Source organism: Giraffa tippelskirchi, chromosome 7 (assembly GCF_054371585.1).
Source record: "Giraffa tippelskirchi isolate mGirTip1 chromosome 7, T2T-mGirTip1v1.2.pri, whole genome shotgun sequence".
Classification (NCBI taxonomy): Eukaryota; Metazoa; Chordata; class Mammalia; order Artiodactyla; family Giraffidae; genus Giraffa; species Giraffa tippelskirchi.
In genome coordinates, this window is record NC_137281.1 from 87,432,094 (window position 1) to 87,576,272 (window position 144,179).

Consider the following 144,179-nt stretch of genomic DNA (forward strand, 5'->3'; position numbering starts at 1 on the left):
GTAAAAATTACCCAAAGGAGTTGCTGGGAGTGATGGTAAACTAGACTCCTCCCACTTTGTTCCTGGATGCATGTGTTCTATCTCTAAGGATCCAGCATCATTGGTTTAATGACCATTTATTTAAGATGTACATTGCATCCTCAAAGACAGCTCATTATCTCCATGCTGGCTCCTTAGCATGCCTTCAAAAAACACTTACCATGCTTTCTTAGATGAGCAGCTCCTGAGTGACATGGCATATGGTATAACCCATAGATCTTGCGGTCATGTGCCTCTTGTCACACCTTCTTTGACATAAAGTGGGTTTTTTGGCCTGGGATAATATTATGTGGAACATGAGTTCTTGATTAATGGGGTTGGGGCAGGCATGGTGAACAGGAAAGACACACCTCTTACCCAGAACACATGTCAGTCACCATCACAATGCATTTTTTTTCTTTTTTTTAAAAAATTGAAATATAATTGATTTACAATATTATGTTCATTTCTGCTGTACAGCAAAGTGATTCAGTTATATATACATATATTCTTATTTTCAGGATGAATTTTTGAGTGAAATGGTCCAATGTAATCAGTTTCCTTACCAGCCAAATAGCAAGTTGGTTTTCTCAACAGAAGAAATGGAAGCTAGAAGACAATGAACAGATATCTTCAAAGAGCTGAAAGAAAATAACTACCAGCCTGGCAAAAATATATGGCAGGAATGAAGGACTATAAAACAAGTCTCAAAAAGATCGAATGAAGGACTATAAAACAAGTCTCAAAAAGATCGAAATCATATCAAGTGTATTTTTTTCTTAAGTTCAGTTATACTGGAACTCAACTAACAACCATCAACAACACAAACTAGAAATCCATATATGCTTGGAACTTAAGGCATACATTTCCACATAACTCATGTTAAAGAATAAATCATAACGGCCATTTGAAAATATTTGGAATTGCATAATAATAAAATAGTCCATATCAAAACTTGTGTAATGAAGCTTCTTAAAGGGAAATTTATTAGTTTTAAATGAATTATTCAAAAAGAAGAACAGCTGAAAAATAAATGAACTAAGCATCCATTTTTAGAAATTATAAGAACAGCAAAATAAACTCAAAGGAAGTAGATGAAAGAAAAGAATAAATCAAAGGAATTAATGAGATAAAAAACAAGCATAATGAGAGGAATAAAAAAGCCAGAATTTGGTTCTCTGAAAAGGCTAATAATACTGATACATGACTGACAGAAGAGAGAGGATGCAAATAACAAACACTAGGAATGTAAAGAAACATCTCTATTGATTCTGCAAATAATAGAAAGATAATAGAAAAATATTATAAGTAATTTTGTGCCAATAGCATTAAAAATTTAGATGAAATGAAAAAATCCTATAAAAATACAATTCACCAAAATTTATGTCAGAAGCAATGGAAAACTATGGATAGCTCCATAACAATAAAAAAACGAATCCTACAAAGAAAACTCCAGGCCTGTGAATTTTGCCAAACATTTATGGAAGAAATAATGCCAATTTTACACAAATTCTTCCAGAAAATAGAGAACACTTTCCAATCCACTTCATAAGGTCAGCATAAACTTTCATTTCAAAATCTGACAGAAATATTACAAAAGTAGATTTCAGGCTAATCTCTCATGAACATAGATGTAAAAATCCTAAGTGAAATATCAGGAAACCAAATCCAGCAAGATATTAAAAATAATACATTACAATTGAATTAGATTTAACATTAAGAAATCATCAGTATAATTCACAATAAAGCATCATAAAGGACAAACACTCTATTATCTCAATACATGCAGAAAAAGGACAAAAACTTTATCTCAGTATATACAGATGAAGTATATCTTGTAATCAAACACATTACATTTCTGCAGCAAAATATATGAGTATTCTTCTTGAGGAGGATAGACTATAAATAGACTTCCATCTGTTCATGTCAAGTTTTGCTGCCAAGTGAAAAAAACAACACTCTTTTTGGATTTCAGAGTAGTAGATAAGGGATTATAGGCTTATATCAAAATAATAAAGAAAGATAGCAGATTGGGGATTCATAGAAATACACACTTAAGAAAAATAAAAGCATAATGCTAAGTTCTTGATTTACAACGAAAAATAAGGTTCCATGATCAGCTTAGTATCTTGCTAGAAATAAAGCTCTAAGAGAGGTTACTTATAATCAAGGTTGTTTGGTAATCCTGGACTCAGATCTTAACTGCTATGGTTGTTAAAGGTGATAACCAGATACAGCTTCTGTGATAATGATAGCACTGCACCCACACTTGCTGAGGGCACCTTCTCCCAGAGATATACTGCCAGCACACACTCTATTCTGATTCAGGAAACATGCTGATCTCAATATTAGCTCAAGTAAGAGACCAGGAGCATAAATAAAGCGACAGAAAGGATCTATTTTATTTTTGACATTTTAAAATGTAAATCTGGTCCTCTCTCTTGTCTACTAAAGGCAAAGTCATGTGCAGTGGCAAGGGTACCACATAAATCATTCTTAATTCAAAACTACTGCATTAATTGCAGTTTGGGGCACCTCGTTTTAAGAAGATAAGCAACATTGGCTTTCAGGTCTACACAGCTTCTCACTTTCCTTAAATTTTCCTGTTCTTAAGAATCTGAGGGGCTTCCCTGATGGTCCAGTGGTTAAGAATCTGCCTTGCAATGCAGGGGACGTAGGTTCAATTCCTGGTTGGGGACCTAAGATTACTAAGCCCGTGCTGCAACCCCTCAACTAAGACCTGATGCAGTCAAATAAATTAATTAATTAAAAAAAAAAGAATTTGAGTTCCTCTCCATCCCCCATTATTTTTTCTCTTTTAGGTTGCTTTATTTGCTTTGAGGCCTCACTGATTGCAACATTTAAAGCAAAATCAGTTACTTTTCTGGTGGTATTTGGAAGTTACTATACATTCTCTTCAATAAAAATAACTAGATACCAAAGTATGTTATCTAATTACAACCTTTAGTATTCTATGGTGCTTCTTTGAGTCCCCTTGGCGTAAGGCTGTGGGCTGAGTTTAGACAGTACAAAGAGTCTGCTACCTTCCTGCAAAAATGAAAACCAGATATAATGTGTCACTTTTAAGTCATACCTTTCAACTCAAGTCTTCAGGGGAAGGTGCTACCTGCAACCCCCCCTCTCCCCCGCCCCTCATTGGGACTAATTGCTAAAGAGAGGCAGGAAATCGAGAGCCCAGCCCAAGGACTTGTTCCTGTGAACACCATCCAAAGTTTCTTGTTTGGAAATGTGTCAGTTTATCTTTCCCTGTAGTTGAAAATGTTGAAGAAGCTATGTCTCAGAATTTCTTTTGATACTTACTTTTCCAGAGACTCTGCCGATGTGATTTTCAATGTATGACATTTTTTTGGACAATTCTGGAGTTTTTGCCTTCTCTTAAAAAAAAAAAAAGAATTCTACTCCCTTTGTTCTTGTTCTTCTTTTTGTAAACTTCTGCAAATTGAGAGTTGATCTTTTTGTTGGATTTCTATGTTGGCAACGTCTTCCAAAATATTTTCATGTTTTTATTAATTCCTTTTAAAAAATTCTGAAATGGTTTAACCAATGTTGAAATATGATAGAATTGTAATAGATAAGCAAGAGACTTTATTTGAAAGATTATTTGTAGCATTTGGCTGGCAAAGCAGCAATCAGATGGGGTTGGGGACTGAGCTATCCTGTCCTCTTTCCATGAGACTCCAGGCTTACAGTCCTGTCTCCTTTGGTGAGCACAGCCTTTGATGAAGATAGGTGGGCACCTACAGCCCAGTGCAGACTGAAGGGCAGCTCACACAAGTATGGAGCTTTCAGAAATTGTTGATACATCTTGCCAAGTACATCAAAGTGATTTATTTTAAGGAATTGACTCACAGGATCATGAAGCTTGGCAAATCCAAAATCTGATCGGATAGGCTATAGGTCTGGAAATCCAAGGAAGAGTTGCAGTTTATGTGCAAAGGCCATTTGTTGGTAGAATTCCTTCTTGCTTAGGGGAGGTCTTGCTATCAAACTTTTCAACTGACTGGCCAAGTCCCACCCATATTATGGAGGGTAATCTGCTTTACTCAAAGCTCACCAATTTAACTGTAATCTCATCCAAAAAACACCTTTGTAGAAACATCCAGAATAATGTTTGACCAGGTATCTGGAAACTGTGGCCCAGCCAAGTTGACTCATAAAATTAACCATCACAAGCCCTCCCTTTTTCAACTTGGCATCCATACACGTCTCCTTAATCTTTAAATATATAAAGACAATGACAAGGTCATATTTTTATCTAACATGATGCAACTATTCTGCATCAACTGAAAATGCATAAATCCTTTACTCAGAAGAGGATGCAAAGTCCTTGGGTGGTGTTTACTCTTCTCCTTGATAGCTTGTAATTTAAAAGCCATCATGTAAAGTTAACAGTACTTAAATAACATAATACAAAGTCACCTCTCCTCTTCTTCCCTTGGCCCATAGGAAGAAAATGAGATAAAATTATTTGTCTCAGGACTTCCCTGGTGGTCCAGTGGCTAAGATGTCAAGCTCCTAATGCAGGAAGCCCTGGTTCAATCCCTGATCAGGGAACTAGATCCCACATGCAGCAACTAGGAGTTTGATGCCGCAATGAAGATCCTAGGTGTTGCAACTAAGACCTGGTGCAACCAAATAAATAAATATTTTTTAAAACCCTCTTACAGCTCAATAATAAAAAGACAAATATACCAACTTTAAAAAACGATTTGTCTCTTTTCCTGCCAACCCTCATGAAGCACATCTTATAAAAGCATACTGTTTCCTTCTTCCATTCTTGGCACAGCTTTGGGTTTTGGGGGACAGCAAAGAAGAAAGAACGTAATAGGGGGAAAAGTATGGAAGAGAGGGAAGAAAGTGGTGGAGTGTTTTAGAAACCATTTGACTCTTCAAAAACAGTGAGAGTAAAATTGATGCCTGAATATTCATTGGAAGGTCTGTTGCTGAAGTTGAAACTCCAATATTTTGGCCACCTAATGTGAACAGCTGACTCATTGAGAAAGACCCTGATGCTGGGAAAAATTGAAGGTAAAAGGAGAAGGGAGTGGCAGAGGATGAGATGGTTAGATAGCATCACTGAGTCACTGGACATGAATTTGAGCCAACTCCGGGAGAAAGTGGAGGACAGAGGAGCCTGGTGTGCTGCGGTCCATGGAGTCATAGAGAGTCGGACACGACTTAGTGACTGAACAACAATAACAGCAAAATTGATGTCATCAAAAGAACAGGCACTTTCTCCCTCCTTCATCCTTCACCCCTCCTTCATGGCACTAACTCATTGCTTTCTTCAGCCCAAATGGATGTAGGCATGAATTCTCTTTTCACCATCAAGAGTATTCCCCTTGTGGGTACAACCAGGTGCCCAGTGATCTCCTCTGGCATCTTCTGTGAGGGAAGAAAGGGATGGGAGGGGGAGACAGCATCTTTTCTTGTCAGGTCACTCTTAAAGCACTCCCCTACTTGCCTTCTTCATCCAGCTGTGACTCGGGAAAGGCTGGCGCTAGCTGTGGAGTGAGGCCAAGTCAGACAGGGAGAATGTTTTTGTCTTACTCTTTCAGGAAACATCCCTTGGGGTTTTCTCTTTTTTCTCTCCACAGCTGTTTGCTGATTCATGAACGCATCAACATGGATCTGAGTTTTCTATGGCAACTATGTAGTGTTCTGTCCTCTCAAGATCAGGGATGAGAGCTGGGATTCTGCTTCATGGAGGTGGATATATTATCTTTTCCCAGGAAGAGACATGGGGTTATGTGAAGAGAGAGTTTGTGGTATAGATTCAGTGCTTGTGTCCTCCTGACGCCCAAACTCATGTGTTGAAACCTGACTTTCCAAGGTAATGGTATTAATAGGTGAGACTTCGGGCAAGTAATTAAGATTAGATGAGGTTGTGAGGACGGGGCCCTAATGAATGAATTAGTACCTTAAAAGAGTGACCAGAGACCTTACTTTTCTCTGTCCCTCTGCCATGTGAAGGCACAGCAAGACAGCTATCCATGAACCAGGAACCAGGCCTTTACCATATATTGAATATTCTGGAGACTTGATCTTGAAATTTCTACCTCCAGAACTGTGGGAAATAAATTCCTGTTGTTCATAAGCCAGCCATTCTATTGTATTCTGTTAAAGCAGACCCCAAAGACTAAAACAGCTTGCAGGTTCCCTTAGGGTAGAGCCTAGGACTCTTGTTCATTATATACCCAGGACCCATTTTTGTTTATTGTATACCCAGGAACTGTTCATATACCCAGGAACTAGCTCTGGCACAAAACAAGTGTTCAATTAATTACTGTTAGAGAATAAGCTCCAAGACCCATTAGAAGAAGTTTCCTGGGAAGGAGCCTAGAAGGGTGGGATCTGAGGGATGTAGGAACTGAGACTTTCCTTCAAGGAGGATTAGAGTTGAGCTACATTTTCTGTGTCCTGCCATGTCTAACATACAGAAATTTAGAGGTGTGTCTATACTAGGGGTCTGCAGATGTCTTTAATGCTATCTATAAAAGTTATTTTGAGCATTTATAAATTTTAAAATTGTGTGCCTATAGTACTATACTAATATATTTTGTATATAAAATTTTTTAAACAAAAACATAAATTTTTAAAAGATGTAATAAAAGTAAATATAAAAAAGAAGTTATAGTTTTCCCTTCATTATGATGAATGATTTTAAGTCTCCCCTGTATTTAGTTAGCTCTTCCTATCCTAAAAGAAAATTTGTAGAGCTGCGGGTGAGGTGGGGGAGAGACCAGCATGAAATATACTGGAGGGCTTTGAGTGGTTCTAAAAAGTCCAACCCATACTCCAAGTAATCAAGAGAATCTCTGGTTCACCTCTACCTCTAAAATGCACTTTTGTAATGACTGTAAGAAAGCATTTCAGCTAATTACATGTTTATCCTAAGCCCCTAGGGATATAGGGGTCTAAGAAAGAGATGTGCTTATTTTCTTTCATGTATCATCATCCTGTTCATCATATAATTTGGGGATAGTCAGAAAACTTTTTCTGGCAAAATGCACTGGTTAACTTTTGCTGCATAACACACTGTCTCAAAACTTCCCACCCTCTCCTTCCCCTGCCATGTCCACAAGGATTTTCTCTATGTCTCTGTCTCCATTGCTGTCCTGCAGATAAGTTCATCAGTACCATCCTTCTAGATTCCCTGTATATGCGTTAATATACAATATTTGTTTTTCTCTTTCTGACTTATTTCACTCTGTATAATGGACCGTAGTTCATCTGCCTCGTTAGAACTGACTCAAATGTGTTCCTTTCATGGCTGAGTAATATTCCACTGTGTACATGGACCACAGCTTCTTTATCCATTCATCTGTTGATGGACATCTAAGTTGTTTTCATGTCCTAGCTATTATAAATAGTGCTGCAATGGGTCTCTTTCAATTCTGGTTTTCTCAGGATATATGCCCAGTAGTGGGATTGTTGGGTCATACGATTGTTTTATTCCTAGCCTTTTAAGGAGTCTCCATACTGTTCTCCATAGTGACTGCATCAATTCATATTCCCATCAACAATGCAAGAAAGTTCCCTTTTCGCCACACTATTTCCAACATTTATTGTTTGTAGATTTTTTGATGCTATCCATTCTGACTGGTGTGAGGTGATACCTCATTGCAGTTTTAATTAGCGTTTCTCTAATAATGAGCAATGTTGAGCATCTTTTCCTGTGTTTATTAGCCTCTGTAGGTCTTCTTGGCTTTAAAGCTCAACATTCAGAAAACTAAGATCATGTCATCTGGTCCCATCACTTCATGGCAAATAGAAGGGAAACAATGGAAACAGTGACAGACTTTATTTTGGGGGCTCCAAAATCGCTACAGATGGTGACTGCAGCCATGAAATTAAAAAACACTTGCTCCTTGTAAGAAAAGCTATGACCAACCTAGGGTGTATATTAATAAGCAGAGGCATTACTTTGCCAACGAAGGTCCGTCTAGTCAAAGCTATGGTTTTTCCAGTAGTCATGTATGGATGTGAGAGTTGGACTATATAGAAAGCTGAGCGCCGAAGAATTGATGCTTTTGAACTGTGGTTGGAGAAGACTCTTGAGAGTCCCTTGGACTGCAAGGAGATCAAACCAGTCAATCCTAAAGGAAATCAAACCAGTCAATCCTAAAGGAAATCAGTCTTGAATATTCACTGGAAGGACTGATGCTGAAGCTGAAACTCCAATACTTTGGCTACCTGATGCAAAGAACTAACTCATTGGAGAAGACCCTGATGCTGAGAAAGATTGAGAGAGGGAGGAGAAGGGGATGACGGAGGATGAGATGTTTGGCTGGCATCACTGACTTGATGGACATGAGCTTGAGTAGGCTCCAGGAGTTGGTGATGGACAGGGAAGCCTGGCATGCTGCAGTCCATGGGGTCACAAAGAGTCAAACACAGCTGAGCAACTGAATTAAACTGATGTCTTCTTTGAAGAAATGTCTGTTAGGGTCTTCTGCCCACTTTTTGATTGGGTTGTTTTTCTGGTATTGAGCTGCAGAAGCTGCTTGTATATTTTGGAGATACACTTTTGTCAGTTGTTTCATTTGCTATTATTTTCTCCCATTCTGAAGATTGTCATTTCATCTTGCTTATAGTTCCTTTGGGCTTCCCTGGTGGCTCAGCTGGTAAAGAATCCACCTGCAGTGCAAGAGACCTGAGTTCGATCTGTGGGTTGGAAAGATCCCCTGGAGAAGGGAATGGTTACCCACTCCAGTATTCTAGACTGGAGAATTCCATGGACTGTATAGTCCATGGGGTTAGTCCCTTTGTTGTGCAAAAGCTTTTAAGTTTAATTAGGTCCCACTTGTTTTTGTTTTTATTTCCATTACTCTAGAAGGTGGGTCATAGAGGATCTTGCTGTGATTTATGTCAAAGAGTGTTCTGCCTAGGTTTTCTTCTAAGAGCTTTATAGTCTCTGGCCTTACATTTAGGTCACACCTTGTTTTATTGTGCTTCACAGATACTGTGTGTGGTTTTTTACAAATTGAAGTCTTCTGGCAACCCTGCAACAAGCAAGTCTATTAGTACAATATTTGCTTACTCTGTGTCTGTGTCGCATTTTGATAATTCTCACAATATTTCAATCTTTTTCATTGTTATTATATTTGTTATAGGATCTAGGATTAGTGATCTTTTATTACAGCTTGCTAAAGGCTCAGATGATGGTTAATATTTTTTAACAATAAAGTACTTTTAATTAAGGTGTGTAAGTTGTATTTTTTTTTTTTTACATAATGCAATTGCACACATGGACTTCCCAGGTGGCACTAGCGATAAAGAACTCACCTGCCAATGCAGGAGACATAAGAGAAGTGGGTTTGATCCCTGGGTTGGGAAGATCCCCTGGAGGAGGGCATGGCAACCCACACCAGTATTCTTGCCTGGAGAATCCTATGGACAGGGAAGCCTGGTAGGCTACAGTCCATGGAGTCGCAAAGAGTCAGACATGACTGAAGTGACTTAGCATGCACGTATGAATTGCACACATAATGAAATACAGTATAGTGTGAATGTAATTTTACATGCACTGGGAAACCAAAAAATTTGTGTACTCTTGGGATACTCACTTTACTGCAGTGGCCTGGAACTGAACACTGTCTCTGAGGTATGCCTCTAATTGCATTGTCTGCCTGGGATGCAGTCAGGTACAAACCTTCAATTTGAAACTGTTCTTCCTAGAATGACAAATGCTTTAATTTGTTGATGTCCCTAGACTTTTCTCATAGATTTTTTTTGCTGTTCATATATATTTTTTTCTAATTTATAATTTCTCCTCTTATGTCTCTGGTTATTTTTTAATATACCAAAGCTCAAATATTTAAGAATTCAAATCTTGCTTTTATAGATTCTGTCTTTGCATAATTTTTAAGACAGTTTACCATCCTGTGATTTGATAAATATTTACTTATGTTTTAGTTTTTAATTTAAATAGTTTTATGGTTTTTATTTCCATTTTTTGTAAAGTTGTTTTTAGGCTCATAAAATTTAGAGTTGTTATATCTACTGCATAAATGGATCCCTTTATCATTGTGAAATGTTCCTTTTCTCTCCTAAAGTACTCTTTATTTTGAAGTACACTTTGATATTAATGGGCTTCCCTTGTGGTTCAGATGGTAAAGCGTCTGCCTCCAATGAGGGAGACCCGGGTTCAATTCCTGGGTCAGGAAGATCCCTTGGAGAAGGAAATGGCAACCCGCTCCAGTACTCTTGCCTGGAATATTCCATGGACTGAGGAGCCTGGTAGACTACAGTCCATAGGGTCGCAAAGAGTCGGACACGACTGAGCAACTTCACTTTCTTTTCTTTATTTTTGTCTTTCATAAGTAATGGGCTTCCCTCATAGTTCAGTTGGTAAAGAATCTGCCTGCAATTCAGGAGACCCCAGTTCAATTCCTGGGTGGGGAAGATCCCCTGAAGAAGGGATAGGCTACCCACTCCAGTATTCTTGGGCTTCCCTTGTGGCTCAGCTGGTAAAGAATCTGCCTGCAATGTGGGAGACCTGGGTTTGATCCCTGGGTTGGTAAGATCTGCTGGAGAAGGGAAAGGCTACCCACTCCAGTATTCTAGCCTGGAGAATTTCATGGACTGTATAGTCCATGGGGTCGCAAAAAGCCGGACACGATTGAGTGACTTTCACTTTCACAAGTAACATATGACTGGGTCTTGCTTTTTTAATGCATCTGAACATGTCTGTTTCTTAAATGGACTGGCTATTTACTATACATTTAATGTAATTATAGCAATGACTGATTTGGAGTCTATCATCTTACTATTTGATTTTTCTTTGTCCTCTCTGTTCTTGCCTTCTTTCGGGTTAGCTAAGTGATTGCAGCCATGAAATTAAAAGACGCTTACTCCTTAGAAGGAAGGTTATGACCAACCTAGATAGCATATTGAAAAGCAGAGACACTACTTTGCCAACAAAGGTCCGTCTAGTCAAAGCTATGGTTTTTCCAGTGATCTTGTATGGATGTGAGAGTTGGACAGTGAAGAAAGCTGAGTGCCAAAGAATTGATGCTTTTGAACTGTGGTGTTGGAGAAGACTCTTGAGAGTCCCTTGGACTGCAAGGAGATCCAGCCAGTCCATCCTAAAGGAGATCAGTCCTGGGTGTTCATTGGAAGGACTGATGTTGAAGCTGAAACTCCAATACTTTGGCCACCTCATGCGAAGAGTTGACTCATTGGAAAAGACTCTAATGCTGGGAAGGATTGGGGGCAGGAGGAGAAGGGGACGACAGAGGATGAGATGGCTGGATGGCATCACCGACTCGATGGACATGGGTTTGGGTAAACTCCGGGAGTTGGTGATGGACAGGGAGGCCTGGTGTGCTGCAATTCATGGGATCGCAAAGAGTCAGACACGACTGAGTGACTGAACTGAAGCATTTAAAAAACTATTTAATTTATCTCTTCTATTAGCTTTCAAGCAAAATAAATTGTATTATGCTTTTTGTGGTTGCTATCACAGTTATAATCTACACTAATTTATTATAGTCTAACTTGACTAAACATTACACCACTTTATATGTAACATAGAAATCTTTCAACTGTATAATTTTATTTAACTCATCCTCACATCCTTCGTGTACTTGTCATCATGCATTTTACTTGTACATAAATTATAAATCCCATGTGACATTGTAAGGTGTTTTTTTTTTTTTGCTATGAACAGTCAACTATTTCATGAAGAATTTAAGAAAAGTAAGGAAAAATGTCTTTATTTTCATGTTTATATCTACAAGTTCCAGTGATCATATTTTTTTTTCCTGTAGTTCTAGGTCTCCCCCTGGTATCATTTGCCTTCTGCCGAAATTTTCCTTAGCATCTCTTACAGTACAAGCTTTCTAGTGATGAATTCTTTCAGCTTTTCACTATCTGAGTGTTTTCATTCCTCCTTCAATTTTGAAGGATGTTTTTACTTAACAGAATTATGAGTTGATAGTTTTGTTATTGTTTTTCTCTCAGCACTCTGAAAAGTTTGTTCGATCGTTTTCTAGCCCCCCATTATTTTTGATGAGAAGTCAGCTCTAATTCTTATCATTGTTTCTTGCATGTAATGTGTCTTTTTTTTCCCTCTGGCTGCTTTTCAATTTTTCTCTTGATCTTTATTTTTCAGAAGTTTGATTATGATGTGCTTAGATGTGGTTTTCTTTGTAATTATGCTACTTGAGGTTTATTAGGCTTTTTGGATCTGTGGTCTGTAATGTTTTTAATCAAATTTGGAAACAATTTTGGCCATTTCTTCAAATGTATTTCCTGCCCCATTCTCTCTTCTCCTTCTGGAACCCCAGTTAAAACTACTTAAGATTGCTCCCCAGGTCTTTGAGAGTCTGGTGAGTTTTTTTCAATATTTTTTTCTCTGTGTACTTCAGTTTGGATGATTTCTATTGGTCTATCTTTAAGGTTATCAATCCGTTCCTCTGGGTTGTTCTATCTATTAAGCTCATACAATAGATTTTTAAAATTTATGTATTGTGTTTTTCAGTTCTAAGAATTTTATTTTATTGTATTTTTTTTTAGGATTCTCAGTTTTCACCCATTATATCCCCCTTTCCCTTAAATCCTTTGATAAATTTTAAAACTATTAAAAAATTCTTGCTTGCTAATTGAAACATTTAGATGGTCTGTGGGTCTATTTCTAATGACCATTTTGTTGTTGTTGTTGTTGTTTAGAACTATGGATCACATAATCCTGCTTCTTCACATATCTGCTGACTTTTGGCTGTATATTATTCTACATTTTGGATGATACATTGTAAGAGACTATGGATTGTCTTCACCTTCTTTTGAAGAGCCCAGGATTTGTTCTAGCAGCAGTTAAATCATTGGAAGATTACCCTGATCTTATGGAGGTTTGGTTTTAAGCTGTATTAGAATGGGGCTATTTTAGTTTTTCATCCTTTATTCTGAAGTCCTTAGTCCTTGAACATGATCCTTATTCTTAAGACATGGAAGTCAATGGAGAGCGCCTCTCCAGAGCACCAGACAGCTACTGAAATCTCTACCACTAAACCCAGCTGTTGCTTTCTACTGAATTTTTTAGAACTTTGTTCTGTTCAGGCACAGTCAAGGATTTGAGGGAAGTTTTTAAATTATTTATTTATTTATAGAGTCACTTTTATGAAACCATAGTTTAAGTAATGAGGAAAGTTCTTATGCTATGACCCTGAATATTATTTTATTTTCCTCTGAAATGGTAGGCTTATTTCAGCTTGCATCTTTGTTGTTATTCAGTCTCTCAGTTGTGTCTGACTTCTTTGTGACCCGTGGGCACACCAAGCTCCCCTGTCCTTCACCATCTGCTGGAGCTTGCTCAAACTCATGTCCACTAAGTCAGTGATGCCATCCAATCATCTCATCCTCTGTCACCCCCTTCTCCTCCTGCCCTTAATCTTTCCCAGCATCAGGGTCTTTTCCAATGAGTCAACTGTTCACATCAGGTGGCCAAAGTATTGGAGCTTCAGCTTCAGTCCTTCCAATGAATATAGGATTGATCTGTATTATGCAAATACTGCAAATTGTTTTCAATGAGCTTTTGAACATCACAGAGAATTTAAGATAGTTGTTACATCCATACTGCAGAACAATTACAACCAGCTTCATTTGCCCTGGTATCATTGTCCAGGGCTTCCCAGGTGGCTCAAATGGTAAAGAATCTGCCTGCAATGCAAGAGACTCGGGTTTGATGTCTGGGTTGGTAAGATCCCCTGGAGAAAGGAAATGGCAACCCACTCCAGTATTCTTGCCTGGATAATCCCAATCCATGGGGTCACAAAAGAGTTGGACACGACTGAGTGACTAAAAAGTAATCATTGTCCAGGACCTTCCAGACTCATAGTCCAGTCCATCTTTCCTCCAGAATCTAGGATTCTGCAGCACTACATCCTCAAACCTTAGAGCTTTGGAGGAAAATGCGACCTCTGTGATGCCTTCTGAGCACCTGGAGAAAATGATATGGTCAGTCTAACATTGCTCAATCCTGGTTGATCAGCGAGCAGAACTGATAACTGATGAATTCTGGGCACTGGCTCTCTGCTCTGGATGCAGGGTCTAGCACATTTTCCACTTTCTTGGGGTCCTGCAGCTCCAGTTACCTCAAGTCACTGACTGGGGTCCATGCAGGGACATGGTACTCAGCAGTACCACTTTTGTCCTCTATTCTTTAGCCTCAGATAATGCCGTTTCAAACTTCAGAAAAAGGAATGGCTACTAAGCAGGAAAGGTTTCTCATCATGTCTCTTCTTGAGGTTGTGCCTTCTCCCAACTTTGCAGAGACAGCTGAAGCTATAACCTAAATTACTGCTGATGCTTTGGTCCCAAGAGGACAGGACTCTAGGAACAAGGCTGCATATACAGCCTACTATGAGGTCAGCACTCCTGGTTCCTGACCCTGCTCAGGTCAAAACAAGGAAGGCCTGTCAAACCTCCTGGATCAGCTAGGGTGGATCTGATGGCAGTTTTGACCTACTGCAAGACTGGTTTGAGGAGAACTAGGTAGTTAGGGAATTCAGTCTTGGAGCTGAGCGATTTCCCTTTGACATGTGGATTGGAGGAAGGGCAGTGAACATAGATTACGAACATGTTTCCCCTCAGAGCTCTAAAGGTGTAAGTCATTGAATAGTCTGTGGAGGGGATGAAAATACAGCTCCCGGGTCTCCTCTTCTCCCTGTTGGCTTGTTCCAGAACCTGAAAACTGTCCTTTCAAGTACTCTGGACTGAACGATTGCGTCAGGGCTTCCATATCCTGAAATGGCCCAAATAGTGTCTGATGTGTTCTTACCTAGAGAATTCTGTGGACAGAGGAGCCTGGTGGGCTGCTGTCCATAGGGTCCAAAGAGTCTGACACAACTGAAGCAACTTAGCATGCTTGCATGCATTGGAGAGGGAAATGGCAACCCACTCCAGTATTCTTGCCTGGAGAATCCCAGGGACAGAGAAGCCTGGTGGGCTGCCGTCTATGAGGTCGCACAGAGTTGGACATGACTGAAGCGACTTAGCAGCAGCAGCAGCAGTTTACAGTGTGGAAGAAAAATACAAGATCCTATTTAACAAAACAGAACCAAGCGAATGATAAAAACACATAAAACCAGAAATATGAATTTTTCCTTTAAATAAAGAAGCCAGTTTTTCTCAGTGAAATGCTTGCTGGCCAGATTGGTTAGGTTAGAAACATTTACACATTTTTTTTCTTGTACCCTATTTTCTCTAAGCTGCTATATTCACAGCGAAAATACAAACTCCTGGGATCCACAACACTGGCTAGTTTTTTGGTGTTTCTTTTTTTTTTCTAGCATTTACTATAAAGATAGCTATGCTTCAATTAGTTTTAAGATTTGTGAAGAATGTTTATATAATAACATATGTTCTAAAACAGTGGCTACTGTGAAAAATAATAAATATTCAGAATTGTACGAGTTGATGTAAATGATTCAGCAATAAAGCTTACCAAGCTTTTTCGATAGATGTATTATCTAAAAAGTTATAAAAAGCCCAGTACAGAATCTTGCTGTTTCAGATGAATAATTGGACTCTTCCTACTGTAGTAGAGCTGTGTTGTTCTTTTTATTTTCAAAGATAGTGATATACTATAATTTTTCCTTCTGAAATCTAGGTATAAGGCTAGGTTGTTTGTGAATTACACCCTCACAATGGAAAATGAAGCAGCCTGGTTTATGCCACTAACTCCACTATCCCCACACCTCTGCAAGTTCTCTGCAGCCAGCCTACCCAAACAGGCACAGCTCCTTGGGGAAGGTAAGCCCATCCCCGAAGAGTGAAGTGTAATTGGTCCAGGAAAATCATGGTAATTCCATTAACTAGTGATTTGCTTAGAGATAACCCTATGACACAGTTCTGGCCAATGAGACATCAAGAAATACGCTGGGAGGCTCCTGGGAAAAAATTTTCTCCCTGATTAAGCTCAGAGTTGGAGACATCATATAACTAACATTTATCAAACTTTGTAGATATTAAAATAATTAAGATGCGATCTTCACTCGGTGTGTTTGGTGGAGGAGAGAGATGTAAACAGATACAATATGATTTGATGAATATTGTATATAAAGTGCTCAGATAGAAGAGTGGGGAAAAAAAATAACTGTCTGGGAGGGTCAGGATCAGGGCTTCCCAGAAGAGTTGATTATTGTAGGCATTTGGGGCATGTTTCTAATAAATCTTTGCATAACCCAAGATTACAGAGATTTTTCTCTTATATTTTCTTCTGGAATGATATGGTTTTAGGTCTTACATTTAGCTCTAAGACCCATGTTAAGGTAATGTTTGTATTAGATTGTGAAGTGTGGTTTGAAGTTATTATTTCATATACGGATATCCAATTGTTCCAACACCATTTATTGAAAAGACTATTCTTTGTCCTCTATATTTCCTTTACGTCTTTGTCAAACATCAGCATCTATATGTATGTGGGTCTTTTTCTGGACTCTCTATTTGTCTATCTTTATACCAACTGTATTAATTACTGTAGCTTCATATAAGTCTTGAAATCAGTGTTAGTTCTCCAGCTTTGTTTTTTCACAAAGTTGTTTGAATTTCTAAGTTATTTGTATTTCCATATAGATTTTAGAATCAGCTTGTCAATTTCTATGAAAGAAGCTGTTGAAATTTTTATTAGATTACATTGACTCTAGGTCAATCTGGAGGGAAATAACTGTCTTTTAGCCCATGAACATGGTGACTTTCATTTATTTAGGTCTTTAATTTGTCTCAGAAATGTGTTAAGAGTTTTCAGTATACAGGTGTGATGCATATTTGTTAGATTTATTCCTAAATATATCATGTTCTAACACTATTTAAGTGGTTTTCTAAAAATTTCTGATTGTTAATTGCTAGTGTATAGGAATGAATTGATCTTTGTATGTTGGTCCTATATCCTCCAACCTTGGTAAACTCACTTAACACTTCTCATAGCTTTATAGTAGATTTCATTAGACAACCATGTTACCTATTAACACAGGCAGTTTTACTCCTTTTCTAACCTAGATGATTTCTTCCTTCCAAATCTAGATACATTTTGTTTCTTCTTCTTACCTTATTGCACTGCCCAGAACCCCTGTACAATGTTGAATAGAAGTGGTTAAGAAGAGATATCCTTGCCCTATCTAAAATAGTACATCACCTTTGTTCTCAAAAAATATTCTTGCTGAGTACAGAATTCTAGGCTGACTGTTTTCCTCCCTACAACCCAGCTATTTAAAGATGTCCCTCCATTGTCTTGCTTACATTATTTCTCATGAGAAATGTGTTATGATTCTGCTTTTTGTTCCTCTGTATATATCATGCCACTTTTTCTTTAGCTACCTTTTTTTTTTTGGCCACTCAGCATACAGGATCTTAGTTCCCAGATCAAGGATTGAGTCCGAGTTCCCTGCTTTGGAAGCTTGGAGTCTTAACCACTGGACCACCAGGGAAGTACCTCATTAGCTCCTTTTAAAATGTTTTCTTAATCACTGGTTTTGAAAATTTTGACTAGAATGAACCCTGGTATAGTTTTCTTCACTCTGAGTGTGTTTTTGGACTTCATTGAGCTTCGTGGATATGTGGGGTTATAATTTTCATTAAATTTAGAAATCTTTTGGCCCGCCAGGCTCCTCTGTTCTATGGAATTGTCCATTCAAGAATACTAGAGTGGGTTGCCATTTCCTACTCCAGGGAATCTTCCCAACCCAGGGACCAAACCTGAGTCTCTTGCATTTCCTGCGCTGGTAGGCAAATTTTTTACCACTGTGCCACCTGGGAGAACATATTATTTTTTAAAATAACACTACAAAATTTTTTTCTGTTTCTACCACCCCCTCCACACACACTTTCGGGACTCCAATATTATGCAGATATGTCACCTGAAGTCTCACAACTCACTGATAGTTTTTTCATATTTTAAAATTCTTATTTCTGTGTTTCATTTAGATAGTCTCTATTGCTATGCCTTTAAATTCACCGATTTTTTTCTTCTGCAATGTTTAATCTATTGTTATTCCCACCCAGTGTAGTTTACATCTCCTGCATTAGTGTTATTTTCAAGAGGCTCAGTTTGGATCTTTAAAAAAAAATCTTTGATGTCTGTACATAATTTTGTGAACATATGGAATACATCTATAATACCAGTTTTAATGTCTTTGTTCTGCTAATTCTAGCATCTGTGTCAATTGTGTCAGTTGGGATCTATTGATTATTTTCCTCTTTATTATGATTAGATTTTCCTGCTTCTTTGTATGCCTTGTAATTTCTTTTTTTTTTTTTTGCCTTGTAATTTCTGATTGGAAACTATACATTATGCATTTTACCTTCTTAGATGCTGGATATTTTTGTATTTCTATTAATATTCTTGAATTTTGCTCTGGGATGCAGTTGAATTACTTAGTATCTTGCTTTGAGGGTTTGTTAGATAGGTTCAGAGCAGTGCTCAGTCTAGGGACGATTATTCTCTACTACTGAGGAGAGACCCCTCTGAGCACTCTGCCCAAAGCCCTAAAGTTTACAAGGTTTTCAGTTCACTGATGGGAACGGGTAATATTCTTGGCCTCATGAGAGCACCTAGGCCCTTTTCTGGTGGTTCTTTCTCTGGCCTTGGTGAGTTTTCTCACATGCATGTGCTGAACAGTACTCTTCTGAATACTCAAGAGGCACCTTCTGTAGATCTGTGAAGTTCTCCTCTGCAGCTCTCTCTGCTCCATCATTTTTCCTGCAAACTCTAGCTGGTTTATTCTTTCCAAGTTCTTAGTTCCATCTCCTCAACTCAGAGACCATAGTCATCACAGTTCATAATTAAAAATGAGTGCGATTCCTTGATTACTTGATTAATGTGTGACCCTTACTTCACAACTACACTCTCCCTGAAAGAACCATTTTAGTCTGTTTGCTCATCATTGTATTTCCAGTGTCTCAAACAGTTTCTGGCTAATCTTAAGTCCTTAATAAATACTCAGTGAATAAAAGAATGAACATTAAACCCAATCACAGCACAAGGAAATAGTAAGTTCCTAGATCCTCTGTCCATGGGATTCTCCAGGCAAGAACACTGGAGTAGGTTGCAATGCCCTTCTCCAGCCTGAAGATTTCATGGACATTTAATTACAGTTTGAATGTTTGTGTCCCACTTAAATTCATATATTGGCGTCTAATGCCAACGTAGTGATGTTAGGAGGTGGAGCCTTTGATAGATATGTCATTTGAAGTCTCACAGCTCACTCATAGTTTGTTCATATTTTAAAATTATTATTGTGAGGGCAGAGCCCCAATGAATGAGATTAATACCTTTATAAAACAGACACCAGAGAGGTCCCTCATCCCTTCCACCAGGTGAGGACACAGCAAGAAGGCACTGGCTATAACTCAGGAAGAGGGCTCTCACCGGAGGTGACCATGCTGGCATCTTGATCTTGGACTTCCATCCTCCAGAAATGTTAGAAATAAATTTCTTCTTATAAACCTTCCATTTCTCTGATGTTTTGTTAGAGAGCCTGAACAAAGATAATACATAATCTTTTTTCAATTATCTCTCCTTTTTCTCTTTTAGATTTATCGAAGTTAAAATTAATGGCTCAGGGGACTTAGCTGGTGGACCAGTGGCTTAGAGCCCACCTTCTAATGCATAAAACTCAGGTTCAATCCCTGGTCAGGGAACTAAGATCCCACATGCTGCAGGGCGGCTAGGCCTGCACACCACAACTACTGAGCCTTGGCACTCTAGAGCCTTCACGCCACAACTGGAGAAAACTGTGAGCTGCAAGGAAGAGCCTGAGCACCACAATGAAAGATCCTGTGTGCCACAACTAAGACTTCATGCAGCCAAACAAATAAGTAAATTCTTTAAAAACTTAAATAAATAAAATGAATGGCTCTGAACTACATTTATCAACATGGATAAACCTTACATAATATTGACTGAAGATAGCAAGTTGCCCGAGAATATGTTCAATGGGATACTATAAGTAAAGTTTAAAAATATGGAAAACATACTGTATATAGTTAAGGGATACATATATCTAAGAAGTGTATAAAAACATTCATAGGAATAAACTATACCAAGTTTGGGATAACGGTTCCTTTATTAGAAGAGGAGAGGGGAGTGATACCTGAAAAGGGGGCTTACAAGGAGCAACATTTGATCCTTGAAACTCCAACTATGTTCTGCCAGACGAGCAGCAGCATCATCTGGTAGCTTGATGGCCATCACTCCAGATCTGCTGAATCAGGATAGATTCCCAGGTGGCTCACATGCATCGTAAAATCTAATAAGCACTATTTTTGGTGGAACTATAGCATTATTGTTAACTGTCTTAAGTGTGAACCTGCTAAGCATGGCTGTGTCAAAATGCCTGACTTCTTAGGAGATGCATGTTGAAGTATTTAGGGGCAAAGTGACATGGCTGCCTGCAACTTTCATTCAAAGGTTCAGAAAATAAAAGTATTTGAGATGCTAATGACTGGTAAATTGAGATGTTATTATTGTTTACTCACTAAGTTGTGTCTGACTCTTTTGGACCCCACTAACTGCAGCCCACCAGGTTCCTCTGTCCTAGAATTTCCCAGGCAAGATTACTGGAGTGGGTTGCCATTTCCTTTCCCAGGGGATCTTTCCCACACAAGGATCAAACCTGAATCTCCTGCATCTCCTGCATTGGCAGGCAGATTCTTTATCACTGAACCACCAGGGTGAGGGGTGTACAAATGTTTATCATACTATTTTCATCTTTTATGTAGATTATACATTTTACAATTTCAAATGTAGAATATATTTAATGGAATAGCTTTGAATTTTAAAATATACTTAGGGGAAAATTGACATCTTGACAATATGGAATTATCTCATCTATGAACATGATCTGTCACCCCACATGTTCAAGTTTTCTTCTCTGTTCTTTGGCAATGTTGAAAAGGTTTATTAGTGTAGATTTTATACATTTGTTTTCAATTTACACTTAGATACTTGACTGCTTTATTGGCAAAACTGTGTATGGATTCTTCTCAGCTTTATTTCTGTGTGTTGCCAGTATATGTAATAGAAAGCCATTTGTTTCAGAATATTTATTTTGTAAAGAATCTGCCTGCAATGCAGGAGACCTGGGTTCGATCCCTGGGTTGGGAAGATCCCCTGGATGAGGGTATGGCAACCCACTCTAGTATTCTTGTCTCGAGAATCTCCATGGACAGAGGAGCCTGGCGGGCTGCTGTCCATGGGATTGAAAAGAGTCAGACACAACTGAGCAACTAAGCACTCTTTACTATGCTGTTATTTTTCTAATAATTTCTGAACTCATTTTCTTAAAAATTTTAGGCAGACAATGATAACATCTGAAAAGAGTGAAAAGTTTGTCTTTTCTATTATTTTTAGAATTTTCTTAGTTTGCCTATTAAGTTGAATTCCTGCATGATTTAAATAGCAGTGATAGTGAGTATCATCATCTTCTTCCTGACTTTAATGGAACTGCTGCTAGAGTATCACAGTTAATCTAATGTTGCTTTGGTCTCTTATATTCTTTTTATTGTAACACACTAATAACTTTTATTGAATTAGAAATGCTGTTAAATTATATTAAGTCCCTTTTGGGAATCTTTGGAGGTGATTTCATTGTTTTTTTTCTTCTTATAATTTATGAATATCAAAATTTTCTTTATAAAAAACTATATTTTCTTTTCAGAAATAAAACTCCTTGGTCATTATTCTCTTCACATAATGTTGACTCTCCTCTTACTAACATTTTATTTTTTCCATCTATATTCACAAGTAAAATTGGTCTATGATATTCACTTAAATTGCTTGCTTTGTCAGATTTTAGTATCAAAGCCTTAATATAAACTGTAATATTCCTCACTGTAGCTTGCTCGATACACACTGGTGAACTGAACTGAATATGGCTGCTGTGGTGTTTCACATTTAGCTCCCTGTTCATTACTTACAGAAGCCCAAGAAAAAACATCATTAATATTCCTTTGCCATAAGTTAGACAAGCCAGGAAAAATACTGTCAGATCATGAGAATCAGCTTAAGATCATAAGTTTTAAAAAACTCCCCGTGGAAATACTTGCTGGATGGAAAATATCCAATTGATTTTTGAAAATCAGCTTAGTAATATTCCATTGCTAAAAATAAAGACTAACTGAATATAAACGCTTCTGGTAAAATGGATAAAAGACTGTTACATAAGCTAAACTTTTAAGGAATGTAGAAAAATTTAGAGCATGTAGGAAAGACAGTGACTATTCAAACTAGTTCTCAGAACACTCAATATACATTCATAAAGTACAAGTGGTATTTTGACTATCTTGTTCATTTTTCATATCAAGTCTGACCCAGTGCCTCTCATGGGAGAAATACGCAATAAGCATTTTTTGAAGGCACCAAGGAGAGATGATTCTTCTATTGATCTGTCAGCTATCACATAGGTACCCACAAGGCACATCACAGTGCGTTGGAGATCACCACAGTTCCACCCTAATGGACTCAGCTTAGAGTATAATGTCTAATCAACTTCTTTCCAATCATTGCACAAACGTCTCCACCTTGAGGTATAGGGGGCCGGGCGAGGGCTGGGCTCTGCCTCCTCTAACCTGGGTAGACCATCATGGCCACTGTGTTTGTGCTATGGTGGCTGCTGATTTGGGTGCACCAGGAAGACTGGCTGGCTCCAGCTGAGAAGCAAGACCAGGTGATAATTGACTATGCAGTTCATGTGCCAGGGGACAAGGGTTGTTGCACATAACCAGCAGCTATATCTTAGGAACTTAAGTGTATGAGTATAAGCCATGGTGTTAAGCAGAAATGGACACACAAGTGGCGTTCTTGAGATATTATGAAGTCAGCCCAGCCTCTGGAGTCCCTCAGGATTCTGTGTCACGTTCCCTCCACACCTGCTGGGCAGTTGCTGTTGAGAAATCTGGCATGAAAACAGAACTGGAAAGCCTTTGGGGTGACTGAAAAACCACACTCTGAGAGAGTTGTATCAGAGTTTCAGTCTCCAAGTGAGGTTTTATTAGCATCTATGATGCATTTGAGACCCAGTAGACTTCCCACTCTTGGAACAGCATTTTGTGAAAAGCCAAATGACACAGAGCAGGTGTGTCTCCCATGTCTCTGATGCAGTAAAATATTCAATTCATTATCAAGTCCACTCCTCCACCTCCCAAATATAACTTGAAAACGTCTATTATTCTCTATCCCCACTACCTCTACACTGATGCAAATCATGGTTTATCTGCAGAATCTTCCTCACCAGTGCCATGGCCATGGTTGTCATAGCGGAGCTCCAGGAAGAACGTTACTACAGCAGCCTATGTAGGCAGCCCCAACCCCAGCACACCACTATTCTCAGAATAGGTTGCAATAAGAAGAGGCCCTTAAAGTCTTGCTACGCTGCCTGCTCACTGCTCTCCCTCCTTCCTTGAGTCTATTTTCCTCTTGTGATTTATTATTATTATCGTAATGTTTCAAGCAAATAGAAAAATATGAAGAGTAACATAACATGCACTCATGCATGAATGACCCAACTTTCTCATAATTCAACATTTTTCAAAGTTTTTTGGACTTAGATCATCAAAATGTTTGTTATGAAATATAGCTGACCCTTGAACAATGCAGGTGTTAGGGGCACCGTCAAAAATCCATGTATAACTTTTACTCCCCCGAAAGTTGACAGGATACTGCTGACAAGAATCTTTACCAATAACATAGTCAATTAACACATATTTTATATTATATACTGTTTACTTAAATAAAGTAAATGAGAAAAGAAAATGCTATTAAGAGAATCATGAGGAAAAGAAAATGCATATAATACATATATGTATTTATTGAAAAAAAAAACGCTAATACTTGTGTAGTTCAAATCCATGCTGTTCAAGGGTCAGCTATATATTGCACTTAGGGAAGAATATATATAAAATAAATGAACATGTATGCACCATTCAGCTTAAGAAATAGAATATTTTCAAATGCCCTTTAAGCCTTCCATATGCCCGTTCCAAATAGAAGCTATGTCATGCCTCCTACTACCCTGAATTTTGAAATAACTGTATCTTTGCATTTCTTTATATTTTAACATATATGTACAGATTTTTACTGTTTTTTTTTTCTTGGTTTAGCCTGTTTTTGACCTTTATATAAATGAAATCAATTTGAATGCATTCTTCTGTGATTTGCGTTTTTTTTTTTTAGCTTAGCAATCTGTTTTGGGAGTCAGCTCCATTGTTACAGGAAAATGTAATTCATCTGTTTTCACTGCATTCCAATCCACACTTCACATGCAGCGAGAGCAATCTTTTAAAGATGTAAATCCAATTATTTATCCCCCCACTGCATACAACCCTTCAGTGGCTTTCCAGTGCTCTTGCAACAGAGTCTCAGATCCCTGGTGTGGCCTACGAGCCCCCAGGTGACTTGACCTCACCATCAACTTTCTTCTCATCTCGTCTCACTTACTGAGCAACAAGCTCTTCTCTTCCATTTGGCCTTTGCACACACCTGGATTCTTCCATTCGCTCTTCACTGGCTAGCCCTGCTCAAATTTCAGGTCTCTGATTAAATCTCCCTTATTTAAGTGGGGGACTTCCTAGGTTGCACAAGTGGTGAAGAATCTACTTGCCAATGCAGGAGGCACAAGAGATACGGGTTGGATCTCTGGGTCGGGAAGATCCCCTGGAGGAGGGCATGGCAACCCACTCCAGTATTCTTTAAATGGATCTTTACTAACCCGTCAATGTAAATTAGGTGCTTCTGGTTTTGCCTCCTTCCTACCCTGTTTCTTCAAGCACTTACCACAGTCTTGTTATTATACGTTTATTTGTGCATTTAAAAAAATGTATTGAGTACTTGTCTCCCCTAAGTTTTATTGAGGACAGGGCCATATATGTTTTGCTTATAATGACATATCTAGTCCTAGCAGAGCCCTGGCATGTAGTAGAGTTCAGATAATTATCATTCAATTGGAGCCAAGAAAAGTTGATGCGGTCAGGACAGAAAAAAAGTGTTCAGCTTATGTATTCTGGGACAATTCTCTGCTGGATAAAAATTGTTAAAAATGAAGATGTCAAAGCGTTTTCAATAAAGCTTGTCAGGTACGATATGATCAGAGGCAGATGTTCAGCTTTGTGTTTGTCCTTCATGCGGACCCAAAGAAAGTGACCAAGAGGCAACTTAGTGTAGTAGGTGCCATGCTACATTTTAAATATGAAATATATAATAATAACTAAAAAGCACTGAGCGCTTACTTGTGGGGGCACCGGTTTAAGTGATTCTGCATGAGTTGTTGTTCAGTCACTAAGTCTTGTCTGACTCTTTTGTGACTCCATGGGCTATAGTTCACCAGGCTCCTCTGTCCATGGGATTTCCCAGGCGAGAATGCTGGAGTGGGTAGCCATTTCCTTCTCCAGAGTATCTTCCTGACGCAGGGATCAAACCCTCGTCCCCTGCGTTGGCAGGCGGATTCTTTACCACTGAGCCACCAGGAAAGACGTTTTGCACGAGTGCACTGATTTAATTATCATAAGAACCCTAAGGAAGGGGTGTTTCAATTATCCCCATTTTTACATATCAAGTAACTGAGGCATTGAGAGATGAAGCCACTTGCCAGAGATTATACAACTAGTAAGTGGCAAATCCAGGCTGTGGTCCCAGGCAATGTTATTCTAGTTTTCTTTACTACTATGCTCTATATATTGTCTTTTAATAATTTTGTCCAAAGAATATTTGTGGCAAGAAAAAACAGTGAGGTTTATACTAAAGTTCAAGCAGACTGCTACAGGCCTATTGAATGAGATAGCTGTATTCCATGGACAACTGTCTGCTGTAGCCCTTCAGATGCCTTCAGTCCCTGGGAGGCAGATGGGACTCAGAGGGATGGACATGGGAGGACAATGCTGTCCCTGACCCAGGAGGGGTCAGCAGAGTGTCAGACTCATTAGGGAAAGGGACATGATTTGGTGTCGGTGGACAACAGGTAGTATGAAATGGATGGAAGTTTATAAAGATAGACAGGCCCCTGCCAGAATGTGGAGGGTCTCAAAAGATACTTTTCAGAGGTTCTTAAATTTTTAAGCAGGGCTTCCCTGGTGGCTCAGAGGGTAAAAGCGTCTGCCTGCAATGCGGGAGACCCGGGTTCGATCCCTGGGTCAGGAAGATCCCCTGGAGAAGGAAATGGCAACCCACTCCAGTACTCGCCTGGAAAACCCCATGGACGGAGAAGCCTGATAGGCTACAGTCCATGGGGTCGCAAAGAGTCAGTCACGACTGAGCGACTTCACTTCACTTCAGCTTTTAAAAATGCGTTGTCATATTGAATATATAATAGAATTCTGTACTGGCAACAAGTGCAGCTCAGATGTTGCAGGTGAGGAAGACTGAATGACACTTCTCCCCCTTTCTGTTTGTTGCTATTGATTTCCATAAGGGCTGAAGGGTCCCTAAGTTTCAGATTTATGGAAAAATGTTCAGTGACTGGGAGGACGTCCAAGGAGGTAGATTGCAGGAATAGACATCAAGGGACCTAGAAGAGAATTCACTGTATGGGACAAAGTTAGGCTAAAAGAACCAGGATCAGTATTGATGCCTCAGATCAGAGGGCAGGGCTGGGTTTGGGCTCACTGGGACCTGATAAACTCCTCAGAGTGTATGCATCATAAGAGAGAGGGGCTGTGGACTCTGTGAAATAGACTCATTCTAATACTTCATCAAAACCTGAGTGTGACTGGTGGGATGTCCTGGCCTTCAGCGTTATCAGTTTCTTCAGCCTTGCATGTTATGAATTCCAATCTCAGCCAAACATAAGTGAGACAGGGGTGATGGGAAATTCTAATTCTGGAAAACAAGGATGGGTCAAATTCCTGGACACTTGTATTCATCTCATATGAACTCTTGGAAATTCCTGGAGAAAGAGCAGGTACAGGAGACTAGAATTCCTAGTCATATAATGGTAGATCTGAACACAGGAAACTTGGGAAATAATAATAATGGAACTAAATCTGTTGTCCCTGGATGCTGAAACCTGAGACACCTGGGATACATAACCCTTCAGCCCAGATTTCTCTGCTAAGCTGTGCTCTGCACATCTCACTTGGATGTACCACATTACCTAAAACTCCACATACCAATAACTGAACTCATTGTCTTCCACTCACTCTCTTCTCCTCCACTGGTTTCCTTATCTTAGTAAATTGGTACCATTTTCTCCCCATTACTCAGGCAGAAACTTTCACATCGTGTTTTATTCTTATATCTACTTCAACTCACATATGTGATCCATGATATCTTGTCTAGTTTACCAACTAAGTAGCTCATTCACCATTTTTCTCTCTCATTATCTCACATCCTTCTTAGCCCCCATACAAGCCAGCAGCATCTCCACCTGGGTGACTGCCACACCAGCCTCCCAGTTGGTTTTCTCACCTTGAAATCTACTTACCTAAATACCCCCCAACGGGTTCTCTGCACCATAGCCAGAACAGTTGTTCTAAAATTCAAATCTCAGCATGAATCTCCCTGAACTTTTAAAACACTTCAGTGGCAGCTTCCTGCCCTGACTATAAAGTTCAGGTGTGTATCACCAGTGCCTTGGCCCATGGCTGGCATCCAGCACGCACCCTGTACATATGTGTGCGTGGAAACTGGAATGAACTTGCATGTCTCCTTTTAACTTGCTGTGAGCCCTGAAGAGACTGACTCCCTTAGACAGTAATACCAACTGACAGTCAACATGTGTTACACATTGCTCATCTCTTTTTACTCTGCCTGTTTATTTTCTCCTGGGCAGAAGTGTTCAACTTTGTTATAATCAAACCCATAGATCTTCTGTAGTTTTGGGGGTTCAAGTTATACTTAGACTTTCCCGGACCATTTCAAGATTATAAAAAACATTTTCCTATATTTTGACTCAGCACTTCAATCACTTTATTTTTCATATTTAAATATTCAATCCATTTGGATATATTTGTGCCACTGATGTCAGGCAAAGATCTAACTTTATTGATTTTCCCATTTAGTAGTCAGTTTCCCCAAAGAATCTATTCTTTCCTCACTGATTTAGAATGCCACCTTAGTCATTCGTTAGATCCCCATACACACTTGAAGCTGATTCTTGACTCTCTGTTCTGATAGTTCTACTTTTCAATATCAGACTATTTTATTATTTATGATTTTTGACATACAAAGTTTTGAATATTTTAAAACAAAATTTTACCATGTGATTTCTTCCTTTTAAAAGTGTAGCCCCTCCATCTTATTGAAATTTAAGTGTGAAATAACTTAATTTCACATATGCATTTACTCTACAAGGACAGATGAATTTAAGCAACTGAATATTTTTACACTGTAATATTCACATGCCTGTCAGCTTACATGATGTCTTCAGGATCTCCTTTCAAAGGTACTATTAGGAAAGTCATCTTTTTGTAAATATCAATAGAGTTATTTTTCAATTTTATTACAGGATAATATACTTTTCTGAAAGTAATTTCATCATTATTGATGAGAACAGTCAACAATATTTGTATAGTGTTAACTTCTGTTTATAGCCTAAATATTCATATTTCCTCTGAATTTATTTATTTATTTTTAAATCACCTGTGTACAGCTTTGGCAAATTAAAGCTAGAGAAAAATGTTTGAGTATTAGAGTTTGTTATAACTCCTTATTGGAGAATGATTTAATTAATGCATCTGTAACGAAAGCTGTTATTTCTCTCTTCCCCATTTAAACACGAAACACAACAGACTAAAATTAATCCCAAATGATAGATCATATCTCTGTCATTATTTTAATAGCCTTGTGTTTTAAATACTTCTTAAAGAAAAATGAAATAAAAATTTACATTTTATATATTTCTGAGCACACCATTAGAAAGTTTATGTAATTCTTTATTAATCAAAACCAGAGTATGGAAGTGAAATAAAACCATTAGAATAGCATGGTTCTTGTACAAGCAAAGCATAAGGAATGCAAAAATCCTTAGCTAAAGGATAAGGATTTAAAGCAAATATTACTCAATTATTTTGTGTCAGAATTTATAAGACTAACATATGATTCAGTCGTCTCTCAGAATTCATCTTTCAGTAATGCAAAAGGTACAAGAATTTTCACTGTAGCATTGTTGCACTAGCAAAATAGAAGTAACATGGAAATTTAATAATGGGAGAAAGGTTTAGTAACTCATAGTATCCATATAACTAAATATTTTATAAATGAGTTGCAAAATAAAACATTTGCTTTTATCCCCTTTTTTGGCAAATTTAAGCCAACACACTGTACAACACTCTCTGTGTATACAGAATGTAAAAAGATGGAGGCCAGTCTGGTCTTTTAGATAGAGAGATTTTTTGTAGTAAAATATCAGCAGCTCAGGCTGGCTTGGCTGTGGGCCTGCACTAAGCGGTCTTGAACTGCTTTGCGTGAGACGTTACAATAAATTTGTAATTTTAAAGGAATAGAAGTTCTCCTAGAGCCTTTGTTCCTTGGAGCAATTTCAACATTTGTCTATAGAACAATATTTGCCATTTCTTTCCAGGCACTGTTTATTCTGTTCTGAAACACAAGTTGAAATGATCTGCTTCTGAAATTTCTTCTCACAATAATTTAACAGTATCCATTTGTTGTCACGTTTTGCTTTCCACCAAAATCCTCATCTACTGATGCATCAGATTCTCATTTTCCCAAGTTTCGCTGCTTAGTTGACTGACATTATAATAATAAAATTAAGGTCATGCAAGGGGCTTCCCTGGTGGCTCAGATGGTAAAGAATCCACCTGCAGTTAGGGAGACCTGGGTTCAATCCCTGGGTTGGGAAGATCCCCTGGAAGAGGGCATGGGGACCCACTCCAGTATTCTTGCTGGAGAATCCCCATGGACAGAGGAGCCTGGCAGGCTTCAGTCCATGGGGTCGCAAAGAGTCAAACACGACTGCACAAGGTCATACATGCTGGTTAACTGTTTAAAGTTTCTAAATACTTTCTTCTCAATGAGCCTCTGTCCCCAGCTTTTTACAGACAGTGCCAAGAGATGATTTGGTTTTTAGCAGTTTATATCTTGATTTATGATTTGGCTTTTAGCAGTTTATCCATCATTGGGCTTCCCTAGTAGCTCAGTCAGTAAAGAATCTGCCTGCAGTGGAGGAGACCCAGGTTTGATCCCTGGGTCAGGAAGATGCCCTGGAGAAGGAAATGGCAACCCACTCCAGTATTCTTACCTGGGAAATCCCAGGGACAGAGGAGCCTGGTGGGCTACAGTCTATGGGGTCGCAAGAGTCAGACACAATTTAGCGACTAAACCACCACCATGATTCAAGAGGGTCCGTAATCACATCATTTTTTGCTCTTCAGAATTCTGCAGTTTTATCAGTTTTGTTAGCTGGTCAGGATCCTTTCCTCTTTTTTCTTTTTCTTTATTATAGCTAGTTTACAATGTTGTCTTAGTTTCAAATGTACAGCAAGTGATTCAGTTATACAAACCTATATATATGCGTGTATGTGTGTATTCTTTTTCAGATTCTTTTCCATTGTAGGTTATTACAAGGTATTAAATACAGTTGCCTGTGCTATACAGTAGGTCATTGTTGTTTACCTATTTTATATATAGTGGTATGTATATGTTAATCCCAAACTCTTAGTTTTTCTCCCCTCCTCCCACTATTCCCTTTGGTAACCGTAAGTTTAATTTCTGTCTGTGAGTCTATTTCTGCTTTGTAAATAAGTTCGTCTGTATCATTTCCTCTTGATTGATGAGCTCCCTTTGTTGAGGATGGAGAGATCAATAACTATCAGTATAGAAATGGAAATAATTGTGTGTGTTGCGGTTTTGCCACAGCTATTCTCCTTCTTGATTTTCAGATTCTGGAAATCCAGGGGTCTGGCCTGCACACACCAGAAAATGTCATGGATATTTTCTTCGCGTCAAGGCTGTATATTGTCACCTGCTTATTTAACTTATATGCAGAGTACATCATGAGAAACGCTGGGCTGGAGGAAGCACAAGCTGGAATCAAGATTGCCAGGAGAAATATCAATAACCTCAGATATGCAGATGACACCACCCTTATGGCAGAGAGTGAAGAACTAAAGAGCCTCTTGATGAAAGTGAAAGAGGAGAGTGAACAAGTTGGCTTAAAGCTCAATATTCAGAAAACTAAGATCATGGCATCCGGTCCCATCACTTCATGGCAAATAGATGGGGAAATAGTGGAAATAATGACTGATTTTATTTTTGGGGGGCTCCAAAATCACTGCAGATGGTGATTGCAGCCATGAAATTAAAAGGCTCTTACTCCTTGGAAGGAAAGTTATGACCAACCTAAACAATATATTAAAAAGCAGAGACATTACTTTGTCAACAAAGGTCCATCTAGCCAAGGCTATGGTTTTTCCAGTAGTCATGTATGGATGTGAGAGTTGGACTATAAAGAAAGCTGTGCGCCAAAGAATTGATGCTTTTGAACTATGGTGTTGGAGAAGACTTTTGAGAGTCCCTTGGACTGCGAGTCCATCCTAAAGGAGATCAGTCCTGGGTGTTCATTGGAAGGACTGATGTTGAAGCTGAAACTCCAATACTTTGGCCACCTGATGCGAAGAGCTGACTCATTTGAAAAGACTCTGATGCTGGGAAAGGTTGAGGGCGGGAGGAGAGGGGGACAACAGAGGATGAAATGGTTGGATGGCATCACCAACTCAATGGACATGAGTTTGGGTAAACTCCAGGAGTTGGTGGTGGACAGGGAGGCCTGGCGTGCTGCAGTTCATGGGGTCACAAGGAGTCGGACACGAATGAGTGACTGAACTGAACTGAACTCATTTTCTTCACTGGTCCTTTTGGCCAAAACCAAATCCTCACTGAGCCTTTGCCGCACCAGATCCAAGAAAACATTGATGAAAACATCCATCCCAGCAACTTCTAAATGATGAACCTGATTTTAGATAGACTTGCTAAGACTGGAATTTAAGTTATCTGAGGAAATTAAGCTTGCAGCCGTCTAGCATACACAGAGCATCTGGGACAACCCACTGGCTGCTGTATTGTGTTGTTATTGCAAAGCAAGCACTCTGAATGCCAGGATTTATTTTAAATATCCTTTCTTTGCATTTATGGACAGTAGTTTAGCTTCCTATCAGAAGCTGGCTTCCTACCTTATGTGAGTGAGAGTCTTTGAGCTTCTGGTAACAAGTGCCTTGTTCACTGAAGGCCCAGGTTACTGTCCAGCTAAGAAAATGGCACCGTGGGTCCCTGAAAAACTCTTTCACATGAGAGGTATAGTTTCCAGTAGTTTCTGTCAATAGATAGCTTATGCCGTAGCTTTGTAGAAATGGAAGAACATTCAATAAACTCAGAAGACTCTTCTTCCTGAGAACCTACATTTCTTTTCCCATCAAATACTGACATTTCTTACTTCATGATTTTGCTTTCTTCTGCTTGAATTTCTAACTGATGTGATTATTTTTGCAGATACTGCTGCTGCTGCTAAGTTGCTTCAGTCGTGTCCAACTCTGTGCGACCCCATAGACGGCAGCCCACCAGGCTCCCCCACCACTGGGATTCTCCAGGCAAGAACACTGGAGTGGGTTCCGGTGACTTTCAAATATCTTTCACCCAAATCTCTCTTCTATGTTTTAAATCCAAATAGCTAATTTTCTGCTGGAAAGTTTACTTCAAAAATCAACCTGACTAGAACTTAATTTAATATTTTTTGGTAAATTTACTTTTTCCAGTTTCAATCAATGACAGTGACATCCACTAATGCCTAAACCAGGGACCGCAAAGTCAGGTCAGAAAGCTCCACCTCCCTCATCCTCAATGTCACTGTAGTTCCAAGAACTCAGTTTACATAATTCTCTGCTGCTCTTCTTCATCTTCATTGCCTTTTAACACTTCTTTTTTCTCATCTCACTCCCTCATTTCACTCTCTAGGTTGCTGCTAGAATGTTAAACAAACAAACAAACACACAGCGCATTGCTGAGCTTTTACCCTGCTTAAAACCTCACTGCATCTATGGAGGCTGTGCTGTGTGTCAGGCTCTGCGCTAACTTGCTGGTAAGACGATGATAAACGTGACCTTGTCTCTGCCCTCAATTATCTCATAATCTGAGAGGACAAAGACAAACAGTTCGAATTCACTGTAACGTAAGGTATGATCTCTAGGGTCCTCCTTACCGAGTGTAGAGGTGCCTAGTGTCAGAGGAAGAAGCCCTGAATTCTGCCTTGGGAATCAGAGACATTCACAGAGGAGGTCAGGGGAGGAGGAATGTGAAGCCCTGCACAGGGAATCACCTCAAGTATCCTCTCGAAGCCGGGGTGCACACGGGCACCCCGTGTGCAGGGGCAAGTGGACTTGAGGAGAGTGTGATGTTCTGCTTCAGATCATGTGGGAAAGTGGAGAACCTTTATCAAGACACACTTAACAAAGAGGCTGAGTTGGGGTTCAGAGCTAACGGAGTTAGCAGCATAGAAGGAAGTGTCAGAGACGCCAGGTCTAGAGGAGCCGCTAAGTTTTCTGGGCTGAGCAGCAAAGTGCCTGGTCTAACACTAGGGAGATCCCTGGGGACAGAGAAGGGGGACAAGGTTCAGGTTCTAGAGAGTCACAGCATTAAATTGTGAGCATCACTGGGGCTGGGAGGGACCATGAAAACCTCGGTTCATCTTCCTGCATCATGCAAATGAGGGACGAGAGTACAGAAAAGCTTGAATAAAGAGTTTCAGATGCTCAGCAGGTGTTGGAGCCCTAACTCTGCCGTGTGACTTTGGGCAAGGTTATCAACTTATCTATGAAACGGAATCAATAAATGTTAGTCGCTCAGTTGTGTCCAACTCTTTGCAACCCCATGGACTGAAGTCCGCCAGGCTCCTGTCTATGGGATTTCCCAGGCAAGAGGACTGGGGTGGGTTGCCAGGGGATCTTCTTCAGAGGATCTTCCCAACCCAGAGATCGAACCTGAGTTTCCTGCATCGTAGGCAGATTCTTTACCATCTGAGCCACCAGGGAAGCCCACCTATTTCATGGGGTAACTGTGAAGATTTGAAGAGTACAGTATATAAGAGGCCTGGCATATAGCCTGGTCTGCAGTGGGGTTCCATGATGACGTAGTATTATTTCTACTAGTAATGAGGTCTCATGGATAACTCAAGGCAGAGCCGGGCCTAGAGCCAAGGGTTAACTTAATATTCTGTTTCTGCATCCTTCAGGTTCCTGCCTGTGGGAAAGAGGAGAGGATTATTCTGACAGCAAGAACCTACAGAAAAGTCACCAGTGGACAATGACCCAGACCTGGAGAGTGGAGGGTGGGAAACCCTCAGAGTGAGGGATTATAAGGATCTTCTCCACTTTCTTTCCTTCTCTTTAACTTCTGGAGCAATAGGGTATGAGAGGACAAGGTATGATAAGGTGTGATGGGGGAAGTGGGGACAATTTAGGGATGCACGGCTCTGAAGGACAACAGAAGGCACCAGGAACCAAACAGCTGGGATGTTTATAATTGTCCAAGAACCTTGGCTTCTAGGCGGAAGCGAGAAGTGAAGGTTAGGGCTGCTTTCTCCGTATCTTGACCCAAGTCTAAAGGGCAGGAAAACAGACAGGGATTGTGAGCAAAAAGCTCTGCTCCTACATAGAATTCAGGGTCTTACAAGGTATAGCTTAGCAAGGGGCAGAAAGGAAGTTATTGATTCCTATATTGGAAGAGCTGTACATGGTAAAAAAAAAAAAAAAAAAAACATGCACACAATGCCCAGTGAAAAATAAACCACCTGCTCCCTAGTTTCCTTGCTCAGTGAGGGACTCTGTTATCAAATTCTTTATCTTTCCAACAATATTCTGTACATTTGCTAACATACACATATACACAGGGTGTATATTGCATCAAATTTTGCATGTTGGTGTCTTGCTTTTTCCACTTAAAACTATATCTTAGGAAGCTGCCTTTCTTTTCAAAGTCTACATAGTATTCTATTGAATGGATGCTCTGTAATATATCCTCACTCAATAGGCACTCATATTATTTCCAAATGTTTACTTTTACAAATGGAGCTACAATGAATATCTTTGTACATATGTCTCTCTATACATGTATATGTGGAAGAAATACATAGAGGTAGAACTACTGTGTAGGAAGAAATGTGAGGTTTTTAAATTTTATTTATTCATTTATTTATTTGGAGTATAGTTGATTTACAATATTGTGTTAGTTTTAGGTACACAAGAAAATGATTCAGATATATATAATATATATGATTAATAATTATAATTTATCATATATATGACTATTTTCCATTATTGGTTATTACAAGATATTGAAAATAGTTCCCTATGCTACACAGTAAATCCTTGCTTATCTATTTTATGTATAGTAGTTTGTATCTGTTAATCCTTACTTCTAATTTATCCCTCTCTCTGCCTCCCTTTCCCCTTTGGTAACCATAAGCTTGTTTTCTATATCTGTGAGTCTGTTTCTGTTTTGTATATAAATTCGTATGTATCATATTTTTGTTCCACATGTAAATGATGTCATATAATATTTGTCTTTCTCTGTGTAACTTACTTCACTTAGTATGATATTCTCTATGTCCATCCATGTTGCCACAAATGGTAGTATTTCATTCTTTTTTATGGCTGAGTAATATTCCACTGCACATATTTACATCTTGTTAAACTAGTCATCTGTTGATGGTCACTGAGGTTGTTTTCATGTCTTGGCTATTGTAAGTAGTGCTGCTATGAACATAGAGGTACGTGTAACTTTTTGAATTAGAGTTTTTGTCTTTTCCAGATATATACCGAGGAGTGGGATTGCTAGATCATATGGTAGCTCTATTTTCAGTTCTTTAAGGAATCTTGATACTGTTTTCCATAGTAGCTGCATAAATTTACATTCCCACTAACAATGTAGGAGGGTTCCCTAGGAAACATACGTTTTAAATTTTGATGGAGTTAGACGTGACTTTTCCTGTTGTCTTAGATTTTCAACAACGGCCCCAAAGACCAAACTAAGTCACAAACCACCTATTCAGGACCTGTGGAGAGATGGCAATATGTGTTTTCTTTCCACCCTTAGCCTCACCTCTGCCTCGGGGTCATGTAAGAGAGAAGCCTAGGAATTCATTGAGAGGCACAGTGGATATTAGAAGAGAGGATTTCTTTAGAGAGTGAGAAACTGCAGAGTAATTAGAGCAGAGTGCTGTTCCTCCTTTCCTAAGTTTCCCTCTTAGTTTAAGGCAAGTTGCTAAGGCAGGTTCATAAGAGTGGCTCAGAGAGCCTGTCACATGTCCCGTGGAACTTGGGGGACGTGGGGTCTAGTATATGAGTCACTGCTGGGAAAAGTGTGTGAAGACCACCACCTGTGGCAGAGTGAGAGGAGGCTGTCGTGGGAGCAGCAGTATCCACCCCGACAGTGGGGCAAAGGTGTGTGTTTCCTGGGACCTGCTGTGCTCCTTGTGGAAGGGAGCTGGAACTGAAAAGGATCCCACCAAAAACAGGCTGGAGGTGCTGTGCTGGGGAAACAGAGAGGGTGCCAAGGTCTGAACGTGGGAACCACAACCATCAGCAGAAGTGTGTGTTGTTGGGGTCAGCAATCCTCAGGTGAAGATCTCTAGTGAACTCCAAAATTGCTCCATAAAAGATAAGCACATGGGCACCAGTCACACACAGAGGGCACCAAAGCCAGATTACAACTGTCCCAGTCACCAAAGCCCTTTTCCACCCTACGTGCCCTCTTTCCCTGATGCCAACCCTCGGGGAGCTGGAGGTCACAGGGTCATGGAGAAATGCAGGGAAAAGAACACGGTACAAGAATGAAAAGCCAACCAAGACCCCCTTTCCAGGCTTCAAGTTTCTGAGTCTGAGTCAGGACTGAGCCAGAGGTTGCAGAGAAAGTGTAAATTGCATGAGATTAAAGCTTTAATGTGAAATTGGACTAAATTTGTTAATACCTAGAAAATGAGACTATTTACTAATAACTGAAAGTGACTACATAGTTAAAGAACTAGAAATAGAAAAATATTTTTAGACATCTTTGAATTTCTTGTTTCTTCCCATTTATTAACAGTTTTTAAAAGCCAATTAGAAGAGATGTTTATTACTTTAGATTTCTTTTATATTTTTATTTTGCAATTATTCCAGACTTCAGAGAAGGAAATGGCAACCTACTCCAGTATTCTTGCCTGGAGAATCCCAGGGACGGCAGAGCCTGGTGGGCGGCCGTCTATGGGGTCGCACAGAGTCAGCCACGACTGAAGCGACTTAGCAGCAGTACCCACAGAGTTTACATATGCCTGCCACCTAGCTTTCCAGGATATCTTCTTACACAACCAAAGTATGATGATCAACACCAAAGTATGATGATCAACACCAAAGTACTGACATTGAATCAATACTATTAATTAATCTACAGACCTTATTCCAGTTTCACTAGTTTTTCGTGGCACAGGATCCCATATTGCATTTAATTGATCTTCTCTTTAATGTCCTCCAGGCTGTAATAATTCCTGTTTTCCTTGATCTCTCATGACCTTGATACTTTTGAAGAGTTCAGTTCAGTGATTTTGTAGAATGTCTATCAGGTTTGCCTGATGTTTTCTCTTGATTAGATTGAGGTTGTGCATCATAGCAAGCATCCCACAGATAGGATGCTGTGCCCAGCACAGTGCAGCTTAGCAGAAGGTTCATGATGTTAATGTGTCTTATTACCGATGATGTTGGCTAAGATCACTTGACTAAGACGGTGACTACCTGCTATCTCAACAGTTCAGTTCAATTCAGTCGCTCAGTCATGTCCGACTCTTTGTGACCCCATGGACTGCAGCATGCCTGGCTTCCCTGTCCATCACCAGCTCCCGGAGCCTACTCAAATTCATGTCCATTAAGTCGGTAATGCCATCCAACCATCTCATCCTCTGTCGCCCCCTTCTCTTCCCGCCTTCAATTTTTCCCAGCATCAAGGTCTTCTGAGAATATATTATTCTCCTGTACAAAAATCCTGTTACTTTAATATTAATACAAATGAGAAAATTATTTCCCATATAATGATGCATAAGAGAGATCTATTTTCAGCATTAATATTCACATTCACCATTACACTAAAAGAACCAGAGTTTGTGGAAATGCTCAAAAGTTCACCAAAGGCCTAGTGAACATTATCCAATAATGTTTTAATAGTTTATATCAATATTAACTTTCTCTGGTCAATGTTACCCAATTGTAGGCTTTATGTATGTTCGCCTCCTGACCCTCACAGTAATATTGTTAGTAGAAATATTAATAGTCAAGAATACGCATCTTGTTATATAACCAGCTGTTGTCCATAGAATCATGAAAAAAAGATTTATGATAGATCAATGAGAGTGAAAAATAGTTTTTATTGGGCTTGGTTCTGTTCTCTTCTAAGATGAAAGAAAATATAGCAATGGAAAATTTCTTATATTCCTAGTGTTTATTGTTTCACAGTTCCATTTAATTGAATATTGGCTGTTTTTTATTATTGAAACTTTGTATTATTCTTAATCAATTTTATTTCCAACTCTATTATCTGATATCAATTTTAATTCCCTTTTTCTGTTTTAATTTGTTTTTACTATTTTTAAATGACCTATCTTGGCCCACCCTACTGAATTTAACCTTTTGGAATATTTAATTTTGCTTACTGATTTAGGCAGAAACAGCCTTTTAAGGGTGAGTTTAGATGATTTACATTAAATCTGGTATTTGGTACATTTGGTTTTAATTCTTTCAAGGTTTAGGATTTGTCTGTTTGAGTCTATGAACTATATTATCTATCACATTTATCTTTGAAAAAGTTTTGGGAGACAAAAAGCCCTGTTTTAAAGACGTACGTGAATATCTTAAACCACTCTATAAGCATTCTGATGATTTCTTTCCCTAATCAAAAGTTTGTTTCACTCGCCTTCATGGAAGACAAGGCTACTATTCGTATTGTCTGTGCTTCTTGTTCCCTATACTGATTTCTCATTCATAATTATTTCTCACTTTTTTTCTCTTTTATGTTTCTTTTATGCTTTCTTTTCCTCAAATAATTAAGCTAGTGTCATAAATAACCCTTTCAGAGTTATCCTCTGCACCTCTTTAACAATAGTTGGTGTCAATAATTATTGGAGGTTCATTTTTAGCCATTAGCCATTCAAATTTCTGTCTCTAATTTTAGCCTCGCATACTGTATATTGTGGTTTTGAGCACTTTTCAAAAGAGGTCTTTGGCTGCCACATTTTTTTTTTTTTAAGTTCGGTTGGTCTGAGACTGTCTCTCTGTTGCCTTCCTATACAAATGGCTTGATATGGCCCATTATTCCTGAGTCGCAGCTTATCCCTTCCATAGAAGATGTCAGCACAGTGTCATCAGGCATTGCTCATAGCAGCGGAAAAAGCCAAAGCTAGTCTGATATTTTACTCTTTGAAAATGACCTACTTTTTCTACTTGGAAACTTGCAGAATTCTCTTTTTTTTCCCTTATAGTTTAAAATTTTTATGAAACTATGTCATGGTGTTGCTTTTGTTATTGATTTTGCCTGGAACTTTGGACGTATTCGCTGTAATCTTTTTCCAAATATAATGTTTTATCTGAGTATTGATTTTGATCCTTTTGTTTGTTTTTTCACCTTTGGAAACCCCTTTAATTTGGAAATCAGATCTCCAAATTTAACAGCTTCTATTGAATTATTTTCTTACTTTTTTTACTCTTTTTAAATTCTAAATACTAAAACTATGAATAAGGAGGGGCTGAACAGTTTCTTTTTAATGTAAAGACAATTGCACAATGGCAATTGTCAAACAGGGAGGTCTTGTCTTAATAAGACCAGTTGACACCTGTTTGGTTGAATGACATGGACGGCAGCTGGGCCATCTTGTCCATTTTCAAATAGACTAGAGGATTTACAGGTTCCTCTTTTGGTGAATGTGGTAGTAACTGTAGTTAAACATAAAGCAGGAGAATCTGTCAGAGATCCCTCTTTCTTTTTTTTTTTAAATAAATTTATTTATTTTAGTTGGGGGCTAATTAATTTACAATATTGTAGTGGTTTTTGCCATACATTGACATGAATCAGCCATAGGTTTACATGTGTTCCCCAACCTGAACCCCCCTCCCAGAGATCCCTCTTTTCTACAGTCTGAGGAATTCTTCACGTAATCTGCCAGATATGTCAGATACCATTAAAAGACAATAGTGGTAAATTCTTGACATGAGGCGACATGAGGGCTCTGGACATTCAGCTTAGAGTGGGAAGTCAAAAGTGTGAGGAACATAATGAACAAAGAAACGAGTCACACCAAGCCTCACAACAGCATCTGGGGAAAGGGAGAGGCACGATCCTGGTTGTATGAGGACCAGAGATTCCCTGGGGCAGATGTGTGACTAAGATATCCATCCACAGTCAGCAGGATCTCTACCTATTTGAGCCCTGACCTAGATCCTGGACACGTGATTGTTCGGAATCCAGGCCTGCAAACTAACAGAGGCCCTGGCTGATGGGCTGTGTCAGCCTGCAAGAAAGGAGGTGTTGGGAGGGCTGGCCCCATGTTTATGTGTATTGGCAGGGGCAGAGATGTGGGAAGTAGGAAGGAGTGGTCATGCTTGGGCCTGAGGATGAATTAAGACTGAGATCACTAATGCTTTACTTGCCTCAGTGGTGACAGAAATAGAAACAAGGGTTGGCTAAGATTGTAGAGGGCATGTCAGTGGCCCTGGCCATCAGAAGCTGAGTAATAGAAGTCTTTGGGTGCACAATGTCCATGTTTATGAGTATGGAAGGATCTATTTTCCTCATTTTATCTCTCTATCAGGGTTGTTTGACAAATGCCTTCCAGTAATTACAGGTCTTTTCTGTGTCTAGGCTTCAGATCTAGCCCTTATATGATCAGACTGGAGGTTATGAAACCAGATACTGTATTTGGTGTAGTGATCTTCTTGAGGACTTCACCAATGATATATCTCTTTCCATTTGTTAGAGTCATACAATAAATTCTTTCAAAGAAAAGTGTGACTTCAAAGGGAGTACCAGCCCCCTAAACAGTCCTGTTTATCTTGCATTTATGGGGGCTCCCAACACATACATTTGTTCATTCTTTACAAACCCTGATTTTACTAGGCTCCACTTTCTTATCAAAGATTCTCTCCTTTGAAGTCCAATAAATTATGTAGCTTTGGATTTCTAGTCTCCACGACTCCTCTGCACAGGATGTTGGAAGGTGTTGCTGCATTTCCACCCCTTCAAAACATTTTGAACATAAGTAAAGTTATTTCCATCCAGGAAAACAGTTTGCATGGAGTTCATCTCCATATACTTAGAATTCTAAGTTCCTCACTTGCCACTAAGTTACTAAAGTTCACTCATTTTTAAATAGACTTCCACTTTACTAAGAGGCTCTTATATATCCTGTTGTTACTTTTCTGCTGCTTTTCAGGACAAGTAGGTAACTGATTTGATGGGAGAAATTATTTTGACATTTTTTCCTTAATCAGAACAGTAAACTTCCCCTAACCACAGTCTTAGTCACTGGAGTCTTGTCATTGTACACCGATTGCACTTTCTTCTCTAGATCCATAGTTCAAGTTTGAAATTGAAGATACATGAGACATGAGGACTGCATTTTAGAAATTTGCTATATTGATCCAGGAAAGATGGGCTTTCTCCCCCTTGTCCAGAAACTCAGAGACCATTGGGTGTCAACATAAGGGAACTGTTCTAGAGACAGGAAAAGTACAGGATGATTAAAACACACACATACACACAAGCAAAACTTCTGTCTTTTCTGGGATACCACTGGCATTTATGGGAACACTTACCACCACTTCTGAGGAATTCGGCTGTGGGGCTTGTAGATAATCTTCAAAGGTGACCATGTCATGTAAGTCTGGGTTTCAAGCACTCAACAGCTGAAATTACCTGAAGGAACAAAGATCTTCTGGAGAGTGTGAGAAAGTGAGGCAAACTGGAAGGTGGGGCCGAGGTGGATCAGGAGCAGACCACGCCCGCAAGCCTCCATTTGCTCCTGTTTTCAGCTGTTAGCCACCACTGTCTTCATCAGCAGTGAATGAAAGAGACAGTGCAGCAGGGGCATGCCCAGCGCTAACCAAGTGCAAGTCGGACTTCAGTGAATGTTCTGGGGGATAGTCTGAGACTAGACTGCTTTTTTTTTTTTTTTTTTAAATCTTTATTGAATTTGTTATAATATTGCTTCTGTTTTAAGTTTTGTTTTTTGGCCAAGAGGCATGTGGATCTTAGCTCCCCAACCAGGGATTGAACCTGCACACCCTGCATTGGAAGGCAAAGTCTTACCCACTGGACCATGAGGGAAGTCCCTAGACTTCTCTTTAATAGAAGTTGTCTCCATCTATGCATATGCCCACAGGGCAACTCCCCAAGCTCAAAGCTTGTCCTCAAGTTCTGGTTGACTTGAAACTGTTTTTGCAAATACATCTCTGTTTCTTTCTGTGCACAGGAGCTTAGAAACTTACCCAGTCTCTCACTTGATAGATTAAAAGAATGAAGCATAAAGAAGTTCAATGACTTGCCCAAGGTCACTCTGTGTTGAGTTTAGAACCACGGTCTTTGTACTGTACAAACTGTCTCCAATCCTTCCCAGATTATACACTTATTTTTTAAACTTGTGTTGAAACTTAGACCATAGAATGTCTGTCTCAATTTTACACATGTTGTTTACTTGGTCAGGAATATTATTCTCCCTCTTGTTTTCCTGGCTTAACTCTTTCCACCTCCTCTTGTCCCTTCTAGACTAGGAGATGATACTCCTGGATGTGCTTATCCTCCATGTAGCCATAAACCCAGCTCGTTTCCCAGTTACAGCATTTGTCGTGTTCTGATGTGTCAATATATTTGTCTGCCTATCCAGCTGGGTACGTCCTGAAGTCAGAGAACAGTTTGTTTTCTATATCCTCAAACCCTATGGCATACTTGCCATTTATTTGGCTCTCAGTAGAAACTGTGAATTAATGTGAATGGAAGACTTAATGGGGCAGCCCAGATGGCACAGAGGTAAAGAATCCATCTGCAAATGCAGGAGACGTGGGTCAATCCCTGGATTGGAAAGATCCCCTGGAGGAGGGCATGGCAATCTACCACAGTATTCTTGCCTGGGAAATCCCATGGACATAGGAGCCTGGTGGGCTACCGTCCATGGGATCACAAAGAATCAGACATGATTGAGCAACCGAGCATACACACAGCTTAATGAATACAGCAATAACTACATATATTGAAGAGTTGTTTAACTTTTGGCATTTACAGATATTAGGTTCAAAACACTACCAACTAAAATTGACTTGTCGTGTATATCGTAATAACTTATATTGGATTTTCACTTCCAGTAGCTGGTAAAGAATATCCATTCCTTTTGCCTCTGCAGTCAAACATTGGTTGTACCTGAGCCCAGGACAACCAAGGTGCTTGAGATTGTCAACACAGAACAAAGTGGAAAGGCTAAATTCTTAAACAATTTGGGTTCTGCTGATGGCACATGGATCTTCTTAAAAAAATACAACTCTATGGCCCAGATTTTCCAGAAAAGTCCCACTTTCAAGTGTTTGTTCCATTTTCCCCACAAATAAGCATATATTTTCAAGCCATATGTCTCTGTTTTGTTTAAGGAAGTATGATTGCTGTTAAATACTCAACTCTAGCCCTGAATGATGTATTAAGTTCATGATAAACAGCTTTATATTTAACAAAGCATCTCACCTAAAAACGTTCCTTAAATTTACTCGTATTGAAAAAAAATTTAGAAATGTCATAGCACCTAAATTTTTTAAAGTATCTATCTCCACTTGACTACACATAAAACTTGGCTACAATTGTAAACATTATTCTAGTAAAGCTGAGAAAAATGTATTCCTTAGATTTGGGAGCTTTTGAATCAGCTGTGCCTTTTGGCCAGTTGGCTAGTCTTTTGCCTCTGACTCAAAATCATAATGGAATCTTTGACCTCATGTCTAGCAAGAAGGCTAGCAGCAAGCTTTAAGACTGAGGTATCCCCACCCCACATGCAACCATAGTGTTTCCAGTGTTTACCTGGTGGAAGCCCCAGGGCAGCCTGACTTGTCACCAGGGGCAAGGAAGACCTGGACTATTGTGAGGAGAAGAGATGGTAGCTCTTGTTTGTTTGACTGATTGCTGCTTGCCCCTGGAATAGCCAAAAACAGAAGAGAAGGAACTAAAGATGCCTTTGATAAGCATCTGGATCTGGAGGGAAACCCCTCAGGGACAGACTAAGGTTTGGGAGAGAGTTCCCTGGTGGTCCAATGGTTAGGACCCAGAGCTTTCACTGCCATGAGTTCAATCCCTGGTCTGGGAACTGAGATCCCGCAAGCCATGCAGCACTGCTACAACAAAAACAAAAGAACAACTGAGGTCTGGAGATGGTCCTATCCACCCCTGTTCATTTCACACATACTCTCACTTCCTCTTCCCAGAACCGCCAGCCTGTGAACCCCTGAGTGTTCTGAGCACTCCTGGTCCAGCACTTGTCACCCTCAATACCAGACATATGCTTGGCAGGGTGAGATGCAAGACACACAGGTGGAACAGCCCTGGAGTTCAACTCAGGTGACCCTTCACCACCCACCTCCATAACCTCCTTTAGAAGCGGGTGAGATGACTCTTTGAAGCAGGTGGGTTCTAAAGAGGACAGATCCTTACTGAACAGATTGCAGGATGGATGAAGGGACACAGATGAACCATTGGAAACTGGTCAGTTATCTAGACAAATAAAAAGATAGACATTTAGATATGACTGATGATCATGGCATCTGGTCCCATCACTTCATGGGAAATAGATGGGGAAACAGTGGAAACAGTGGCTGACTTAATTTTTCTGGGCTCCAAAATCACTGCAGATGGTGATTGCAGCCATGAAATTAAAAGATGCTTACTCCTTGGAAGGAAAGTTATGACCAACCTAGATAGGATATTAAAAAGCAGAGACATTACTTTGCCAACAAAGGTCCATCTAGTCAAGGTTACGGTTTTCCCAGTGGTCATGTATGGATGTGAGAGCTGGACTATAAAGAAAGCTGATCGCAGAAGAATTGATGCTTTTGAACTGTGGTGTTGGAGAAGACTCTTGAGAGTCACTTGGACTGCAAGGACATCCAACCAGTCCATCCTAAAGGAGATCAGCCCTGGGTGTTCACTGGAAGGACTGAAGTTGAAGCTGAAACTCCAATACTTTGGCCACCTCATGCGAAGAGTTGACTCATTGGAAAAGACCCTGATGCTGGGAAGGATTGAGGGCAGGAGGAGAAGGGGACGATGGAGGATGAGATAGCTGGATGGCATCACCGACTTGATGGACATGGGTTTGGGTGGACTCTAGGAGTTGGTGATGGACAGGGAGGTCTGGCGTGTTGCGGTTCATGGGGTTGCAAACAGTCAGACACGACTGAGTGACTGAACTGAACTGAACTGAACTGATGGACAGCAATATGTACACTTAGGTAGATATAAAAGCAGATAGTGATAGAGGTGGTGACTTAGGAATGTGCAGGCCAATTACCATGTTTATTTTAACAATGTATCAGTTATTGGGGGCACATATGTGCCTCTTTCTAGAAGGAAAGGATGGTCTGAGGGAGATCAAGGACAAAAGAATGAGAAGTGCAGACATCTCTGGGAGCAGTATCAGCATGGGTGACAGCCAACTCATGCCACAGTTCCCATTCCTAACCTGCTCCCACCTCAACAATTACAGTAAAATCCCCAGCAGAACAGAACTGTCAGAAATTGAACTATGTGAAACTGTAGGCACCACTTAGGTACAAATGAGATATTTTGTCTTAATCCATAAGTACACCTTAGGGTTTTGTAAAATAGCTCATAAACTATGGTTTATAAACTGGCTTGAGCTAATCTATCCCCATGGACTCACAGTTATTATTTATCACTTTCTCCCAAACTGAAATACAAGTATTCTGGATCATTAGTTAAAATGTATAAACAATTGATCACAGTCCTCTCTTACAGAGTTTCCCCTAAATACTATATAAACATGATATGACCGGAATAAAAACACAAAGGAATTTCTTTTTGGTCAATGGTTCCTAATGATGTATGGTAAGTGTTATACCTAATCAATTCCCTTCTTCCATATCTGGGTTCTACAATTTATCATGTCGGACAAACATGAAAGATTACCCCATACTTCCAAGAATCTTAGACCATTCAACCTTTAAAAATGGTTTACCATCTTCATCTTGAGCAGTTTCGATTCCTTATTGCCCTAGAGCACTGGACCTGAGATCCAATCTGTACCAAACAAATCAACATTTGCAGCCTGCTCTAAGACAGAAAACTTCTGTATCCACACACTGCTATTCTTGAGTTCTGGGAAGATGGCTTTGGTGTCTTCACAGGCTCTTTGTAGCAGCATTTATGGGCTGTAATGTCACATCTAGAGAACTTGAATCCTTAATGTATACTCTAAACTTGATCAGACTGAATGATTTTCCTTAGATGGATATCCAGGTCCTTGAATTCTCTTTGGAGCCAGATTTTCCAGCATCAATTGACAAATGGGTGTGAAAAAAGCCCTAACAGAAAGATGAAGGAAGGAAAAGTGGCTCCAACTTCAATACTGGAGAATAAAATGTCACCAATTTCTCCATCAATTGCAAGGGGAAAAAAAAACTACCTAGTTTTTGCAAACAGATTCACTTCAAACATCTGTATTTCCTTCGTTATATAAGTAGCATCACTTTTTAAACTTAAATTGTGACATTGAGCACACATACAATGGAGAGACCAAAACAAAAATGTACAGCAAGCATAATGGTTATCTCAAGATCAGTACCCCGACAACCATCACTCAGGCCAATAAACAGACATTGCCAGCACCCCAAAAGATCTCCTCCCCCAGCACCATGCACCATTTCTCTCCACTACCCATCCCCCAATATTCTGTTCATAGAAATCACCACCTGCTTCTCTTTGTATTTCTACCACTTAAGTACTCAGTACACCTCTAAATGCTATGGTTGATTTTTGCATTTTTTCCTTTGAAAGTGAAAGTGAAGTCGTTTAGTCATGTCTGACTCTTTGCAACCCCATGGACTGTGGCCCACCAGGCTCCTCTGTCCATGGGGTTTTCCAGGCAAGAGTACTAGAGTGGGCTGCCATTTCCTTCTCCAGGGGATCTTCCCAACCCAGGGATCGAACCCAGGTTTCCTGCTTTGCAGACAGACGTTTTACTGTCTGAGCCACCAGGGAAGCCCTTTAACTTCACATAAATGGAATCATACAGTATGGACTATTTTGTGACTGGCTAATTCCATTTAATATTGTGCTTGAGTTTATACAATCTATGTTATTATATATATTTTCGGTTCTGCAGAGTATGCCATTATATGTCCACCAACAGTGGAAGTGTGTTTGCACTCCTCTTGCTCCACATCTTCACCAACATTTGATATTGTTGGTTTTTTCTGGTGTATCTCGTCGCTTTTTGTTTTTAATTTCCCTGATTACTAATGTGGTTGAACACCTTTTCTACATGTTTATGGGTCATTTGGAAAACCTGTTTTGTAAATGTCTGTTGGAGTCTCCCATTTTCTTTTGTTAGCTGTGTTTTCTCCCACGCTATGATATTACTTTTTTATCTTCTTAATAATGTCTTTTGCTAAAAAGAAACTCTTGATTTTAATGTAGTCAAACGTACTACTCTTTTCTGTATGGCTGGTATTCTTTCACCTTGTTAAAGAAATCTTTCCCTACTTGGAAATCATGAATATATTCTCCTATAGTCTATGTTAGTAGTTTTATTAGTCAAGTTGTCCCCAGTAATCCTGATTTTTAAACCCATCAAGAAAGGATATCTGATTTCACTCAGTCATGTCCAACTCTTCGCAACCCCATGGACTATACAGTTCATGGAATTCTCCAGGCCAGAATACTGGAGTGAGTAGCCTTTTCCTTCTCCAGGGGATCTTCCCAACCCAGTGATCAAACCCAGGTCTTCTGCATTGCAGGTGGATTCTTTACCAGCTGAGCCACAAGGGAAGCCCCAAGAAGGGATATGGGTCTTAATGATTTCCTCCCAAAATGCTCCTTGGGCTTCTTATGCAAATTTGCTCACCGTCTGGGCCCCAGCAACCTTCTATTTCCACATGTCAGCACTTTCTCACATACGTATAACCTATGGACTCTCTCTCTCTTTTCTCCCCCTCTCCTTCACACTTTCTCAACTCCTAGGTCTTGCTTTTTTTCCTTCCTATCTCTCTCTTCTGAAGAAGTCTGTCTCCTTGTCTTGTTTAATCATTCTGCATCTCCACCCTTTATCCTCACAGGATAGCGGCGCTTCATAGATCCTTCCTTCTAAACAGAGAGAGGGAATGAGTTACAAGTTCTTTGGTTCCACTCTTCGGAACCTGACTTAGCTATGACATCCATCCCAGAACAATCATTCTATCATTCTAGCTTATTTATTTTTCTATTTCTATTTAATTAAATAGAAAGGAAGCACTCACTTATTCTCCACTTAGATATCATACTTGAGATTTAAAATCACATTTGGCAGTGTACCACAGGATGCCAAGTAAGACTTCACCCATATAGCTTTAAATTTCTTGATATCTTGTTATGCTTTCCATCACCCATTGGAATAATTAGTTCAGCTGCCTTAATCTAATCTCACCGCTTCCCAGATGTAAGCAGTGTTCTAGCTTCTTTAAATCATGGGAACAGCAGGTTCAGTTTATTTTCCTCACTTCATAGTGTATTCTTACCACTGGTGTGTCCAAGCCTCCACTCTTATTTTATTTATTTACTTATGTATTCTTTTTTATCCCCAACCTCCTCTCCAATTTCCTTCCCCTCACGGGTATACACACTTGATTTATATACATTCTTACTAAAATATGCATTGTCATTTTGTGTGCATACTTTCTAAATTAACATAAATGGTACTGTGATGTAGATTTTACTTTACCCAGCACCGCGTGTTTACACATGGCTGTGTGTACGTCTTATGACGTTGCATTTCACTGTATTTCATTCACCACCAGAAGCACAGCTTCTCTAGGTGCTGCCTCACAGAACAAGAAAATCAAGATGGAGCTGGGACATCTTATTGTTAAAAGCAATGATACATTCAGACATTTCTTAATAATTCTGGGAAAGCAAGAAGGCCAGCCTGAAAGGAGCAGACCCACCCATCATTATCTAAAAAGCCACGATTATGCCCATTCAGTCTGAGAAGAATCCTGACTTCCCAGAGATCCTGCCTGGCACAGTCATTAGCTTTCCTCCAATTCAATCTCAAGGACTCCTGACTACTTAAGGGGGGAATTACAAAAACTGAAGTTATAAAATATTTATTTATTATTGAGGTATAGTTGATGTATGTGAAGTTATAAAAATTTTTAAGTAATGTGATAAGAAATAAAGAAACAAACAACTGAAGTGCTGTATCTCTGAGAACACAGACCCTCCCAAGAATGGGTGCATAGCAACAGCAGTCAAGACCTTTGACTTTTGCAGAAATATGAAATAGCCTGAGACAGTCTGGCAGCAAATGAGATGTAATACACTTATGGTGCTAGGGATAAAGAACCTGCCTGCCAATGCAGGAGACATAAGAGATGTAGGTTCAATCCCTGGGTCAGGAAGATCCCCTGGAGAAGGGCATGGCAACCCACTACAATACTTTTGCCTGGAGAATCTCATGGACAGAGAAGCCTGGTGGGCTGCAGTCCAAAGGATCACAGAGTCGGACGTGACTGAAGCGACTTAGCACACATGCATACTTAGCACAGACATGCATACCCTGCATCTGTGCAGACATCTGTGGGGGCAGGCAGTGGCAGCACCAGCGGGGCTTTCATCCATTAGACAATCTTGGCAGAGCCGGAGCTCTCACCACGTTAAAAGAAAGAGGAGAGAAACAAGATGTTTCCTGTCACGGGACAGTCATGGAAGGAGCTTATCACTCACTTCCTTCCCTACCGAGCTCTGAGAATTACATGGAAGGGGACAGATGGAGTCACAGTCAGCGTCACCTTCATGCTGTTAATGCTAAATTGAAGAATGGGCCTTTCCACTACTTCCTCTCTAAATGAAAGGTAACGGGCAGGGTAGAGTTGACCCAATGTGCCCAGCAAATTTCAGGTCAAACGTCTTCAACTCAGAGCAGAGCCCTGGCTTAGTCGGACAAAAGCAAGCCTTGCATACTAGAGACTAGAAAGGTCATTTGAGCCCACCACACCTAAGTGCAGTGGCCCAAGGGGAAGAGAGAGGGGACATCGCCTTGCCTGTGTAAGCCCCCATTGGTAAAGTGGACCAATCTGTTTATCCACTCCTCAGCTTACCTTGTGCTCAGACGCTCAGTCGTGTCCAACTCTTTTTTGACCCCATGGACTGTAGCCTGCCAGGCTCCTCTGTCCATGGGATTCTCTCAGCAAGAATACTAGAGTGGGTTGCCATTTTCTCCCCCACGGTATTGAAGTCAAGTCTCCTGCTTTGGCAGGCAGATTCTTTACCACTAGCGCCACCTGGGAGGCCTCAGCTGACAGGGAGAAGTGAATAAGGCAACCATGCAGAGCAAGGGCAACACTTTTGAAAGGGCTGAAAAGAATGTGCAGAGGAAGTTTCCTTGTGCAAAAGTCTATGGAGTTATTTGGGAGCTGATGAAGTGGAGCCAAAGAAATAGTGATTTGTGACACTTTTTATGACCCTTCTTCTACACACACACACATATAAATTGCTTGGAAATCCCATCCACATTTTGGAGGCCCTACTGTAGGGATTCCAATATTGAAAACTCCCACATGCCCCAGATGGGTGTGGGGCTTTCCACTTCTCGGATCCAGACATGGCTCCTTACATGGTGGCCAAATGCTTCCTGACTGGTGCTGTGGAATAAAGATCACCACTTCGAGAACCAGAGGAAGAGTGGAGGAAACTACTGTGCTTGGTTGAAGCATGAGGATGGACCGCCAAAGTCCCAAAATGTGAGGCAGAGAGAGCCCATCCAGCTCCACTGTGAGCTGTCCAAGGCGGCAGCACACTTTCACCTCTCTTGAGAAAGGTCATGAGTGTGTCCAGGAAGCTTATGTGGAAGATGACACCTGCAAACAGCAACTTGTTTCCAGAACCAGAAAGGAAACCCATGGCAGATATCTGCCCCCATCCGCAACCCCCAGAGACCTATTGAAATGACAGAACAGGTCTTTGGGCAGGCAGTGAAGGCCACAAGAGCAGGCACATTGCAGAGATAATTTCTGAGACAGAAAAGAAATTAAAAAAAAAAAAAAGTAAGATAGAAACAGACTTAAAGGCTTACCTATGTTACCAGGAAAGAATCCTTGAAGGCCTTGCTGCATATATGAATATGTGGAGAGCAGCAAGGGTCTGCATGTCATATGCCTAAACACTCCAAAAGGCAAGAGAAGAAAACCTCAGCATGTGCACTGGTGATGAAGAAACCTAAAGAGAGAACAGGGAAGAGGGACTGTCATGGGAAGGAGTGAAATAATATGATGGCTCTGGGATAACTGGAGATAGGAGCTTGAGTTTTTGTTTGTTGGATGGTTTTGTTTTTTCTTTAAACCTCTGAGAGGTTGAAGCTGCAGATAAGAGAGAAGAAAGTTCAAGGAATGAGGTGCGAGTGGATGAGATCCCGAGTGGATGGGGAAGGAGTTCCCTGGAGAGAGAAGACTCACCTCCTGCACTGATGGATGTGTGCGCTTTCAGGGAAGAGCAGAAACAATGCAATTCATTGTAAGACCAGAGCGGGGAAGGGTGATGAAAACCATCTGATTGCCACTGTTCTCTCTGTGAAGTGGGCAGCAAGGTTCTCGCTCAGGGTGAATAAAGGTGAAACTGTAGGGAAAGAGGGGTGCTAGTTTTCAAAACCCATTGGGAAAAACTGATGAGGGACCTGGGGACCTGGGCCCGCTGTGGAGGGGGTGTGAGGGAAGGGTGGTGGCATTGAGGAAGGTAGTGGCATGAGCCCAGAGGACATGGGCAAGGACTAGAGTGTAACAGCTGTTGGACTGGAAGGGCGCCCCCTGTGTGGGATGAAGCTGGGGCCTGTTTGAGACACCGCCCCTTCGGGGCCCCAGATGGCCCCAGCTTCCTATGCTCCTGAGAAGGAACTGTTTATAAGAGAGGCCATCACCTTGTGGTGGTGACAAGAGTGACACATGCTGAGGGGAGCTGGAGCCACCGAGACCACCCGGACCTGGAGGCTAGAGGGTCAGGAAACAGTGAATCTCACCGAAAGCAGAGAGGGAGGGGGCCGGGTTACTAACCCGGCTCCTTATTTACTAGCTGAGGAAAATGAGGACCGGAAAAGGGAAAGACAGTGGCAAAGGAGGGACTCTTAGCAGATGGTCCACTCCTAATCCAATTCATTTCCATGCTCCCAGGCAGGGAGGTGGGGAGGGAGACAGCTAAGAGAAGATGAATCTGCTCTTGGAGCCTCGGGCCTCCTGAGGGTTGGTCTGCTGTGTGTGCCCCTGGGCCACTGGGCATGACATTTTTAATTGTTGGTGGTGGTGTTGTGCTCAGTTGCTAAGTCGTGTCCGATTCTTTGAGACCCTACAGACTGTACCCCACCAGGTTCCTCTCTCCATGGCATTTCCCAGGCAAGAATATTAGAGTGGGTTGCCATTTTCTTCTCCAGGTGATCTTCCCAACCCAGGGACCAAAGCCATATCTCCAGCATTGGCAGGGAGATTCTTTTGCCGCTGAGCCACCTGGGAAGCCCTGACTTTTAATACCACTTCCCTAACTCCCCAGAAAAAGACTTTGTCTTTTCTGGCATCTCAGGATGCTCGAGGGCTGGTGACAAATATGGAGGGGCATCTACTGAGGAAGGAGGCAGTGGTGAAGAGATGGACCACTGATGTGGAGATGCTGTTTGAAGGCAAAGGAGCGGCTCCTATTTGCCAGCTTCACATGGAAGCTAAGGTTAGGAGTTTCAAAATAAGTTCATTGCCAGTAAAAAAAAAAAAAAGATCAAACACAGACTTCAGCTCAGCAATTGGTCAGCAGCAACTCTATCCCACCACCTCCTTACTCTAGATTTGTCTTAGAACTCACCTACAACACCTCCAAGAGGCCTGACCTTCGTTCTCCTATCCAATCATCATCTGGTTCCCTGGATGAACTGCAATATCTATACCCAGAGCGACAGCCTCCAGTCCTCGTGGTGGACATCAGAGCCTCAAGGAAAAGCCAGTCACCACATCGTTCTCCGCAGTGATGTAGCTGGTGTCTGGAGAACACAGGAAGAATAGAGTGTCCACAGTCCTCTGGCTGCCCTGCCCTGTGTGAAAGGAGGACAGAATTGTGGTCTCATGTTTCATGTGCTAATGAACTCTGACCTCTGGCCCTACTGACCTTGCTGAAGGGCCCAGTATACCTCCATCGCTGGTTCCCACCTCCCAGGCTCCTTCTGTCCTCTAGATTCCAGCTCCTGGGCTGCACAACCCCAGACTCGGTGAGAAGAATTATCAATTAGTCAGAATGCAGTCTGTGTTCTGGGGAGACCACCCACCTCTACCATACACAGAAATTTTTTTAGAATTTTGTACAGCTAGACTATACAGGGGAGCCTGGTGGGCTGCTGTCCATGGGGTCACACAGAGTCAGACATTACTGAAGCAACTTAGCATGCATGCATGCATTGGAGAAGGAAATGGCAACCCACTCCAGTGTTCTTGCCTGGAGAATCCCAGGGGCGGGGGAGCCTGGTGGGCTGACGTCTATGGGGTCGCACAAAGTCGGACACGAATGAAGTGACTTAGCAGACTATGTTCAGGCTGGAAAAATTCTGAGAGTCAGTGCTAGATAGGATTGTGAAGGGCAAGAGATGCTGCCCTTCGCAGATGTATGTCTTTAGGGGAAGATGGTTCTGCTTAGGACTGGGGCTGGGGATCTTCTCACAGGGGATGGAGCCCTGATTCTGCTACAGAGAAGTGAGAGGCTGCTGGTCTCAGAGCCCTGAGGGGCTTGCCGGGCTCAGGAAAGCACAGGGCAGTTGACATGGGAGCAGCTAGCAGTTGCTGAATTCTCATCACTTGGCTGAACCTGGTCTTGATGAGTCCTGGAGACACACCATGCACCCAGATGCCCTGTGATGCCAGCTCCATGGCCAAGGACTTGGTAAGTCCCAGCAAGGCAGTTTACTACTGGTACAGGTCAAGCATCTAAGAGGAAAAGGAAAAGTATTCTCTTGGTGGGGCTTCCCCAGTGGCTCAGTGGTAAATAACCCGCCTGCGATGCAGGAGCTGCAAGAAGCTCCGGTTGATCCCTGGGTCGAGAAGATTCCCTGGAGAAGGGAATGGCAACTCAGTCCAGTATTCTTCCTGGAGAATCCCATGGACAGAGGAGCCTGGCGGGCTACAGTCAGTAGGGTCGAAGAGAGTTTGAAGCAACTTGTCACGCATGCATGCACTCTCTTGGTGAGGGGAGGGTCTCCTGCTGGGCGCCAGGGCTGTGGAGGATGAATCTGCTCACTCTTAGACCCAACTCATGCTCTTATTCCACCTCTTGGAATTACCAAGGAACAAAATCGGAGCAGGAGCAGAATGAAGCCCGGGCTTAATGAGAACTCAGGGAGGCAGAGGTTATGTTTGCCTATGCTCGACCCAGAGAGAACTTAGGTGCAGGGTCAGGAAATGGGACTGAAGAACCCAAGGCCAGACTTCTGCTCTACAATGACCTAGTCGACCTTGAGAAAGTCACTTAAGATCTCTAGGTCTCAATTTATAAGCTCTCCCTTTTACAGTCACAGGAATGCCACGTAGGGAACACCAGATAGTCTATACTGCCCCCTGGTGTGAATTTTTAGAAGAGCTCTCCTCTGAGCCTGTACAGCCCCTCTGGTGCCTGACTTGGTGAATGCATGTTCAAGACGCCCCCTTCCCTTAGGAGAATAGAGTGCCTCTCCAGCGTCCGTGGCTTGGCAGGCAGAGCATGGACTGGATCTCAGCTCTCATGTGTCCCTGGACCTGATGACTTTGCACAGTGAACAATCTGTACAACCATCCACGGTGGCCCTAAGGATGTGGGGATTAAATGAGATAAAGGCAATGAGTGTGATTTTAAATGTAGACCAGACAGATGTTCAGCGTTGTACACTTGAATTTTTTTTTTTAATCACACAGGATCAGTATGTACTTCCCTGACACCCTGGAATCCACTCCTCTGCCCCCTTCCAAAGCTCCCCTCTCACTGTGTGAGATACATTGATGGCAGCAGTGGCAATCAGCACCCAGAGCCTCCCCAGTGAGGAGACAGACAGGTGTGATGAGGTGGAAGGGGAGCCCAACTGAGAAGCCAGATGTTCCCAGAACTCGGGCTTCTGATGAGGAGACAGAGCTGAGCTATAAGAAGAAGGAAAGTGGGGATGGAGCTGGGAGTCTCCTGGGAGAAGTAAAACCTTTGGGGATGTTGGAAGTGCTGACACAGCCTCTCCTGCTGGGAAAGCCCAGGACTCCCTGGAACCAGCCACAAGGGGGACCAGTTAGCAGCTGGGTCTCTGGAGGACAGTCTGGGAGCCTGGAGGCAGTGGTCAGAAAGAGGTCAGTGCAGCCTGGGGACGGCCACTCCCATAGCGAGGAAATGCATTTAGAGTCTCCTGAGTTGCAAACCTGGAACTGTTTCTGATTCAGATGAGAAGAGATGAAAAGCAAAAGGGGGAGAAGCTCAGCTACAAGAGACCCCAGAGGTGGGCAGGGGAGGGGGCTTCCTCTGGCCTCTGGTCGGGGGGGTGGGCTCTTTGGGTGACACCATCTGGCCCTGTGCTGGGCACCTGCCCTGCCATGCTTAGAGGACAGAGCCCATCAGGGGCTATCGGGGCTCCTCGAGGGTGTGGAGTCTACTGGCCACGTTCCCTCCAAGTGGTCCCTGTCACTGTGTTGGCCACATTCCCCCGGGACCAAACAGCCTGCAGTGGTGGTTCAGGAGGTGATGGGGGACAGATTCTGGCATCTGGATCACACTCCTTCTACCTGCTCTCCTTAGGATATTCCACTTTGGACTCCTTCCCCGAGTGTCCCCTTAGCATGGAAGCGAGCAAGGCAGAGTCGCCCCAACTCCACCGGCCTCCCTGCCCTCGTCCTCCACGTGGGCCAGTGGCAGCATGGCTGGGTCCTCACATTCACATCCAGGATCTGCCATCAGAACCGGGTGAGGAGGCAGCCACTTCTGCTTGCTGGAGTCCCTTGATGGGGAGCGGAGGTGTGGGTGCACTTCTCCCAGAGGGCGGATGAGGGTCCGAGGGACCTGCCCACCCACCAGGAGCACTTGGTTCATGAACCCTTCACTGTCCTTCACTCATAGACTCTCCTCAGGGCACAACCCTCCAGAAAACCAGGTCAGTGAAAATAGTATCAGGAGAGGACATTAGGGAAGCTGGGGTTGGTGCCTGTGTTAATGAGGAGAGGTGAGGATTCACACAGGGTAAACAGCAGTGTTGTTTCAGGGGCAGATGCTGAATTTTGTATTTCCTAGGGAAGCCTGAGGCTGGGCAAAGGAGGGAGGGAGAGGAACTTGGCCGAGAAGACCAGCAATGTGAGAACCAGAGAAAGATAGTGGGGCAGGGTCTGCCAGAAGAGAAGGGTGGGGGTGGTGAGTGGAAGAAGACTCCCCAAAGAGGGAATGGCCCACCCTGACACAGGACCCGCCTTGTCCGTATGGGGGAGGAGTCAGCACGTGCCCTCCAAACAGCAGGGGCAGGGGTTCTGCAGAGGCAGCAGGAGCCCCGGCAGAGCTTGGTAGATTCCATCTGGGATGGTGGGCAAAGGTTCCTTTTCTCAACTCTCTGGGGACAGGTGAGGCATGGTTGGTGCTAGTGGTAAAGAACCTGCCTGCTAATGCAGGAGATGTAAGAGATGTGGGTTCGATCCCTGGGTCGGGAAGATCCCCTGGAGGAGGAAATGGCCACCCACTCCAGTATTCTTGCCTGGAGAATCCCATGGACAGAGGAACCTGGTGGGCTACAGTCTGTGGGGTTGCAAAGAGTTGGACAAGACTGAAGCGACTTAGCACACATCCAAGCACGAGGCATCCCTGGGACAGCCAGACCGGAAGGATCAGGGTGGGTGCCAGTGAGTTCAGAGTACAACAACCCCAGGTTTCTGAGCCGGAGAGAGGACCAGGCCCTGAGGGGTGTGTCCCTCACATCTGGGGCTTTGAGTAGGGCTGGAGTAGGGGAAGTCTGCAGTGTATCTGGCCAACACGCAGACTGACCTAGGTGTACTCTACCCAATGGGACCGAAGGCTGTGGCTCCAAGGTAAACGGGCACCTGGGAACATGTGCAGAAATGTGAGTAGATTTGGGAGACAGGGAGAACCTCACAGCTCTGTGCTTCCCGAGCCTCACCTTGTCCCCCACCTGCTCACTGCTCCAGGGAGCTCCCCACCAGGGGGTTGCCCACAGCACTCACACCAGCAAGTTGATGCCCCTGGCATTCTAGGACCTAGGGGGAGACAGAGGGTAGCACAGAGGGTGAGGAAGAGACAAAACTGTGGATCAAATACCCCCTCCCAGGGCTGGTCAAGAGGCATCAGAAGTAGAGGGCACAGAGCCTTCACCACCCGGAGCTGGCCCTGTTCCAGCACCCAGACCACTGGCGTTTGGGTGGTCTTTGCTGGTGAATACCATTCCACTGTCTGGGTGTGGCCATGATTTGTGTTGCTCTGCTGTGCTCTATCTCCGAGTGCAACTTCTTGATCAACTTGCTTAAGGAATGTCACAAACATTACAACATTCTGAAAATTTTTGGTCATTTGATCTTGATCAGAAGTTGAGAAAATACCTGAAGAATGAGTACATGGACAAGAGGAACAAGAGCAAGGAGTCTGGCAACACAAGGCAAAAGAGACTTCCTAATCCTACAGAGGAATCTGAAAAACAGATCATATTTCTACTGCATGCCTTGGCTGACAGAAGACCCAAGGACTCTTGTTTGGTAGGTGAAGGAATCCTGTTGAACTTGGTCTCCAGAATCCTTTGAAGGGAAAATGACCCATGACCAATCCAGCCTTGGAGAAATCTGGAAACCCTGGATCCGAATATTTGTCTGAGAGAAAGTACTCTCCTCTACCAACGCACTTGACTTCTGACGTGCTTCTTCCCTTTGCCTATGCCCATTAACTTTCTAGTAATTTATCGCCCTCAATAAAATCATTGATTTTAATCATTCAAAGAAAGAGAAACCTCCTCCCTCCCTCCCTAGTTACCCAGGAGGCCTTGGCCGATGCAAGTGGGTCCTGGAACACTGGCCATTTGCTGCTCGCTTCCCTGTGGTCTCATGCTGGGTTCCTCTCACCTGAAGACCCTCTGGGAGAAAACTGGACGGTGCCAAGTTAGAACCCTCCACTTGACCTGAACTCAGCTCCCAGCCCTGTTGGACTCTCTCCTTTCACCCTTTATACGCCCAGGCAAACCCCTCTTCTTAGCTTCCCCCCATTTCTGGAAATCTTCACTCTTTATGTCTCATATACCGGGAGTCTCTTCTCTGGAAAATTTATCTGGCTGATTCCCACACCCCTTCAAAACTCTTCAAAAGCGACTGTTTCCCTGTGAGCCCCCACAAACAGCGCCCTCTCCCACAGTGACCACAGTGGGCTCCCCAGCCTGGCATCTCTCCTGCTCTAGTCCACAGAGCAGCTTCTGCTCTGGGCATCATCCCAGCGTCTCTAGGCTTCAGGAATTTGTACCCTGCAGGGCCCTGCCAGGCACAGAGCCACCATCCTGGTTAAGAATGTCAGTTTTGGAGTGAGGCAGACCTCAGTTCTGCCTCACCCCACTGACATTCTTAACCAGGATGGTGGCTCTGTGCCTGACACTTAAGGTGTGTTTCCCACCGTGAAGCAGTTATAGCAACATTGAGCACCTCAGAGACTAATGTGATGGGTGTTGATATATGTCTGGCACATGGGAAATACCCTAAATTATGTTAAGGAAAGCAGAATTTTGACTTCCCTAGGCGGGGTACGTGTGTTGTCATCTCTGCACCCATATTACCCCCATCCCTGGTCCCTCACCATGGCCACCAGCCGCTCTCGGTCCTCAGCCTTCCCCACATGGCACACGGTGCCCATCATGCTTGGCCACTCCCCCTGCAGTGCTGCCACTGCCCTGTCCACGTTCTGCTGCTGCCAGCTGCTGCCTACCAGGTGGACTGTGTCCTGGGCCAGATGCCAGGGTATGGTGAATCTGACCTTGTGGGCAGAGATGGCTGTGATAGCTTTAGCCCCATCCTTCCCTCCTCCTGGGATCCTGATCAAAAGACATAAAATGCATTCTCCAATGTCCCAGCCTCCAAATCTGTCTGAGCAGAAAAGAGAAATTAGCTTTTACTGAGCTCCCATCTGAATGCAGAGTTCCAAAGAATAGCAAGGAGAGATAAGAAAGCCTTCCTCAGCGATCAATGCAAAGAAATAGAGGAAAACAACAGATTGGGAAAGACTAGAGATCTCTTCAAGAAAATTAGAGATACCAAAGGAACATTTCATGCAAAGATAGGCTCGATAAAGGACAGAAATGGTATGGACCTAACAGAAGCAGAAGATATTAAGAAGAGGTGGCAAGAATACATAGAAGAACTGTACAAAAAAGATCTTCACGACCCAGATAATCACGATGGTGTGATCACTCACCTAGAGCCAGACATCCTGGAATGTGAAGTCAAGTGGGCCTTAGAAAGCATCACTGCGAACAAAGCTAGTGTAGGTGATGGAATTTCAGTTGAGCTATTTCAAATCCTGAAAGATGATGCTGTGAAAGTGCTGCACTCGATATGCCAGCAAATTTGGAAAACTCAGCAGTGGCCACAGGACTGGAAAAGGTCAGTTTTCGTTCCAATCCCAAAGAAAGGCAATGCCAAAGAATGCTCAAACTACCGCACAATTGCACTCATCTCACATGCTAGAAAGTAATGCTCAAAATTCTCCAAGCCAGGCTTCAGCAATACGTGAACCGTGAACTTCCAGATGTTCAAGCTGGTTTTAGAAAAGGTAGAGGAACCAGAGATCAAATTGCCAACATTCAATGGATCATCAAAAAAGCAAGAGAGTTCCAGAAAAACATCTATTTCTGCTTTATTGACTATGCCAAAGCCTTTGACTGTGTGGATCACAATAAACTGTGGAAAATTCTGAAAGAGATGAGAATACCAGACCATCTGACCTGTCTCTTGAGAAACCTGTATGCAGGTCAGGAAGCAACAGTTAGAACTGGACATGGAACAACAGACTGGTTCCAAATAGGAAAAGGAGTACATCAAGGCTGTATATTGTCACCCTGCTTATTTAACTTCTATGCAGAGTACATCATGAGAAACGCTGGGCTGGAAGAAGCACAAGCTGGAATCAAGATTGCCGGGAGAAATATCAATAACCTCAGATATGCAGAGGTGGCAGAAAGTGAAGAAGAACTAATAAGCCTCTTGATGAAAGTGAAAGAGGAGAGTGAAAAAGTTGGCTTAAAGCTCAACATTCAGAAAACTAAGATCATGGCATCTGGTTCCATCACTTCATGGGAAATAGATGGGGAAACAGTAGAAACAATGTCAGTCTTTATTTTTCTGGGCTCCAAAATCACTGCAGATGGTAATTGCAGCCATGAAATTAAAAGACGCTTACTCCTTGGAAGGAAAGTTATGACCAACCTAGATAGCATATTAAAAAGCAGAGACATTACTTTGCCAACAAAGGTCCGTCTAGTCAAGGCTATGGTTTTTCCAGTGGTCATGTATGGATGTGAGAGTTGGACTCTAAAGAAAGCTGAGTGCCGCAGAATTGAACTGTGGTGCTGGAGAAGACTCTTGAGAGTCCCTTGGACTGCAAGGAGCTCCAACTAGTCTGTCCTAAAGGAGATCAGCCCTGGGTGTTCATTGGAAGCACTGATGTTGAAGCTGAAACTACAATACTTTGGCCACCTCATGCGAACAGTTGACTCATTGTAAAAGATCGTAATGCTGGGTAGGATTGGGGCAGGAGGTGAAGGGGACGACAGAGGATGAGATGGTTGGATGGCATCACCGACTCGATGGACATGGGTTTGGGTAGACTCCAGGAGTTGGTGATGGACAGAGAGGCCTGGCGTGCTGCAATTCATGGGGTCGCAAAGAGTCGGACACGACTGAGCGACCGAACTAAACTGAAGACTTTGGAGTCACCCTTGATTCCTCTGTGTCAGACCTCACAGCTGCTCTCTCAGAAAATCCTGATGGTTCTCTCTCACTGTACACCAAAATGTACCATTGTCACCACTTGCACTGCTATTGGTGGTGGGAGTGACTGCCATCTCTCTCCCTGCTTCCATCCTTGCCTGACTAAAATCTGACCTTGACACAGAAATCTGAGTGATCCTTTAAACATGTCAGCCAGAGCAGGTGTCTCCTCTACTTAAAAACTTGTGGTGACTCCTCATATCATGCAGAGTAAAAGCCTGTCTTAGTCTGTTGGGGCTGCTATAACAAAGGGACCATAGACTAGTAGTGTATAAACAACAGAAATCAATTTCTCACCGTTCTGGAGGCTGGGAAATCTGAGATCAAGGTGTTTGAAAATTTGTTTTTTGGTAAAGGGCTGCTTTCTTGTTCACAGCCAGCTTCTTCTTGCTCTAACCTCACTCAGTGGAAAGGGTGAGGGAGCTTTCTCAGGTCTCTTCTATAAGGGCACTAATCCTGTTATTCATGAAGGCTCCACCCTCATGACCTACGCACATCCCAATGTCCCTCCTCCCAATACCATCAACTTGAGGTTTAGGATTTCAGTATATGAAATTTGCAGGGGCCATAAACATTCAGATCATAGCAAAACCCAAATCTCTGCCATGACCTTGCTGTTTAGTTGCTAAGCTGTGTTTGACTCTGCAACCCCATGGACTGTAGCCCACTAGTCCATGGGATTTCCCAGGCAAGAATACTGGAGTAGGTTGCCATTTCCTTTTCTGGGGGGTCTTCCTGACCCAGGGATCGAACCCGAGTGTCCTGCATTGGCAGGCGAGCAGATTCTTTACTGCTGAGCCACCAGGGAAGCCTACCATGACCTAGAAGGCTGTAAATGATTTGTGCTGCCCCTTTGCATCTCTGACCTTACTACTGCTCTCCTCCCAGCCACACTGGCCTCCTTGGCTTCCTCGAACATGCCGAGCACTCTCCTGCCTTAAGGCTCCTGCACTGACTGTTCCCTCTGCTAAAATGAGTTTCCCTCAGGTAGCCACACATCTATCACCTCCTCCTTCTTCAAAGCTTTGCTTAAATGTCAAGTCCATGGTCCCATACATCCCTGATCTCAACGAAGCCCAACCTAGCCACTCTCTACTCCCCTCTCCTTCTAGCACTTTGGATCCCTCTTGACTTTTCCACCATACTTAATCACTTTAGATCCCTCTTGACTTTTCTACCATATTTAATGCCTTCCAACATACTATGTCATTTACTATTTATAATGTCTCTTGTGTATTGCCCATACCTACTGCCAAGACTATAAGTTCCAGGAGAGCACTGATCTCTATCTGTCTTGTTCATTGATGTAGCTCAAGAGTCCAGAACAGTGACTGACAGTATTGAGTGATAGTGAGCACTCAATAAATATTTGTTGAATGAATGAATAAGTGGACAAAGCTATATGTTCCTACATAAGAGCTTTATACAATTTTGCAGTTTTAATCTAAAGCTCTCAATTTCAAAGTTATTCCAAACTTGTTTGCTTTGGGGAGAAAGACTTAGAATGCTCACCAGCACCTTACAGTCCCTGTGAATCTCCTGCAATGACCTTTAGCAGGCAGGAGTGCTAGGAAATAGAGAGCAAGTGGGAAAGCATGATCCTTAGGTTCTTAAATTCTCAACTGCTCCAATTAAAGGATAACAGAGGAGCAGCTGCTGATAGGGGTAAAGAGATGGTGCCTCTGCAGTGTGCACTGGGAGTCTCAGGAAATTAATAATAGAGTGTTACAGTGAGAGGAGGTAAGAATCAACTATATCTCTGCTCCCATTCATCCCTGATCTTCTAAGGGGTCTTAGAACAGTGAAATAAAGCAGTGCTGTCCAACAGAAGTACAATGTGAGGCACATATCATCATTTCAACATGGAATCAATGTATACAGTTATTAATGATGTATTTCAACTTTTTCTTTCATACCAAGTCTTTGAAATCAAATGTGTACTTTATACTTACAGCAGTTCTCAACTCAGACTGGCCACATTTCAAGTGCTCAGTAACCACATGTGGTTCATGACTATCATATTGACTAGTACAGATGTAGAACATTTGTCAGACCAGGGCAATATATGAGGTGTGTTCTTGTTGTGGCCCAGAAAATGTGGTCAGCTTTGCTATAACTCACCCTTCTGAGAGTGACAACAACAAAGAACATTCCACCAGCATCTGTGGGCATCCACATATGGATACTATATCCTAAATCCAGATATATATTCCATTGAAGAGTTGCCCTAGTCTCCTGGTTTTCAGTGACATATGATCTCAAAGAATAGCACAGAAAAATTTGTATGTGCTAAGCACATATATTGTTTTACTAAAACTAGAGTAAACCTGGAATGACCTAAGCTGACAATCTATAAGAACCACAGTACCCCACCCAAAGCTATAATTCAAACTATAAAATAGAGCTATATGTACAAGTAACTTTGTAACAACAGAGAAATAGAAATAATCTAAATTCCTAATAACAGGGAAATGCTGGAAAGCTTTCCTCAATGGGATATTATACAGACATTAAAAATGAAGTTTTTTAAGTAGTTTATAATAATGCAGGGCAATTGCTTAAGTTAAAATACTAATTGGAAAATCAGGACACAAAATTAAATATGCAAATATTAGACCAAAATAAGAAATACATAGAGAAAAAAAGCAGAACTTGAATATACCATAATGAGATAAAGATGATAAATGAAGTCATACTTTTACCTGTCTCTCCATACTATATCACTGTGAAAAAGATTCAAAGAAAAAAAAAAAAAAAGGAAAAGGAAACAAATCAATAGCAGCCCATGAAAATATAAAGTGGTGTCTTTGAGGGACTGGAATTTGTAAGGAGTAGAATCATTTTAAAAGATGAAACCGTATCCCCCAGTCCTGGAAGAGGCGCTGTGTCAAAAGGTGAGAACAGCTGTGGAGCTCTGAGCCATGAGCCAGCGAATGTAGAGAGGCAGCAGGAGGGGACAGCGTAGGGTGACTCTTCGCAGATGCTGCCCCAGAAGGAGCCTCTTCAGCCTCTACCCTTCTGTTAAGCAGCTGAGAATAAAGGTGTTCACTCCCACCATGAGTAAAGATGAGAAGAATGGAAGGCCATTGATTCCACACATCAGAAGTCAGCAAAGAGATAACAATGCCCCCGGAATTAGAAACACACAAGCACTTTTCAGGGGCCATTTGTGATATATTAATAATCACAACAAAGGTGAATGAATTAAATTAATACAGTAAAAAGAGTTTCAAATTGTATTTTAAAAAATAATTGTATACAGTTTACAAAAGACACACTGAAGACAAAACGATGCAGGACATTTGAAAATAAAATAAAGATACTATGCAAAATGTTAACCAAAAGAAAGCAAATGTAGAAACATTAAAATTGGAGCAAAAGAGAATTTAAGGCAAAAAGCATTAAAAAGGGCAAATAAGGATACAGTTTTTTATACTGATAAAAGGTACACTCCACCAAGATAGTATGTCATGAATCTTTTGAGATTTGACAGTGTAACTTCAGGATTGTCAAATCACAATCTTGGTAGATGAATTTAATACACCTGCCTCTGAATAGTTCAAATAAAAAAATAAAGCTATAGATTAACACAATTGAATAGGAAAGTTATGAGTTACAACTGCATACCACATATGTTATTTTAATTTTTCCAGTAGACACATTAAATAAACAGATAAAATTTAAATCACATATGTGGTTTGCAGTTGTAACTCATATAATACTTCCATTCAATTGTGTTAATCTACAACCTTATTTTTATCATTTGAGCCAAGTGTATAAAAATATTACCATTTAAATATGTAATCAATATAAAAATAATTAAAATTTCACACTAAATCTTTGAAACTAGTGTATATTTTATCCTTAAATTTTCAGTTTGGACTGACCATATTTTAAGAGCTCACTAGCCATGTGTGGCTAGTGGCTGCTGTATTAGACAATAAAATACAACAAATTTTTTCAAAATGCACTTATCAAAAATTTTTCACTTAAAGAGGAAATTAAAACATGAATTATAAATATTTAGAAATGAGCAATGAGAACATGCCAAATTTCTTTAAGTGTGTTGGATATGGTCAAAGCACTACTCAGGAAAAAACATAGATATATAATTTTAGATACAGTAACTAGAAATAATTTAAGAAAGACTGGAAATTATAAAAGTATGTTTTCCACCCAGGAAGCTACTAAAAGGATAGCAAATAAACTCAAAATATAAAAGACATTAAAAAAGTTAAAGGCAGAAATGATTGAAATTAGCAAATCAATAATAAATTTGAAGTGAAATTTACCAAAACATCAAAAGGAATTTTCTTCTGATGGAGCTTTGAAGGGTGAGTTTCAGGTATTTTCTTTCCCTGACTTTCTATTTTACTTCTCTTGCTAGATTTCTAAGAAAAGTATTGCTTTTATAATACAAAAACCTTCTTTAAAGAAAAAGTCCTGTAACACTTACCACAGGGGATTTTGAAAGACCATTTATCTTCAAATGGCAACACATTAAAGTTCCAGTAGTAAAATCTGCTTTTTAAGTTTGATGACTTTGGCTAAGTTGCATACTTAAATTGTACGAAAGCTGGCCTGTTCTTAGATTTGCGGAATGATTACCATGGTCCTAATCAGCTTTGCAAACTACAGCCACACTTCTTAGACATGGGGATCAGTAGAAAACTCTAGAAGGAGTTCCCTAAGGGCTAAGATCAGGCTTCCTCTCCCCCAGAGCAGAATCCTGTGAAGCCCCTGCCTGACTTTGTGTTCCGAGGACAGAAAATCCTGGAGCCTCTGAAAGTAAAGCATAGCTGACCCAGTAGTACCTCCTTGACCAGAGGCTATTGGCTTCTATAGCCTGGACTGGAGATTTGGCCTTTTATTCTCAGGGATTAAAAAAATGAAAGAGGTTTTTAAATCAACTGTATGTCAATTAAAAAAGAAAGAAAGGAAAGGAAGGAAGGAAGAAAGTAGGAGGGAAGAAGGAAAGAAGGAGGAAAGTCAGCATTCCCTTGGATACCTAATATCTAATACTTTGGATACCTAATACCCAGAGGGTACCCAGGCAGGACCAAAACAGTCCCTGGAAGGGCACAAGCATACACACACACACACACACACCCCTCTACTGCAGTCTGGGTGGACTATGAGGACACCCTCCCTGGCTGCACTCTGGTCACTCAGAGTGGCGACCAGGGCAAATCCCTCACCTCTGTGCTCCCAAAGCTCAGTCCCAGCATCTGGCAGGATGGAGTAAGTCAGCAGAGAAAAACTCCTGTCTGCAGTCCCAGCCCTGGGGGGATATTCCCACTAACCTTCCTCGAAGGTAAGGTGCATTTCTGGAGAGACCAGAACCTCTCCTGAGATGTGGGTGCTAGTGACCCTTCTCTGATTTATGGATGGGGAGCTTTGTAGCAGAGCAGCTCCTCTCTGTAGATTCACAGACACTGTCTCCCATAGGCATAGATATATAAAAGCCAACTTCAACCCCAACCCCTCTTCTCACCTCCCCTCTGCTCCTCCTTCAGAATACTTCTATACCTCTTAGTCTTCTTTTTGAGTCATTAGAGCATGAGAACAGACTTCCTCTATGCACAAATCATACATATGGACATAGCCCAGACCCCAAGAACATCAACCTTCTGAATCTGTCTACTACTGGCTCCAACACTCAGAGCATTCATCTTTGGAGGTATGAGGAAGGGAGGTTGAAGTGCGGGTCACAGCATAACATGACCTACAATGGTGGGAAAGCCCCGAGAGGGAATGGGTGCAAAGCTAGGGGAGGAGAATGGGTCACCCATGGGAGATTTTGGAAGGTATGTCGACCCACATCGAGTGTCATTTGATGTTCAAGCCACCAACATAAATGATTCATTTTACCCGATTTTACCAATGACTCATAAATACCCATTTTACCCAATGCACCTTTGTAATAACAGTAACTATGTTTTAGTTGTGTGTGTGTGCTCAGTTGTGTTTGACTCTCTGCCACTCCACAGACTATAGTCCTCTAGGCTCCTCTGCCCACAGAATTTTCCAGGCAAGAATACTGGAGTGGGTTGCCGCTTCCTACTCCAGGGGATCTTCCCAACCCAGGGATTGAACCTGCATCTCTTTTGTTTCCTGCATTGGCAGGAGATTCTTTACCACTGCGCTACCTGGAAAGTATGTTTCAGTTGATAACATACTTATCTGTATTTCTGACACTGCATAGTTCAGCTCCTTCACTGGGATGACTGCTTATTCTGAATGAGAGTTGGACACAACTTACAACTGAAAACTGCAGCTGTCAAACTGCTTTTCAAAAGTCTGTACCATTTTGCCCTCCAGACAACAGTGCATAAGGGCCCATTTCCTTCGCTGTTGGTAACACTGGCTATTCAAATTTTTTTTATTCGGGTAATAATGTGTTTAGAAATTCAAAGAAAGTGTGCAAACCCAGTATGGCCATGTCTAGGTTATGTGGCCTGGCAAAAGTCATCAAGCTGCCATTGTATTTAGAACATAAGGGTTTATTATGACTGCTCTATCTTCTTTAGGAAATAAAAAAATTTATCATTTGAAACATCCCTGTTTAAATGCTTTGTCTTCTAGCGTCCATTATTCCTGACAAGAAATCTGATGCCAATCTAATTCTTATTCTTTTTTAGATTACCTACTTTACTCTCTATGCAATGAAAAATGGATGAAAAGTTAGATAAATTATAGCACATCCATTCAATAGATTATTATGCAGCTTTTCAGAAGAATGAATCATGTGTGTATTATCTACTTGAATGGATGATCCTTACATATTAACAAGTGAGAAAAGCAAGTTATAGAGAAATATATACCATTTTTACATAAACAAACATCAACAACAAAACTATATACATTTGTAATCATATTTCGTATGTATTTTCTAGTCTACAGAATAACAAAATGTAGAAAACAGGCTGTCAATTTTAATTTTTTTTTTCTATTTTTTGTCAGCACTGCCTGGCATGTGAAATCTTAGTTCCCCAACCAGGGATTGAACTCGTGGCCCCTAACCACCCTCCCTCCACCCCCGCCCCACACAGTGGAAGCACGGTGTTGTAACCACTGGACCACCAGGAAGTCCAAAACTGTTATGAGGTACATTAATAATGTTATTAACACTAATAATGTTATTGCAGACTTGTTTAAATTTGAATTTTCTTTACTACTAGAAGTTAGATATCTTTTCATGTTTATTGATTATTTATTTGATTATATGCTTCTGTAAATTTCTATTCATATTTTTACTATTATTCTATTGGACTCTTTGGGGTTTGGGGGAGAAATCAATTTATAGGCATTCTCTGTACTTTATCAATCTTACATGCTGTATGTATTTGCTCCAATATATCATTTGTCTCTGACTTTGCTTATGGTACCTTTTGCCAGGCAAAAATGTTAAATTGTTATGTAGCCAAATGCATTTATCTTTTCCATTTATCTTTCTCATATATAAGCTCTGGGTCTCATGCTATGCTTAAGAGTGTCTCATCTATCTTAAGATTATGCCTAAATATTATTCTAAATTTTAATTTTGCCCACATTTAGATTTTACGGGATATGCTATGCTAAGTCGCTTCAGTCGTGTCCGACTCTGTGCGACCCCATAGACGGCAGCTCACCAGGCTCTGCCATCCCTAGGATTCTCCAGGCAAGAATACTGGAGTGGGTTGCCATTTCTTTCTCCAGTGCATGAAAGGGAAAAGTGAAAGTGAAGTCGCTCAGTCGTGTCCGACTCTTAGCGACCCCATGGACTGTAGCCTACCAGGCTCCTCCGTCCATGGGATTTTCCAGGCAAGAGTACTGGAGTGGGGTGCCATTGCCTTCTCTGTTACTGGCTATATATATGTATATATATCCCACTAGCCCTCAACACATGGATTAGAGAATCACTGTGAAGATTTTGCAGGTTAATAGTTATATCTATTGCAATTACATATTTAGGACTAGGAAAATAACAACAGAGTGAGTCTGTGCACCAGCCAGACCTACAGTGAGTCACACTTGAACTCACACAAGTGACTCTATTGGTCATTTGACCATCATAAGCCCCTGCTTTAACTAGTAGGCACAGTGGTGTTTGGGGTCCCTAGGAATCAGCATCAGTTCAGAGCTAATGTCTAGTAATCCTTGAGATGTCTAGGTATTGTCTTTCTTCAATAAACACTAACCTAAAATATGATCACAAGTACTTTAGGGGAGAAGATTTATGGTATGTATATGTGGAAATGCTAGTAAGTACTTCTGAAAATCCTGCAGAGCTCTTTGTCAAAGGGACCCACCTCCCCTTCAATCAAAGGGCTCTGGATCTATAAATTGACCTAGATCTGGAAACCAAGTAAGAGATCATGACTCTCCACTGTGGCGACTCAAGTCAGGCTTTTTACTATCAGACTATCAGACTAGAGTTTTTTTTATCAAATAGAACAAACAATCCTCTAATGAGATGTCCATCTCTTTTGTTCCTATGAACATTGTAATCAATTAGCCCCTGCCAAAACCTCTGCGAGCCAAGGCATTCTGATTACTGGTATATCCCTGTTGCTCTTCACAATAGATACGCTTCCTTGTCTTTGGAGGTTATACAGGAATAGGAGATATAGGGAGCAGCCACTACCCCAGGGCCAAAGCAGAGCCCCCAAGGAAGGAAAAAATCTGGGAAAGGGTCCCCTCCCCCAGGACTTTGATCCCAATATGGTTGGAGAGAGCATGGCTATTGGTCCAATGGATGGTGAAGAAATCGGCTGAGGTACCACACCAGGAAGTATTACTGAAGTATTAGAGTGCCAGGGGAAGCCATCTCAGGAAATTTCTGAGTCTCAGAATTCACTGCAAAGCCATCAAGGAGATGGTGGTGGAAGCCATATGTGTACAGAGGTTCCACACTGTTGGAACTCACTGGAAAACTGCATTTTGGAGTCTCAGGAGAAGGTGTACGCGGGGAGGTGCTGGGCCTCAGGAGGAAATATCCCTTCCTCCTCCAGTGTCACTCCAGTGCCCTGTGATCAAGTCTAACAACATGGAAGCTGGCAAAGGGGCAATGTTTTAGCCCACAGGCAGGGGAACAATAGGTGGGTTTGGAGGAGAAAGATAATGAATTTATAACTGACACAATCAACTGATGACCTCTGTCTTCTTCTACTCACTTCACTGTTATGTGGATGCTTTTTGTGCTTCTATATTGCTATTTCAATGATGTCTCAAGAGTCAGTGGAGAAAAACATGTGTACTTAGCCCGCCATCTTGAGCAGGAAGTGCCATTAAAAAAAAAAAGTCTTTCAAGCAGAGTTGGAAAAATATGAACCTCTGGTAGCAACATGGTTTTTGAAATGAGGTTGCCTAGTTGTAAGCCCAACATCATTAGGTGAATGGCCAAGACTTTGAACTTAAAACTTAAGTAGCTTAACTTCAAAAGCCATGCTTCTGCATAAAATTTCTGTAAATTAAGCTTTCTGAACAGTGTGACTGAATTGACAAAGTGATTTTTTTCCTTTTTGTTTTTTTAATATTTACAATGTTGTGTTGGTTTCTGCCATACGACAACTCAAATCAACCATAATTATAGATATATGCCCTCCCTCTTGAGCCTCCTTCTTCTCCCCCAAGCCCACCCCTCTAGGTGATCACAGAGCGCCAGACTGGCCTCCCTGTGCTATACAGCAACTTCTCACCAGCTCTCCATTTTACACATGATAGTGTATATATGTTGATGCTACTTTCTCGATTCGTCCCACTCTCTCCCTCTCCCACTGTGTCCACATGACTGTGATTTAATCATGTGAAAGTGCCTAGCATAGTGACTGAAAATGGAAGGTGCTCGCCAGACATTGAGCGAGTGAATGGCAATCAATAAGTAATATTTTTCCTTTCCTTCCATCTTTCTGACAGATGTGACTGGAATGGCTGGCAGGCAGTTGACAGATGCTAAAAAATTGTTTTTCTTTTTGCCATTTTCTTAAAATTATTGAGCATTTAATAGGCAGTGACATGCCAAGCCCTGAGAATACACAGATAAGTAACTCAAGGTCTCTTCCCCTAAGAAATTCACATCTGATAGACAAGAATGATAAGTAAACGCATATTTCAACGTAGTGTAGTATGGACTGTGATAGAGATGAATGTAAGGTGTGATTATAAGACATAGGAAAGATTACCAGCCCATACTGGGGTAGTCTAGAAGATTAACCTGAGATTACCTCTGGAAGGATAAATAAGTTTGCAAGATAAAAAAGCGTACATTTTTGGGACTTCCCTGGTAGTCCAGTGGTTAAGAATCCTCCTTCCAATTGGGTTCAATTACTGTTTGGGGAATTAAAATCCCATATGCCGTGGGGAAACAAGCCCATACACTGCAACTATTGAGCCTACGGGCTGCAATGAAGACCCAGTGTAGTGAAAAAAAAAGAAGGATATATTTTCAAAACACAGGGGGCATATGTGTAAATATAGAGGGCAGGAGAAAACATGGCACTTTTGGGAAAGTCCAAATATTTAGTAGGGAAAAAATAGAGAGAGCTAAAGTGGTGAAAATTAAGGTGGAAAGGTCAGGCAAACAATGAGACTTGTAGCAGAAAAGTGGTATGCTCCCAGTTGTACTTAGAAGAAATCTTTTGCAATATTTAGAGAAAAGATTGAAGAGAAATGAGCCTGGAGGTGAGGAGAATCCTAGAAAGTTGCCGTAAGCTAAGTGAGAAAGTACGAGGGCCTCCACCAGGGCCATTACCCATGAGGTCTAAGGGTGGTTACTCCTGGACCCATGCAATGCAGCACCTAAAGAGTACTGGAGCAAACAAAGGCAAAGGTGGTACAACATGCAGAGACAGATTGGAGAGATATAATTGTGAATTTCATGAGATATAATTGACAGAATTTGCTGAGAGAGTAAAGAAGAGAAGGAGTCAGCAGTGATGCTCAGATTTCTAACAGAGGCAAATACTAAAAAGTATTCCCAATCACTGTGATTGGAACCCTAGATGAATGGTGAGATCAGATACAGAAGATGTTGCTTTTGAGATGTCTGAAGCACATCTGAGAAAAGATGTCCTGGTAGGCCATGGGCTATATGAGTGGAGAGATAAGAGACTCTAGACTAAAGATAGGATCTTGAAGTGTGTAAGTATCGATAGAAGCTCTGAAAGTAAATGGATTACCCACGGAGAAGTTGTATAATGAGACCATAAGAGGGTCAAGAATATAACACTGAGGAGCAAGTCATTTTAGAGATAAACACTAGTCTGGAAAATAAATTGAGGAGAAACAAGAATGTAGGAAGAACAAAAAGAACTGTGTCTCTTAAAAGACAGCGGAGGAGAATTTCAAGGAAAAAAACCGTTATAAACAGCATCAAATTCAAAACCAGGAAGATAAAGATTGAAAAGGGTTCATCAGATTTAGAAACTAGAAATTCGGCAGTGAATGGCAACAGCAGTTACAGAGGAGTCAGGAGACAGAAGCTAGGTTGCCACATATGAAAGATTGAATGGTTAGTTCCTATACGAGTTAGGATCCTCTCTGTTTCAAGTGTCAGATGCAGAACTCAAACTTGCTTAACAAGAAAGGGATTTATTGTGTCATATCAATGGAAAGTACAGAATAGAATCGGCTTCTGTCCTAGTTATTCATAGATCCAGGGACACTCAGAAATTGCTTTTCAGAAGACAGGCAAATCTCTATCTCTATATCTCTTTTTTCTTCCTTCTCTTATCTTCTCTCAGCTCTGCTTAAATCTGTGTGTTGGCCTCTTCCTTCAGATAGATTTCTTTCAAGAAACATGTAGATAGCTACCCCATTTCAAATACTCTCAGAATTACAAAATCAGAAGAATAGGAAAAATCTTAGCTTCCGTGTAAGTCCAGTAAGAATTCTGATTGGACCATCTTAAGTCATGAACCCATCCCTAAACCAATCCCTGTGGCCAGATCGACGGAGTGTTCTAATTGAATAGCCTATATGCAGGGGAAGGCTTTTTCTCCCAAAGAGGAGATTCTGGGTAGAGAAACAATATATGTCTACTATATTCCACACCTTAGCTGCTTAGCATTCCTTCTTCCCATATGCACAGAATAAAAAAGATCCCCACTTAATGCAACTATCTCCTTTACAAATGAAAATGCACCATGTGTTGAGAAACAACTGAATGCCATATCCAGTTATTGCATCCAGCTCCAAGTCCAGATCCTTGAAATATGTGCATCCCTCTTACTTTCATATCTTACTCTTTTTGTCTATGCAAACTTTGACTGATACAGTTCACCATTCCTGACTGATAAAAAAAAAAAAATGATGGAGGGAAGTAGAAAACATTTTTAATCAATCAATAAAGAAAAAAGCTATAACCTGGAAAAGAAAGGGAAACAGTAGTCACCAATTCAAAGTATATATTTCTGGGCAGAGGTAGGATGGAAGTCTTATCCTGGCAATGGGGAGAGTTTATTAGTCAGTCAGTATCACTGCCCATTGTCCCGCCCACTCAAAGACCTCTTTTGTCCATTGGTCTCCATGGCTGAGAGGGGAATAGAAGAAAGTCATCAAAAAGATCCCTATTAGAGTCTGAACTTCTTCAGTACCTGCTGGCACATTATGAGAGGCGGGGGCCTAGGGTCACCTTTGAGGCTAAAGAAACACAGGCTCCCATGTTGTCCAGGCTTGAGGTTTCACTGCTAGTCGACTCCCTCAACCTTCTCTACGCTTTAGAACTGTGTACTCACAGATCTGGACACCACCCTTGCTGTTCTCCCTCTTAGCCATAAGACTTGGAACTTTGCCCTTTGCCCGTTTGCTTAAATCCAACTGTGAAAGAGTAGGTAAGACAAGAACTACACCTGGGACCAGGCTGCTGCCCACATACCAGCTCCTTATAAGAAGGATTGCTTAAATCAGAGAGTTCAAGGGAGGATGGATGCGGGAAGGGTCCAGGAAATCTGGCTTCCTTCATTTTTTTGGCTTCTTAGATGTCCCAATTTTATCTCCCGGCTGATTTCCCACCTCTCTGTGTTTTATGCTAATTTTAGAAGGGGCAGAGAGTCTGGGTTTGGCAATTCTGTGAGAAGCATGCTGGCAGAGGGGTCTCTGCACTGCCCCTTTTTTGCTTTCAACCCTCTCAGCTCAAAATAAAGCTTTCGGTTTTGAAAGATCTTAATAAACAGAGACATACAAAACAGCCAGCATTTCCTGGCATCCTGGTATTTTTCTACCAAGTTTCCTGAAGTTCCAGCTCCAATAGTCATTTGGTCTAAGACAGTTAAACTGCAGTTAGTTTAACCAGTTACATCAGTATCACCTTACAAAGAAAGAGCCTCTCACTTAGCCAATTTCACATTTTGGAGTCTTTCTACCCTTTTAAATCTTGATTTGATTCAATGTTCTTCGTTCTGTCATATTTTTAGAAACATGCAATAAGTTGTAGTGCAATGAAATGTAGAATTTAATTGGGCTTTAAAATTTTAAATCTTTTTCAAGGCTACTAGACAATGATGAAATTTGTAGATAGACTGACTTGGAATCAAAGTCCTATGTAGAATGTTAGATGGTGATAAGGGCTAGGGAGAAAAATGAAGCCAGGAAAAATGAGTATGAGTAGAGGGGTGCACTTTTAAAAGGATGTCACTAGGAATCTGGGTTTGAATAAAGACCTCGATGAGATAGGGTGCAAACCATGCAGATATCTGGGGGAAGGGTATTCCAAGGAGAGAGAACAGCAAGTTCAATCATCCTCATGTTGGAGCCAGTATGGCTGCCAGGGAAAGAGCAGCAAGGACAATATCGTTGAAGTGAAGAGAGCAAGGGGGAGACTGGAAGGATACAATAATGAACAATTTCCTTGTTTGGGGGCATTCATGCTATTTCAAATAGTTTTATTTTATAAATAGTTTTGCACTCAAAATTTCATAAACCATTTCTTTAATAGACTCCTATAAATGAAAATCCTGGATTAAATGGGGTCAGGTTTTTAATTCATAATGCCAAGTTGCTTTCCTAGAAAGGTGTGGGATTTCCCCTTTCACCAAAAATGTATGAATGTACTCATCTTACCCTTCATTACAATTAAGTGCTATCCTTTTAAAATCCTTGTCAACCTGATGGGTAAAAATGGTAAAGCATTATTGTCTTTATTTACCATTCTTTGATTACTAATTAAATTGAAATTTTTTAATGTTTATTGGGCTAGTTAGACTTCCTTATGCAATTTTTTAATAAATGTTGCTCATTTATTTACTTAGGCATTAGTATTTTTTTTGTTAATTGCTCAGTCTCTTTGTTAAGCTTACCGTCTTAGTTCTCAGCAAGTACCATAGACTGGGTAGCTTATAAACAACAGACATTTATTTCTCACAGTACTGGAGGCTGCAAGTCTGACATCAGGGTGCCAGCATGGTTGGGTTCTGGTGAGAACACGCAGGGGTTGTAGTCTGCTCACTTCTTATTGTGTCCTCACAGGGTGTGAAGAGAACAAGCTAGTTCACTGGCCTCTTCTCATAGGACACAAATCCCTTCACCCTCAAGACCTAATCCTCTCCCAAATGTCCACCTCCAAACACCATCACACTGGAGATTATATCTCAATATGTGAATTCTAGGGGAACACAAACTTTCAGTCCATAACACTTTAAAAATCTCACTGTTATTTTTGCTGGATCTCCCAAAATAACATGAAGAAATAACTCAGGGTCATGAATATGGTGCAGAACAAGATCACTGTTCCATCACTGCTATGGAAGCCTCCAACAAGCTACTGTGGTAAGAACTCAAGCTCATGGAAGAACTCTCCATTCTGAGGCCAGTAAAGCACCCTGCCTGGGACTTTTCCCTGGTGGTCCAGTGGTTAAGAATCTGCCCTGCAATGCAGAGGACACAGGCTCCATTCCTGGTTGGAGACCTAAGATCCTACACATCACAGAGCAACTAAGCCAGCATGCTGCAACTACTGTTCAACTAGAGAGTCTGTGCACCACAACGAAGATCCCACACAGCCAAATAAATATTTTTAAAAAAACACAAACCTGTCTCCTTCCTCCAACTGCCCTTGCTGTCACTCATCTCCTTCTACTAAAAGTCCTGCTCTGTTTGCTGTTCAACTCATTAATCTATATTTTACATCAGTTTTCCTCATTACAATGTGATTTTTTTTTCTATAGTAAGAGTCTTGTATCTATGGTGATTCCAGAGGAAGTCTGTACAAAGATGTTTCAATTGCAACCTGTCACTCACTTTAATAGTCGGTTAAAGCTGATTGAGGTAAAGGGTCAGTGGAGATCCTACAAAGAAAGGCCCAGCAGAGGCCAAAACTTTGCAGCAAAGTTAAGAGTCAGTAGGAAAGCAGGACTTCTCTGGTAGTCCAGTGGCTAAGACTCTGAGCTCCCAATGTAGGGGGCCTGAAGTTCTATCCCTAGTCAGGGAACAAGATCCCACATGCCCCAGCTAAGAGTTCTCGTGCTATAACTAAAACCCCACATGCCCCAACTAAGACCCAAAGCAGCCAAATAAATTAATAAATTTTTCTAAAGGAGTCAGTAGGAAAGTGTAAAGAACTCATTTCTTGTCATTGCAATTACTTCTCCCAGGCATAAACTTTTCACTTCCATCTAATATTAACTTTCCATATTCAATGATGTTCTTCAAGTTTTGCCTTAGACATTTGGTCTGAGACAACTTTTTCAACAGCTTAGACAACTTTTTAAAAACACTGGGTTAAAGAAAAGGTAAGTATTACACGGCAGCTACAAAAGGATAAAGGATTACTTGGAAAGCTTTCTTTTTATAAATGAGAGAGAATTTAAACATTTTTCATGTGAAAGGTAAACAAATTGTAGGAAGGGAGAAATTCAGCAGCATAATTAATAAAAACAGTCATACTGCAAAGTCTAATAACCTCTCCATTTTGTTTACCCCCCATGTGCAATAAATCAGTCTTGATGTATAATTTTCAAAAAAATAATATCATGACTCTTATACAAATATAAAATTAACAGGTGTCAAAATCTTATTCAACTCATTAATGAGAGAACAAATAAGATATTACAACAAATTCAAAGGACACTTGAGAAATTATGTATTTATAGGAAATGTTAGAATAGGATTTGAGGATTAGGCAAAAAACTGATTCATGTCCAATAAGACAATAAACCATAATCTTCATGATTATTGGTTCTAATAGACAGAAATTATTTGCATCTCCAACAGATGAAAATGTACACATTAACCTGTGCTTATAGATGATAGAAAGTCAAGCCCAATGTGGCACTGAAAATATTCTGCCAACTCTTCTGCCTATTGCTGAGTTTTAAATGATTTTTCTGACATAAAATGAAAGCAGCACTGTAAAGGAGGGGAAGTACAAGTGGTTCTGGAAATGACGGAGCCAAGAAGTCAGAAAAGGGTTCTGGGAACCCAGGAACTCTCACTCCTGACTCAGGTAGAGGAATGACTCTGCCGACAGCCTCCCAAGCCAGGAGTGAGCGAGTCCTTCCTGAGCCTCCCTACTTGGCCTCCCACCAGCCTCTCTCCCCAAAGTGGGCAGAGGAATAGAGGCACTAAGAGGGGAAGCCGTCAGTGAGACTTCATCCTCTCCCAGATGCTGAGGGGAAATAATTCCATGGAACACCTGCTCCCGGCAAGAGCCCACAGCAGAGTCTCAAACACAAAAGAGCAGGAAGAGGACCTGTCACAGCTGCATAGATGCTGAGTCTGCGGGACAGATGTGGGGGATCAATTGCTCTAGCTTAATTTTGCTGTTGGAGATACTAAAGAAACCAGTAAGAGAATAACCAACAGCCCAAGGACACCAAGGAGGTGGGAAGGGAAACCAAGCCAGTGCAGGAGCGGGAGACACCTTGGATTGTGGGGGAGTGGAGGAGGACACCTTTCACTGATGGCAAGGAGGAAGGAAAAGAGAGAATCCTTCACACACAGATCCATAAGGCAGTGCGAGGGACAAGAAGTTAGAGTTCTCAGACCATTTTTTCTGCCTCACCTGTGAAGATGGAGGGTGAGGTGGTGAGGAAATGGGCTTGAGAAAGGACCAATGTTATTGGCTGAACTGTGTTCCCTGCCCCAAGTCCTAACACCTAGAACCTCAGAATGTGACTATATTTGGAGACAAGGTCTTCAAAGGGTAATTAGGTAATGAGGCCATTGGGGTGGGCTTTAATCCTATGTGATCAGTGTCCTTATGCTGCTGCTGCTGCTAAGTCGCTTCAGTTGTGTCCGACTCTGTGCGACCCCATAGACAGCAGCCCACCAGGCTCAGCCGTCCTTGGGATTCTCCAGGCAAGAATACTGGAGTGGGTTGCCATTTCCTTCTCCCAGTGTCCTTATAAGAAGAGATAATTAGGACTTCTTTGGTGGTACAGTGGATAAGAATCAGCCTGCCAATGCACGGGATATGGGTTTGATCCCTGATCTGAGACGATTCCACGTGGCGCAGGGCAACGAAAGCCCATACACCACAACTACTGAGCCTGAACTAGTACTAGTACATCCAACTACTAAGGATGTAAATGGCTTAACATCCCTGAGTTTCAGAGACGTTAAGGCAAAGTGACATTGTAATAGCAGGTCTGTAGCGGTCAGGGTATCACACTGGCGTCGCACGTCTTAATTCCGTGTCTGTGATCAACAGCCAGTTCTCCCACACTGCAGGGACTCACAAGAAACCAAACTCAGCTGCCCCTCCTCCAGCCCCACCCAGAAGGTTTTACACTCAGGAGTACTGGCATATACCCCATGATTGATGAGACCAGAACCACAGGGCCTCCCCTATAAGGAGAAGGGCAGATGTGTTGAGATGAAAGGTGAGTTCAACCAAGAGACCAGAAGAGCCAGGAGACTGTGTTTTCATGTTGAGAGGAAAGCAGCTCAAAATTAGTGATGAGAAGGTTGGGGAATACCTGTTGTACCTGGAATGCAGAGAAGAAGCAGGACCTTTAAATTAATGACCACTAAGGTCACTGGCAGGGTCAATGACACCATAAGCACAGCCAAGAGTGGTATCCCTTGAACAGGGACCCAAGACTGAGAGGCAGCGCTGTGGGAGAGCAGAGTCCAAGTGATGCTCACACATCAGAGACCCCGTGAGGGAAGCGCACCAACAAGCAGTCCCAGCCTGGCCTGCCCCCGGGAGCCCCAGACACAGAAGAGCCAGGCTCTGCATTAGTAGGTGAGGAGGAGCAAATGCCACAGTGCCTCTGACCAGGAGGAAAAGAGGTGAGACCAAGGTTGGGGAGCCAGAACTGGGACTCTAGGGCACTCCACTCTGGAGCCTGTTTCCCTGAAGCTGCCACTGAAGGAGCAGAGCCCCTGCATTCTCTGAGGTCAGGAAACAAGGGCCAGTGGAAGGTCCTTTGAGGGTCTGGAAAGCAGGTCTTTCCCTCCCACAGCCAACCTTCCATCACAATTGTCACAGCCAATGGGGAACTCTTCCCAAAGGACACAGCTACCATCTCTCCCACCATCCTCTGCTCATGGGCCTCTGCCAAGTGCTTCCTGAGGAGTAGAAAAGACCAGTGCATGGAGACCCCAGTGCCCCTAGCCCCTCTCCCGCCCTCACTCCCTGGTCTCCACGTGGAGCAGCAGCTGGTTCAGCAGCAGGGCAGGGGACTTCACACTGAGGTTCAGGATCTGACATCAGAAAAGATACAGGCACAGGGGAGATGCAGTCTGTTCAGTGGCCATTTTCACTGGTCACTTGGAGCCCTGTGACCTTGGTGAGTGGCTCAGACACTCTGGGCCTTTACTGTGTGTGAGGAACAGAGTCCTGGGGGGAAGGAATCTGAGGGTAGGATTCTGAGGTTCCTGCCCTTCCAGGTCATGGGGGTTGTTGTTTTCATTGCTAAGTCACTCAGTGAAGTCCAACTCTTGCAACTCCAGGAACTGTAGCCCACCAGGCTCCTCTGTCCATGGGATTTCCCAAGCAAGAATACTACAGTGAGCCTACTGTTTCCTTCTCTAGGGGATCTTCCCTATCCAGGGACCGAACCTGCATCTCCTGCATTGGCAGGCAGATTCCTTACTACTCATCCTCTGGGGAAGCCCAGGTCATGGGGGCGCCATCAATAATCTGTGGTTCAGAAGACCTTCCCACCATCCATCCCCAGACAACATCACCCTCCAGAGAGGAGGCTGGGGAAGCGAGGTGGGGTGGGCACTCAGGGTCCCTTGTTTATTAGTGACTAGTGATTGCCTCAGGGGGTTCCAGAAGACAAAGAGACCCACGATGGGGCTGAGTCTGTACCAGGAAATATTCACACTAGGATTTTTTATTTCACTGGAAAAGCCTGGGTGTAGCTGAGGGTAAGCCCAGAGAGGACTTACGGGACAGCCAGTCTGAAAGGATCAGAGGGAGTGCCAGAGAGCCCAGGTTGTGATGCCTCAGAAACCTTCACCACAGACAGACCAGAAATCTCTTCTGGCCTCTCAGGACTTTGTGGTAGTGACCAGCACAAGCAGAGGTGCTGCTGGCACCTGGCAGAGGCTGGGTATGGTCAGAGCCTATGGAGCTCACTGAGGGGCAGTTTGGCCCTGGTGAGTGCCACCCCTCATCTGTCAGTCAGTAGTGACAGGGTAGGTGGGAGTTTAGGCACTGTGTGTGAGTGTGTATGTGCAAACATGGTGAACAGAGAGCCATGCAGGGTATGAAGATTCACCTGGAGCCTCACCTTGTCCCACACCTGCTCACTGGACCCCTGCGTGCTCCTCACTGAGATGGCCCTGGGAAGCAATGGTAGGGGAATGGAGGGAGTGAGACAGATGGAAAGATACCCCAACAAAGGTCCATTATCAAGTGGATGGGTAGTTCCTCTAAGGGGAACTGAAGGCCAATCCTGCTGAAGAATTCTAAGAAGTAGTTTTGAGCTTCAGAATCAACCACCCACAGGACAAGGGTACTTGGGTCTTAGGGTGACCAACACTCCAGTTTCCCAGGATGGCAGGTTTATCACTAAAAGACGCACATCCCATGCAACTGCTCATCCTGGGCAAACCAGGACAGGTGGTTATCCTCCGGAGGTATGTATCGAACTCGTGTCAGTCACTGAGGCCTCTCTTGAGTGGCAGTAATTCCAGCCCACTTCACCTGTGTGCAGAGCAGGCTCCAAGAGAATTATGGAAGAGTTCCCATCTTCCCTATAGGAAACATGAAATATTGGATGAAGGATAGACAGGACCTCACTGAAACACTTTTGAAACTTCATCTGAATCTAATATTATTTCAAACTAAAAGTTTTTTTTAAAGGGGGTAATTACCTGGCAGTCCTGTGGCTAGGACTCTGCACTTTCACTGCAGGGGGTGCAGATTTGATTCCTGGTTGGGGAACTAAGACCCCACAAGCTGACTGGTATGGGCAAAAAAATAAAATCTTAACAGTTTTTTTAATAAATCACTTAGCTCTGACTATAACAGAATATAACTGGGCTAAAATATATAAAAGAATAAAGCAAATTCATTAATCAGTGTTATTTTCATATTTCTAGAGTCACTTTAAAGTAAGTGTTTATTAAAGCAGACATCTACTCAGTAATCTTTACTGCTGACTCTTAACAATGTAAACACATCCTTAATCATTAGTCTTTGCATCTGACAGAGCTGGGAAATAAAGCACCATCTAGGCTGTTGAGACATATCACAATAAAAACCAGCGTCCCATCCCCAGGAAATGATGTAAGACCTCTGGTATCAAAGGATCATTGTAAGGATTGAAAGTAAGGGCCCAGGGCTAGAAGAGGTGAGACAACATCTGTTCATGAAAGAAATGGGATGAAGCTTGAACCTAGAGGAGTCTGTTTTGGTAGCTAAGGCTGAGGAACGCCTCAGAGTCTAGCAAGGCTGGGTCTGAGGTGGAGCACAGGGAGAGAGAGCAGAAGGGCTTGGTAAGGTGGGACGGTGTGGGAAGGCCATGAGATTTTAGACTTTCTCTTATGGACAATAGAAGCCCACGGAGGTTTTTAGAAACTGATCATTTTTGTGTAGATGAATGATGACCACACTCAGGGAGGCACGAACTTCATTCTAGGCCCTAGTGACTAAAATAGCTAATCATCGCTTGTCTAATGCTCATTTTTTGTCTTAATTCTTATTCCACTTTCTGAGTGGTCTATCCCAGTCTTTCTACCACTATTAAGCCCCTGTACAAGTAGGGAATTAATATAGAGAGCTAACCTAACCCTTCCTTGGGAACAAAATCATAGGGCTCTGAAAATAGAAAGTTCACATCTGTACTTCAACATAAAAGCTTTAAACAACCATGTACTTTCTACCTTAATCTCTGGGTTTCAAAGCAACTTCAATCTTGCTGATCTCAGGGAATGTCATAGATTGAATAGTGTCCTCCCCCAAACCCATTCCAAAACTCAAATGTTGAAGCCAGGACCCACCACTATGTTTGGAAATGGGACCTTTAAAGAGGTGACTAAGTGAAAAAAATGGCACCCCACTCCAGTATTCTTGCCTGGAAAATCCCATGGACGGAGGAGCCTGGTAGGCTGCAGTCTGTGGGGTCGCGAAGAGTCGGACAGGACTGAGCGACTTCACTTTCTCTTTTCACTTTCATGCACTGGAGAAGGAAATGGCAACCCACTCCAGTGTTCTTGCCTGGAGAATCCCAGGGACGGGGGAGCCTGGTGGGCTGCCGACTATGGGGTCGCACAGAGTCGGACACGACTGAAGCGACTTAGCAGCAGCAGCAAGTGAAAAAAAAAAAAAAGACGTTGGGGTGAGCTTTAATCCAGTCAGACTTCTGTCCTTTTAAGAAGAGAAAATTTGGACACACAAAAGAGAAAACTGGGAGGACTTCCCTGGTGGTCCGGTGGTTAAAATTCTGTGCTTCCGCTGCAGGGAATGCAGGTTCAATCCTTGGTCATGGAACTAGGATCCTGCATGCTGTGTGACAAGACCAAAAAACAAGAAACACAGCTGGAATGCATGCACACAGAGAAAAGGCCACATGAGGACACAATGAGAAGATGATCATCCACAAGCCAGGAGAAACCAAATCTGCCAATACCTTGATCTTGGACTTACCAGCATTCAGGACTGTCAGAAACAAACTTCTGTTGTTTAAGCCACCTAGTCAGTGGTATTTTGTTATGGCAGCCTAGCAAACTAACAAAAGAAGAGACCTCAATAATATTCTTTTAATGTCATACGTGTAAATAGCCTCTTATATTATTATCTGTTAATCTCCCTCAATTTTCCTTTAGCTAGAGAAGACGCCTAAGGGTTTCTCACCAGCAAAAAAGAACCCCAGGAAAAAGAGAATGGAATGGAAACCAGGAGCTTCAGAGTCACAAATCTGAAGAAAACAAAGTTTCCTATGGTGGTGTAGATGAAATAGATTGTAATTCTATAATGTGGAATAGTGTCAGAAAGTCAAAGTAATATGGTAAGAGGAGGTAAAAAAAAATAAAAACTGTATCTACAGTTTTATACTCCATCCCTGATCTTCTGAGACTGATCACAGAAAAAAATATGTGTCCCCACTTTTGGTCCAGAAAATGTGGTCACCATTGCTATGCACATCTCCCCCTCTCCCAAAGAAGGATGCAAGAAAGAGCAGCTTGCAGGAATCCATGTGATATAACATTTTACATTCCCAGTTTTGGACTATGCCTGTTTTGGAGTTGCTTTACTATCAGTTTTCAAAGACGTATAATCCAAAAGAAACTTAATAACAATGAGAGACTTGCATGTTCTGAGAATATGTGTTATATTTTATGCATGCTATGTACATTGTTTTTTACATAAATATACATGAACTATATATAAAATGTGTTTGTCTGTTATATGTTAGTAGATATGGAAGGACCCAATCTGTTTGATGGGAATCTATGCAAATCTTGACCTCCACCTAAAACATTTTACATATAAAAAGAGATTTCTGGGGAATTCCCTGGCGTTCCAGAGATTAGTACTCTGAGTTTTCACTGCCAAAGGCCCAGGTTCAATCCCTAGTCAGGGAACTGAGATCCCAAAATTTGTACGGGAAAGAAAAAAACCCCAAACTTGATGAGATATGAGTAAAGTAGATAGCTCAGCTGTAATATTGTACCAGCGTTAATTTCTTAGTTTTGATAAATGTGCCATTGTTTAATGTAAGATGTTAACATTAGGGGAGCCTGGGTAAAGAGTATACAGGAACTCTGTGTACTATCTTTGCAACTTTTTAGTAAACCTAAAATTAATCCAAAATAAAATGCTAATTTTTCTACATAGCTCAGCAGATTTTGAGAGACTGTTTCTTACATTTTGAATGTCAACTTGACAATAATTATTAAAGTTGTGAATTGTTAAATCTGTTACTAAAATTTCAGAACCTTGTGCATTTAGAGATTTTAGGTAACGTGAGAATTGAGCTGTTTTTAAATTTTCTGAAAGAATACGTTCCGGTCTCACTGTGGAAACATCCAGACACACCTCCAGGGCAGCAGAATTGACAGAAGGCTCAGATGGAGCCTCCTCACCTTTCTGTGCCTAGTCCTGCAGGAGCCCTCCTGGCCTGGGTCTCTAAGGGTGGGGACAGTGAGGCTGGTGGTCCTCTGGCAGTGGCTGATATTTTTAACCACAGCAAGGACTGGGGATTTCACCTGATCTCTCCGGGTACAAAGGAAATAAGGAGGTAAACTCTTCTCTGATGAGAACTTGGCCCCTCACCTTAAGACTTTCCCTCTCCCTACTCTGGTCCTCCTGATGGTGGCCAGTGCAGGTCACTGGCCACTGCCCCCATGCCCCCAAAGCCAGCCTTAAGCCTTGCAGAGCAGGAATTTTGCTGAGAAGAGGCCCGGGTCACTGGAGGACTCGGGCCTCTCCAGTGTCTACAGCCCTCTGCCCTCAGGGAGTCTCCTGAAGGACATAAATATGCCTACCTGGGACTGATGGACTGCTTCTGTCTGCTCCTGGAACAAAAGCCTGGGCTGCAGCAGGCGTGGAGCTCTGCTGATCACCCTGAGAGTATTCTGCTGTACAAGAGAGTCGTCTCATTTCCTCTTATCTCTCGGGACACTGCCCTGAAGTTCACCTGGTCCCTGCCCACCACACCCCAAGCCCTTTGTTGAGTCATGAAAACATCTAAGCGAAATGTGGTTTCCTTAGAGTCACCTGTAATATCATTGAGTAACCCGTATGTAATATGTAATACGACTCAGTTCCTGTCCAATGCAATGGACATGAGTTTGAGCAAACTCCAGGAGACAGTGAAGGACAGGGAGGCCTGGCATGCTGCAGTCCATGGGGTCACAAAGAGTTAGACATGACTGGGCGACTGAACAACAACAATAACAACAGCCCCTTGTAAGGCAACATCCTGCCTCCAAAATTGTCCCAGGGAGGCTTCTGGTAACAAAACCTCCTGGAGGAAGACAGGGGTTCAATCTCCAGGAGAGTGCAGGCAGAGGGGCATGGGGTGATTGCTACAATAAGAGGGAGAGGACCTAGGAAAGGGAGTGGGCCATACATGAGTTGTGTGTGTGCGTGCGTCTCTGTCTGTGTATATACACATTACACAGAAAAAGGAGACATGTGTCCAAATGTCCCTTAATGGCCCAAAGAGAGCCTGGGGGAATGCAGTCACGTATTGAATTGGAGCACAATGGCCATGGAGAAATATTTCAGTATGTTTTGGTCAAATTCAACCCATTCTAGGCCAAGTCACCAGCACCATCTCCTCTTGATGTGCATTTGTTGTGATGAATTATATATTTCTGCAAGTGGCCAGTTCAGATATCTGACATCTGTTTGGAAATTGTGCTCATTCTCTGCAGGTGTTTGGACACAGAGAGCACTGTTATGTGATTTTTAGGTGCTCCAGAAATGCTTGCAAATTGACAGACTTGACACTGAATGCTGGGCTTCCATGAGTTTTAAAAATGTGTTTATCTGATCTGGGAAAGTGCTGTCATCCTACATATGCCATGAAGTTTTTATGTTGTGAAATATTTCAAATGAATGGAAAAGAACAGCGTAATATAGCCAACACCCACGTTTCACAAATATCAACATTTTGCCCTATTTGCTTCATCTTTTTTTCAAAACTAAAGCATTCCAAATTGAACAGACACCCCCTTTTGTGTTTCTCCAAGATTCCACTCCCTCTCTCCAACCCCCTCCCCAGAGGTGGCCACTGTCTTAAAGTTGTGTGCATCTTTCTGGCCCATGTTTTTACATTTTTACTATATATATGTTCATTATGTAATATACATTGTTTTGCTTATTTTTATGCTTTACCAAAAGTGATATTGCCACACTGTACCTATCATTTTCCAATTTTCATCAGCTCTGTATTTTGGAAATGGAACTACAGGACATACATCTCTAGTCCATTCATGTTCACTGCATAGAATGAGAATTCTCATTGCTTGAATAGACACTGTTTATGTATCCGTTTTCCTGTTGATAGACATGGGGTTGTTTTGATTTTTATGTATTTTATATAATGCTGCCATCTCCTTGCACCATATGCATGTGAGCGTTCTGTAAAGTTTATATTGGAAGAGGGAAGCTGAGTCAAAGGGCATGCACATCTTGATCTTTAGTATATGTTACTAAATTTGTTTTCTGCAGCCATATGAGAGCTCCTGTTCCCCCACATCATTCTTCATTCTGATAGATGTGAAATAGAATCTAGTTTTCCTAATTACCAATGCAGTTAGGTCTCTACTTGTTTGATGGGCATTCAGGGTTCCTCTTCTGTAAATTGCCTGCTCATTCTCTGTCCACCGTTCATTGAATTGTATGTCAGTATTTTACTGATTTTAAGGGTTATTTGCATATTCTGAATGTTCATCCTTTTTGATAGACTCTCCTCTTTTCCCCTTACTTTCTGCAATCATCCGACATCAGGTTATCACTCCTCATTCCTTGAAAATGTTAGCATCTGGTTCTTGTCTCTCTTTCCAGCACTAGCCTTGTCCTAATTATTAGGGATTTTGATATTCACAAGGATGATCTTCTGTGTTTCTGATCCCCTCCCCCAAGCTGCCTGCTCCACAGTCATGCCCCAGACCTTGCCATTAGCATTCTCTCCATTATCTTGATGTCATCTGTCGCTATTTGTCTTTCAGTGCACTCTCTCCAACAGCCCAACTTCAATAATTTTGCAATCCTAATAGAACCTGCTATCCATCGATCCACCAATTTTCACATCCCCCACTCCTTCATGTCCTCACCTCTTACCTTATCTGGCTTAGAATACACGTTCTGTCATTATAGTCACTTCTCTGTATGTGTAGTTTCTCCTCTCTTCTTCCCTTGAAATTTTCTGGGGAAAAAAAGAGACAATATTGAATAAGTATTACATAATATTTAATAGTAAGTGTTACATTATTTAAAAGGGGTCAAATTATCAAGAAGATATAACTATCCTAGATGTGTATGCATCTAAAAAGAGCTTCAAAATAAAATAGAAACTGATAGAATTAGGAGAAATAGGAAAATTTGCATTTATAGTTCAAGACTACAACAGTCCTCTTTCAGTGACTGCTAAAGCAAGTAAATGGACAATCAAAGAGGAATGGAAGACCTGAACATGCTATTAACCAATGTGTCCTCACTAACATGTATAAAACCTTCTCCTTACACAAAAGCAGAATATATGGCTTTTCCCTCCAGGCACACATGGAGCACTCATCCTGATAGATTGTATTCTGGACCGTGAAACAAATACCAATAAATTTAACAGATTGAAGTCATACAAGTATGTTTTCTGGCCTCAAGAGGATTGAACTGGAAGTAACCAGCAAAGATATCTAGAAAGATATCTAGAAAATATCTAGATATCTAGAAAATATATCTAGAAAATCCTTTAACTTCTGGACATTAAACAATGCACTGCTAAGTACTCTTACATAAAAAAAAAAGAAATCATCATCAGGACTTCCCTGGAGGCCCAGGGAAGGTTAGGATTCTATGAGCAGGGGGCCAGGGTTCAACTTCTGGTCAGGGAACTAAGATCTCACAAGCCACATGGCCAAGAACAACAAAAAATCACCGGAGAGAATAGGAAATGTTGTAATAGAATGAAAATGAAAACACAATATATCAAACTTTGGGAGACGCAAACAAGTGTCATCGTTCTCTCATGCATGTTCTCTCACTCCTGCCAAACAACTTGTATATAAAAAAAAAGAATGATCCACTTCTAGTTGGCTAACTATCAATCATCTATAAAACTATCTTGTTGTAGTGTTTTTATTGAGAGGAAGCAGGGAGATGGAATTTGACTATTGATTCTTTTTCTCTAATTTTTAAATTCTTTTCAAGTTTTCTTGATGCCAAACAATCTATTTGTTCTGCCACTGATGAGGTTGCTTCTTTGCTTGCACTTTGAGAGGGTATCATGGGGAAGAGAATTTTCACTGCAATGCAGACCACGCTGTGGGTGCAGCAACCCGTGACTAGCCTCTACAGGATGGTAGAGGAGCTGGGGACTTCTGCCTTTTCTGGACAGCTTGGCTCTGTAAGTGATCCCTTTCCCAATGAAGTCTACTCTGTAACCTGGTCTACATCAGGAGTCCCCAAACCCCAGTCCTCAGCCTGTTAGTAACCTGGCCACACAGCTGGAAGTGAGCGGCAGGTGATGATGGAAGCTTCATCTACCACTCCTTGCCCCCAATATCACCACCCTCCCACCCCCTGACCAGTCCGTGGAAAAGTTGTCTTTCACAAGACCAGTCCCTGGTGCCAAAAAGGTTGGGAGACTGCTGTTCTAGATGATATGGAATTCATCTGCAACCTTGACACATGACAAATGGGTACCAAGGACAGACACACCTCATCAAATATTATTTGCCCCTTCTCTTCCTCTTCTTTCCTTCCTCAGGTTTCCCCTGAGATTTGTCTATTTTATTAGCCATTTTTAAAGAATCAACTCCTAGTTTTGCCGATCATCCCTACAATTTTTTTCTATAAAGACTGGAGGATGCTGGTGGAGGTTTGGTTTGGTGCTATAATTGTTTGGCTTGTTGGATGGTTGGTTTTCAGTTTCCCTCCCATTCTGTTCCACTAGCCTCTCAATTTCCCTCACCAGTGGCAACCAACTTCACCAGTTTTTAATGTACCCTTCCAGAAAGATTTTGTGCTTATATGAGCAGCTACATACATTTATGAATCACACTTATGTAGTTGTAACTCCTTTTTATAAAAGAGCAGCATATTGTGCACACTGTCTGTCCCATTATGTTTTTCACTTAGTAATATATTTTGGAGATGATGAATCACTACAAAATAAGATTACTCATTCTTTCTAATACTTACAAATAATATTTGTATTTTATGGATGTTTGTTATAATGTAATAAATCTTTTGCTTTTATAAATAGGGCAATTAATAGCATTTTTCATATATCATTTTGCTGTATCTATAGACAAAATTAGGAGAAATAAAATTGGCAGATCAAAAGGTATATGTTTTTGTTGTTTTATTAGATATTGCCAAATTCTCCATAGATGTTATACCAGTTTGCACTGCTGCTTGCAATGTATGAGACAGTCCTCACACACCCTAAACACTGGCTAACCCAATGTTTAATCAATTTATTGAATCATTACCAACTTGATCATTTTAAAATGGTATTTCAGTTTAAAACTGCATTTCTGGGACTTCCCTGGCAATCCAGGGGTTAGGACTCCATGCTTTCACTGCCAAGAGCATAGGTTCAATCCCTGCTCAGGGAACTAAGATCCCACAAGCCAAAATAATAATAATAATAAAATTTTTAAAAAATAAAACTGCATTTGATTCTATACTAGTGAAATTGAACATTTACTAGTGACATTGAACATTTTCTGTGAACATTCATTCGTTTTCCTTGACCATTTTTTCTAATAGTTCTTGTCTTTTTCATATTGATTTTTAATGATTCTTTATGCATTAGGAAATTCAGGCCTTAGTCTACAATATGAGCTGCAAATACTCTCCTCTAACTTGTTATTTGTATTTTAACTTTTCTTGCAAATAAATAAAGTCCTCTTGATGGACTCTTCCTTATATAATTACGTGCTATCCCTTTTTATTCTCATTAATTCTTTATTGTCTTGAATTTTATATGGTCTGATTTATTATTGCTGCTCCAGCTTTCTCTTGGTTAGTAATGGCCCAGTATATCTTTTCCATCCTTATATTTACAACCTCTACACTTATTTTTTCCTCTTAGCCTCTTGTAATCAGCATATAACTGGATTTTACATTCCTCTTTAAGTCCAATCTGCTAGTCATTTAACAGATGAGTTTATCTACTTCTCACTTATGTGATTAGCAATAAATTTGGACTTTTACTATATTTTATTGTGCTTTCTGTTTATTAACTGTATGTTTACTTAGGGCTGCTCTAACAAATTACCACGAACTTCAAAAAACAGAAATTTATTTTCTTACAGTTCTGGAGGCCAGAGTTTGAAATCGGAAGTTGGCATGGCTGAGTTCCCTCCAGGAACTCTCAGGGAGATTCCATCCCTTGCCTTCTCCAGCTTCTGGTGGCTACAGGCATCCATAGGCTTCTCACTTCATCACTTCCATCCTGCCTCTGCCTTCAGTTGATATGACCATCAACTCCTTATTCCATGTGTTGTTGGACAGTTATCAATGAACTTAGGTCACACCCAGACAGTTGAGGATGATCTCATCTAGGAATCCTTAATTTTTAAAAAATAATTGTTTATTTATTTGGCTGCATCGGGTCTTAGCTGCAATGAGCAGGTTTCTCTCTGGTTGCGGTGTGCAGGCTCTAGAGAGCACAGGCTCAGTACTTGCAGGTGCATGGGCTTAGTTGCTCCGCAGCAGGTGGGATCTTACTTCCCTGACCCAGGATTGAACCTGTGCCCCCTTCATTGGAAGGCAGATTCTTAACCACTGGACCACAGGGGAAGTCCTGGGATCCTTAATTTTATTACATGGGTGAGGATATTTTTCCCAAATAAACCACATTCACAAATTCCAGGGATTAGGATGTGGACACATCTTTGGGGGCTATCATTCAGGCTGGTTCTTATTCTTTAGTCTTTGCTTTTTAAATTTTTGGCTTCTTTCTTGACTAATGTCATATTGATAAAGGTTTATCTTTTTACCTCTGTTCAGAAGCTATGGCTATTTACATTAATTTTGGTGAGTGTCCTTAAATTTTAACATATAAATAGCCAAAAAATTTTCTAACGAAATCTAATTTTTCAGTATTTACATTCCACAGAGTAGACCCCCAAATTAGCATACTTTCATTTATCACTGAATAACCCTCTACCCAATCCTCTTTGTTATTTTGTCTAGAATAATGGTCTTCAAAAATTCCAAATACCCAATCAGAAAACTTTGAGAATACAGTTGTAGTGTTTGTGTTTTCATTGATTTTTAGTTTATATACATGTATCACATCAACATATTATACAAATTATAAAATATTAAAAATATAAAAAAGAAATATAAAGGTAAAAATTCTAATATTTTTTCTGAACACCAAGAGATCATTTTGCTAACCCTCTGGGGTGCAAGCACCGCATTTTGGATATCATTTGCTTAGAGATTTTATTTCACCTTCAAAATAACACATCAAGTATATTAACAAGAAATTTACTGTCCATTCAGAATACATTTACCAAAACATTTTACAGAATTCAATAATTACCACTGCTTCTTGCTTCCTATACCTTCCCTCTCCATTTGCCTTCGTTTAGTAATCAGTCTTCTGGTTTTCCAGTAAACATATTTTGAGCCTTCCAGGTTTTTCTGTTTCCTTTGTGTGTGTGTGTGTCTGCACCATAGGATCATCTTTACTGCCTCTTTTTGACTTTTAATTTGCAACTGTTCATTCTTTCTTTCTAATTTTACTTTCCATATAGCAGTGTACTGAAATGATTAAACACTATGGAACCAGATTGCTATTGTTTTTGAATCCTTGTTCTACCTATGACACCTTGTGAGAAGTGGGGCAAGTTACTTTGAAACCACTAGGTGCCATTTCAAGGGGCTTTGAGAAACTTCAGTCCTTGAAGTCTCAGCACAGAAAGAATTCAGAAGAGGCAAAACGATAGTGATTTATTGTGAGGCTTACAAGTGCATGGGCAAGGGAGCGGAGAGCCCCAAGAACTCAGTGGGCTATAGTTTTATAATCAAAGGAAAAGTGGAGAGGAGGAAAAGACCACCTTCTTCTTCATTCTCGATTAGATGTCACACTTTCATCATCAGTGCCTCCTCCAGGTTGGACAAGGGAGTTTTCTTGTCCCTACATGGTCAAGTTGGGACTGTCATGCACTATGGAAAAATTATCTCAGGTCTCAGTATGTTGAGGGTCTTTCTCTTTGAAATATCACCTTTTCCATAAATGATTGTTTTTTATGGGCACAGAGAGCATGTCCTAGGGGTCATTAACTTATTAAGTTTACTGGGCAGGATGTGGGTCTCAGGTCACATCCTGCTTTATTATTGCTTTATTATCTGGGGGCATATCTCATGCTTCTGTTGCATGGCTTCATTGCTAAGAAGGCCTGTTCTCTTGAGTTATTATTAACTTACAGGGGTCTCTCCCATCCTTCTTTATTTACTTACAATCCCCTAATTGTATCAACTGTTTAATCACCTACTTTCTCCCTTAACTCTGCTCCTATCATTTTCACATCAGTTTCCTCATTTGTGTATGATAATACAGTATTCCTACTTCAAGGGATTATTGTGCTGATTAAATGAAATTTAATGGCTTGCTATGTTTAAAGCAGTCCAAGAGACTCTCTGCAAGGAGATCAAACCAGTAGGTCCTAAAGGAAATCAACCCTGAACATTCATTGGAAGGACTGATGCTGAAGCTGAAGCTCCAATTCTTTGGCTACCTGATGCTAAGAGCCAACCGGCTGGAAAAGACCCTAATGCTGGGAAAGATTGAAGGCAGGAGGAGAAGGGGATGACAGAGGATGAGATGGTTGGATGGCATCACCGACTCAACAGACATGAGTTTGAGCAAACTCCAGGAGATGGTGAAGGACAGGGAAGCCTGGTGTGCTGCAGTCCATGGGGTCACAAAGAGTTGGAAACAACCTAGTGACTGAACAACAACAATGTTTAAAGCATCAAGATTTGTGCCTAGCAGTTATTAAATGCTTAATAGAGTTAGCTATTTTCATTTTTAATTTTGCTGAATTGAAGCAAAAAAATGTAGCTGGATCTCTCTCACTCTTTCTATCTCTTTCAAATCTCTCTCTCTGTTGGGTGGAAAACTTTTCAACATTTTTCTGTGGCATTTATTTATCTATTTTTCTGTGACATTTATTGTAAAGAATTCCAGGAGCATATTGTTGTGTATTTGGTTCGCAGAATAAAAAGCTGCCAACAAAGCCAAGATCAGCTCTCTCTCTCAGGACTAAGAAAACTAGACAAAATATTTTTAATGTATTTTAAGGTAGTAGAAAGCTATCAAAGTTACTGGGCTCAAATCTGGGGGTCAATAGGAGAATAGGTAACATAACTTGAAATATACCCGTAATATGGAAAAATTATGCAGTATTAAAATAGAGCAATTAGGTTTGTATAAATCAACATGAGTAAATTTTAAAAAATTAAGTGAAAAGTACAAGATGCAAAATATTATATGCAGTCTGATATTAATTATATAAACTGCCATACAGTTACAATAGTATGCATTTTCTGTGAATACAAATATTTGGGTAAAAAAAAGGTTTATGTCTGGAAGAAAAAATACTAAGTTCTTGAGTTTGGATAATTCAGGTGTGAAGGAGAAGGGTTAAAGATAGGAATATTGCCAAAGGAAATTTAGTGTGAACAGATGGGCGAAATGTGGTCTACACATACAGTGGAATATTATTGAGCCTAAAAAAGGCAGGAAATTCTGACATATGTGACAATATGGACAGACCTTGTGGACATTATGCTAAGTGAAATAAGCCAGTCACAAAATGACAAATACTGTAGATTCCACTTATGTGAGGTTCTTAGAGGAGTCAAATTCATAGAGACGGAAAGCAGAAGGGTGGTTGCCTGGGGCTGAGGGCAGGGAGAAATGGAGATTAATTGTTTAGCAGGTATAGAGTTTCAGTTTTACAAGATGAAAAGAGCTATGAAGATGGATGGTGGTAATGGTCCCACAACATTATGAATGCATTTAATACCAACGAATTGTATACTCAAAATGATTAAGGTAGTAAATTTTATGTGTATTTAACCACACTTAAAAAAATTTTTTAGAGGACTTTAGCAGTATCTGTAATATTTTAATTTTTTAAAAAGCCAAATAATTTTTAAAAGACTAAAATGAAAATAGAAGAAAAGAGGTAATAATGTTACGCTTAGCTGATCTATAAAGTGCTGTTAGGAGCAAAAAAGAGGGCATGACAAAAGGTGCCCTGGGGGAGTTTGGATATGCTGTCAGGATATGAAGGCCATAGGGAGAGGCCATCAGAACCTGATGTCTGCTTATTAATGACAGCTACACTTGTGAGAACTGGTTGTGTGCCTTATTTTGTGTATATCCAAGGTTTTGGGCTCATTATCTCATTTAATTCTCATGGCAGCCTTTTTAGTTAGGTATTATTTTTATTCCCATTTGACAGAGGAAAAACCTAAAGCTCAGTGAGTGTAAATAATTTGTCAAAGTGACAAAGCAAGTGAGCAGTGGAACTATAATTTGTATCCAGGCATGTCCAGCCGCAGACTCCTAACCATTTTGCTGCAATGTGATTCTCTAATAAGTTGAAGTAAATGTCCACACAATTATCTTGGCATTAAGATACAATCCAAAGCAATAGCTACGGAAGAGCATGTGAGATATTTGTTCATTAACGTGACTGTGTCCTTAGACCCAGAAAGATAAAACTTGTAGATGCCTGCCCTCTGAGACTTACACCAGTAAAAGAAATCTTTAATAGATGAGAGTAGCTAGCTAAAGAATTCACTTTAGGGAACAGATCAAAGTTAGAAAAGACAAGTGGATGCAAACTTCAATCAAGATATCTCGAGTGAAGTTACATGAAGGCATAATTGATGAGAACGATTTGGATTTTTAAATGTTTATATTCTTTGATGCGGTGATTCTCCTTTTTGGAATCTATACTAGGAGCATAATACTAAATACTTGAAAGAGCTTTGCCTATAAATATATTCATCATAAAATGATTCATAATAGTAAAAATAAAAGTCAATCTAAATATCTAACACTAGTATAATGGTCAGGAAGATTAAATCCCCATGTGAAAGAAAGTATGAGGCTCATATACATACACATACACATATATATATGAGGAGCCTGTTTTCATTAAATAACATATGTTATTTATGTTGTTATACATGTGTAAAAGACAACCTGCAAATTACACAAGGAATTCTAATTGATGTGCTGGACAGAGCCAGGATGACCCTTCTATGGACAAATACAGAGAGATACTGAATAACATATAGTAATATTAGAAATATATAGTTGAGGAAGGAAATTAATAAAAAGGAACTTTATGGTAAAACAGTAAGAATATAATAAATATAGGAGGGACTTCCTTGGTCTTCCTGTGGTTAAAAATCTGTACTCCCAATGCATGGAGCCTGGGTTTGATCTCTGATCAGGGAACTAGATCCCATATGCTACAACTAAGAGTTCACATGCCACAACTAAGACCTGGCTCAACCAAATAAATATTTTTTAAATTAAAGAATATTAAATAATAATAAAAATAAATAGTAGGAAATTTTCAACTCTCAGAAAGAAAGAGGGAAACCAAAGCTAGCAGGTAAGAAAGGAGAAACTAGGGCCATCTGTGGAGTGTTGGACCTGGAAACAGACCCGTAGGGTCCAGGGTCTGAGGCTTTAATATCCACATGGGGATGGAAGTAAGGCCTCAGATCCTTGAAAAGCAGGGACTTTATTTTGGTCTGATTCCCTCTAAAACAGAGGCTAAAGCAGGGAGGGGAGAGCTCAAGACTTACTTAATGTATTAGCCAAGGTTCTCCAAAGAAACAGAACCAACAGGGTGAAGATTTATATAGAAAGTGATTTATTCTAAGGAATTGACGATTGCAATTATGGGCTGACAAGTCCAAAATCTGCAGGGCAGGTCAGCAGGGTGGAGGCCCAGGGCAGGCTTGGTGCTGCCTTTCCCTCTGAAGGCTGTCTGCTGCAGAAACCTCCCTCTCCTACTCAAAAGAAGTCGGCCCTTTATTCTGTTCAGACCTTCAGCTGGTTGAATGAAGCCCACCCATATTATGGGAAAGAGTCTGCTTTCCTCAAAGTCCACTGATTTAAATGTTAATCTCACCCCCAAAATAGCCTCCTAAATATATAAATTTATCTCTTCACAGAAAAATGTTTGATACCATGTCTGGGCACCATGGCCCAAACAGGTTGAAACATAAAATTAACTGTTACATTTAGGAATTGCAAACAAAGGCAGCAAGGCTGAGAAAAGGAAAAGCAAAGCAAAGAAATATGAGGATGTGTGAAATGGTGCATTGTCCTTCTGGCTGACACTTTATGCCAAGCCTCAGAGATCACAGCAGGGTACTCAGCAAGCATGTCTGGCTGGCATATGGTTCATCTCCGAAAGGGCTGCAGAGAGACATGATACCCATGGCAGGGAGGAGGAAGGGGGATTCCTCTGCCAATCTCCCTCTCATCTCCTGTTTTCCATTAGGGAAGATTCAGTCCACAGGAAGTTAACTCCCCAACACCGCTAGGTATTGTCAGGTGGCCCTTTTGGCAGTAAGAATCAGTGTGACGTTTCATCCAAGTCTGGGTGTGGTGGGAGGAGCCAGAAACTCTGGGTTCTTGGATGTTCAGCCTGGCTACCTGGTGGCAGTCAAGGTGAAGGACTTACAGTTTCCAGAGAAAGCTGTGGTCAGCCCCTGGTAGTGTCAGTAGAGGCCAGGAGGCTATCGGTGCTGGGGAAATATGAGGATGAATATAGATTTGAGTTAAATATAACCCACTCCTCGCACCACTCAGATTCACTAGTTTCCATTGTTGACTCCCACATTACATTGTAGAGACTCCATTTCTTGTGAGTACAAGATGCTCTAACCCCTTCCCTAATAGGGAGGTATGGGGTCCAATCAGTCAGAGTCCCTTAAAGTTGGCAGCCAGCTGCAATTCAGACACAAGAGTCAGAAACAAGAGCTGTTGCTGTTGCAGCTGGTCCCAGGTCCTAATTTTTTTTTTTTTTAATAAATTTATTTATTTTAGTTGGGGGCTAATTACTTTACAATATTGTAATAGTTTTTGCCATACATTGTCCTAATTGATGATCATCATCTCTCCTCCACCATCCATTCTAAATGTCCTTATCTCCTGACTACATTTAACCTGGTCAAGGTTGATTGCTGGGTGGTGTAACCCAGACCTTCAGGCTCCTTTTTTTTCTTGCCCTTGGTGGATTGTAGTTGTGATTTCCAAGGTTATTACAGGACATAGGAATACTAAGAGACACCCAAATTCTCTTTGCTGCATAGAAGCAACCCTAGTTCCTCATTGATCACCCAACTAACACAATAAGTCCTTCCTTGGCTTCCTGGTCCACGGTGGTCATGGAGAAAAGTAGCCAGAAGATATCTACCACTTATGATTTGGGGGACCTATTCTCACCAAAGGTCACTTTCCTGTCAGATGACCCTTTCTTTCCATACAGCTACCTCATCTAGGTTCCAGTAACTACCCCTTGCCCTTGCTTCTTTATAATGGCAGAATAATGGTGCCCAAATATATTCACGTCTCTAATTCCCTGACCTGTGAGTCTGTTAGTTTATACGGCAAGGGGAGGAGTAAGGTTGCAGGTGGAATTAAGATTGCTAATCATTTGGCTTTAAAATAAGGAGGTTATCCTGGATTATCTAGGTTAGCCCAGTGTGATCACAAGGATCCTTTAAATGTCTGAGAGAGAAGCAGAGTAGCTGGAAGTGGGGAAATGGTATCGTTGGAAAGCCATTGCTGGTGTTGAAGATGGAAGGGGGTTGTGAGCCAAAGAATGTGCAAAAGTCACGGAGCTTCCAGAAAGGACCCCAGCCCCATTAACACCTTGACTTTAGCCCAGTGAGGTCCATTTCACACATTTGACCCCCTAGAAATGTAAGATAATACATTTGTGCTGTTTTAAGCCACTTCACTTTGCAGTAACTTTTTACCACACTAACAAATATACCCCTTAGAGGTGACAATTGTTCCAGGGCACTGCTCCATCCTAGTTGATTTTCTAAACTCCTTAAACCTTTGAAGGTTGTTTAATAAAAGGACTGTTTCCAATTACCCAGTGTGAGTTATTACCCATTTCCTGTTGAGACTCTAAACTGACCCAGAGTCCAAAGCATCACTGTGAGGATTTGAGTACCCTCAGCCACAGGAAGGCTGAGCAAACTTGTCCAGAGAGTTGAGGGGCAGCTGAGGTGTTTTTGCTGAGGTTTCCTAAAGGCACCAGTGAAAAGCATAGCCCTCAAGTGGCCAATGAATCTAAGAGATTCTCTCACCTCCCCTCCTCCAAGTCTCCCCACCTTCCTTCCTGCAATCCCAAAGGAAACAACTCTGGACTAGGAATTCTCATTTATAATCTAGCCTTTACCACTGAGTATCTTTGGAAAGAGCTGCTAGTTTCTCTGGGCCATGATTGCTTCATCTGTTAAACGGTGGGCTTGGAGTCACAGTCCCTCAACAAGTCATTCCATCTCTGACATTATTAATCTGTATAATTTCAGATTACCCTAAAGATCCTATTCTCTCCCCTGTGACCCACAGGACTTCAGGTTTCATTGCCAAGGTCCTCCTGGCCTGTGCTGCAATAACCAGCTTTCCATGGTTAGGAGAACAGGGTGTTGATTTTTTTCACATGTTGCACATGTTCCAGGTCAGAAAGGCTGGGGTAAGGCTGAGGGTGGGAGTTCTGTCTCATGAAGTCATTCAAGAACCCAAACTAGTGGCCACTCTGCCATCTTCAACACAAGGCTTTCACCACTCTTGTGGTTGTTTCCATTTCAGTCAACCAGATGTGGAAAAAGGAGCAAGAGGAGAACTTGTGGGCGTGTTTTGCAAGCCAGGAGAGGCAGTAGGGATATCACTTCTGCTCCCATTCTGGCTTTATAACTCAGTCACACGGCCATACCCAACTGCACAGCAGAGAATATTGCTGACAGCCTGAAAAAAAAAAAGAATCAGTGGATTTTGGTGAACAACTGTGTGTCTCTGCCACAAAAGCTCACACAGAAAGCCTTTATCTCTCAACACCAACTTCTCTGAAGCACCCAGGAACACTTACGCCTCTGGCTCCTGCCTCCCTCTCCGATCCAGTCGAATCTCCTGCCACCAACCCCCTCACTCACCCTGCCCCCATCCCATGGGCCTTCCTTCATTTCCTGAATCCCACCAAGCCCATGCATCACCCCTTCTTTCTGCCTGGAACACTTCTCTCACCAGGGCTGACCCTTCCTTGTCATTTACATCTTGGCTCCTACATCCCCTCCACAGAGACCTTTCCATGACTGTCTTCTGTAACGTTGTCCCCATCTCTAGACACTTCTAAGACACTGTCCTATGGAGAAATATGACTGAGTGTTTCCAGAATTGAAGAAATACACAAAATATCAAGCAACATGGTCAAAGATAAATCCTCACCTCTGCTGGAGATATCAGAGTGCAATTACAGACTATCAGAGAGAAAGAATGACTTGAAAGAACTTCAGAAGTATTACTTCAGCAAAAAAAAAAATGAATCAGAGAAGAGGAATAGAATGCAAGAGGCAGTAGTGGGTCAAAATAGCAACAAAACACGTTAGCAAATCTAATCTTTGATTGATGGTAAGTTATAAACCTATATTGAGAGGTTAAAAGCATACAAGAATTTAAATACTAGGCAACTATGATGTGTAAGTTAGGAAGAAAGATTGCAGAGGGAAATTAAAGCATGCTATATCTTTAGTGGAGGAGAAGAATCATCAGTTTCATTAACTTTTGACTTATATAGAAAAATATAGTTAGGTATGCATGGTTTTAACCTAACCACAAAAAATGGGTATAGAAATAGAAGTTACCACTTCTGATCAATTGAAGAACCAAGAAAACTTTATTAATCCAACAAAAGGCAAGAATGGAGAAAAGAAAAAAAACGTGGGGGAAAAAACCTTGGTAAAGGTAAAAAAACATCCAAATACATCAGGGATTGCAAAAAATGCAAACTAAACTCAACTATTTAAAAATGAGGTGTGTTAGGACTTCCCTGGTGGTACAATGGATAGAAATCCAGGGGCATGGGTTCAACCCTGGTCCGGGAAGATTCCAAATGCCGCAGAGCAACTAAGCCCATGCACCACAACTACTGAGCCTACCCTCTAGAGCCTGTGCTCCTCAACAAGAGAAGCCACTGCAGTGAGAAGCCCGAGCACCTCAACGAAGAGTAGCCTCACTCACCACAACCAGAGAAAGCCCTCAAGCAGCAACAAAGACCCAGCACAACCAAAAATAAATGAATAATAAATTCAATAAAAAAAAAAGAAAAATGAGATGTGTCAGATCAGTTTTTTTTTTTTTTAATTCAGCTCAATGCTGTTTGAAGAGAAAAGACTCTGAAAGGTGCCTCAAAAAGGTTGAAAGAGAAAGCTCATCTATTCTTTTGACATCAACCATGACCTCCAGGGGAGTAACATGCATGGAAACCACACCATCACAGCATTGTTAACCTGCAGCGACAGGTTAACAGGGACAAGTGCACCGTTAGTGAAGGACAAGGCAGGAAAGACCAATGATCCGAAAAGTGGTGAGTCAGTTCAGCTTGTGGTTTCTTTTCTGACCAGAGAGTGTAACCACATGAAAGGTGTTGCTGAGCATGGACAATGGATAATGGTCTGTAAGAAAATGACAAGCACTGGTAAAATCCATCTCCAGCAGCCTGGGAGAAAATTTAGCCCAGCAGTTAGGATACGCTTCCTCTTATCTGTGTATCAACCTTCCACCTGGTTTTAGGAATAACTTAGCAAGATGTTCCCTCTCCGAGCCTATTTCTTCACCCATAGAATAAAGACAGTGATGCCACCTCTCTGAGTTTGGGGAAAGGTTAAATTAGATGACAGTGCCTGGACATGGTTCAGTCAGTTCAGTTGCTCAGTCATGTCCGACTCTTTGCAACCCCATGGACTGCAGCATTCCGGGCCTCCCTGTCCATCACCAACTCCCGGAACTTGCTCAAACTCCTGTCCATCGAGTTGGTGATGCCATGCAACCATCTCATCCTCTGTCATCCCATTCTCCTCCTGCCTTCAATCTTTCCCAGCATCAGGGTCTTTTCCAAGGAGTTGGTTCTTTGCATCAGGTGGCCCAAGTATTGGAGTTTCAGCTTCAGCATCAGTTCTTCCAATGAATATTCAGGACTGATTTCCGCTAGAATGGACTGATTGGATCTCCTTGCAGTCCAAGGGACTCTCAAGAGTCTTCTCCAACACCACAGTTAATTCTTTGGTGCTCAGCTTTCTTTATAGTCCAACTTTACATGTTTATAGTTAGCCTTTGGCATATCCAACTCTATGATACATGGTTAGCCTTTGGTAAACAGCTGTTATTATTGATTACTAAAATAAAGACCTGCTAGCAGACTTCCCTAGTAGTCCAGTGGTTAAGAATCCACCTGCCAATGTGGACCACAAGGGTCCCCGGTACAGGAAGATCCCACGTGTCTCAGGGCAACTAAGCCTTTGCGCCACAGCTACTGAGCCTGTTGTCTAGAGCCTGCAAACTGCAACTACTGAGCGAGCGCACCCTTAAGCCCTTGTTCTGCAACTAGAGAAGCCACTGCAACAAGAAGCCCTCACTCTCTGCAACTAGAGAAAGTCCATGCTCAGCATTGAAGACCCAATGCAGCCAAAAAAAAAAAAAAAAAAGCCTGCTACAGAGTTCCCTAGTAGCCTAGTGGTTAGGACTCCAGGCTTTCACTGGGGTGGCCTGGGTTCAGTCCTTGGCCTGGAAACGGAGATTCCCCAAGCCGTGAGGCGTGGCCATAAAACCTGCTCTAGCATAGTATTGCCACTCCCTGGGGTAAACGCCTCAGGGGCCATCTCAGTTCTGAACCTATTTCTCAACCTTGATGGTCTAGAAGCTCACTTTTTTTTTTTTAATCTCCAGCAAAACTAATCTACAAGAAACTATGTGCAAATAAAGTTTATTTGTTTTTGTAAAAGTGTCAAATGGAGAGTTTCTCCCCAGATTCAAGAAGAAATTACCCTTTCTCCCTCCCTTTCCTTCCCTTACAGAGTTGTGTCCCTGATGCTACTGCTGCTGCTGCTGCTAAGTCGCTTCAGTCGTGTCCGACTCTGTGCGACCCCACAGACGGCAGCCCACCAGGCTCTGCCGTCCCTGGGATTCTCCAGGCAAGAATACTGGAGTGGGTTGCCATTTCCTTCTCCAGTGCATGAAAGGGAAAAGTGAAAGTGAGGTCACTCAGTCGTATCCGACTCTTAGCGACCCCATGGGCTGCAGCCTACCTGGCTCCTCCGTCCATGGGATTTTCCAGGCAAGAGTACTGGAGTGGGGTGCCATTGCCTTCTCCGCCCTGGTGCTACAGGACCACTAAATTCACAGACTCCTTACCTGTCCTCTGCAAGGGGAAGGGTGTGCCCTCTATACCTTGGCTTTTGGTCTCTCCTCTTCCCCTCCATGGAAGCAGCCTTGTGTTAGGATTCACTTCTCCTGTGACAGGGAGATGGATGCCCTAAGTCCCAACCAGTCTGAGCACAAACCCACTCCTGCCTTGTCCCCATTTACCATCCTGATCCCTGCAGACAGAGCTCCTTATTTGTGTGCTGGGGGTTGCCGGGGAGCAGTCAGAAGCACCTACTTGAGCCTAATCTTTACTAGGATTCAGTCATGTCTGGACATGCCAGGACACCCTGCGTCTTCTTTTTATAAGAGATTCAACAGTAAGGACACGAAAGAGCACTGGGCACTACGGGGGAAAGTTAGGAACACAGAACAGGGTCCGCCTGGAAGATTTATTCTCTGGCCTAGACTCACTGCAGAGAGGGCTGGTGCTATTACCAAGATGACCTCCGGAAGATACAGGCAGTTTCCACTGAGTGCTGGTACCCAGTGACCAAGGGCCACACTGAACACCTTGGCGGGATTCTCCCCCACAGAATGTAACTCTGTGGGTCACAAGTCCACAAGACAAAGTGGACACTGACAGCTAAGAAACATGCAAGATGATGTCAATAAGCGTGGTGGGCAGCCTTCCAGATGACCCCAATGGCCCCTGTCTCTTGGTATCACATCCTTGTCCTTTTCCACATGTGTCATTGTTGAACCATAGGACCGAAAGCATACAGATAGGAACAGAGTAAAGGGAGAAAAAGCAAGTGATTAAATCGTTAGTCCCACTAAGGGATCGTAAGCAGAGAAAAAAGCATGGTAGACGCCTGTAAGTTAAAGAGCACTCAAGAAGGCAGGTTTGTTTAACCACAAAACCAAGCAGACTTTCTTCTCAGCAAAACCATGCAACAGAAGCATGAAGACATGCTCCAGAATAATAAAAGAATGGTGGACTGAGACCCATATCCCACCCAGTGAGGTCAGTAAGTTTATGATTCCTAGGACATGCTCCTCTGTGCTCACTAAAAACAAAACTTAAGGAAAAGGTAACTTTATACTGAAACCTGAGATGATTTACCATATTTTAATATATGTTACTGCCTTTTTACTCATTTCCATTGCACCATGACAGTCCCAGTTTGATCATGTAGGGACAAGAAAACTCCCCCACCCAACATGGAGGAAAAGCTGATGATGGAAGGAGGATATCTACTCAAAAAATCAGGAAGAAGGTGATCTTCTCTACCTCTCCACTCTTCCTTTGATTGTAAAACTGTAGCCCACTAAGCTCTGGGTGTGGCATTCCCTTGCCCACCTGCCTGTAAAGCTCACAAGTGTCCTATTCTAATAAGCCACTTCTTATCTATCACTCTGCCCCTCGCTGAATTCTTTCTTCACTGAGACATAAAGAACTGGGGTTCCTTGGAGCCCCCCAAGATGCATTTCTGCAGCTTCAATATGGCAGGAGTCATGGCATGCCACTTTCAAGGCTTGGCCATGAAAGACCAAGATCATGGCTTCTCCCTGGCACCCTCAGATACCCGCTCAAGAGAAAAGCCGTTGCTTGCCTTGAATAGCCCTGTGGAGAAGCCTGCTTGGTGAGAAACTGAGGCTCAGCCATATAAGTGAAACTTCTGGAGGTGGATCCACCAGCCCCAGTCAAGCCCAGTCCTGGCCAGCTTCTCTACTGCAACCTCACAGGAGATCCTGAGCCATCAGCTAAGCCAGTCCTAGATTCCTGATCCTCAGAAACTGTATGAGATAATAAATATTGGCTGTTTTAAGCTACTGTAGCAATAGGTAATAAAATAAGATTCTTCTAGCACAATTATAAACAAATGGAGTTAAATGTAGTAAATCCGACTATGTAAATATGGACAAAATTCCTTATGTAGTGGAAAGTAAATGTTTAATAATACTGAGATATATTTACTATCACGGTGGGAGGAAAGTGTATTACCTGAGGATTTATGAGATTTCTTTGGAGAACGCTGATATTTTCTCCCTCCCTCATCTCCAGGGAGAGGATAGAAAGCTTCTTTCCAATGTAAACGTATTGAGAGCGGGTTTCCAGGGGACGCTGGAGAGCCTGGTGTGCATTCTCTGCAGTTGGAGGGGATCCGAGACTCCTGTCTAACCCGGGCCTGAGAAAGTGGAAGCTGCCTGTGACCACAGGACAGGGGACCTGCATTGCCAGGGTTTTTTGGAGGGTTGAGGATTTTCCATGGGGTGTTTGCCACTCAGCAGAGGGGAAACCAGGCTGGAACCATTGTAAGAGCTTCCCAAGAAGACCAGGTGGAGAGTGAAGAGACCTCAATCGTTGGTGTACCAGTGACCACCGGATCCAGGGGAGGGAGGGGTAGGTGGAGGCAGAAGCCAGAGGAGGTGGAAGAGGAGGAGAAGTCTCACGGTGTGAAGTGTTGGTTATTGTCTTGGTTGGACACTTACATTTTTTTATTATGAGGATGTTTGAGCATACAAAAAGATCCATCACCTAGATTTAATGACTATTAAGATTTGTATATTTGCCTCATTGTTTTTCCTAAGGTGTTTTGGGGTAGATTGAAGACTTCTGGGATTCCCTCCACTTCTGTGGATACTTGAGGCTGCTTCTGCAGAGAACTGGGGCACTTTCTTGCAATCACAGCAATGCTGTCATACCTAGTGGGGTTAATGGTGATCCTCTGGAGTCCCTTGGTGCCTCCTGACCCATATATAGTTTCCTTACCTGTCTCCTAGATGCCTTTTATTTTATATATATGTGTGTTTGTGTGTGTATACATATGCATATATGTAGTTGGTTTATTGACACACAGAAAGATAAACTAGAAATTTTTCTAAGCTGAGGTTGCTATTTGTGACTCAAAGTGACACAATATTGTACCCAAAGAAGGAGCAGAATTCCATTTATGGGTGGAGGAATTTTATCACTCCTGAGTAAACCTGAAAGAAATGACAGAAAACAAGAGGGAAATGTGTATTTCATAATTTCCCAAAAAAACAGAAGTTCGCATTTTGTGAAGGTACAGACAGTGACAGAAAGATACTCTAATAGATTTATTCACATCTTGGTAACCCAGATGTTCAGACACTGCACAGGCGTCACACACATTGCTGATATGAGTGTAAGTTGATACAAACACTCTGCAGGGTGATGTGCCAGTATCCATCAACATTTCAAAAGCATACGCTCTTTGATCCAGCAATCTCTCTCCTAGAATTTATTCTCTACATATTCTTGCCATGTGAAATGACTGAGTAAAGGATATGCTTTGCAGCATTGTTTGCAGAAGATTGGAAACAATCTTCAAAGTCCATCAGTGAGGGATTATATATATAAAGTCATGTATATGTAAAGGTATGCAAATAGATATAATTATATAACTTATATATACCTATGTATTTATATAACTGTACATTATAATATTACAATATCAATATTGAATTTCTATATACCATAGGTATTTATATTTACAGAGATGCATTATATGTGGTATATATTATTATATATATTATATATATGGTATAGTGTTCCAGAACAGGAATACTGTAGAATGCTCTAGGCCAGCAGAAAGAATGAGACTAGATATACGGGTGGACTGTCAGGGTCAGGTGGAGGGGCTGGGTGCATGTGCTGGTATCATAGCACCACTTGCCCTCCTCACCCATCCTCCACCTTCTGGTCCCCCTCTCTGCCCCCTTTCTACAGAGTGACCTCTGTAAACAACATGGACAGACTCCCTGCGTCTCTGGCGCAGGTTGGGTTCAACCCTGGGGGCACAGGGAGGGAGGAGAGCATGAGCCAAGGCTTTCGGCCCTGCCTCCTCCCTGGGTTGCTCCAGCTGGCTTTGTCACTCACCCTGAGTCACTGAGCCTAACTGTTGCTGGCCCTGGTTACTGCACCTCCCTGGGCTTCTCCTAGGTCCTGCCCACACTTTTATAAGCAGGCCATTCGTTAAACTCAACTCATATGACTCATGTTATGTGTGCCACCTGTGTTCTGTCAGGACTCTGATACAGTACTTAGCACTTATGTAAAAAAAATTTTGCAAGTTGGGGAGATTGGGGGGCATGCACTTGTGTATGCTAACAGCTCTGGAAAGCTGCACAGAAACTGCTAATGGTGGTGCCTCTAGGAAGTGGTGGCTTGGGTCGGGGAGCAGGATAGAGGGAAATTATCTTATTGTATACTTTTTTTTTTTCCTTCTGAATTTTGTACTATAAGCATGTATTACTCAAAAAATAATTTTTGTGAATTTTTTAAAATGAATTTGACATGTAAAATTGCAGGTGTAAGGTGTGCACTGTACTACTCTGATACATTTATATATTGTAACATGACTGTGATGTAGCACTAATGATCACATTACATAATTATAGCATTATAATATCATATTGTCTATTCATTATACTGTGCATTAGATCTCTATGGCTTGTTTACTAGCTGTTTTAAGTTTGTACCCCTAAACACCCTCACTCTGGGGCTTCTCTGTTGGCTCAGTGGTAAGAATCCATCTGCCAATGCAGGAGACATGGGTTCGATCCCTAATCCAGGAAGATCCCACGTGCCTCTGAACAACTAAGCCTGTGCTCCACAGCAAGAGAAGCCACCGAAATGAGAAGCCGGAGCACCACAACTAGAGAGTAGCCACTGTTCGGTGCGACTAGAAATAAGCCCGGGTGCCAACAAAGACCTAGTGCAGCCAAAATTAAAATAAAAACCCACCCTCACCCTTAGCATCCCCCATCCCCCAGTCACCACCATTTACTCTCTGTTTTTTTTTTTCTGGTTTAACTTTCTTAGATGTCACATGTAAGTGATGTTATGTAGTACCTGTCTCTGCCTGACTTATCTCACTTAGCATAACATACTCGGAGTCCATCCACGTTGTCACAAATAAATGGGAGGATACCTTCCTTTCTCATGGCTGAATATCAAAATAAATTTTAATTTTTTAGAAGATAATTTAAAAAAGAAAGACTGCAGAGGGGCAAGGTGCCAGAAGGCATCACATACAGCTGTCCCTGCTCACCTAGAGCCTTCCTTCTGTAGGAGTGGCTGCCTCTGCTGGCAGATACTCCAAGCTGCCAACTAAATAAAGAAGAAAGGAAGGGAAAGAAGAAGGGAAGGAGGGAGGGAAGGAGGGAGGGAAGGAGACATAGTTAGCAGGCTTCTTCCACTATATACTACAGACAAGAGGTGTAATATTTTAAGAAAAATTAACACATTAACTCTTAACGCATTTTCTGACGCTTATTGGAAGGCAAGAGGTTCAAGACAAGGGCAGGAATTTCCCAACCCCCATCAGCATGTATGTTGGCCACACCTTGTCCACCCCATGTGGAGGTCAGAGTCATAGTGACCAGGACAGAGTCTGCTTGGGACATTCAAGTAAGCCCACTCTTCAGTCCCTCTCTGACTTCCCTGCCATCCCCTCTACCAGCCTTGGTCTCTCTGAATCATAGCGACAGAGCAGGGCGTCAGGCCGGGAGGCCCCGTCCACCTGCTCTGGGCAGGGTTCCTCCTCCTCCCACTCCTCCACTGTGGCCTGCCCTTTACTCAGCAAGTCTCTATTTTTATCACGCTCATTATACTGCAGGGCTCTTCATTTTCATCTCATTGTTGGTGGAGTCATCCGGAGACTTTGTCACCCAGGAGACAGGGAGGCAGGCTGCACTCTCTGCTCCTCTTTGGGTGTGGCTAAGTCATCATCTGACAGTGCACAGTGGGCTGTCTTTTCTGGTTGTAGGATGACCGCCAGAGCCATCGGCTGTTCCAGCTCTTCCTCTTTCCAGAATGTCTGGTTCAATTGAGGTTCCCTGCATTGGTCCTTCCCTGCTTATCCAGAAGAGGAGAAACTTATCTATATTTTATAGGCAGATATATAATTGATAGAGAAAACAGAACATCCATACAAGCCCTAGGTGTGAATCCTTTAGAGGAGAAAAATGTCTAGAGGTAACTGACTGCAGTATTAGGAGCATGTGGAATAGAAACACGCCTGCCCTGAAGAACAGGTGTCTCTGCCACTTCCGAGGGCTGGGGCTAAAAGAGGAGTTCCCAAAGCACATTTGCATAAAGACTCCTGGTACTTTTGCCCCAGACTGCACTACAGCAACTGGAAAAAGATTAGGATCTCAAGGAGGTGACCACAGGGAAAGGGAGGGAGTGAGGCACTGCTGTTGAGAGGAACTGGTGCTCTGCCTCTGTTCCCAGCACGGTTTCTATCTGAGGGTCCTGCCCCCAGTCTCTCCCTCACACTATGCTCTCCTGTGGCAGGGACAGAGGGCCCCAAGCCCTCACACCTGTACCTTTCCTCATGCGGCACCTCTGCTGGAGCTGCTCCTTCTCATCCTTTGAAACTCCCACCACAAATGTCACTTTAGGGAATCCTTCTGGGGACCCTGCCCGCTGCCCCTCAGGCAGAGTTAAACACGCTTTCCTCTGAAATTTCTTGTTCCAGGATTGTTATGGTTGTCCACGGCCTGATTCTCCCACTGCTTTTGTATCGCCAGACTTTGCTGGGTGCCTGATGCACAGGACACAGATTTGTTGAATAGTACTGGACCCAGAATGATAATTAGAGATGATTATGTAAAGGGCCTGACGACTGATGGCTTGCTTTGTGCCAGGCACTGTGCTGAGAACTTCACAGGCACGCTCCCCCTTAATCCTCACCACCATCCAAGAGGTGGGTGCTATTACTCCCCATTCTGCAGAGGGAGAGACTAGAAGAGGGTAAGTAACACAGTCAAGACCACGCAGGTAGAAACTGATAGAAATTCAACTTCAATCCAAGTGTGTCTGATTCCATAGCATCTGCTCATTTCTTAAGCTTTTGAAACTCAGAAATAATACCTGAATGTGGTAAGGAATAAAAAGAATCCAAACTCCATTAAAGGATAAAAAGTAAGCCATTCTCCTACCTGGATCAACAGTCCCATTCCCCCAACCAGCTGCTCTTGTCAACTTTCTTTTCCTTCCAAAAACAGTCTCTGCATACACCCCTCTATGGATTTGCTCTCACTGTACACACAGTAGCACACTCTATACACTGTGCTACACACTTGCTTTTTTCCCTCTCGATTTTTATCTTGGGGATTGTTCCATTATCAGTAGTTACAAATCTATGACCATTTTTTTAAAAAAAAAACAGATACCAAGTAGTCCATGAATGGATATACCATAACTTATTTAATCATCCCCTGTTAATGACGCTGTGTTGATGGACATTTAGGTGGTTTCCTGCCTTTTGCTATTGTACATGGGGCTATAAAGTGTATTCTTGTCCATAAGTATCAACGCAAGTTACATTACTTTACATATGAATTGTTGGTCCTTCTGGAATTTTTGGCAAAGCGAATGGGGTAGAGACCCAGTACCGATGTTGACCATTTCACTCTACTATGGTCAGTTATCTCACCTGAGATATAGTAGGTGCTTGTAAATGGTTATCATGATAATTACAGCAGCATCCACTGGAGTCTGCCATCAAGGTATGTTTATTGAATCTACGAGCATGCAGTTAATTGACATGACGCATTAAGGATGGCTACCTGGAAGCCTTGTAACTGTCAGAATGACTAAGTCCTAATAGTCACTTTCACCCATCAGAATAAATGAGTTTGCAAAACTTCCTAAGAGCAGGTTTTGGCATGAGGAGAGGCGAAAGACATCACATAGGTACAGTGACGGGATGCACCAAACAATGATGACCCAGGAAAAGAAGCTTCTGATGACAAATTCTGGGTGAATTGACTGAGACATTTCTCATGGAATGGTTCGGAAGGACCACTGCAGGCTAAGTGGGTCAGCTGAGGGCTGGAGGGAATGGAGGTGTGTTCTCATGCTAAGTGAGGTGATGAGCAAAGAAGCAAGGCCACCAGGAGTCAGATCAGAGTGCTAAACGCAGAACTGATCCTTTGGTTATGTGAGAACATACAGGGCTTATGATGGGCAGTTAGAGGCTTGTGATCTGTGCTTGGTGGATAGAAGATGGATAATGCCATGAGAGAGAAAGGTAATGCCGTCAACCATAAAGACTGGCTGAGGGAGATGGTCTCTTATCCAAGATGGAGGAAGGTGTTGATCCCACCAGCTGGGGATCCCCGGGAGATGCAGATGAATTGTCCCGGGGTAGGATAGCCACTCTCCAGACAAAATAGCCACTTCCTACACAGTGGAAGAGTAGGCCAGGGGCTGCTCCTCAGCACTGGAGTTGATGGAAATAAGCAAAGCCCCTGCTGGACAGATGCGGGAGCATCTACAGAGAAAGGCAGGAGGAGAAGGGGATGACAGAGAATGAGATGGTTGGATGGCATCACTGATTCAATGGACACGAGTTTGAGCAAACTCCAGAAGATAGTGAAGGACAAGGAAGGCTGGCATACCGCAGTCCATGGGGTTGCAAAGAGTTGGACATGATTTAGTGACTGAACTAAGTCATGTTCCCAAGCACTGTATGAGGACTTGGTAATAAGACATCCAAATAACAGCTGAAACCTACCATAAACCAGGCCCAGGTGTTAATTCATCTAATTCTCATCCCAGCCTTCCAAGTTTATACCCATTTTGCACATGAGAAAACTGAGTCATGCAGAGCTTGACCCTCCAGAACTGGAGTCACGCAACTTGCATCTACTATCAAAAGTTGGTTATGAATTTAGTCCTGACAGTTGCTCTTAGAGACCATCTGCTGTCTATCCCCTAAGATGTAGCCTTCACAAGGATAGCTCCCAATAGGACAAGCAAGACTTAAGTCATGTCTGTGACTTTCCTAAGCCCCTCCAGGAGCAGAGAGACCTCAGGACCGCTCTGTTCCTCCCAGCCCCTCGGGATGAGGCCTGGTGTAGAGACACAAGCTGATTCTCTGAATAACCCAACCATGGAATAGTGGGAGTAAGAATGCTGGGCTGGGAGTGAGGAAGCCCAGGGCCAGGGGACAGATACAATGGAGAGAGAGCCTGGGAGGAAGGAAGGAAGGAAGTAGATGGGCGATGCTTCTGAGCCATCTCGGAAAAGTAGCCAGTTCTGGGCTGAACACAGAGGTCATGGGACCCGCATGTGTCTGGTAGGCTCCAGCAGGAGTCAAGCAAGTGCCCAGGACAAGCAGGGAGGGTGTGGCCAGCCTCAGGCATCATACCACAAACACCTCACCATCAGCAATGCCAGGATGCCTCAACATGGGAATCTGAGAGCTTCATGTCAACTTGGCAGCAAGTTGTCTCCACCATGCTGGGAGGGGTGGGGTGGTTTCTACAGAGAAGCACTTGTTTAGTCCTGAGACATCTCCTTGGGTGTGCTGTTTTCCCCTTCTCATCCCCACCCCCCACCCAGAGCCAGACAGATCTGCTCTGCTCTGGCTTTGTCACAGCTTCAGACACATACGAACTGGCCTGGCTGGGGATAAACACAGCATGGAGTCAATAAAAGAATGAGGCTGACTGCCTTCAGTAGCCCCAAACCTCAGCACCACCAGCTGCAGGCCCACCATCACACCCATCCCTTGCTCACTGCTTACAGAGAAGAAGGCAGTGAAGAGTCAAGCTGTCCCCTTTCATCAACCACACTTGTGACAATCATAATGTCCCCAGGCCTCCGTCCTTGCTGTGGTCCGCGAGGTACTTTGAGCTGTCCTTCCAGCCCCCACAGGTTGTCATGGTGCCTGCTGCTCAGACTTTTCATTGGACAGAGCTGTGCAGACTGTCTCCATGGCAATAAAAAGGATCTGTGGAGAAACGACGCTGGCCTTGGAAATTAACTCACAGGAACACTCCTGGGAAATAAGCTCCTCTTAGGGGGTCAGGAGACATTCTCTTCCTGAAGACACAGTTTCTCAGCCATTTCACTGGCCTGGGGAGCCTGGCTCTGTAATGGCCGTGCCACCATCCTTGTCTACTCTCCAGCCACAGAGGATGGCAGCTCCAGGTTTCTGGCAGCACCAGTAAAAACTGCAAGTCAGGGGACTTCCCTGGTGGTCCAGTGGCTAAAACTGTTCACTACCAATGCAGGAGCCCTGGGTTCAACACCTTGGCAGGAAACTAGATCCCACGTGCCAAAACTAAAGATTCTGTGTGCCTCAACTAAGACCTGGTGTAGCTAAATAAATAAATGTTAGGGGGAAAAAAACCCTGCAAGTCAGGAGAGTATGGTTGAGATACAGAACAACTTTGCCCTTCTTAGGGTCCACAGGTAGCATCCCTGCTCACTCCCACTTCTCCTGGGTTGCACCCCTTCATCCTCCCCACATGACAGGACCTGGGTTCTCCCTGCTAAGATATGAGCTGATACAACTGGAGACACTCTCTCCCCTCCGCCCAGATACCTGTGTGTTATCCCAGAATCTTTGATAACAAAACAAACAGATCTCTGCTGGTCCACTCCGGTCTTTCTCTGCCCTGTGTCTGCATCTTTCTCTTCTGCCTTTCATACCAAGAATCTTGGCTTTTGCACTGTTCAGGTTCACAGTCCAACAGGGAGGGCACTAGCGTTCTTTGAAATACCTAGTCCCTTTCAAAGCCAACACTCGCCCACCTGGAATCGAGCTAAGCTAGATTGAAATGGCCTACATCAGGTCCCTAACACCTTATCTCTCCCCAACACTACCTGCTTTCACAGAAGGATCAGACGCCGATTCACACTTGAAGGTGACTAATAACAGACTAAAGTGTATCATCTCAGGGAGATCAGAAGTTGAATTGTGAGGAATGAGTTCCTATGTGGAATTTTAGGATTTTCAAGGAAGATTTTCAAAGAGTAGAGTTTGGACTTCACTCTTAGAAAGGAAAAGAGAGAAACTATATGGATTTTCTTGTCTCCAAAGCATTTCTTTGTACTTGGTGACTCGTCTGGATGATAAAGGAAATTTGTTTTGTCTTACCTGCTATCTGTAAAGCAAAAAAAAGTGATTTCTTATAAAATCTTGCCGCACTGGGGACTACCCTGGTGGTCCAGTGATTAAGACTTCTAGCTTCAATGCAGAGGGCGCAGATTCCATCCCTGATTGGGGAACTAAGATCCCACATGCCACACGGTGTGGACAAAATATAAAAATTTAAAAATAATCCTGCCACACTTAAGCTAGGCATGGTATCACCGTGGAGGACTTCACCTCCACTGTCTAGTGTGATGATGTCCTTCCCAGCAGTCCAGAGCACCGCCTTGTACCCCTCACCTCTGATAGAGCAGCCAACAGTGAGCTTGGTCAGGCTCTGGTAAGGGCACTCTTCCTGGCTTGCAGCTGGCCATCTTCTCATTGTGTCCTCACATGTCAGAGAGAAAAAGAGATCTCATATCTCTTTTATAAGAGCACTAATTCCACCATGAAGGGCCCACCTTTGTGACCTCATCTAACCCAGATTGCCTCCCAAAGGCCCAATCTCCAAGCATCATCACATTGGGGTAAGAGTTCTAACACATGACTACTGGGGGAGGCACACAAACCTTCCACCCATAGCACTCCCTGTTCAAACCCAGAAGCTCCTGCCTTGGAAAAGAGAACTTCTTGGGCAACATCAGTGCAAGAGGTAACGGGCCAAGAGAACCTGGCACTGGACTTTCTTGAGATAAGCTCAGAATGAGGATCAGGAACCTGATTCAGGGACCATTTTTCCTAAACAGCCCATCACATTGTCAAGCTCCTTACCCTCCATGGGACTGTTTCCTCATCTGTAAAATGATAGAGGAGAGGAAAGGTGGGGTAAACCAGATCTTTTGTATGACGTTTTCTAATTCTATCTTCCTTGATTCTGGGGTACAGATGTTGCCAAGGCATGTGATGAGCAGGTTTCAACCTCTTTTGGAAAAGATAAGAGACCAGGTGCACTGGAGAGAAATCAGCAAATTTGGCAAGAAAAATGCAGCCTCCATGACAAGCCAGTGGCTTGGGTTTTATAAATCCTCAGGGAGCCACACCTCCTCACACCTGCTTCAGTTCTTAACTACCAACAAGTGAAGAAAGGCAGGAAGGACACTGAAATGTTTGACGTGGAGTTAGATGATGAACTTCAGGAGGATGGAGAAGAAAAGAAAGGAGTTAGAGGAGAATTACAAACACAGATCCATCTAATGTGGGCTGTTGGGGTCTGTTTTGAAGTTGGTTGGTGGGGGTGATGGTTTCTTTTGCTTGGCACCCCATACTCCTTCCTGGTGCCTATTAAAAGGAGCCAACTGTACTCTCAATAAGCTGTTTAATTGGCCAATGGGACCATGTGCTTTAGATGATAAAATCTGACCCAGGACACTCAAGACCCAAAATGCCCAGTACACTGGTCAGGATTCCTGTCAAGGTATCCAGTTACTAGCCCCAAGCCCTCCCATCTCAGTCCCATACCTGGAGTACGTCAGGTCACGAAGGCCCTAGCCTCACCATCAACATCTTTTGTCAATTGTCTCCAGAAACTGGGTCACCAGAAATGAGACAAAAGGGAGCTCTGTCTTCCTCCCCTCCCAGGTCCTCACATTCAAAACTATCCTGATTTTTACTCAGGGAAAAGTAAAGGGAATTGTTACCATGTAAATTTCACTGTACTAAATGTTGCATTTAAATGATTCTGGGTTTTTTTGACAAGTTGTTCAACAGCATTCAGTTGTTGAAAGACCCCAGCCCAGCTCTCTTTGTATGTAATGAGTTTATTCAGACCTTCCTCTCTCATCTTCCTTCCCTGCCTCCTCATTCTTTTTTTTCCTTTTTTAACTTATTTATTTTTAACTGAAGGATAATTGCTTTACAGTATTGTATTGGTTTCTACCAAACATCAACATGAATCAGCCATAGGTTTATCCATGTCCCCTCCCACTTGAACATCCCTCCCACCTCCCTCCCCATCCCACTTGTCTAGGTTGTTACTGAGCCCTGGTTTGAGTTTCCTGAGTCATACAGCAAATTCCCACTATCTATTTTACACATGGTAATATATGTTTCCATGTAATTTTCTCCATTCATCCTACCCTCTCCTTCTTCCTCACAGCCCAAGCCATGTCCATAAGTCTGTTCTCAATGTCTGTGTCTCCATTGCTACTCTGCAAATATCTCCTCAACCTTTTAATCCTCTGGTTTCTTCTGGGAACCCATGGGATAGCCTCGTGGACCGCTCAAACCATTAACCACAGATATGAAATCTGGCAGCTTGAAAGCCTCTAGTGAAAATTTCTGAAGGCTGTCACTTGGGGGAAGTGGACTAATTGCTATTTGGGGAAGAGGAGAGATTGTGTTTCTCCCTGGGGCCTCAGTGGAGCAATGGTTGAATGTTTTGTCCCTGAAACATATTTGAGACCACAGATGGTTACTTCCTGGAGACTGGAAGTATACACTTATGTGCCCTGACTCACCCCTCTTGCCTTCATCCTGATTTCTGACGTGAGTACGTGGACTGTGCCTGTGGGTCTTGACTTGTCACACTGCAGAAAGCATCTTCCTATGATTGGAAGTGTGGGAGCGTTGATAAACCCAGTGCAGCCCTCAGTGGATGGGAGATGAGACACTCGGGTAAACACTCTGCCTACCAGCCCTAGGGTGGACACTTCCAGTCTGTGAGGCATTCTCTACTTTCCTTGGAAAGTTGGGGGTGGCGGGGAGAAGCAGTCTGTGCCAGCAATGGCACCCATCACTACACACCCCTGTATGGGCTTTCCTTGCTTCCATGATCATTCACCACTTACTCCCTTGCTCCTGCTTCCTCCCATCTCCTGTCCAAAAGACCTTGTCACTGTTTTCAAAAGAAGCCAAACTAAGACAGATCTGAAGAGAGAAGTGGACTGACAGAGCCTGGCCATCACTTTGTCATGGAGGGTGGTTGAGAGACAGATGTGGATTCAAATCTCAGCTTTGCCTTTTACAAGCTACATATATTTAGACAGATTAACCTCTCTGGAGCAAGCAGCAACTGGAAAACATCAAAGATTGATGATAACATGATCACCAAAGGGAGTCATTTTACTCACTGGGATTCATAGGGACCCATCCTGCAGAATGAACAGCATCTTTTGACCTTCAATGACTAAGGCAGTGGAGACTCTAAACGGAGTCCAGCCAGGGCACATGCAATAGCCCTGCCCAGGAGGCTCCTTCAGTCCCTCCACCATCTCCACACGGTGTCCCATCCCTAAGGAAGCCCAAGGGCACACTATGGCCTCTAGCCTTAGTTCTGAACTTTTTCCTTGATCACTCCTGTCCTCCATTCCTATTCTATTCCCAATCTTTCATTTATTCTGTTAATAAACTACTGTTTAGGACTTCCCTGGCGGTCCAGTGGTTAAGACTCAGCACCGCCAATTCAGGGGGCATGTGTTCAATCCCTGGTTGGGGAAATAATATCCCACATGCTGCATGGTGTGGCCAAAAAGATTAAAATAAACATGAATATGAGGAGGAAAATTTTTTTAAAAAACTATAAAAGAGTGGGGCTTTCCTAGTGGCTCAGGGATAACCTGTCTGCCAGTGCAGGAGACACGAGTTCGATCCCTCATCCAGGAAGAGCCCACATGCCATGGAGCAACTAAGTCCATGCTCTACAACTATTAATGCCTGTGATCTTGAGTCCAGGAACCACAACTACTGAAGAGCCTGTGCTCTGCAACAAGAGAAGTCACTGCAATGAGAAGCCTGTGCACTGCAACTGGACTGACCCTCAAGCTGCCTCCTGCCCATAAGTCCAGCCCCACAAGTGGGACCTGGGCAGAGGCAGCCAGGAATGTCAGCACAGGGGTGAATGTGGCATTATAGGGGGACAAGGGACCGACCACCACAGTAGTCTGGGGTAAAAACAAGAGAAAGACGACCAGAGGCTACTTATGCCACTTTTTATTCCCAAGGAGCCCCACATCCAAACAAGACAGAGAACCCTCAGGCTGGAAGGGTGTCACCCATGTTTATCATAGCCCTCACCTGTGGCCATCCCAGGACACCCCAGAATTCCCCTTTGCCCTAAGAGTTCTTTCCAAATCTTTCTTAAGGGATCAGAGAGGAAGAGGTTAACCTGAAATGTATAAATGCAGACAAAATGTTCCCAGGTAGAGTCAGATGTGCCAGGTCCTCAGCTCCAGAGTCTGACCCATCCTGAGGACCTCCCTCCCACATCTGTAGGAGCCGCAAGCTAACTAGTCCCCACCCCACCCCTCTGCCTTCCCTCCCAAACAGGCTTCACACCTTCTCCTCCCCAGGCCTTCCGGCACACAAATATTTGCAGAACAGCAGAAACTCTCTGATGTGTCAAACTCGGTGGCTTTTTGTTTTTCACTTATTAGTCGGGATGAAAGCATCTCATACCACCTCAAGGGCTGTTGGGAACCAAATAGATACTGAAGTGGTTTATTCCCAGGAAGCACTTGGGTCTGGTTAGCCACAATCCACAGCCTCTGGCTGGAAACTTGACCTGAGGAGGACTCTGGGGGGAACAGATGGAGAGACCCAAAGAGTCCAGCCCCCGTCCTCACCCAACCCGGGCAGCTGCCTTTCCCGCAGCTCCTGTCCTCTTGTGAGGCAACGAGGTGAGAGCCAGGTGAGTGGTGGACATGAGGGCCAGTCCTTCTCTCTGCCCCTCCGCCTCCCACAGCCGCCTCCACATTGGGGACACTCATCTCACAGGCAACTTGAGCCCAGGCTGGGCTTTTCCAGACAGAAGAAGAGGCGAGGGCCATAGATCAAGTGCCAACCCTCCCTCTGCACCCCTACTCTTTCTCCTGCCCTCTCCCCCAGCCCTTCCCATCCCTGAGGTCTTTCCACCATAGACACACACCAACACCCATACACACAAATCCCCTCTCTGAACATTCCTTATTGGAAGCAAAGTTCTTTTCTCTCTCTCAAATCCCTACCTCCTGCACAGGGGATTTTTCTCAGTGACACCGATCCCCACTCCTACCCAGGAAGTGAGCAACTTCCCTCACTCACTGCAGGAGACGAGGGGTCAGCAGCCCTTACTCTGCTGTCAGGCTGCTATTGTCCACCTCCTCTCTGTGGCCTCTCTCTCCCTGCAGGCCCCATGCACCACTCTCAGTATCTCCCCTGAAGGCCTGTGGGGCACTGGCCTGTCTTGCCTGGCAACTGTTCTCCCCTGCACTCAGCCCCTAAAGAGTGTAGGAGACGGTCTTGGGGCTGGAGATCCAATGGCAAGATTCTGCCCATGGCCCTGGCTACTAAAGGGCTGGGGGACACCCACTGAGCCCCCTCTCTGGGCCTGGCCTTCTCACAGAAGCATTCCTGCCCTACCTGTCTGCATCTTCCCAGCACAACCATCCCATGAGGCCCCAGTTCTTCCAGATCTGTAAAAATCTACTCTGCATGGACTGAAGCCTTTGGCCCAGAGACTTAAATACTCTTGGTTCACTGGTAAATCCTGACTCCCCACTTCAGAGCCCTCAGTCAGGCTGCTGCAGGTGGCACCCTGCCCTGAACCTGTGGCCCGGAACTGTCCTCACCTCAGGGAGACTTCATTGCGTTTTCATAAGTGACAGAAGTAGTAAAAGTGTCTTGATCTTCATAGCGTATCTCTTTCAACTACACCGGAGTTTATGTTAATAGGCAACTTGGAAACCACCTAAGGGTGGGGGCTGATTGCTAGGGGAACCAACCATGTGATTAGAAGGCTGGAACTTTCAGCCCCATCCCCTTGATCTCTGGGAAGAGGAGAGGGATTGGAGGTTGAATAAATTGCCATTGGTCAATGATTTAATCAACCATGCCTATGCAATGAAGCTTCATAAAAATGCAAAGGTCAGTATTCAGAGAACTCCTGGGTTGGTGAACACATGGAGATCTGGGGACAGCAGTGCCTGGAGAGGTCAAGGAAGCTCTGCACTCTTTTCCATACCTTTTTTTTTTTTTTTAATATTTGTTTATTTATTTGGCTGTGTTGGGTCATAGTTGCTGTGCACAGGCTTAGTTGCCTCAAGGCATGTGGATCTTAATTCCCTGATCAGGGATTAAACCTATGTTCCTTCCAATAGGAAGGCAGATTCTTAACTACTGGACCACCAGGGAAGTCCTTCTGCCCCGTACTTTGCCCCGTGCACTTCTGCGGAGCTCTGTTAATCTGAAGAGGGTGCATGCTTGGGGAAGGGATGGAGGAGAGGGAGGTGGGGTGGGAGATTTCCCAGTCAGTCAGAGACAATGGCGTCTGCCTGAGGGTGGTACATAAACGGGACCACGGATAAGATGAGCAAGGAGAAATTCCCCTCACCATATAGCCCCCCCCAAATTTTTTAATTGCATTCAGTTGAAAGCAGAGCAGCTTGTTTTGTGAGCATTTCACCTCTGTGGTGGAAGACATGATGGGAGAAGATTTCTGTCTGGTGGTCAGAGTCGTTTGTAGAGTATCAAGCCCTTGGAGAACAGGGGAGCAGCAGAGAAGGTGAGGCGGGCCATTATCAAGTGTGCTCAGCTTCAGGAGGGAAGATTTCAAACAGTTCTGAGAAGAGTCATGATCCTATGAACTGAGATGCTAAAAGGGAAAATGACTCAGGAGGGTTAGTAGTCAGCAATGAAATCTCAGCTACGGACTCATAAATGAGCCTTCAGAGGCAATAAGGAAGCTGAAGAGACTGGGGAGGCCAGAGGGAGCTCAGATTTCAGGTCATCTCTGAGGATGGAGGCAAGGGCACTTGGCCAAGGGCAGATACACAGGAGGGACCAGTCTGAGAAGGATGTTGGCAGAGCACAGAGAACTAGGGAGGCAGAAGGAAAGCTCTGACCAGTGCATGGGCAGAGGGGGATACTAACAATGACAGGAGAATTGTAACATCAACACAGTCCATCTGGCCTATCTGAGGGGCTAGGGGACAAAACCCCCGAGTGAACAGAATATAGTTGTAGGAGAACAACAAAGCCAGAGATGGACCTCAAGGCATTTTATAAGGTCTCTCACGGACCCAGGTGAACCAAGTGGCAGGACGGCTAGATGGACTGAGGTGGGTTGGAACACCTGAGCTTATAGAAGGCTGGGGGTGGGTCTAATGCAAGATCCATCTGAAGGACACTGAGAATGCCTTGTCTAAAAAAGGTGGAGAATCTTAGTGTCAGGTACAGTCACCAAAGAGGACCACAATCACCAATATATGTCTCCACCAAAGGATGTGAAAAACAAACTGTTGGCAGAGAGCAGACACCTTTCTGTTCTTGACAAGAGCGGAGACTTAGTCCACAACCCTACCCACAGAGGATGGAACAGGGCCTAGCACAGAGCAAGCCCTCGATAAATATTTGCTGAGTGAATAACTGCAAAAGACATGAGAAAGAGAGCAGAGAGTTTAGGAACCAGCTTTAAAAGCCAGAAAGGAACATCATGGCACATTCCCAGAGACACGTGGTTCATGCCTGCTTGTACAGGTCTCAGTGGGAAGTGCCTCAGATCTCTTGCCAACTCCCAGGGGCAGCCTCTCACCTGTCCCCCATCTTCTCACTGGCCCCCAGGATGCTCCCCACCAATGGGTTGACCACTGCATTGCACACCAGGAAGTCAATGCCCCCGCAGTGCTCCAGGGCAGGGTGGCATGTAAGGCTGAGTGAGCTGGAGATGGCTTAAGGAGGCCTTGCCCTCCCAGAGCAGTCCAGTGCAAGGGGCGTCGAGACAAAGCTTGTTAATTAGATACCATCTCCAGTAGGAATGGTGTCAAGGCTCTGTGAGAACCAAACTCAGTGAAGGTAAGTGCCTCGGACAGGCCCAGGCCAGGCTCTCCAGAGCCGAGGTCTTCAGGGAAGGAAAGTCCTATCCAGGAGCCCTCTGGGGGCTGAGGATGGGGGAATCCCCTTAGAGCCCTCTTCAAGCACGGATCTCCCAGCTTGGGCGGGAGTGAGGCCCTCCCATCAACAGGCCCCGTTACAGAGCGCCAGCATGTGCAATGAGGTGGGCTTAGTTAAACCACGAGCAGTCATAGTCTCAGGCCACATTCCAGGGCCTCCAAGCCCCCATCCCAGTCCCTGCCTCCCCCCTCGCCCCCAGGGCTGAGCAAGGAGGGGAAGGCTCTGCATGTTCTCCTCTCTGTGTCCTTCCACCTCCGTGGCCTATTACTGTGGCCATCAGCCGCTCCCGGTCTCTGCCATCCCCTGGGGCACATGATGCCCATCAGGCTTAGCCCCTCCCCCTTCAGCTCTGCCGCTGCCCAGTCCATGTTCTGCTGCCAGACACTGAATCATGGTGAAGCTGATCCTGTGGCAGAGATGGAAGGAACAAGGCAGGCCCAGCTCCTTGCTACCATTCTCCCTTTCCCCCTGCAAATCAACAAAGCCATGCCCTGCCCCGCAGCCCTGAGGTCCTTCTGTGGTAAGGATCCCTATGAGGGGTCAGGGCTCACAGGGCAATGGGGTGCTCACCCATCAGTGGACGCCATGACCATGGCTACCCAACTGGCCAGGATGCACTTTTGTTTTCTCCTTCTGCTGCTACATTGTCTAGAGAGCTCAGCAGAGGATGGAACAAGCTCTGAGGGACCCAGGCCACTGCTTGGAGCATGGTGGCCAGTGACTGGTCTGCTCCCTGCTAAACTCTGCCCTAGGAGAAAGAATCAAAACCTTAAAACTTATTAACCCCATCTCCTCCAGACAGACAAGGGCCGGCAGCAGAGAGTGGGAACTCAACAGGTGAACCTCAGGCAAGGGAAACTTTTCTGAAAATTTCCTGTTTATAAAAGGGGCAAATTAGAATGGAAGACCCAGAATTCAGTAGACAAGACTCTTTTCCCATTCAGTCCATAAACAAGCACTGAGCACCTGCAATGTGTCGGGCACCAGGCAATAGATGTTGTGACCCTGGTGAACCATGCCCTCTGATCCCCACCCATGGAGCTTCCCAGAAGGGTGAGGATGCCAGATACCAAACCAATAATTATACCAATCATCAATTTTAATGAGCTGTTTATGGTTGAAAAAGCAGAATTCAATGAAACTCTCAGTCAAAGCTGGAGAGAATATAAGCACAATCACTTTGCAAAATGGTTTGGTGCTGCCCAGGAAAGTTGAACGGACAGCCCTCTGACTCTGCGCTTTCACAGCCCAGGAGGGTGGTCATGTGTGCACCATGAGCCTGCACACGAGCGTTCACAGCAACATGCTTTGTGATAATCTCAAACTGGAACCAAGCCCAAATGTCCATTAATGGTATTGGGTTGCACTTATATAACAGAATACTATACAGCAATGAAAATTAATGAACTGAAGCTACATACTGAACAACATAAATGAATCTTAAAACAAAATAAAAGATATCATTGACGGAAAGAAATCAGACACAAAATCATCTGTTATTATGTGATTCCGTATACATGAGTTTCAAAAGTAGTCAAACCCTCTCTGTGTTGTTTAAGAATGCAAATAGGTGGTAAAATTGCACAGGAAAACAACAGTGCTTATCACAAAAGTCAGGACAGTGAATATTCCTAGGGTAAAAGGGAGGTTACAACTGAGAGGGGCAAAGCTAGTGACTCCTGGGGTGTTGGTTTTGTTCCATTGTATGACTATGATGTCCATTAAGATATATGTGACTTGAGGGAGGGATAAATTAAGGAATTTGGGATTAACAGATACACACTACTATGTATAACATAGATCAACAACAAGGACCTACTGAATAGCATAGGGAACTATATTCAATATCTTATAATAACCTATAATAGGGACTTCCCTGGCGGTCCAATGGTTAAGATTCTGTGATTCCACTGAGTGGGTACAAGTTCAGCCCCTGGAAGAGGAACTAACATCCCACACGGTTCCACATATTGCACAGCAAGGCTAAAAAAAAGCCCAGCTCCTCCGCATAGACAAGGCCAGCAGAATGGAATGATGGAAAAGAATCTGAAAAAATAATATATGTAACTGAATCATTTTGCTGTACACCTGAAACATTGCAAATCAGTTATACTTTGATAAAAATGTTTAATCAAAAATATAAAAATAAACAAAAATTTTTAAAAAGAATATACCCCCACAAGAAAAAAAGATATGTGTGTCTTGTGTATATATATATGTGTGTGTGTGTGTGTGTGTGTGTGTGTGTCTGTGTGTATGCATTCATAAACACTTTTATGTATATATTATATTTCAAAATCAAAATGTTTAAAAAGTTAAGATTATCTACTCATGGTAAATTTTTAAATTCAACCAGTTCAAAGCTAACTCATAAACTAAGTCTCCCAGTTCTCTTCTTGGAGGCAAACATCCCAGTGTCTCAAACACTTTCTCAGAGATGTTCTGTGCAAAGGGCTTTGTTTGGAACAACAAGCTTTTGAGTATAAACATTGGATCCACAAAGGGTTTCCTGGGAGCATCCTGCCAGGCAGCGGAGGAAGCAGAGGATCAGTGGGCTCCTCGAGGGCAGCTCCACTTGCTCTCTCTCTGGGGCCCCAGATCCCTGCCAGGCCTGAAGTCAGGGGTGCTTGGTCAGGCCAACTCAGTACAGGGTGCCTGGCTCCTTTCTGCTCAGGCTGGGAGAACCATCACTAGGGAGGATGCAGAAGACAGGACCTAGAAGATGAAGGGGGTCTGATGAGGGAAGTAGCTGGATAGGTGCTCTAGTCCAGGGCACAGGCTGAGAAGAAGAGCAGAGGGGTGTGAATGTCCATGGTGGCTGGGACAGAGCAGGGTCCTCTCTGTGCCAGGGGAGCAGAGAATGAGGGACCCTTGGCTGAGAAAGCTAGCTGTGGTTCCCAGTGCCTGCATGATGACTCCACCAGGCTGTGCTGAAGTGAAGCTATCTGAAGGGCAGCTGTGGGGAGCCCAGGCCAGTCAAAGCAGCCCCAAGCCAGACTGGGGTGGAGACCCACGCTCCACGGAAACACTCGGAAAGGGAAGAGGTATGCCACCCTAGCTATGTGCAGGGTGAGAACTGGCATGGGAGAATTATGTATTTCCAGTTCAATACATCAGGGATGCTTGCCTAGGGGACCCTTTTTCCCTCCAACCCCCAGTTTCCTAGCTCCACATCAGTGTGAGCCCAGAGGCTCCTGCTTCCCCCAGCATGAGATTCCATTTGCTTGCTGAGGAGCACTGTCCCTTCTTGAATCTAGGAATTTGATTAGCTTCCTGCTGAGGGAGATGGGGAAGGCATGGTTAGAGCAAGGGATTGTCAAGGACACTCAGGGACTTGGGGTGTACTTTTGGGGTACGGAGAGCCAGGGTGCTGAAGAGCCGCAAGCTCTGGCAGCTCTGAGTCCAGGGGCCAACAAACATGCTCTTTCAGGAGGCTCTGGTGTGGGTTGACTCTGTCCATAGACCCTTCATCTGTTCCAGACCTGCTCTGGCCACTCCATCACAAAGGACTCTGGTTACTAAGCAACCCCTGCCGTACCTACTGCATCTCCCCTCGTTCCTTAGCAACCCTTGCATAACCCAGTTCCTTGGAGTTAGGGGTTGGTATCCATACACAATAAGTGAATGGGTGCTCCTCAGGAATAGTGGAGAAATTTCAGAGTAAATATCAGTTTGTGTCAGTGTCATAATGCAGGTGATCAAATGGTCTGCTTTGGGAAGGACGGCCTTGATAGTCAATTTTGGTCTCTCTTCTGGTACCATCTTCCAAAAACACCCTTTACAGGTCCTAGCTAGATCTCCTTGCCTTTTTTTTTTTTTTTTTAAATCCCAGTTGCTTTCACTCTGCTCTCTCTCTTCTCTGCAAGGTCATATTACAGTCTTTCTTTTGAGGGGATGAGGGGTTTCAGGTTCTGATGGTTCTACCTTTCCTAAACAGGACAACAGATTCTAAATGTTTTTCTGACCCCTGGGGGACTCCTCTCCCCTGCAGGTGTGATCACAGGTTAACCCCATCAAGTGCCAGGGGGAATCAGTCTCCTTGGCAGGGAGGGCAGCAGGAAAAAGAGGATTCGCATTTTGTCGGGGCAGGACACCCCCTGCTGGAAGGCTGGCTTTATAGCACCTCAGGGAAGCTGTTCCCATCGCTCAGCAAGTCTGCGGCTTCCAGCACTTCTTAACAAGCCCTCAACTTGCAGCAAAATGGTTTGCCAGAAAGCTGCCCTACCTGTAAGGAAAAGCAGCTGCAGGAGAGACTGGTGAGACCTCCTCTATCTCCTTTGGTTCCCTTTCCTGTTCAAGTTCCCCTAGAACAAGGCCTGAGATTGAATGACTTCCATGAGCCCAGACTCTGGCAATTTCTCCCTTCATTCTCACTCATCTTCATTCTGAAGCACAGGTCCTGGGAGCCTGGAGTGGCCTCTGAGCCTGGCATGGCCCACTCTGATTCCCCTTCCCATGCAGATCAGTTCAGATGCCCAAATGTGGAGGATGGGAAGCCAAGTAGACATACCCTCAATCTGGTCCCAAGTGGAGGTGGATGGCCTTCACTGATGGGACCAAAGAGAAAAGAGAATGGTAAAGGAAAGAAAACAAAGACTAGGGAAAGATGCGAAGTCATTAGAAACATTGAAAATCAGGAGAGAGAAATGAGGGAGATGTCAACAAAAGCTGCATGATCTTGGGCATTTGTTCCTCTCTCTGACTCCATCGGCACCTTGGTAAGAACCAAGTTGGGTGGTCCTAAGGCTCTGACAGTCCCAAGAGCTTTGTTGTGAGAATCAGAGAAGAAATCAAGATTAAGCTGCAGACAGAGCCAGGGAGAAAGAAGCCCCAGCACAAAAAGTAAAAAGGAATGAAGTGGGCAGTTCTGGCATCACAGACCCCAACCTGGGCACAACATTCCTGCCCTGAGCTGAGGTGAGGCCAGCTCAGCCTTACACTTACCGGGCTGTGCTTCTGTCTACCCTGAGCATGGGTCAGGGTCTCCTCTGCTGTGGGGTCTGCAATTAAGTGCAAAGATGTGAATAGGCAGCAGGCTGGGTTTCAGGCACTGCTGATTCTATCTGAAGAACTTAAGGATGCATGGACTTTACAGCTTTAGAATTAAAGGTGGAAGTGATCACTTTGGTGTACAGTAGAAACTAACACAACATTGAAAAGCAACTATATGAAAAAAAAGAAAGATAGAAGTGAGAAAAGCCCTCCCCCACGGCTAGGGAGGAAGCTAGGGGAGGGGAACCTTGGGGGAAGTACAGAAAGTATTTGTCTAATATTCTGCAGAGTACTGCACAGACCACTTACCAATGACCCAGTCCTGCCAGGCCAGCTGTCCCCAGACTCTCACACACAACAGAAACGGACAGATCTGTGCATCCAAGCAGACTCCAGACCCCACACTGGGTGGGGGCGGGGTGGGAGGAGTGAATGGCAGTATGGGCAGCCTACAGGCTCAGCTGGCTGGGAACGCAGAGGTGAGTACAAAGTAAGCCCCAAAGAGAGAGCATGGGCCTCAGTCCTAAAGCCAGTGATCCCACCCTTCCCCACTAAATTGGGCCCCTGTAGTTTCACAAGACTACTGGCTACAGAGCTGCAGGTGCTGTCACCTGGGCCCAAATATTTAATGAGCACACTTCTTGCTAAGCACTGTGTCAAGTACAGAGAATATAAAAATACTGAAGACAGAGTCCCACCCTCGATAAGCTTACAGTTTATTGGAGGAACCAAATTAAGGGAGAACAAAGCACTGCATGTCAAGGGAAGGAGGTTTGAGACTCAACCTCGAACCCAAGGATATTTCAGAGGAGGTACCCAGGCAATTGGATAAATCGTTCTGGCACTCAGGAGAACAAGCTAGCGATCAGAAGAACGATTTGCAAACTTTTGATCATAGGTAGAAGCAGTCTCATAAAATGGATGAGCTATCCCAAGGAAGTGAATCAAATGGAAAGAGAGGACAGCCAAACTTGGAATGTGGTTGCCTGCCTCTGAGGTCTTCCCGGGGATCCTGGTGGGCTGGTGTTCACAACCTTGTTTAGTCCCCTCCCACGTAACGCCAGGCTTGGCAGAAGTCACGGTATGTCACCTCTGAGATTAGGATATATTAAACTGAGTGTTCCGTCTTGGGCCCATGCCATTTGTTTCTTTCCCTCCTGGATTAGTCCTGGCTACCATGTTGTAAGCAACCTGATGGCAAGACCCACATGGATGCCAACAACCACACTGCCTGGGAGCAAACCTCTTAGCCTGAGTTTTGAGATGCCCAGCTGGCAACTTAACTACAGCCCTACCACACACCCTGAGCCATAGCCCCCAGCTTTACTTCTCTCATTCCTGACTCTCAACCTGTGAGATAATAAAGTTTGAAACTGCTAATTGTTAGGGTAATCTGCTATGTAGTAACAGATAACTAGTACAGGAAACTTGGAGAAATTTAGCTCATTTAAGAGACAGAACAGAAAATTCTAAAATATAATATTTTAAAAAATAATGTAGTCACAATTAAAACAGTGTTGTATTGATGCATGAACAAACAACTCAAAGGAACAGAAAGGAAAGTTCAGAAAGAGATACATTATGTAAAGCGATTATCCTTCAATTAAAAAAATAAAGTGGAAAAAATTTTTTAAAAAAGGAAGAGATATGAACACATTTGAGAATTCAGGTTATTATAAAGGTGGCATTTTGAATCAGTGAGAAAAAAGATCACGTGTATAAATAATGATGTTGAGACAACTGGGTAGCTCTCTAAGGAAAAAAGAAATTAAATTAGATCTGTGTCTTTCACACCACACACCAAAATATATATCAGATGGATCAAAGATTTCAATATAAAAAAAAATGAGACCATAAATATAAAAAAATCACAGTAATCTTTTTTTCTACTTCTGCATGGGGAAAAAACTACCTAAGCCAAGGCAAAAGAAAAGTCCAATTGACATAAAGTTCTAAAACAGACAAAGCTAATATATAGTGATAAAAATCAGATCAATGGTTGTCTGAGTGTAGGGACACAAGGGAACTTTCTAAGGTGGTGGAAATGTTCTGTATCTCAACTGCTGAAACTCCAATACTTTGGCCACCTGATGCCAACCCATTGGAAAAGACCCTGATGCTGGGAAAGATTGAGAGGAGGAGAAGGGAACGACAGAGGAGGAGATGGCATCACTGACTCAATGGACATGGGTTTGAGCAAACTCCAGGAGATAGTGAAGGACAGGGAAGCCTGGTGTGCTGCAGTCCATGGGGAGAGTCAGACACGACTGAGCTGCTGAACAACAACTATACATATATATATATAGAGAGAGATGCTGCAATGTGCAGCTTATGGAATCTTCGTTTCCCAGCCAGGGATTGAAACTAGGCCCCAGCAGTGAAAGCACCAAGTCCTAACCACTGGACCAACCACCAGGGAGTTCCCTATAAAATATATAGGTAATACAGGGAACCAGTAATATAGGGAACATTCTTCTAAAAAAGACATCTAAAAAAGACAGATAAAGCAAAAGTTCTCCATTAGTAAGCCACCAAATTCCTGTGTGCTTCCCCAGAATAACCACAGTTAACAGTGTGTTCTTCTAGAACTCTTTTATACGTTTGCATATATATACATACACATATATATATAGGTACAGAATATGTAGAATTGTTTTGTGTGTTTGTATGTATCATATTGTAAATGCTACTTCATTGTTATTTTTAAAAATAATTTTATCCATTTATTTATGTAGTTTATTTTGGGCCATGCTGGGTCTTGGTTGCTGTGGGAGTTTTTATCTAGTTGGGGTGCTCAGGCTTTGTTTGTGGTGGCTTCATCGCAGAGCACAGGCTCTAGAGCTCACAGACGTCAGTAGTTGTGGTTCCCAGGCTCTGGAGCACAGGTCAATAGTTGTGGCGCATAAGCTGAGTTGCTCTGCAGCATGTGGGGTCTTCCCAGATCATGGATCAAACCTGTGTCTCCTGCAATGGCAGAAGGATTCTTTACCACTACCCACCAGGGAAGCCCTATCGCATTGGTCTTGTTACATGATAGTACATACAGATTTACCTTAGAGTTTTTAAAAAGCTACATAATATTCCACAGAACAAATATTACCCTAGTTTAGCAGATCTCAGAGTGTGGTCTGGGAACCCCTTGGAGGATCCTTTCAGGAGGCCTATAAAGTCAAAATTATTTTCATAGCAGTAAGACATTATTTGCCTTCTGCACTCTCACTCTCTCACAAATATACAGTGAAGTTTTCCAGGGGCTCCATGACATGTGATGATGTCATGGCTCTGATAGCAAATGAAATATGTACATGTACTTCTAATATTTTCCAAAATGTTCTAAAGAAGTAGATTTAGGGTAAAAAAAATAAGTGCATTTCCAAGAGATGAACTCAGCTTGTTTTTGAAGTTCTACTGTGTTATTCCTCACTAACTTCAATTGTACCTGCTCTAATTTCTGTATCATTGAACAATATTGTTATTTTGAAATTCTGATGTTTTCCTTGGACCCATGGAGAAACACAAGAAATAAGTACACTTTATTTTGTTTTGCAATAATATTTTTAATGTTTTTCAAAAACCTTTCTAAAATTTGTCATTTTATGGGACTTCCCTGGCTGTCCAGTGGTTAAGACTCTGAGCTGCCACTGCAGGGGGCATGGGTTCAATGCCTGATTTGGGAGCTAAGATTTCACACGCTGCGAGGTGTGACCAAGAAAAGTTTTTTAACTTAAAATAATAATAAAATAAAATTTGTAATTGTATCTAAAATTCCTACTTTGAAATGTTACAATATTTTATTCTAACACACATCATCATTTCCTTATAACATATGTTTCTTATGTTCAAGAATTTGCCACTGGCTTAAGAAAGACAGATTAGAAGATTTGCTTCTTCAACCCACAGTTGCACCATCCGTGTCTAAAAATACTGGAAAAGATGAAACTGACATGTCAGAATTCTCTGAGTAGCTAAAAGGAACGATAGACTCCAAAGCAATTGGGCAAAAGTAAGAAACAAAAATATGATGAAACTTATACTTCCCTCAACTATATAGATACTAATAGTGTATTTTATTATGTCTTATGCAACAGAGCATTTTGAATAGTGTTATAGCATTAGGTACATTGCAGCATCATTGTGAGACCAATCACTCAAAGTTTAGAGAAAAAGGAATTGCCTATTTTAAATGTAGATATGCTGAGCTCTTTAAAAGCTAAAAATTGTTTCTTTCAGCCCTTCAAAGAAGAAATGAAAAAGTTACTGAAGCATCATACAGGATAAGTTATCGCATTGCATTCACTGGAGAAGTGCATACAATAGCCGAGGGATAATAAAGCCTTGTACCTTGACATCACTGAACACCTGCTGGATGAAAAGTCATGAAAGAAATCTGAGCACTGCCACTTAACAACAGTCAAATTAAAGATTTAGCAGCAAATATGAAGACTGAGTTAATCTCTTGTCTGAAGAATTGTACTTTTGCTTCATAAATGAATGAATCCACATACATAGGAGAAACATGCTGTTTTCTTGTATTCATCTCATGTCAGCACCAACTAATCATTAAAGATCTTCTTTTATGTGAATACTTGGCAGCAAACAAAAGTAGTGGTGAATTCTCAGTGCTTTTTTGAATCTCATGGTTTCTCCTGAAACAACTGCTTTGATATTTAGCTGCTGGCCCTTAGCTTAGCACAAATAAAACAGTGGCACAAAACTGTCATTAAATTCTTCACTGCACATACTTGCCGTTTAGGGAAAAATGCCAACTTCACATAAGACTATTTCATTAAATCTTAACCTTTTAAAGAATATGTGATATGGAATTTGAAAGATGGTAATGATAACCCTATATGCGAGACAGAATAAGAGACACAGATGCATAGAACAGTCTTATGGACTCTGAGGGAGAAGGTGAGGGTGGGACATTCTGGGAGAATAGCATTGAAACATGTATATTATCATATGTGAAACAGAACACCATTCCATGTTCGATGCATGAGACAAATGCTCAGGGCTGGGGCAATGGGATGACCCAGAGGGACGGGATGGGGAGGGAGGTGGGAGGGGGGTCCAGGAAGGGGAACACATGTAAACCCACGGCTGATTCATGTCAATGTATGGCAAAAACTACTACAATATTGTAAAGTAATTAGCCCCCAACTAAAATAAATAAATTTATTTAAAAAAAAAAATAAAGAATATGTGGTACATATGGAATATTACTCAACCCTGAAAAAGAATGAAATAATGCCATTTGTAGCAACATAGTTGGACCTAAAGATTATAATACTAAGTAAAGTATGTCAGAGAAAGACAAATATCAGATGCTATCACTCATATGTGGAATCTATGATACAAATGAACTTATTCACAAAACAGAAATAGACTCACAGACAAAGAAAGCAAACTTATGATTATCAAAGAGGAAAAGGGTGGGGATAAATTTGGAATTTGGAATTAACAGATACACACTACTGTGTATAAACTAGATAAACAAGAAGGACCTACTGTATAGCACAGGGAACTATATTCAGTATCTTGTAATAACCTATAATGGAAAAGAATCTGAAAGGAATAGAGATACATATGCGTATATATGTAGCTGAATCACTTTGTTGTACACCTTAAACACTGCAAATCAACTATACTTCAATTAAAAAAAAAACTAGTTAGCACACACGCAAAAACCTTGATCCTTGAGAACACATCTTTTTATCATCCTTTGTGAAGACATGGAACAACAGACTGGTTCCAAATAGGAAAAGGAGTACATCAAGGCTGTATATTGTCACTGTGCTTATTTAACTTATATGCAGAGTACATCATGAGAAACGCTGGGCTGGATGAAGCCCAAGCTGGAATCAAGATTGCCGGGAGAAATATCAATAACCTCAGATATGCAGATGACCACCCTTATAGCAGAAAGTGAAGAAGAACTAAAGAGCCTCTTGATGAAAGTGAAAGAGGAGAGTGAAAAAGTTGGCTTAAGCTCAACATTCAGAAAACAAAGATCATAGCATCCGGTCCCATCACTTCATGGCAAATCGATGGAGAAACAGTGGAAACATTGGCAGACTTTATTTGAGGGGGCTCCAAAATCAATGCAGATGGTGACTGCAGCCATGAAATTAAAAGACACTTACTCCTTGGAAGGATAGTTATGACCAGCCTAGACAGCATGTTAAAAAGCAGAGACATTACTTTGCCAACAAAGTTCCGTCTAGTCAAAGCTATGGTTTTTCCAGTAGTCATGTATGGCTGTGAGAAATGGACTATAAAGAAAGCTGAGCACCAAAGAATTGATGCTTTTGAACTGTGATTGGAAAAGACTCTTGAGAATCCCCTGAACTGCAAGGAGATCCAACCAGTCCATCCTAAAGGAAATCAGTCCTGAATGTTCATTGGAAGGACTGATGCTGAAGCTGAAACTCCAATACTTTGGCCACTTCATGCAAAGAGCTGACTCATTTGAAAAGACCCTGATGCTGGGTAGGATTGGGGGCAGGAGGAGAAGGGGACGACAGAGGATGAGATGGTTGGATGGCATCACCGACTCAATGGACATGAGTTTGAGTAAACTCCGGGAGTTGGTGATGGACAGGGAGGCCTGGAGTGCTACAGTCCATGAGGTCGCAAAGAGTCGGACATGACTGAGCAACTGAACTGAACTGTAAAAAATGAGAAGTATACATAAAACATTGCTGCTGCATGCTGAAGAACAATGGTTATATCAAGGAAAAGCATTTGTGCAATCATCTGAGACAGGAACTGAACTGTCCACTTTCTTTGTGTAGCACTATTTTACTGGAAAGAATGACTGATAGGCAAACTGTGATTATTTATATTTGGATATTTGGCAGGTGTTTTCTCAAAAATAAACAAAGGAGACTGTCACTTCAAGGAAAATAAGTGACAATACTTGCTGCCATTCATACAATTTGAATTTTCCAACAAAAATTAGAATTGTAGGAAATCTGCATCTGCCATCCTGCATTTGACAACTGCCTGACACTATAAGAGTTTTCCAATGAGATCAATATTGATATTAATAAACGTGATTTTTAGTATTGTGCAATAGAATATATCAACATTTGGAGGGGTATGCATAGCTCAGTGAGCCAAAATTTTCCAGATGACCAACGCATGATGTTACAGCATCACACATAGGTGAACGATCTACTCAAAGTCCAAGATAGATCAAAGGAATTTTAATATAACAGAGCTGAAAAATGTGTTGATATGGTTTCACATTCCACATTGAAACTAAGCTTTAAGAAAAATACCAGTTTTCCCGGTGGTCCAGTGGTTAAGAATCCATCTTCTAATGCGGAGACTAGGTTCCATCCATGGTCAGGGAACTAAGATCCCATATGGGGGCAACTAACCCTGAGCACCACAACTGGAGAAAAGCCTACACACTGCAAGGAAGACCCAGTGCAGCCAAAATAAAGTAAAATTAAAAAAAGGAAACTATCAGTTGTCAAGTGTTGGTATAGTATGAAAGAGAAATATTCACAATTATCTGAGAAAGCTGATACTCCTCTCTTTCCAACTGCATATCTATGAGTCCAGATATGCCTCATCTACTTCCATCAAAACAGCATTATTATAACAGAGTAAATGCAGAAGCAGGTATGAGATGCTAGCTGTCTATTATTAAGCCTGACATTAAAGAGGCTTGTAAAAATGTACAACAATGCCACTCTTCTCACTATATTTTTGCTTTAGAAAGTATAGCTATTTTTCATTTAACATGGTATTTATGAAAAAATGTCTGGTGCAGCCACTATGGAAAACAGTGTAGAAGTTCCTCAAGAAATTAAAAATAGAACTACCATTTCAACCAGGAATTCCGCTTCTGGGTAAATATCCAAAGGAAATAAAACAATTATCTTTTTTTAAATTTTTAATTGGAGGATAATAAAACTGTTATCTTGAAAAAAGTATCTATACCCCCACGTTCATTGCAGTATTATTTACAATAGCCAAGGTATGGAAACAATCTAAATATCTGTCAATGGATAGATGGATCAAGAAAATGTGATATATATGTATAGTATGGGCTTTCCTGAGCTCCTCTCCTTTCAGTCGGTAAAGAATCTGCCTGCAATGCTGGAGACCTGGGTTCAATTCCTGGGTCGGGGAGATGCCCTGGAGAAGGAAGTGGCAACCCACTCCAGTATTCTTGCCTGGAGAATCCATAGACAGAGGAGCCTAGCAGGCTACAGTTCATGAGGTCACAAGAGTCAGACACAACTTAGTGACTAAACCACCACCACTGTGTATATTATATATACACACAATATTTTAGCCTTAAAAAAAAAAAGAAAACTATACTTTAATAAAAAGTTGCTTTAAAAACATAAAGAGAAAGAAATATTGTCATTTGTGACAGCGTGGATGAACCTGGAGGGCATTATGCCTAGTGAAATAGCCAGACACAGAAAGACAAATACTCCATGGTATCCCTGAGAGAGTTGGATGGTGAAGAAAGCTGAGCGCCGCAGAATTGATGCTTTTGAACTGTGGTGTTGGAGAAGACTCTTGAGAGTCCCTTAGACTGCAAGGAGATCCAACCAGTCCATCCTAAAGGAGATCAATCCTGGGTGTTCACTGGAAGGACTGATGTTGAAACTGAAACTCCAATACTTTGGCCACCTCATGCGAAGAGTTGACTCATTGGAAAAGACCCTAATGCTGGGTAGGATTGGGGGCAGGAGGAGAAGGGGACGACAGAGGATGAGATGGTTGGATGGCATCACTGACTCGATGGACATGGGTTTGGGTAGAGCTGGTGATGGACAGGGAGGCCTGGCATGCTGTAATTCATGGAGTCGCAAAAGAGTCGGACATGACTGAGTGACTGAACTGAACCCATCCCTTACATGTGGAATCTAAAAAGAAAAGTCAAACTCATAGAAACAGAGAGTAAAAAAAGTCTTTTCCAAGGCTGGAGAGTAGGGGAAATAGGGAAAGATTGGTACAAAGTTACATTTTCAATTATAAGATGAAAAGTTCTGAGTATCTAATATATGTATAACATGGTGGCTAGAGTTGATAACACTATGTTGTATAATTGAAATTTGCTAAGAGAGTAGAACTTAAATGTTCTCACCAAAAAAAGTTAATTATGTGAGGTGATGGATGTGTTAACTCAATGGGGGGAATCCTTGCCCAATGTATCTATATATCAAATCATCACATTGTACACTTTAAATATATCTTACAAATCTTTTATCAGTTATAACTCAATAAAGCTGAAAATGTTATATACATGAACATATAATGGGTTTTAATGAATAAGTTAAAATTTCTCAGTTTTAATTTCTATTACAGTAAATTTTGGGACCTCCCAGGTGGTGCTAGTGATAAAGAACCTGCCTGCCTATGTAGGAGACACAAGGGATGTGGGTTCGATTCCTGGGTCAGGAAGATCTCCTGGAGAAGGGGATGGCAATCCAGTCCAGTATTGTTGCCTGGAGAATCCCATTGACAGAGGAGCCTGGTGGGCTATAGTCCATGGGGTCACAAAGAGTTGGACATGACTTACAGACTAAACAACAACCTGCCTGAGACTTCCCGAAGCTACTTCCCATCAGCCTTCCTGCCCCCAGCCTTCTCAGCCCACTGCACAATCAACCGGGCAGAGCAGTAGCCCTGTGACAGTCCTGGGGCGGAGAGGAACCGGGGCAGAGTGCCAGGCCCTTGACGGCTCCTCTCAGATTCCCACCACCCTGTTTCTGCCCCAAGGAAAATTTCTCAGAGGGCAGGTTCCCCACATAGCCACCACTTCCTGCTATCCCCCACCCCACCACGGACAGAAAGCTCCCCCCTCCTCCTCTGGGAGACTCTACCCTCACTGATGGTCCATTAATCCTATCTATGCCCAAGGCCTCTCCGGTTGAGCACAGGTTAGGCTCCTGGAAATTACAGGTCGGTTTAAGGAGAAGATTGATAGTGTGTCCTCAAGGCTACATACCAAGGACGTTCCAGACAGAGCATTTTACCCCCATCCTCCTCTTTCCTGAGAATATATTCTCCCTGTCAGTCCTAAATATTGACTCAACAAACTGTTGCCGAGTCATAAATTATTTTTCTCACTGACGTTCATCTCACAACGTAATACACAGAACGTCCCAGGACTCTGCTCACCCCCTGGGCTCCCTCCTGCCCTCCCAGTCTCTGCATCTCATCTCCCTCCTGGGTTTCCAGCTCCAGGTGTGTGCATGAAGTCAGCCTGCCCCTAAACCTCACACGGTACACAAAAATTAATTCAAAATGGCACACAGATTTAAAAGTAAAACATAAAACTATAAAACTTTTAGAAGAAAACATATAGCAATCTTCCTTAGCCTGTTCATATGATAACTTACATGGATTGATGTTTGAACATTGAATGAGCTTTGCATCTTGGTTGATTATGATGTATAATGGTTTTTCGGCTAAATTCTATTTGCTAAAATTTCATTAATATTTTTCTATTTGTGTATCTATATTCATGAAGGTTCTTTTTTCAATATTTATTTATTTATTTGGCTGTGCCAGGCTGTGGCACGCGGGATCTTGGCTCTCTGTTGCGGCATGTGGGATCTAGTTTCCTGACCTAGGATCAAACCCAGCCCCCTGCATCGGGAGCACGGTCTTAGCCAGGAAAGTCCCTCATGAGGGTAACTGGACTGTCGTTTTCTTTTTCTTTTCTTTTTTCTTCCTATGTTTGGTCTGGTTTCAGTATCAAGATAATAATATCTTTATAAAATGAATTGGGAAGTTTTCTTTCCTTTTCCATTTTCTGGAAAAGATATGTAAAATTGGTAAAATCTACCTAGTATACGTCAAAAGGGACAGGAGTTCTTCCTTTCTTTTTTCTTTCACAGTGGTAATGATTACCTGGACGAGGCAAAGCACTCATCTACTCTGAGGTTCAATTATGACCTTTTCGTTTTTATATTTCTATAATGCTAGTACTCTTGCCTGGAAAATCCCGTGGACAGAGGAGCCTGGTAGGCTGCAGTCCATGGGATCGCTAAGAGTCAGACATGACTGAGTGACTTCACTTTCACTTCTCACTTTCATGCATTGGAGAAGGAAATGGCAACCCACTCCAGTGTTCTTGCCTGGAGAATCCCAGGGACGGGGGAGCCTGTTGGGCTGACATCTATGGGGTCGCACAGAGTTGGACATGACTGACGCGACTTAGCAGCAGCAGCAATATAGCTTTTACTATGTGCCAGGAACTATTCCAAGTATTCTGTAAACATTAATTCTTTAATCCTCATATAACCATTTAAGGTAGATACCATAATCATTCCTACTTCACAGATGAGAAAATTGAGGCACAGATAAATACAGTAACTTGCAGAAGGTCACACAGCCGCTACAGGCATCCCTCAGAGATACTGCAGGTTTGGTCTCAGAGGGGTGACAACTTTCCCAAAGATGCACAAAATGTGTGTATGTACAGGCTCCGGCACCCTCTCTGACAGCTGTGCTGCTGGGGAAGAGCCCCCTGCAGGATAGTCAGCACCCACCTGTCCATGCAAAGGTCTGCCTGCGGACCAAAGAAGCTGGGTCTGAGGTAAAGCGAAGATGGTTACTGGAAAGTTACATGTTGAGCGACTTCACCTCCCTGTTCAGGTGCCCCATGGGGATTCCCTGGTGGCTCAGACGGTAAAGCGTCTGCCCACAATGCGGGAGACACAGGTTCGATCCCCGGGTTGGGAAGATCCCCTGGAGAAGGAAATAGCAACCCACTCCAGTACTCTTGCCTAGAAAATTCCATGGATGGAGGAGCCTGGTGGGCTACAAGTCCATGGGGTTGCAAAGAGTCGGACATGACTGAGCGACTTCACTTTCACTTTCAGGGGCCCCAGGCCTTCTGCCCTTCCTACCCTAAAGCCTGCAAATCCCAAACCCATTTGATAATGGTTTTCAATAGCATGAAAGCATGCTAATGGGAGGTCTAGCCCAGCTGGGGCTATGGGAAGCCTCTCTCCCTCAACAGCTGGAGGCTTGACCCAGCCTCTAGCACCTCCTGCCTTCTTTGTCTCCCTCCCACCAGCATTTCCTCTCCTTTTTGCACCAAATTCCCACACCAGAGCCTGGCATAAGGAACAGACCCCAGCTCCCACTAAAGTTCCACAGCACCCCTGCACCCCACCTCCCCCTCACTGGCTGCCTCCTCCTCTCCCGGGTGGCAATCTGACTGGAGCAGCTTGAGCTCTGACTTTTAGAGCAAATCCAGATGACCAGGCTCTGGTAACCCAGTGGGGCCTGGGAAGGGACTGGTAGTCCCCGGGGCCATGTGACAGCCTCTGGGCTCTTACTGCACCTTGTCAGGCTTTGCTTAACTCTAGAATGGAGTCCCGGCGGGCCGAGGGATGGGGTGAGGGCAACACCACCACAAACAACACTAGGGCAGAAACTCCAGAGCCACCCTAAGAAGCGAGTGCCATGTTCTGCTAGGAGAGCTGTCCAGAAACTGGTCAAAGTGTGATGGATAGGGCTGTTCAAGGGGGAAGCTCATAGAGACAAAGGCCCAGAAATCAGATCTGAACTGAGGCAAAAACAGAGGGCCTGGTGTGTCATTGGCCAAAATAAAAACTGGCAGACTCTTTCCTGAGTTGTTCAGGGCACTCCTGGGTAGGGTTTGGGGCAAATCCTTCCCATCCACAGTCTGAGGTCACCACTGCCACTGGTGTCTGAAGGCCAGAAATAGAAATGAGACACTTGGCCTTCTAATGTGCTTAATCTAATGCTTGATTTATTAAAGATGAGACAGCGGCCTTTGGCGGTGGAAACCTTACTAGGCATTGGAGTGGCTGGATGTGGCATGTGGGTCCTTATATTCATGTTGTTCCTCCACGATGCTTTCTGTCATACAACAAGGTCAGCCGCTCCCTCACACCCACCCTAGGACTTTGCTCTGGCAGGGGAGGGGCTGCCACATACTAGAGCAATAAAAGCCTACTTAGTCTCCTTTTCCTGTACTTATCAGCATAGGGACACAGTGGTGGATAAGGGGAAGGGAAGCCCAGCTCCAAGGATGGGATTATGATCTTATATATATCCCCCAGGTGATGAATGTCCAGTCACTCTGAGCATATTCAGGGCAGCTCCTGCCCTTGCTTAAACACAGCACCTGCAAGATTCCAGTGACCAGGAGGGCAGTGCAAGAGTGGTCTGGCCACCAGGGGCCCTGGAGAAGGATCTTCAGTCACTAGGTGGTCTGGACCATGAAGTCACAATGACAGACCTGAAGATGCAAAGGAACAACAGGCTCACCGCAACCCCAGCCACCACAGGCCTTGAAGCCAGGTTAACAAATGGGAATCATCACTCCTCCCATCCATGGGGCAGAACCAGGAGTGCTCCCAGAACTGACGGCAGAGGTGAGGAAGGAATCGAGTTGTTGGGCAGATATTCCCTACAGGGTGACAAAGCCACAAGGAAAAAGAGCTGAGAAACTGGGACAGGTCTTTCCAGGTGGGGAGAAAGCTATGGGTGTGATTGGGGTCATTAGGAGGAAGCTGACTGCCCTCCTCACCCAGTCCATCTCCCATCAAGGGCAGGGTTTGGGGAAATCTGCATGGAAAAGTCTACAGAAAGGCAATGTATGCAGTGGCTAGAAAACACAGGCTTCAGGGGCTTCCCTGGTGCTCCAGTAGTTGGGACTGGGTGCTTTCACTGTTGGGGCCAGGGTTCAGTCCCCGCTAGGGAACTAGGATCCTACAAGCCCCAAGGTATGGCCATAACAGAAAACATTTGCAAACAAACAAACAAAAAAACCCCTGCAAGCTTTAGACACCAAAGAAACTGTTCTAAAGGTGGCTCAGAGGTAAAGAATCTGCCTGCCAGAGCAGGAGATGCAAGAGACATGCGTTGGATCCTTGCGTTGGGAAGAGCCCCTGGAGGCTGCTGCTGCTGCTGCTGCTAAGTCGCGTCAGTGGTGTCCGACTCTGTGCGACCCCTTAGATGGCAGCCCACCAGGCTCCCCCGTCCCTGGGATTCTCCAGGCAAGAGTACTGGAGTGGGTTGCCATTTCCTTCTCCAGGGCATGAAAGTGAAAAGTGAAAGTGGAGTCGCTCAGTCGTGTCCGACTCTGACCCCATGGACTGCAGCCCGCCAGGCTCCTCCATTCATGGGATTTTCCAGGCAAGAGTACTGGAGTGGGGTGCCATTGCCTTCTCCGCCCCTGGAGGAGGAAATGGCAAAACACTGCAGTATTCATGCATAGGAAATCCCATGGACAGAGCAGCCTAGTGGGCTATAGTCCATGGGGTTGCAAAGAGTCAGACACTAAGCATGCATGCTTGCTTACTTGCTAGGCTTAGTAGCTACATGGCCTAGGGCAGTGGTTCTCAAAGTGCCTTCTTTGGTCCAACAGTATTAGCCTTACCTGGGAACTTAGGAGAAACGCAGACTCTTGGCCACATCCCAGTCTTCTGGATCACACTCTGGGGATGAAGTCCCACTCACTGTTTGATCAAGCACTCTGGCTGATTCTGCTGCATGCCAGAGTTTGAGAACTGCTAACCTAGGACAGTTACCAATCTCTCTAAGGCACAGTTGTTCTCATTGGTAAAGTGAAGATAATAGTGCCTACTTCATAGGGTTATTGTGAGGATTAAATAAGATACTGCAAATACAGAACTTGGCCCAGAACTTGGTAAGCCTTCAGTGAATGTCAGTTATTAGTACTATCATCTCCCAGCTATTCTGCAAAAGGAAAGGAATCCAGGGCCTAGTGTTGTCCTCTTCCTGGGCCACCTAGTCAGTGTCATTTTCAAGCATTTCAAGCATTTTCAAGATACCTAGTGCACCTCCTGTTGTAGCCACGCGTTCTGGGAAACAAACACACTCAGAAGGACAATGCAGGTAGTGGAGTGCAGTTTATTACACCAGCGGGCCCAAGGCAGAGTCTTCTCTTAGCCAAGGACTCTGACCAGCATTTGTGAAAATCTTTTATACCCCATGTGTACGTGTCCAAACTCACCACCCCAAGTTCCTTGAGACTTACATAAACAAAGGAAGGGTAAATACAATCACAATAATCCCATCATTCATGTGTTATGTGTTCAAACAGCTAAACAATTGGCCAATAATCAATAAGCCTGAGGTTACACTCTGATAGGTACAGAAAAATTTATGGCCTGTCCGGAGACAGGGGTGATTAGTGTAAGTTTTCTCTTAGGCGATGAGTAACCTGGATGTGATCTTCAAGGTTCCTCTGTCTGGAGGGGGTCTTATCCTTTTATTGTCGTTTCCATAGGCACTAAGCACAGAGTTTAGAGTCCATTAGAGAGGTGGCCGAGCATGATCAGCATGAACAGGCCTAAGATGGAGTCCAGGCCCTATGAATTCCCTCTTCACTCCCTCTCAGGGGGGTGTTCACTGTGTATTGAGGGAAGGGAAGGGACTAGGAGGCTACCTGCTTCAGGTCCCAGCTAGGGAGCTCAGCTGTGTGTGGGCTTCCCTTTGCATCTCCCACACCGGGGGGCCAGGGACACACTGGCTGCTCCATCCTCACTGAAGGGTAAAATCAACTTCTCTAAGCCTCACATCAGCCTGCACCACCATCACCTCTTCCAGAGTTAATAGAAAACTGTGACTCAAATAACGGATTAGATAGGTAAATGTGCTGGTGCAGAGATGTTATTAGTTGAGACGTAAGGAGGGGAGGCTAACCTCACAGTGTGAACGCCCTTGCTCTCCCACCTAACGCTAGTGCAAGGGCACATCCTGGTCTCTATGGTTACCAAGAACAGCCTCCTCCAGGAGGACCAGAGGGTAAACAGCAAGAATTGAGTCCTTGGTTGCCACAGCAGGAAGGAGGCATCCCACAAAGGCAAGGGAGGAAAGGGTGGGGCCATTTTCCACCAGCTCCAAGGGGCAGAAGGAGAAGCCTCTTAAGCTGAAAATGAATTTCACAGAGAAGGATATTTCCCTGCATTTATTCCTGGCACACCGTGTTTTGAACAGTCGTTCTCATTTTTCTTCGAAGATGTCACTTTTAAAATTTTTTTTCAATTTTTCTATTTTCATCAGACAGAAAGAGTCAAGTAGATGTGAATCTCTCTTTAACACATGCTAATTTTCCGTTTAATAAGGAAATTCTGTGGGAAGTAGCAGTTGCAGCTGCAAGAGGTGAAATTCCACCCTGGAAAATAAGATGGGGGAGCACAACTGAGTCCAGAGTGAACATCAGAAACTTAGACACCTGCAGCAGAACGCCAAGTATTCACACACGTGTGATGATTATAGTTTAGGGTCTCCACCGGCCGCCTCCTGCTCTTCGGGCAGCTGCCAAAAAGGGATGTGGGGAATGAGCGGATTGGTTGTATCCTCAGGTTATCTTCATGTACAAATATAAACCATTATTATGAGTTAAAACAGGATATTGGTGTGGGATTTAGGAATGCACAGGGGTTTTTCCCCCTTCATATCTGATATGCCGGATGACTCTGGCCTTGAATCTCAGCTTCTCCAAGACCCCTGCTCCTCTCTCTGCCGTAGGGCTGGCCTGCCCTGCTCTGAGAATCTCCAGGATCCTAAACCCACCTCCCATCGACACATACACGGGGCTAGGACTCAGAGCAAGCTGTGATAAAATAAGGCACAGAGCAGTGCTATAGTAGAATGCAACCTGGCTGGTTTCTTTGCCTATTGGGCATCTTACCCTGCCACTTCCCATGGCTCAGAGGTACAGGCCCCGAGACCAATGACCTGGATTATACCCAGGCCTTTCTTCCCCTGATCCTCTGATCCCCACATCAGTCATTTAAAGCATACAAACATGTGCTCCTCAGTGTGAGGCAGGGTCCCTCAGTGTGCACCCAAATCTAATTCAGCCCTAATGACAGCCTGTTTCCACCTCTGCTTCCTATCCCACCCCAGGAAAAACTTAGGTTCTTTCTCTCAGCCCACTGGATGATGTTGAAGGCCCAACCCCATAGCATAACCCCCAGGACCACCCCCCTTTCCAACACCAAGCTGCTCCCTTCATAGCCACCATAGGAAGCAAATGAGTTTAGGAGGGATGAGGGGGTACCAAATGATGCTGGACTTTGCCGGGCATAGATCCCCTCAACAGAATCTGAAGTTCTTGTCCTCTCCCACAGGGGAAAAATGGATATCCATGCCCCATTTGCCCATGTTCAGAGGATTCGCAGTCCCTGAAGGCCCATCCTTGGGTCTTTTAGTCCATAGACTTTGGGTTAAAAATCCCTGCTCTGTAGAGAACCCAGTCCCACAGACAGTGTGGAACGAGAAACAGAAACAAGGCCTCAAACACCCTTTCCCTTCTCAGCAGCCAAAACCGGGAGCAGGGAAACGCAGGAGTGGCCACACAGGGAAAGACAGCATCCTGAACATTCTAGAATCATGATCTGATGAGCAGGGGAAGCTATGTGTCCCAACAGCTGTGGCCAGACAGAGGTAATGCAGTGTCTGGACACTGGCCATTCCTACCCTCTCTCCCACCATGGGGATCTCTCTCTGGCCCCATCCTGACCTCTGGTGGCTGCCAATGGGATGAGGTGGGAGAGCTTCCCAAGCTCCTTCCTGCCCTGTGGGGGTGGGAGGGGGAAGCAACCTTGGAAGATGAACTTCCAAGCCTACAGGCCCCTGCTGGGGTCCCCGGGAGATATCAACGTGTTTCACAGGATGCTTCAGAGGGTTCACTCCACTACAGTGCCTTCTCAGTCTAAGCCTG

At 42.8% G+C, this 144,179-nt stretch overlaps 1 protein-coding gene and 4 long non-coding RNA genes across 5 annotated transcripts; 2 read left to right on the top strand and 3 right to left on the bottom strand.

Moving 5' to 3' along the window:
* Nucleotides 1-7,830: 7,830 nt before the first annotated feature.
* On the bottom strand, nucleotides 7,831-114,064 carry LOC145512563 (uncharacterized). Its single transcript, XR_014058612.1, has 7 exons — nucleotides 113,915-114,064; nucleotides 87,386-87,470; nucleotides 53,075-53,300; nucleotides 51,312-51,454; nucleotides 19,409-19,517; nucleotides 9,609-9,716; nucleotides 7,831-9,044 (listed from the first exon to the last, which is right to left on the bottom strand). It is a non-coding gene; the product is annotated as an uncharacterized LOC145512563 (long non-coding RNA).
* Nucleotides 53,917-62,137, bottom strand: LOC145512422 (dehydrogenase/reductase SDR family member 2, mitochondrial-like). The gene is made up of 5 exons (XM_081506135.1): nucleotides 62,090-62,137; nucleotides 59,030-59,206; nucleotides 57,383-57,459; nucleotides 56,080-56,201; nucleotides 53,917-54,161 (listed from the first exon to the last, which is right to left on the bottom strand). Exons 1-5 carry the CDS (start codon nucleotides 62,135-62,137, stop codon nucleotides 53,917-53,919), a joined length of 669 nt encoding a protein of 222 aa, XP_081362261.1.
* On the bottom strand, nucleotides 80,449-85,230 carry LOC145512564 (uncharacterized). The gene is made up of 4 exons (XR_014058613.1): nucleotides 85,081-85,230; nucleotides 82,668-83,098; nucleotides 81,466-81,554; nucleotides 80,449-81,345 (listed from the first exon to the last, which is right to left on the bottom strand). It is a non-coding gene; the product is annotated as an uncharacterized LOC145512564 (long non-coding RNA).
* A 74-nt stretch (nucleotides 114,065-114,138) lies between the features above and the next one.
* On the top strand, nucleotides 114,139-114,914 carry LOC145515866 (uncharacterized). Its single transcript, XR_014061077.1, has 2 exons — nucleotides 114,139-114,266; nucleotides 114,500-114,914. It is a non-coding gene; the product is annotated as an uncharacterized LOC145515866 (long non-coding RNA).
* Nucleotides 114,915-125,058: 10,144 nt separating this feature from the next.
* Nucleotides 125,059-131,071, top strand: LOC145512107 (uncharacterized). The gene is made up of 4 exons (XR_014058280.1): nucleotides 125,059-125,171; nucleotides 125,469-125,733; nucleotides 130,314-130,472; nucleotides 130,700-131,071. It is a non-coding gene; the product is annotated as an uncharacterized LOC145512107 (long non-coding RNA).
* Nucleotides 131,072-144,179: the final 13,108 nt, after the last annotated feature.

Excerpts from the sequence above, each read along its gene's own strand:
- LOC145512422 (XM_081506135.1), bottom strand. The coding sequence starts at position 62,137 with ATGTTCGAGGAAGCCAAGGAGGCCAGTGTGGCTGGGAGGAGAGCAGTA. Across the intron at positions 57,460-59,029 it reads GAGAGCGGCTGGTGGCCATG|GTCCTAGAATGCCAGGGGCA; the intron begins GTGAGGGACCAG and ends GTCTCCCCCTAG. Across the intron at positions 56,202-57,382 it reads GTGGGGAGCTCCCTGGAGCA|GGACTCCAGCAAGCAGAAGT; the intron begins GTGAGCAGGTGG and ends CTCCCCATCAAG.